Source organism: Alexandromys fortis, unplaced genomic scaffold, assembly GCF_014885135.2.
Source record: "Alexandromys fortis isolate MF-2015 unplaced genomic scaffold, M_Fortis_MF-2015_v1.1 scaffold_19, whole genome shotgun sequence".
NCBI lineage: Eukaryota > Metazoa > Chordata > Mammalia > Rodentia > Cricetidae > Alexandromys > Alexandromys fortis.
The window spans coordinates 2,340,196-2,484,374 of record NW_026067890.1 but is presented as its reverse complement, the minus strand read 5'-3'; the positions used below and the strand labels follow the sequence as shown (position 1 = coordinate 2,484,374).

The 144,179-nt window shown below is 41.8% G+C and overlaps 2 protein-coding genes and 1 non-coding gene across 7 annotated transcripts in view; 2 read left to right on the top strand and 1 right to left on the bottom strand.

Moving 5' to 3' along the window:
• Frrs1 (ferric chelate reductase 1) overlaps window positions 1-34,885 on the bottom strand; it is a 38,926-nt gene extending 4,041 nt beyond the window's left edge. The window contains exons 1-13 of one of the 3 annotated variants that reach the window (XM_050137520.1): window positions 34,841-34,885; window positions 22,527-22,750; window positions 20,743-20,879; window positions 19,695-19,789; window positions 18,246-18,393; window positions 15,183-15,365; window positions 10,625-10,723; window positions 9,707-9,854; window positions 6,263-6,376; window positions 4,808-4,923; window positions 2,446-2,532; window positions 950-1,047; window positions 638-696 (exon numbers count right to left, since the gene is read on the bottom strand). In XM_050137520.1, the coding sequence (XP_049993477.1) occupies window positions 638-696; window positions 950-1,047; window positions 2,446-2,532; window positions 4,808-4,923; window positions 6,263-6,376; window positions 9,707-9,854; window positions 10,625-10,723; window positions 15,183-15,365; window positions 18,246-18,393; window positions 19,695-19,789; window positions 20,743-20,879; window positions 22,527-22,722 (1,480 nt within the window). In that variant the 5' untranslated portion in view covers window positions 22,723-22,750; window positions 34,841-34,885. Of the gene's footprint in view, window positions 1-637; window positions 697-949; window positions 1,048-2,445; window positions 2,533-4,807; window positions 4,924-6,262; window positions 6,377-9,706; window positions 9,855-10,624; window positions 10,724-15,182; window positions 15,366-18,245; window positions 18,394-19,694; window positions 19,790-20,742; window positions 20,880-22,526; window positions 22,751-24,843; window positions 24,978-34,207; window positions 34,303-34,840 lie in introns of those variants that run through there. The other 2 variants (XM_050137597.1, XM_050137432.1) reach the window with 2 other exon arrangements.
• Window positions 34,886-48,388: 13,503 nt separating this feature from the next.
• Window positions 48,389-122,192, top strand: Agl (amylo-alpha-1, 6-glucosidase, 4-alpha-glucanotransferase). 3 transcript variants are annotated; one of them, XM_050137188.1, is made up of 35 exons: window positions 48,389-48,573; window positions 48,676-48,805; window positions 70,146-70,295; window positions 77,684-77,894; window positions 79,149-79,315; window positions 80,146-80,349; window positions 81,778-81,959; window positions 82,170-82,281; window positions 83,098-83,221; window positions 88,412-88,514; window positions 88,603-88,700; window positions 89,931-90,070; window positions 90,996-91,183; window positions 93,237-93,360; window positions 94,227-94,390; window positions 94,646-94,747; window positions 94,845-95,000; window positions 95,116-95,266; window positions 96,689-96,813; window positions 96,903-97,015; window positions 97,343-97,477; window positions 98,449-98,579; window positions 100,252-100,388; window positions 100,624-100,757; window positions 101,515-101,690; window positions 102,577-102,679; window positions 105,447-105,672; window positions 106,115-106,226; window positions 110,079-110,214; window positions 112,234-112,346; window positions 113,022-113,233; window positions 114,855-114,952; window positions 118,616-118,703; window positions 118,809-118,942; window positions 120,419-122,192. In XM_050137188.1, exons 3-35 carry the CDS (start codon window positions 70,214-70,216, stop codon window positions 120,534-120,536), a joined length of 4,599 nt encoding a protein of 1,532 aa, XP_049993145.1. In that variant the 5' UTR covers window positions 48,389-48,573; window positions 48,676-48,805; window positions 70,146-70,213; the 3' UTR covers window positions 120,537-122,192. The 3 variants fall into 3 exon arrangements, with proteins under 3 accessions (XP_049993145.1, XP_049993065.1, XP_049992992.1); XM_050137108.1 differs by having other exon boundaries at window positions 48,389-48,805; XM_050137035.1 differs by lacking the exons at window positions 48,389-48,573; window positions 48,676-48,805 and adding an exon at window positions 69,369-69,583.
• LOC126512689 (U6 spliceosomal RNA) lies at window positions 105,752-105,854 on the top strand. Its single transcript, XR_007595135.1, has one exon. It is a non-coding gene; the product is annotated as a U6 spliceosomal RNA (small nuclear RNA).
• Window positions 122,193-144,179: the final 21,987 nt, after the last annotated feature.

Sequence of the window (144,179 nt, the reverse complement as noted above, 5' to 3'; positions counted from 1 at the left end):
GGAGGTCACAAGCTCAAGGACTGCCTAAGCTAGAGCAAGGTCAAGATTAGAGTTGGCAAACTGATTGAGACCTAGTCTCAAAAAAAAAAAAAAAAAAAAACTATTAAAAGGGCCTGGGGATGTAACTCAGTGGTAGTGTGCTTGCCTTCCAGCGATGAGGCCCTGGGTACTGATTCCCCAGTACTGAAAAGAAAGGCTTTGTCAGGTAATTCCAGCTGTCCTCTGGAGACCATCAGCCCTCCAAGTCCAGACAGCAGAGAAATGGCCTGGAGCCGGCAGACTTGTACCTACGCACTTCATCCTCCTCACCCCGGGACCCTCGCTTACCCTGCCTGAGTGTTTGGCCATCATCATAGTCTCATTTGTTTGCAAAGGAAACGTGAAGAAATGGGAAAGAAAGGGCTGAGTTTTAAAGTCTTAAAGCCATTTAAAAAAAAAAAAAACTTTAGCTTTAAATAATGACTTAAATAGTTCCTTGTAGAAATTACTTTCTGGATTTCAATGTTTCGGGCTGATTTCTCCTCAACAACCAATTACTCCAATTACTAATGCATCTAAAATCATTTAAGCCAAATTACAACCTTCGGTGTAAACAACTGGCAATTATATATGAGTAAGTGGCACCGCGCTCACTTACCTGCTATTATTCTAGCCGCCGTCCCCACACTCCAGTGAGTCCAGTTAAACACCTGCCTCCTACCAAAATAAAAAGCCAGTCGGTCGTCTTTAAAGTGATGGAATAGCAATTTATCCCCAAGAGAATAAGAAGCATGCAATTTCCCTATTGCCAGGGAACTGGGTATCTGAAACCCATTTGAAAATCCTTAAATGTAAATACAGTCAATCACTGTGAGCTACAAACGCAAAGTGCTTCTCCCTTGAAAAGAAAGTAGTTGCCCATCTAGTGGCGCACACACGAAGCGTGTGTATATGGAAGAGCTGTCTGTACCTTGGGTCATGTAAAGGTGGTCTGAAGGTTGCTAGCAGAGGCTGAAGGACAGCCAAAGTCATCACTGTACAGCCGAGGTATGGGTGGTACCCTGCACGCTGAAAAGGGCATCGTTAATAGTCAGTCTTTCCTGTCAGTTTAAACCGAGTTAAAAAAAAAAAAAAAAAACATATACATTGTGCATGGGAATGACTGCAAGAGCCAGAGCACCAGGAAGTCTGCTGGGAGGTCATGTGTCCTAGAAACAACACAGAAATACCCTTAGCCTAAGATTTGAACACCACCACACGATGAGCATGCTAGCACAGAAGAGGGAACTGTCACAAAGTCCCACCCCTAGATAAAGAGCCACAGGCAACTCATAACAGCTGAGAGAGGGAGAATTAGTCTCACCCAGGGTTGAGGCCCCTAATTGGTAACCAATACAAAGGTCAACCCTGAGGTCATATATATGCAGCAACAATAAATGGTCACAGCAGGTTATAGTTACACACTCATGTTTGTGGAGAGAAAGAAAGAAACTGATAATCATAGAAAAAGAGGCCACCAATTTGAGGAGGGAGGGGGAAATGTGAAGAGTTGGAAGGAGAAGACATGGGAAGGGTTAATTCAGGGGGATGTGATATAATTATTATATCTTAATTAATTTTTAAAAACTTGATATATATAGCAAGACTGATCATACAGTAGAGATGCAATTCTCTGTTGACTTAATGATAATTGTAAGAGAAAGCCACTTCAATTGATCCTGTTTCTTAGACACCATACTTGGGCTGGAAAGATGGCTCAACAGTTAGGAGTTCCCAGCACCCACATCGGGCAGCTCACAACCACTATGCTTGCCTCTGGTGCTGGAGTTACCCAGATCCTCACAAATTCACATACACATCATTAAAATAACAAAAATAGCTCGGCTGTGGTAGCTCACGCCTTTAATTCCAGCACTCAGGAGGCAGATGCAGGCAGATCTCTCAGTTCAAAGCCAACCTGGCCTACAGAGTAAATTTCAAGACAGTCAGAGAAACCCTATCTCAAAAAGAAAGGAAGGAAAGAAGGAAGGAAGGAACGAATGAACGAACGAAGGAACGAAGGAAGGAACGAAGGGAGAGAGGGAGGGAGGGAGGGAGGGAGGGAGGGAGGGAGGGAGGGAGGAAGGGAGGGAGGAAGAAACCCTAACTCAAAAATTAATGCATACATAAATAATAAATGTTAGACTTCATACTTCAATTTTTCAACATTCTAGAAGGAATACACACTCACTAAAGGAATGCATGAGATGTAATACAGCCTAAAAATACATCAGTACCAAGCGATCTATATTCACAGTCTCCCTTCTGTCCCAATCCCCAACCAGGTGAAGTCATCAGATAACTCAAAAACAGGAAAATAGGATGCACACAGAAATGTCTCATTATCCACCTCTGAGAATAAAGCAGCAATCTGCCTTGACATCAAAACAGATTTATAGGGAAACCTGCTGCTGAAGGCATCCTTACCCGACTCCAGCCTCCTCTGTACACAAAAGGCAGAACAAAAGCAATGCAGGTGAGCACAGATGTGGCGAGCATGAGCATCCGGTGCACCTGCAAGGGGAGACGGCAGGGTGAGAAGATGGCTCACTTCATAAAAGACATCTGGTATCACAGCAGGGCACTCATGGGAGATTCACTGAAGCCATACATCCCGCTTACATCAAAACAATCAAAATAAAATGTCATAGGCCATTAAACTAAAGAAAACTCTATGCTGCCATCTCCTCACTCAAAGGGGCTCACCTGCTCCCTACAGCAGAAACGGATACCACACACAAAACACGCTTACTTGCCAAGGCCTTCATTTCCTTCCACAGGCATGGATGAAGCTCTGTCACCATGCAGAGTGCTATGCCATGTGCAGAAGGACAGCAAGAAAATCCAAAACACTGCATCCTGCAGGGCTTATAGTATAATCAGAGGCAATAAATGAACATTATATGGAATGTATAATTCTTTGTGGAAAATCAAGAAAATATTAAGAATGAAAATGGGCATTGTTATGTATCGGACAGCTGGTGTAAGCCAGAATTTATTCCAGGACAAGGTTACTCTACATGATACAGAGTATGATAGGTAGACCCTATACGTTTCTGTCGATGTAACTGTCACTAACATATCCACATATCAACAGTGTATTTTTAGGGACAGCGAAAGGATGGACAAGTTGGCTCAGTGGGTAAAGGCACTTGGTGAACAAGCCTGATGACATGAATTCAGTTCCTGGTAGGCTGTCTCCTCACAGCAGCCGGAATGGAGATCTCACACACAAAGCCCACTGCTTTGTATAGAGAGAATCACTCCACAAAACTGTCCTCTGACCTCAACACAAGCTCACTAAGGTACACACACTCACACATTACATCATGAGTGACCACATGAATGCATACATGTCCTCCCACACACACACATGCATACATGCATGCATACATGGATACATGCATACACGCATACATACATTTCAAAGAATAAAGGCAGTAGAGGACTTGGACTGATTAAAAAAAAAAACATGATCTTCTAACTGGAAAACCTACAGAGCAGATTGGAGGAGAAAGAACGTAGGCATGAGAGCTCACAGGCAGAGACGGACAGAATGGGCACATAGCAAAAAAATTTAATCAGTAAGGGCTGGAGAGGTGGCTTAGTGGTTAAGAGCACCGGCTGCTCTTGCAGAGGACCCAGGTTCAATTCCCAGCACCCACACAGTGGCTCACAACTATCTATAACTCCAGTTCCAAGGGACCCAAACACCCTCTTCTGGCCTCTTCAGGCACCAGGCATGCATGAGATACAGACTTACATGCAAGCAAAACACACACACACACACACACACACACACACACACACACACACACACAAAGTAATAATACAATAATTTTTAGAAAGTGTTCTTAAAGAGAATAAATAAATTAGGCAACCCTGTCAACTAAGAAGAGAAATGAGGTTAAAACAAGAGGAACCTCAAGAGCTGTTTCTATGGCCAGGAGAAGTGAAGGGTGTGCTCTGATGAGGTCAGGACTCCTCCCTTTTTCTTAGACGCAAGTGTGTGCTATGTCATGCCCCACACTGACTGGTGGCTCAGTACATGTGTGAATACCCACATTCTCCTGCCCATGAAGATAAGGCTGGCCAGCCTTCCTGCTTGTCGCCCCGCACCGTGTTCTGTGGGACCCCAACTCCCCATCCACAGGATGAGCATGGAAAAGAGCACTTCCTGTTTCCTATACCACACATCATCAGATGCTCTTGACTGTTACATAGGGAGATTCCAGCTCTCAGGGGCTCACCAAGCAGAGGACGGACGTGCAGCGAGCACCAGCATTTCCTTCCTCTGCTTTCCAGACCTCCTTGACTCAAATTGACTTAGTGCAGTGAGCTAATCCCTCTCAGCTTCTCCCACTACAAACATAAGGGTAAGGAAGGATCATTTGACCCTGACGTGTTCTCCAATCCAGCCCACTCATCAAGAAACCAGACTCTGTAAAGAATCTTACATTGGTTCTTAGGTGCTTAGGAAACTACGGGGAGGGGAATGGATCTAAGACCTGCAATAGCTGTAATTGAGAAAAGAAAAAGAAAAAAAAACACGTGGGCCAGTGAGATGACTTAGCAAGTAAATGGACTTGCTGTGTAGCCTGGTGACCTGAGCGATCCCAGAACCCGTACGGTGGAAGAAAACGGACTCCCAAAGGTAGTCCTCACACATACACGCCCACACGTCTATGTGCACACATGATCGTGAGCACGCGCGCACACACACACAGAGACCTCACATCACAGTATTTGAATAACATGGAAATGGTTTTAAGCCTTTTCTATTACTAACCTGAAACCAAGCTGCTTCACCAAAGAAGAAGGCTTTGGACCAAACAGATCTGAAGAACCGGGCAACCAGTACTCCTATGCTAACTGTGGTCATCCATGCCACAGACATTAAGGCACCTACGGGAGGGAAAGGTACAGTGACTCACATCACAGAGTAAGCTGCTGCAGAAAATATAAACGACCAGCAAACTACATTCAAGATATAGAAAAAATAATTCCCTCCCCCCACAAAAAAAAAAAAACACAATATATCATAGTTCTTATTATACCTCCACTGCTGATGCTAACAGTCCACAAGATCATACCCTAGCAGGTACGAGGTACACCAAGTGTTTTACGCATATTAGTCAAATGGTCTTTGCCACTGTTCATGGGTATTTATATGGTCCCCAGCTGACTGATGGGGAAACAAAGGCACAGAGCGCTCGAACAGCTTGACCACAGCAACTGTGTTCTTAACCTTCTTTCTAACAGTCCTGCCTGCAACTTTCTTCTCCAGTAGTCTTACTCTAAACAACAAAGGATGGACAAAAGGACACATGACTTCTGGATCTAATTCCTGCCCAACTGGAGGTGCAGCGGGAGCAAATCCAGCTGACGGTAGGAAAGTGGCTTTCAAGGTGAGCCACCTCTGTGAAGAGAACTCTGGAGAAATGTCAAGGGACTACAGCAAGAAAACCCCGAGAGGCTAACGTGTTGTAATGGTACAGTTTGCCCGGCTTTACTGCTTTTGAATCCTCTCTTTTCATCATGAGCCAGTGCACTCGGCAAGTAGAATCAACTCTCATTGGTAGACCCAAAGCACAGGAGAGCCTTTTGTCCAAGCCACTACTCTCCCACTTATCCAAAGATCTAAGCACTACACCACGTACTTCCTATGCTGAAATACTAACACAAGAGGGCTACTAAACAACCAAAACCACACACCGCTTTTTAATTAGCATTTATTTTAATTTAAAAAAGACAAAAATCAAGGATTCAAAAGCATTAACTTAATTAATCCAGTAATACTCAACCTGGATGAATTTTAAAAATTTCCACTGTTGATTTTAAATGGGTCGGGGTTCAGACCACTGAATTAGATCTCCTTCTCACTTTTAATAAAAATTGACAAACATTCAGAGGGACAATCTGCCTGAAAACGTTGTTTAAAGATAAAAGAATCGCCAGGCAATGGTGGCACATGCCTTTAATCCCAGCACTTGGGAGGCTGAGGCAGGTGGATCTCAGTGAGTTGGAGGCCAGCCTGGTCTACAAGAGTTAGGTCCAAGACAGGCTCTAAAACTACAGGAAAACCCTATTTCAGAAAAAAAAAAAAAAGAAGAAGAAGAATCATGCCAATTCGCTAAGTGACTCCTTGACTCCTGCCCCCACCCCCTCGTTCCTGATCTAGTCAATGCCTGCTCGTTGGTTAGTGTATCCCATAAAATGTAACAACGCTGCTCTGTTCACTCACCATGCGCCTTTAAAAGGGGTGAAGAGTGGGATCCTCCTACGTTCTTTGGAGTGCCGGTCACATCGTATTTTTCGTACGTTATCAAAGGTTGCTGAGGGTGCCTAAAAATTCGGCCTGAGAGGTGGACACAGAACAGAAAGGAAATGTTTTACAGTAATGAAAAACAATCAGATAGGAAGAGTTGACATTCACAGGTAAAAGCAACATAAAGATACATTTTCGAGAACACATGGCTTTCCTGAAAATCAAGGAAGTAATTTAGCTAACCACGAGATGAATCTAAAAGAGGACTGGGAACGGAAGAGTTAAAGCGAGAAGAACCAGCGTGTGCGGTTAACAGATCAAACAATGTCAAATTAACGGCTGATGACGTCACTGAAAACACCCAGTGTAATTCTCGCACAGTGACAGGTATATTCTAAAGCTACAACCCTCTAACCACGCCTGCATTCTGAAATCCGCGGACATGCTAACAAACACTGGGCCTAGGAAGACAACGAGCAGACAACAATGAAAAGCATTCTGATGAAATAGAATTTGCCAGATGGTCAGTTCGGACTGGGTCTGAGGAACAGATCATAGTCTCGAATAAGAAAAGGAGGGAAGAGCTAGAGAGTTGGCTCAGTGTTTAAGGGCACTTACTCTTGCAGAGGACCTGGGAACCTGACACCCTCTTCTAACCTCTAAGGCACACATGCAAGAAAAATACCCATACACGTGAAATAACAGAAAAGAAAGCAAAAACAATTATTTTTAAACTGAAAAAACATTATTATCCTTTTCCCCTTTTTTTCCTTTCTTTCATTCTTTTTGGGGTTTGGTTTGTTTTGTTTTGTTTTTTTGCAAGTGGGACTCACTATGTTCAAGGGCTAGCCTTGAACTCATAGAGGTCCACTTGCCCCTACCCTGCCACTTCCTCCTTAGTGCTGGGATTAAAGGCATGCACCACCATGGATGGCCTTATTTGTGTCTTTTATTACTATTTGTTGCACATAAAATCAAAACAGGGAAATACAGAATTATTCCAAATGTGTGCGTATATGTGTATATGTATGCCCCCTACTACACAGGTAAAATAACTTTTAGACCCTAGCATCTGGTTGATGTGCCCAGTAACAATGTATTGGAGAAAATCTATCTTCCCTTTCCCAGCAGATATCAAATGCAAATAGCATTGTGGTTAGAAACAGGACTCCATGTCCATTTCCCCCTTCTCCTTGCTAGGGTTTTGTCTGGTTTGGACACGAGCAAGTCCTGTGCATGCTCTGTGCGTTCATACACACATCGGCCCTGTTGTATCTGGAGGATGCTGCTTGCTGCTTCCTTGACATCATCCACCTCCTCTGATTCTTACGATCTTTTTTCTCCTCTTTTGCAAAAATATAGGCACAAGAATATTCTTAACAATGTTTTTATGTTACTTAAAAAATGTAAACTAAATGTCCATCACTAGAACAGAATAAATTACAGAATATGCAAACATATTTTTAGAAAACTATTCAAGTACAAAAATAGTTAAGAAACTTAATGATCTATAAACTTTTATTGAAAACAAATGCTAGATATCAGGCAACAGCCTAGGTCACAGAAATTTCAAAAGGATGGGGCTTGTGAGCTGTTGCAGCGGGTAAAAGAACTTGACAGTGCAAACCTGGTGCCCTGGAGGAGAAAACTGACTCAGCAAAGTTGTCCCCTGACCACCACAAGATCACCATGGGTATACCTGCATACACACTAATAATAATAATAATTGAAATAACTAAATTTTTAAAAATATGTGAAGGATATAGGTTATACTATCTGTATAACAAAATCAAAAAAATAAAAGAGGAAAGATGATCCAGCTAGATACTTACAGCACTATTTTTAAAATAATTTATTCTTTTTCCTATGTACATCGATGTGAGAGCATCAGATCCCCTGGAACTGGAGTTTTAGACAGCTGTGAACTGCCATGTGGATGCTGGGAATTGAACCCAGGTTCTCTGGAAGAGCAGGACTGCTCTCGGACACTAAGCCATCTCTCCAGCACCGAAACTATTGTGTAAGCTATTGGTTTAAACAGGAAATCAAAACTAAAACCACAGGCCTTTTTAGAGATGCTAACACTGAAAACACCTCAAAACACTTGGATACAATCAAAGTAAAGATCAAGTATTGAAGTGATAGTTTAATTTGTGGTTTGTCAAAACAACAAGATGTAACCACACTGGCTAGTTTTTATCAACTTGCTACAAGCTGGAGTCACCAGGAATCTCAGCTGAGGAATTGCCACCGTCTGATTGGTCTTTGGACACATCTATGAGTCATTTTCTTCCTTGATGGTTGATGTGGCAGGGCCCAAACCACCATGGGCAGTGCCATCCCTGCCCATGGGATGGGATATATAAGAAGTCTGGGATATATAAGAAGCTGAGCAAGGCAGAGGAAGCAGTGTTCCTCCACAATCTTTGCCTCAGTTCCTGTCTCAAGCTCCCACCTTGGCTCCTTTTGAAGATGGACAGTAACCTGTCAAACAGAACCTTTCGTCCCCTGTGGGTGCTTTTGGTCAGAGCAACAGAGAGCCAAACTAAATCAGTAGTCTGGAAAATCAGGAAGGAAATATCAATAGACTCAATTAAGGAACTATCGATAGACTCAATTAAGTGTTTGGTAATTCAAACCACAGACGTCTCAAACAATGTTAGAAATAAACAAGATGGCAAAGCTGCTGTTACTGAAGACACTGTTTACGAAAATGAAGATGAGGCTGTACGTGACGGTGTGTGCTTTTAATCCCAGCCCTCGACAGACAGAGATGGGTGGATCTCTATGAGTTCAAGGCTAGACCGAGCTACAGAAAGTTTCATGGAGGCCACTCAGGGCTATATAGCGAGACTCTGCCTCAAAACAAAACAACCAACCAAAGAAAACTAAAACTAAAGATTCAGATTCCTAAAGTACACCAGGACCACAGGGTACCCATTTTACTTAGGAAGGTGCATGACAGGAAATGACCCCAGCAGAACAACCAGACACAACCCCTTCTAGTCTGAATGGCTGCCTGGGCTCTTACTGCACCCCCTGGAGAAGCTCATGTCCAAGGAGACCAGATCCAGCTTATACAGACTGTCCCACCGGAGCTGGCATTTCTTACAAAAATCCAAAAGGCACTGTTCCTAGGAAAGTAGAGCAAAGCCCAAAGACATACATCTTACAAGGCGCTTACAGTTCTGGTTCAAATCCATTGTACAAGGCAGGGGCCATTGAAATCATAAGCAATGCTGCCGTGTAACCTGACTGACATTCTCTGAATGAAACACAGCCAGAAACTTAACTCAAAATCCAAGGAGAACCCCTTCCACACCTTTAAATGAGCAACTGTAGTGGTATCTGCAAAGGAGAGGGGAAAGGAAGAGAGAAAAAAAAAAGATGTGCAAAGATAGATTTAACCAGAGTGCTTACCGTCGTGAGCGGCTCCTTCTGCTAGGAAGATGTAGTAGCTTTCGTTTAACACAAATCTGTTCTTAACCCCAGGAAGGGTGATGTTTCTTCTGAATGAACACTGTATAACACCATCCACCAGCCTCCAGGCCATATCCTCCAGGGTCCCCTACAAACACAAGAGCCTCTCAACACTTTCCAAAGATTTGCTAAAAGCAAGACATGCTCCAAACCCTGGCCTGCTCCATTTCCTTTCTCTGAGGTTGGAGGAGCATGTTTTATCTTCAGTGTCCTTCCTTAGTTTTCCCCATCAAAGAACACCAAGGGTTTTTTTTTTTTTAATTATTCCAGTTTATCTTTATGTCACTTGGCAAACGTTATTTTTCACTCTGAGCCGGATCTCCCCAGTTCCTCCACCCGGGCTGGAAAATCTAGCGGATGTGCTGAGATTAAAGGCATGGATATCATGGGTTGGGGTAGTGGTGCTGCTGATCTTGACCTTTGACCCTGGTGTCCCACCCACTGAGTGACAGCATCACTGGCATGTGCCTCCAAGTCCAGTTTCTGCAGTTCTGGGGACTGAACCATGGGGCACCCTTTCCTCAAGTCTCATCTTATAAACCTGTCCTATAAGCTTTTGGGAAGGGGCTAGTCCTCTGATCATGTCAATAAGCCATAAAAGCCTTTTCCATATGATGTAATGAAAAGAATTTAAGTGACGTAAGCAATAACTGATCGTTTCCTGACAGAGAACTTCGCCTTTGTGCTTTTTTAAGTACGGAATGTTTCTTGGAGATAATTCAGAGAAGAATGCCGCTGCCGGGCCCTTGCCTAGGCGAGGTTAACTGAGGGGCTGGCCACACACACAGTCACATCGGTGGCAGCCACATAGCAGGAAGGAGGACCAAACAAGTGTGTTGCCAGCATGTTCACACTCACCCTGGATTCCATCACAGGATAACTTCGCCCTGTCAGATAGGAAGGCTGTATATACACTGTCTGATCTTCGCGGATACACAAATAAGCATCGTCGTCACCCTGAAAAACAAGGGCATTATTTTAAGGAGCCCCTAATCATTTTTTTTTTTTCAGGGATGACCGTCTGATATTAGACAACCAATTGGTTTGCTCTACTCTGGGGAAGACTATTTCTCTCACTATCACTACATAGTTGCCTGTAACTCCTCTTCTAGGGCCGAGGGGCTACCGAGCTCTCCCCATCCATGTTAGTGTGTCTATTAGTGTTGTCCTTGTTCAGGTAATATTTAGGCAGCCACGTACGTGAGACTTTGCGGGTAGAGCTTCTAACATTTCTAACAGACAAAGTCTCACAACAAACTCCCCATTCCTCTGGCTCTTACAGCCTTCCCATCCCCTCTTCTACAGTGCTCTCGGAACCTTAGGTGCAGGCGTTCTGTTGCAGATGTACCAGATGGAACTAGAGTATACAACAACAAAGAAAGAAAGGGGCCATGAGTTTGAAAGAGAACGGAAGACGGGGAGTTACCTAGGAAAGTTTGGAGGAAGAGCAGGAAAGGGGAGATTGGAAATGATGTAACTATAAAAACAAAAATAAATAATTCGTTTAAAGAGACAGGCAAGAAGCAACGAAATGACTTAGTGGGTAAACATACCCAATGCCAAGTTTAATGACCTGAATTTGATCCCTAAAGCCAACACGGTAACAACAACAACAACAACAAAGGTACCCACGTAAAAAGCCAGGCCTGGCAATGTACACCTGTAATCCAGGTGCTGTGGGGGATAAGACAGGAGGAGCCCAGTCTACGTGAAACAGTGAGAACATCAGATTTAGTGAGAGACCTTGTCTTAAAACATAAGGTGGAGAGCAATTGAGAAAGAATCCTCTCTTCAACCTCAGACCTCCTAATGTACCTGCAAATCAGTGCACATAAAAAATAATAACAATACAGTCAAAGCAGCTGACTTAGCAGCAACCTGATTAGAGCTACAGTGCCAACAAGAACAGAGAGGCATCCTGACTATCAGAGAAGACAGCACAGAAGAGAATGGGAACAGGTAACTCGATCTTCACCTCCTAAATGAAGGGTAAGAGAAGATGCCACTGTTTATAAACACCAAAGTTCCAGAAATCCATGTCTGAAGCATGGAAGCACACAATATAGTAAATTCAGAGGGGCAATTATGGAGACAGGAAGACTAAGGAGGGGTTCAGGAGCAACACAGGAAGGCCAGGTAGAGGTACAAGTCACATCAGAGACGGTGATGATGCCGTGAAGAGAATTAAAGCACAATGTTGGAGGCCATGGGAAGGTTGGTGAGACAGCTCAGGAGGGAAAGGCACTCGCTGCCAATCCTGACAACCTAAGTGTGGTCCGCAGGACCCACATGTCGGAAGGAGGAACAAACTCACACACACCGTCCTATACTCCCACATCTGTACCTGCAAAGTGACACACACTCCAAGTAAGAAAGTATAAAAGAAAATAATGTTTGTAAAAAGTACATGGGAGGGCAGATGTGGGTAGCTCGGCAGTACCGAGTACTTGCCTATCCTGAATACGCCCCTCAAAATCAATCCACAGACAGATGAGCATCCGGTAACATATTAGCATTCAAATCTTCACTTCTCTGAATTATTCCTGCTCAGAAGCAACAGGCTATTTTGAGGAATGACGAAGGATGAGCGGAAAGCATCTTGTGACACCAGGGCACACTAAGACACACTAAAAATGGATTGAGAAGCCAAAAGGGGCCAGAAGGCAGCTAAAGAGACTCCATCAATAACCTGCCATGCAATGGGCCAGAAGAATCCATTAGTCTAGGAGCTGAAAGATGGCTCGGAAGGTAAAGACGCTGGTAGAGCAAGCCTGGTGATCTGGGTTCAATTCCCAGAGCCCACAGAAAGGTAGAGGGAGGAAGCTGGCTCCACAAAGTTGTCCCCTGACTTCTGCGTGCACGCTGCGTGTGTACACATGTGTATGCTTGGTTTGTCATTCCTAGAGCCAAAATCACAGGTCAAACAGCAGGAGGCTGAGGTGTCCTGGGGACTGAGCGCTCAACCTAGGGGACCTGACACTATCTCAAGGTTGAATGCCTGCTGCAAAATTAACCACTTGCTTGGTGTGTGATATCCCCACACTTCGGAGGATCACAGAAGCAGCCGTGTTATGAGTGTATAGTTCGAGAAATTGACTCTGTTTTCTACTTAAGAGGGAAATGAGGATAGAAGCTAGTAACGTGTTTGCTTATTAGACTTTATATCATAAAAACATCATAGACAGAGAAGACCAAAATGCAAAAATAAGCAAGTCACTATTAGCAAAAATTTGGAAAATTATACTTTTCAATTTTTGTGATGAAAGCAATTGCTGTCAATTTATGAGCCACTATTTTTTTTAGGTAGAAATTAGGTTGTTATCCAATCAGCATTTAAAATATCAAGCATCTTCAGTATCTCAACTTATTATATAGTCAAAAATAACAGGACCCTGAATGTGGTGGCGCACGCCTTTAATCCCAGTACTCAAGAGGCAGAGAAAAACAGATCTATGGGAGTTTTGAGGCCAGTCTGGTCTACAGAGTTCCAAGCTAGCCAAGGCTACATAGTGAGACCCTGTCTCCAAAAAAAAAAAGAAAAAAAGAAAGTTCATAAAATACACTAAAGTTTTGGAAATAACAACCTTAAATAGAAATAACCACTTTTAAAGTATATCCTGAAGATGATCCATTTCCGCCAATTTAGGCAACCAGGTGTATAACTGATTCTAATCATTAAGCAGGCTCTCTCTGTAAACCAACTGCACCTGCGTAATTAAATCTTTTTATAAACACTTTTGATGAGCACTATAAGAGAAATAGGTAAGATTTCTAAGGGAGATTAAAATATCTCAAATTAGAGATAAACGCTTTTGTGCCGTCTTGCCTACAATTCACAAGAGCTAACAACCTACCTGTAGGACATCCGCCATCACACTCAACAATGAAATCCTCCCTTCTCCCTCATTCACTGTGGCCAATAGGAGGAAATGGTGCTATTACATTACAGCACGAATTTGAGCTCTACAGTTTCAGAAACAAGTTGTTTTTTTTTTTATTTTTCAATGACAAATAAATACGATGCAATATGTCACATCTAATAATACATAACTGACGTATGTAAATGAACGCAGTGCCCCAGAGATCCACCTTAAGGAAATTATGTGTTTAGACAGCAAGGTCTTTTAAGCCTATCTGGACTCCTCTTCCGCATTTGCCTCACAGCCAATTCCATCCCGTTCGCACAACAAGCCTTTCCTTATTGCTTTAGAGTCACATTTGACTCTGATCTCAACCTCATTACTCACCTCAGGCACCAAATTTGATTCATTTCGCTCGTACTGAGAACCCCCAAAAGAATAAGCTGCAGGTCTGACGGTAATTACAGAGAGAAAGCAGGGGGGGAATATTTTGCACAATCACAGCATCAAGATGCATAAGGCTTCCCAGAAAAGTAACTCTGCAGAGAAAAGGTTGACACTTTCTTCCTCTTGGAAGTGCATGAGGTAACGTGTTGCTTTGTCACTATGATGCTATGTGTTTTGAGAGGGGGGCTTCACAACCCCAGGCTGCTGGCCTCAAATCTGCCATGACCTCAAACTCCTGATCCTCCTATGCCAATGCCAACAACTTGGGTGGCATGCACTTCGGAATAAATCTCGGCTCGTCTTTCACAGCCATGTCAGAGTTCTGCCTTGCTTGATTTTGTTTGGTTATTTTGAGCTATGGTCCCCTAAAAAGGTGGGGGGATAGATGTCAAGTTTAAACCCTGACATGAGGAAACGCCTCCAAAGACTTTGCCTTCCCTAACGAGGAAGTCACACCGGTGGGCATCCACTCTGCTCACTGCCAAGCCTCTACGAAGAGGACTTACGTTTGCCAAGGGTCCCCTTTCTTCTCCCTGGTGGAACTGGACCCTTCTGTAGCATTCTGCTTTTCCCCAGCAGCACAAGGCTGCCACCTACAGAATCCCTAAATCCAGCCAGCAGTCCCCTCCCAGGAAGAGAAAGAATCAGGGAAAGGAGGTTGCCTTGCACACATCAGGCAAAGGAGCAGTCAGAACGCCTGCACATATGTGGCATGCGTGGGTGGGAAACTGGCTGATGGGGGTAGGACAGGGGCACCAGCAGGAGAGGGAGGCGCCAGCAGGAGAGGCGCCAGCTTGAGTTCCGGTGCCTGCATGAACAATAGTCTGAAGGACATTACAAACATGGCATTTTATGCAGACATTTCTCTTGCCTGTGGTTCCTGCTTTTGCAGCAAGAGACAAGGACATAAGACGGCAAATGGTCTTCCCTGCTGACCCGCTCTAAGAAATCACTTCCCACCTGTTGAAATCAGGAACCAGCCACTGAGATTCAGATCTGTCCTTAGTGCTCTCCTTTCCTATTCTATGCTTAGAGCTGGAAGGCGCAGCTAATCTGCTGTTGATGCTAACCGCCTGCTGTCATCCCACAGGCAAGCAATAGATACAAACCATCCACCGGTCACGGGACAACGCAAACGACAGGTAGCCTTCACTGGGGCCACTCATTTCGACCATCACCGACTGGTCATCTCTGGTGAAGGACAAGAAGAAGCAGGCAGGCTCGGTCTCTGGGTCACAGTTCAAAGGACTCCGAACACAGAACTTCTTGCTCCCACACTCGGAAGCACTGAACTAGGAAAAATGACAAGGAGGGAAAGGTCTGAATTATGAAACAAGCTGTTCACAGCCAAGGACTGGACAGCCATTACCTTCAAGTATGGGCTGCAACAGAATGCCTTCCAAACAGGAAGCAGAGGACGCACGACAAATCAGAAACAATCAGAGCCGGGCGATGGTGGCGCACGCCTTTAATCCCAGCACTCGGGAGGCAGAGGCAGGTGGATCTCTGTGAGTTCGAGACCAGCCTGGTCTACAGAGCTAGTTCCAGGACAGGCTCCAAAGCCACAGAGAAACCCTGTGTCAAAAAAACAAAAAGAAAAAAGAAAAAAAGAAAAAAAAGAAACAATCAGAGCTTTCTCAGCTGGGGATCTTTACATGTAGTTGGTTTTAATTACCTTTTGGAAAACTATACTAGTCACTCTGAGGTGGTACAGGAGTGCTTCTGTTCATTTAATATAAAAAAGACTTCGCATCATCCAAGGTTCCCTGTAAATTTTGAGAAGTTTCCTGGGAATAACACCACACTGACAATCTTGCCTACCAGGTACCCTCTAGTTTTCAAGAGATGGGAAAAAGCAGGCAAGTCAACCATTAATGAGTCTTTATGTATAGGTCTTGGAAAGAGCTTTTAAAATTCACTCAAAATTTGCTCTTCAGTGATACAGGAGATGTCACGCTTGTAGATCTAAACCACTCTAAATAACCATCGGAGAAACTCTATTGTGTCGGGAGGCACAGCTAACGTTCTACACTCACTGAATCCAGAGCCTCCCCAGTGCGGCACCTAAGGAACCCCAACCACACCCCCACCACCACCTTAGGCTTAATAGGTATATTAAATACTCCACAGTAGGGTAAAGACAGAAGCCACCAGGACCTTGAAAACGTGACTTTGGTCTATGAGCTCCGCTTTGATCTATTCCACCTGTCCAAGATCCTGTTCTCTAAGAGTCTCTTTACTTTGGCAATCCAAAAGAGACGAAGAGGTATTTTTTAACCCTAAAAGTGCCAGGGTTTTGAATGAATCTCTCTATAATTAAAGATTATCACCTTGGCACAGAAGCATGGTAAAATCTCAAAGAATAGATCCCTTTTATTGACACGAAGGGCAATATTTTCTATTCCGAAGGTGATGTCCAAACCATTCCCTCACTCAAAGCAGTTTTTAAGTGAGTATTAAGAGTGAAGTGGGAGCTGATACAGATAGTAACCTCTTCAATAATGTACAGTCAAACCAAAGTGCGCCATGCATTATAATGTGATCAAATACAACACCCACGGAGGTGTTTAAACCCGTGGAAGAGAAGGGTGCTGAAGAAGACAACTATTATGTAAACTAAATGGTTTATTATTTAGTCATTTCTAGTTTTATTTGTATGTATGTGTCTGTGTGAATGTATGCTCAGGGTCCAAGGAGGCCAGAAGAGGGCACCAGAGCCTCTGCAGCTGGACTTACAGGCAGCTGTGGTCAGCCTGATGTGGGATTTGGAACTAAACTTGGGTCCTCTAGAAGAGCAACAAGTGCTCTTGACTGCTGAGCCACCTCTCCAGTCCCTTATTTGGTGAAAGCAGAGATACAGACAGATAAAAAGAAAGGGGGGTGACTGTTTCTCAACCTGTGGGTCACGACCCCAAAGACCACTGGAAAACACAGACATTTATGGTGGCAAAACTACAGTTATGAAGTAACAACACAAATGACTTTACAGTTGGGGGGGGTCACCACAACATAAAGGGTCACAGCATTAGGAAAGCTGAGAAGCCCTGACCTAGAGTTTACCTCCTATCTGTGTGGCACAAGGCACAGGACAAGGCATGTATTCGTTAGTTTGATGCCTTTTCTTGGCCATAAAGAGCAGCACATGACTCTTTCTCATCCTTAAGTGAAGCCGAAACAGGAATAATTTCCTCTGAAGACCCACTGAAGGCAGCTAAGTCACCATTTAGGCACGAGCATGTGTTTTCCACTGTGGCAACGCCCTGACACCTTTCTATCCTACGTATGCACTCCTGCAACATACAGTCTAATGCATCCAAATTTCCTCCGGCGCACACCTTCCTGGGGTTTCTAGTGTGCATTACCCTTTCCAAATCTCTTTATCCATCGTCGCTCTTTTGAATCAGACAGCCTAAGTGGAATTGCAGCTGACAGGATTTACAAGCGATTCTTTCTCCTGGGACTCGGCACACTGAATTTTCAGGTTCTGTTCGGGTGCAGGAGATGGGGACATAGAGAGCAGAAGCTTCTGTAGCTCAGGCTAGCCTCAAACTTCCTATGCTGTTTGCTTCATCCGTTTGTTTGCTTAGGGGAAGGGAGTTGAAACAGTCTTACTATCTGGTTCAGACTGACCTAGAATTTACCCTGTAACTCAACCTGGTCTCAAATGTGCAGTGTTTCTGCTTCTGCCTCCTGACTGCTGGGATTCTGGGCAGATGCCACCATAGCCCGCTGAGTTCCCCAACACTCTAATCTGAATAGGATAAAATCTGTATTGTACACCACTTCAAGGCTCCCCTCCAAATCGTGTCTACATGTAACTGAAACTTCCCCTCTATGCTTGGTATTCCGCAGAAAGGAAGACTGGAGAAAAGGAGGAGAAGAGAAGGGAAGGAGGCGGGAGGCTTTCTTGGCTTCATTTCCAAAAGGAACACACACTCCCCCGTTTGCAAAATTGCCTGTGAGTGTAGCAACTATATCTGAACGGAAACTCTTTTATGTTCTTTACTCAAACCTATAAATCAGAATGTCGCCCTGAAGACTTCCTTCAGACTTTACAGGGTACCCCCAAAACTCCCTCCCACAGCGCAGGACAGCTAATGGCGCCCACAGGACCAGCTGCCCGGATAGCCACTCTAGACTGCATTTGGTGAAGGCACAGAGAGGCTACTCACCGACTTGGTTAAGTGGGAGACAGAAGGTGACGCTGTCAAAGGTTGTGCTGTCGCTGCGGGCGTCGTAAAGGGAGGAGCATTTGGTTGCGAAAGGACGTGACTGGGAATCTTCACCCAGTAGATTTTATATTTCTCAACAACCGTGGCCCTGAAATAAGAGTACCAGTGAGATTAGGCAAAAACCCCAGCAGTGGCCCATCAGATGCAAATCAAAACTTTAGGTGGAAAAAACGTGCGAGGAGAGGGGACAACGAACACCCATGTGTGCAGCCAATCTCTTATGACTCCTGTCCTCCACCCATTACTAGATGAGCTTTGTCGCTCTCTCTCCCTCGCCCCCTCTTTCCTTATCTGCTGTCTGTTCTTCTATTAACAGCCATGCGTGCTGGACGGCACGACTCAACCACATAGGTTTCTGTTCCCTGCCGAGAACACACTCGTGGTCAACCCACAGTGCACACTAGTCACGCCCCTCCAAAGGGCACGTGTAAGACGTGATCTCTGACCAAAGCTCCATAGGGGTTGCCAAAACCTAAGCGCTCACTGAGGTTCCACCTCAGCAGCTGACACACGGGGGCAAAGCAGTTTTCCAGCGTGCCAGGGGTCTGCGGACAAAGCTAAGCAGAAAAGAAACACGCCCAGAGGAGATTCCCTCCTATAAGATAGGCATATGTCTGGAATACCACTCAGGAATCAAGACACGGCTCATGATATTCCATTCCGCTTTGTGCAGATGAATAGGAAAAAGACGCCATTGTAATTCTGGTTCCACCCACTTGGAGGGATTCCAAGAGGCATGCAGAGATTTACTTTCTGATAAGCTATAGTGCTGCCAAGGAAGCCGCCCTACTTTCGGGCCTGTCTTATCTAGACTCTCATACTAAAACAGAAAGTATTACTCTGTACACACATACTCAAGTACTAATTGACGGCTCTTAGGAGTCCTAAAGCAGTGTAACACTTTGCTTGCTCGACAATGTCTAGTGATGTCTAGTAAATGCCCCTCAAGTACCAAGTCCTGCCAGGCTTGGCGGTGCATGCCTGTAAACCAAGCACGTGGGAGGATAGAGCAGGAGGAGGCTTATAAAAAAAAAAAAAAAGTACAGTGCAAAGTCCTGGGCTATGTGCTACAAGTTTGCTTTGGAAGAAAGGAGGTGAAAAAAAAAAAAAAAGCCAGGTCCATCTGGGAGTCAGAAGCAGGAGCAGAAGGACTGCTACAAGTTCAAGGCCAGCCTCTTCTACACAGGGGGTTCCTAGCAGTCAATGCTGGATAGCAAGATGCTGTCTCAAGTAACAACAAAGGAAAGAAGCAAGATCACTCTTTTGTCTCTAAGCTGTGACTGCTAAAGCTCTCCTACACGAGTGAATGGTCCAGGGCAAAGCAGTACACCTCATCATGGTCTCAGGCTTATCCACAGTGATTTCAGAGACGTGCGCTCTCATACTCACAGAAATCGTACGTGGTTTGGGGCACTGCGTGGAGCGTTCCAGTAGACTTTGATTTCGGTCTTCTTGGATGAAGATGTATGACTCACAGCTACACCCTGAAATAAAACAGGAAAGAACAACCATCCCATGACCGGACAGCTCGGCATGGTCAGGATGCACTCACTGGCAAAACTCTGTGAGTTCAAAGCCAGCCTGGTCTACAAGAACTAGTTCCAGGACAGGCTCCAAAGCAACACAGAGAAACCCTGTCTCGAAAACAAACAAACAAAAAAGAGTTTAAGTTTTTCAAGGAAAAGGAGCAAGTTTTGTTTGTTGCCATATCTCTGGCACTCAGGAGAGCTCCAGACATGGTGTCTATTGGATGATTGAGTGAATGAATGAACCAAACCGTACATCCCTATCCCATGCTAAAACTGTCTCTTCATTAGTGAAATCCTTTAAAAGTCAGTAAGACAGCTCAGCTGATAAAGGCACTTGGTGTCCAATGGCACAAGTCTGACACTTGAGTTTGGTTGGCAGAACACATGTAAAGATGGAGGAAAAAACTGATTCCACTAAGTTCTCTTCTGACCTCCATACACATATGACGGCATGCCCCCTACTGTTCCTCCTCCTACACACACACACACACAGACACACACACAATTGCCTTTAATTTTTTGTTTGTTCATTTGTTTGTTTGAGACAAGGTTTCCCTGTGTAACCCTGGCTGTCTGGGGACTAGCTCTGTAGATCAGGCTGGCCTCAAACTCATAGATCCGCCTGCCCCTGTCTCCCGAGTGCTGGGGTAAAAGGCTTGTAATTGTCTTACATTTTAAGTCAGTATTTGCCACTGTAATATAAACATCACCAATTATAAACTCTTCAAGCTCTTACCCTCCCATTCCTAGACGCTGCCGCTAAGTAAACCAGTGGCCAGGTCTGATGCCTGTAAATCTGTTCGAATGCCTGCTACACACGGCGATGCCGCCATTGACCTAGTCACCACTCTCGGTTAACAGCAGCCCAGAGGAACCAGTAGAAATGAAACTTCAAACCCCACACAAACCTGGACATCTTCACAAGTCAGAAGCTGTGACACTTCACTGTCAATCAGTGTGAAGGAGCCAACAGGAGGGCCACTCAGATCCTCGGCATCACGAGCTTCCAAGAGAAAGCCTTTAAATTTTGGCCCTGATAAAGTAACTGGGCAACAGATAAAAAGACAGGTTAGGGTAAAAGATTTAGTAATAGTCCAGGAAAAAGCGTTTAGAAGAAGTTCAGTTAGTTAGAATCTGATGTATCTCTGCAAAACACACAGGACAGAAATCACTCAGTAGAAGAACGTCTAAATCGTGCTCCCTGGAGCATGTATCATGTTTTAGGAGGCTGATTTTTTTTTTTGTTTTGGGTAGGTGGGTTGTTTATTCTGCAGCACTACACGTAGGACCTTGCACACACTAGGCAAACACTCCACCATGGAACTATGTCTTCAACCGTCTTTTAGTTTTTATTTTGAAACAGAGTTTCAGTAAGTCACCCAGGCCAGCCTTGAATTCATTCTTGTCACACAGGTTGGCCTTGAATTTACACTCATCTTGTCTCAGCCTACTGAGTGTCTGGGATTATAGACCTGGGTCTTTAGGCCTGGCACTGTAAGGTATTAGTAGCTGTTCCACAAGAGGGTAAAAGCATGGACGATGACTAGGTAAGTCTACAGAAAACATTAATTTAAAAAAAATTCTTGAAGAAAGTAAGAACATGTTTCTTTACTAAAATCTGATTATCTTTAGTACTCTATTGTCGCAGAGTAAAATTCTAAGAGATATCTAAAGCACACAGAGTGTTCGACGTTTATTTCTTCACGCATCCTTTTTGTTTAAGAACTCCTATTAACAAGCCCAGCGGTGGTGGCACACATCTTTAATCCCAGCACTCTGAAGATTAAACTGCCTCTGAGGAAGAGGCAGGCAGCTCTCTGAGTTCAAGGCCAGCCTGGTCTGCAGAGCTAGTGCCAGAATAGCTAGGGCAGTAAAACAAAAAAATACCCTGTCTCAAACAACAAAAACATTTTCCTATTAGCATTATGTAATTCTATAACTGCAAAACACAGGAATTTCAAATGTCATCACAGACGTACTTTTTGTTTTGTTTTTCTGAAACAGAGTCTTGCTAAATAGTCCAAACTGCCTCCTACCCTGATCCTTCCTCAGTCTCCAGAGTGCTCAGATTATGGCACACACCACCACACCTGGCTATCGATAAATCTTAACACTCAACCTACCTTTTGCCAGAAGAATCGGGAACACATAAGAGATCGCACTCCTTTTTAAAATGGGAGTAAGTAAAACAATATAAAATTATTTTTTCCTGTTCCACTGAACTAATAATATTCAAGATACAACACACAATGAATGTAATGTTAATATAATAAAACAAATAAATTCCTTGGTATCTTTAAAAAAAACTTATTTGGGCTGGAGAGATGGCTCAGCAGTTAAGAACTCTTGACTGTTCTTCCAGAGGACCGGGGTTCAATTCCCAGCAACCACATGGCAGCTTACAACTGTCTGAAAATCCAGTTCCGGGGGATCTGACACCTTCACACCAATTCACATAAAATAAAGTTAAATAAATCATAAAAATAACTTATTTCAGATCTTGTTCTTAATAAGGAATAGATGCCTCTGACACAATACAGACATCTGTAGTAAACAAAACAATGAAAGTAGATAATGCCATAACTCAAGTGACTAGTTTAAAATAAAATTGTTTGATTCCAGCCATAGGAAAAACTCAACAAGTAGGAAAAGGCTCAAACTCAAATGCAAGTCTTTATCCCAGCACTAGTACCTTGGATCTGGTCTCCAGGTTTGAACTTCGTCTGACTGAATGTGATTTGGTGAACAGGCTCCGGCTGTGGGCTGTGGCCATGTTGGGGGGCCATCCCACCGCACGACATTGCTACTTTTCCATTGGGGTAACCAGCCACAGAGCAAATGAGCAACGCAGACGCGAGGGCACTGATGGCGAACTCAGGAGCTGCCATGTCCAAATAGAGAAGAACAGCACGTCACCTGCAGATGTAGTGAAAACACAATATGGCTGCTTTAATAACACAGGGCAGGAATCCTACATAATCACTTGCTTTCAATGCTTGGTTCTCCAAAGTCCTTGAGCTACATAATAAAAAGAGTGTAGTATGTGATCTAAATCTCAGTTTTATCAAAACGCCAACTATGGGACTTCACCAAGATTCCATTCCCAACCTGAAAAAAAAAATGAGTTCTTTTATTTTAACAAGATGAAAATATAACCCAACGTCCAAGAGGGGAGCTGGTGAGCGATGTTATGAATATGACGGAACCAGGTGTGGTGCCAGCATCAGGAACAGAGGCAGGAGGATGGCTCTGAGATTGGCACAAGCCTGTCTACATAGAGAGTTCTAGACCAGCCAGAACTACAGTGTGATCTGTCTCTAACGTAAAGAAAAAAAAAAGGATATGATGAAAAAACAGTAACCTGGTTCAATAAAAACACCTCACCTCACCTCACCCTGAGAAGCTTAGAGGAATGTCTCTTCTGGATTTTTGTTTGTTTTTGAGACAGGGTTTCTCCAAATCCCTGGCTGTCTGTCCTGGAACTAGCTCTGTAGACCAGGCTGGCCTCAAACCCACAGAAATCTGCCTGCCTCTGCCTCTGCTGGGATTAAAGGTGCACCCAACCACCTTCCTTTATCTCTTCTGGATTCAACAATCATTATCTGAACAAATTTCTCCCAACTTCCTATTAAACTAACTGTAACAGCAGGTGTATCATCTAATCTGTAATATGGAGAACAAATAATGTTCAGAAATACCTGGGACCCCAGACATTTCTGAATTAGGAAATGACTGTCAGCTAAATGTCACATAAACCTCTTCTTGACTTTCCCTTCCCAGCTGTGTGTTAGAAAAGCAGCCACTCTATCCCAACCCCATTCTCCTCTAGCCCAGATCCACAGTACTCCAGGGGACTAGAAATAGCTGGGCAGGGTCATGTTACATGGCACTATGTTTAACTCTGTGGACAGGCTGCAGCTCATTCTCCACAGAAATGGAACTTTCTATGCCACGGATGTGGTCAGAAACCAGTATCTGTTCTGGAGGATATACACTCTGTCACAGGAGCTAACAAGAAGACGGCATGGGGCCCAAGAGTCCTGTGCTCTCCTACCTTCCATCAAACATCAGTTTATATAGAATTCTCTGTAAAAGTGATAAGTGCAACCAATCATGACCTTCAGAAAAACTATGAGAAGCATAACGCTTCTAGGCAGACTTAGAAGAAAAGTGTGACCCAAGAAAGCAGAATATTAACAAATGTAACTGGTCCTTAGGCAAAGCAGTTGGAGATTTTTTCAAGTAAATCCTGGCTTCTAAAGCCTTCTGTTACTATAATTTAGGGAGAGATCTCACAGCACCAGGTACCCCAACAGGTTAGGCTCAGCCACCCATCCCAAAACTCCAATTGAAGAGATATGTAATATCAAAAATCAGAGACAAAGGACTCAATCGATTCTTCCATCAGGAAGATAAACAACAGAGGGGTTCAGGGGGCTGGAGAGATGGCTCAGAGGTTAAGAGCATTGCCTGCTCTTCCAAAGGTCCTGAGTTCAATTCCCAGCAACCACATGGTGGCTCACAACCATCTGTAATGGGGTCTAGTGCCCTCTTCTGGCCTGCAGGCATACAGACAGACAGAATATTGTATACAAAATAAATAAATATTAAAAAAAAAAAAAACAGNAAAAAAAAAAAAAACAGGGGGCTGGAGAGATGGCTCAGCGGTTAAGAGCATTGCCTGTTGTTCCAAAGGTCCTGAGTTCAATTCCCAGCAACCACATGGGGGTTCACAACCATCTGTATTGAGGTCCGGTGCCCTCTTCTGGCTAACTGCATAAAAAATAAATAAAAAAAAATATTAAAAAAAAAAAAACAGAGGGGTTCAGTGATCTGAAGAACTGGGGCAGTGAGCAAGAGGTACAAGAGTGGTCTGACTAGCCATAATGTCAGCTCTTATCCAATGACCCACCACTGCTGTCGTCACTGCTGGAGGGGAGCAATCTGGTTCCCCTAAAATGATTGCCCTACTCCAGGATACCGTTTCACCATCCAGTTATTGTCCTTACCTGCCCTGCGAGTTTGTACTATTTCCAGAACCCAAGGTGAGAGCAGGTTGACGACATAGAATCTCTCTGATTCCGGCCTCAAGCATTTTCATTACCCCATATGCCCAAGGGAAGCGTCAATGTTGTAAGAGACTGCTTGCCTTCAAAACCAAGCAAGAGGCACAGAAGAAGGTGGAGGTCACAATTTAAGTAGTCTTGGCCCGAGGTGTTAAAACAAGTAGGTAGAGTTATGTGTCGTTCATTATCAAATCTGAGTCCTCTGCAAGAGCCGCCAGTGCTCCTAACCACTGAGCTGAGACATCTCTTGAGCCCCTTGGTCTTAGCTTGAGTTTCTATTGCTGTGAAGACACCATGATGATGGCAACTTTTATAAAAGAAAACGTTTAGTTGGGCAGCTCACAGTTTCAGAGGTCCAGTCCATTGTCAACATGGCAGAGTGCAGGCAGACATGGTGCTGGAGAAGGAACTGAGGGTTCTACATCTTGCAAGCAACAGGAAACAACTTGAGATATTGGGTGCGCCACTTTCTTATAAAGAACATTACGCTACCCTTTATGAAGCTAAAGGACAAAGGAGGATTTAGTAGTAAATTAAGCATATATGAGCTCTCAAAGTCTGCCTCCACCGTGACACACTTCCTCCAATAAGGTCACACCCACTCCAACAAAGCCACACCTCTTAATAGTGCCACTCCCTTTGGGGACCATTTTCTTTCAAACCACCACACCACACCCTTCCTTTTTTCTTTTTCTTTCTTTTTTTTTTTTTTTTTTTTTGAGTCTCCCATTTGTCGTCTGATTTTACTATAAGAATTATATGGATACTCTTTCGGAATGAGTACAAAGTATCACCATTAACTTCTTGGGTAAATATGCTAGATTTCACCATGAACAACATGAGTAGGGAATTCATTGTGACAACTGTTCACACAGAAGTAGCATCCCTTCACCCACGGCTTCTGCTTCAGCTCCTGCCTGCAGATTCTTGGTTGAACTGTGATGTGAAACTGTCAACTGAAATAAACTCTTTCCTCCCCATGACTTTTGGTCATGGTGTTTACTGAAACAATAGAAACCCTAAAGAAGACAACAGTCTTGCTTAATTCAAACTGCTCAGTCACTTTCTGAATCTGAGGAACAATGCAGAGATTCCCCATGGGATCTTTAGAGAAGAATGGATGTAGAACTAGTTCAGTGCTTGGAGGGGAAAGTGTCCATAAAAAAAGATACAGGAAGTCCAGCAGTGATGGTGCACACCTCTAATCCCCACTCCAGAGGCTGAGGCAGACAAACCTGTCTCAGGAGGGCGGGGCGAGGGGGGGGAGACAAGTGGGATGGTGGTGGTGCACACCTTTAGTTCAGCGCTGAGGAGGCCGAGGCAGGTAAATCTCTGAGCTCTAGGCCAGCCTGCTCTACAGAGTGAGTTCCAGGACAGCCACAAAGAGAAACTCTGTCTTATGGAGAGAGAGAGAGAGAGAGAGAGAGAGAGAGAGAGAGAGAGAGAGAGAGAGAGAGAGAGNGAGGGAGAAGGGAGGAGGGAGGAGGGAGAAGAAGCAGCTGAAGAAGTGGCTCAGTGGTTAAGAGGTCATACTGCTCTTGCAGAAGACCCAAGTTCAATCCCCAAAACACAAAACCCAAATCCGACAGTTCACAACTGCCTATAACTCCAGTTCCAAGATGACCTGACGCTTCCGGCTTCAGCCAGCATTCGCATGCACACACACAGAAACACACACACATCATTAAAAATAAAAATGAATCTTTTTAAAACATTGGTAAAGCTGGTCGTCATTATATGCCATCACTCTTAACTACTGTATCAGTGTTTCCACTCATTTCTCCCAGACACCACAGTGCTTAACTGCCAGACTTCTGCTTAAACCTTCTAAAATATTTCAGAAACTCTGTCTCTCCTTTGTTCTAGTAACTTCACCTTCCTAGAAAACTTCCATACCAAGGAATAAATTGACTGCGATAGCTGAATCTCAAATGATAGGGAAGTCAAAAACTGGGTCAAGGATTTCCGCTTGCCCAGATTTTAAAAAAAAAAAAAAAATTAAAGTTCTAGACTTCATTTTCACAGCAGGAAACCGGGGGGTAAAAATGACCCAAATATCTACAATTAAGGCACTGATTCAGACACCAAAGTCATGGAAAATGAGCGGTGAGAAAATGGCTGTCATATTTTCTGAGCTCAAATCCTCGGGTAGAGAAGGCATATGGAGGTGAGAGGGTTCAGTTGAGTGCGATTTGAGTAAAAGCCACAAAAGAATCACAGGAAGAAAGAAGAGCTGGAAATAAACTTTAGGGGACAAATGAAGAACAATCTAAGCAGAACAAAAGTCAAATGTCACAAATAGTCTTCGTAAGCATATTAGGAGCCACATATGTAGCTCAATTGATAAGAGTGCTTGCCTAACACATAGGAAGCCCTGCGTCTCCATCCACATCACTGCACAAAACTAGGTATGATGGTGCACATACATCTGTAATCCCAGGACTCAGGATACAGGGCCAGGCGGGCCAGAAGTTCTAGGCTATCTTCAGCAACATTGTAAAGCCAGGTTCTACTACATGACTTTTATCTCAAATTAAACCTGCCTTTTACATGAAGATAGCCATTCCCGTGAGTTTCTGTTTCTCTAGCGCTCTCTCCCCCTCCTCACAAGCCAACTCCCTCCTCTCTCTCCGACTATGTGTGCCTGAGTGTCTGTGTGTTTACTGTGCATGTGTGCATACAAATGTTTGTAGACATATGTCTTCCTAGCTAATTGTTCCTTTATGTATTGAAGCAGAGTCTCTTGTTTGATCCAGAGCTCACCAATTTGACTAGCTAGCTGGCTCCAGGGGTCTCATCCACTGCCTCCTAAGCCCTGGGATTACAGGCAGGATACCACAGTGCATTTACGTAACTGTCCAGAATCCAAACTAGAGTCCTCAGACTTCTGCAGCAAGTCCTTTACCCACTGAGCCATCTCCCCACCTCCATCTATCCCTGTGACTTTCAACCTTGGCCACCATCTGATGTGGGAGTGTCATATATCAATCTGTTGATTTCATTGGTTAAGCAATAAAGAAACGCCTTGGCCCTGATAGGTTAAAACATAGGTGGGAGGAGTAAACAGAACAGGATGCTGGGAGGAAGAGGAAGTGAGCTCAGACTCGACAGCTCTGCTCTCTGGAGCAGAGACGCCATGCTCAGCTCTCCCGGGTAGACACGATAGCTCCTCTCAGAGACACACGCGATGAAGCTCCAACTCAGGATGGACAGACACACGCAATGAAGCTCTAACTCAGGATGGACGTAGGCTAGAATCTTCCTGGTAAGCACACCTTGGGGTGCTTACACACATTATTAGAAATGGGCTAGTCCAGGTGCAAGAGTTAGCCGAGAAGAGGCTAGATATAATGGGAAAGCAGTGTTTAAAAGAATACAATTTGTGTGTTGTTATTTCGGGCATGAGCTAGCAGGCGGCCGGGGTGCTGGGGACGAAGCCAAGCCGCTCCTATTTCAACAACCATCTTCCCATTTCTCACCCCAGTTTCTCACCGGCTCATCACCCAAACATGCTGTCTGGGATGTTTCATAATCTTTCCACTGTTCTAAACCCACATCTACCATCCTGTGACTCAACTGTCCATTGAGTGACAGTAAGTTCAACTTGCTGAATGAGATGCACACTTTTTCCTCCGGCATGGTTCTTGTGTCTGATTATGGCCTGTCGACATATCTCCGATCCAAAAGACTTGAAACCTCAGCCTCTCAGAATGTGATACCACTCACTTGCACCCGGTCTTCCACCCGTGCTGTGCAGAGCCCACCACAACTGCCCAGCCCTTTTCCATCTTCCTCTGCCATCTGTTCCCTGCCTCTGCTGCCTCTGTCTGCTGTTTTCCTCTAAAGCCCTCTCTTTCATCCCAGGCTAATGAAGCACTCTCGTTCCTATACTCGCTCCATCTGTCTTAGTCAGGGTTCTCTAAAGGCACAGAACTTGTGGGATGAACATGTGTGTGTGAATATATATATATATATATATGTGTGTGTGTGTGTGTGTGTGTGTCCGTATGTATGTATGTGAATATATGTGTGTGTGTCCGTGTATGTATGTGTGTGAATATATTATAGGGAATGCATTGAAATGACTCACAGGCTGCAGTCCAACTAACCCAACAATAACTATCATCTGTGAATGGAAAGCCCAAGAACACTGTCCCACAAGGTTGGGTGTCTCAGCTGGTCTTCTATATATGCCGGAATCCAGAACAAGTAGGCTCTAATGCCAGTGGAGGAATATATGTGTTGGCAAGGCAAGGGCAAGCAGGCGAAGGACAAGCGCTTCCTTCTTCCATTGCCCTTATATAGGCTTCAGGCAGAAGGTGTGGCCCAGAACAAAGGTGTCTTCCCACCTCAAGATCTTGATCAAAGGCATGTGTCATCCTGCCTCTAGATCTAGATCAAAAGCCTGTGTCTTCCAGCATCAAGATTTCTGGATTATAGTTCATTCCAGATACAGCCAAGCTGCCAGCCAAGAATAGCCATCAAACCACCCTAACTTCACTTCAGCCCAACAGATGGTTTCCTAAAGAGCAATTTCCATCAGTCTCCTCTTTCCCCATTTATTACCTACTCAGAAATCATTAAGGGTGCCAGTATAAGCCATACTGTGTTTCATACTTTTTAGCCTAATTCAAATTTCGAGAACATTTTTCTCTATACTACACTATACTGACGACGTAACATGTACTAGATCTTTTTTTTTTATTCATGTTCTGTCTCCTAACTGGAACCTCTTGTTTTCTCATCAATTTCCTACATAATATATGTATGTGTATGTGTGTTTATACACACACATATACACACATGCCCGTACATAGGACCTATAGATGACTCAGTGGGTTAAGGTTCATGTCACCAAGACTGATGACCTGAGCTCAATCCTCGGGATCAACATGGTAGAAAGGGAAGGAGGGTTAAAATGTTTATGTACAGATGGGCATGGAGGTGCACACCTTTGATCCCAGCACTGGGGAGGCAGACGCAGAGAGAACATTAAATATATATTTAACTTGTTCTCTCTGAGTTCAAGGCCAGCCTGGTCTACAGAGTGAGTCCAGGAAAGCCAGACCTGTTACAAAGAGAAACACTGTCTTGAAAACAAAAAAAAAAAAAATTATAGCATACAGATATAGATAAAACTCTCCATGCACTATGCTTACACACACACACACACACACACACACAGGTGCACACCATCATTTTATTTAAAATGCAAAAGACTCCTGACCTTTAGTTCCAGCACTCAGAAGACAGAGGCGGATTGAGTTCAAGTCCAGCCTGTTCTAGAGTTCCTGGACAATCAGAGATACACAGAGAAACCCTGTCTCAATAAAACAAAAGTACAAAAAATAAATAAATAATAAAAGCACAAGACTAATAAATCTCAGTATTACCAAGGATATAAAGAACCGAACACTTGGAACCAAATAGAAGACCCAGATATGGGACTGGAGAGATGGCTCAGTGGTTAAGAGCACTGGCTGCTCTTCCAGAGGTCCTGAGTTCAATTCCCAGCAACCACATGGTGGCTCACAACCATCTGTAATGAGATCTGGTGCCCTCTTCTGGCATGCGGACATACATGGAGGCAGAATGTAGTATACATAATAAATAAATAAATCTAAAAAAAAAGACCCAGATATCAATGCATACATCTTCAAACACCCGATTTTTGACAAAGAAGCAAAAAATATCAAATGGGAAAAAAAGCATATTTAACAAGTGGTGCTGGCATAACTGGATTTCAACATGTAGAAGAATAAAAATGGTCATATCTATCACAAAACTCAAGCCCAAATGGATCAAAGACCTCAACATAAAGCCAACCACACTGAACCTCATAAAAGAGAAAGTGGGAAGTACACTTGAACACACTGGCACAGGAGACCACTTCCTAAATATAACCCCAGCAGCACAGACACTAGGAGAAACAATTAATAAATGGGACCTCCTGAAACCGAGAAGCTTCTGGAAAGCAAAGGACATGGACAACAAGACAAAATGACAGCCTACAGAATGGGAAAAGATCTTCACTAACCCCACATCAGAGGTCTGATCTCCAAATTATACAAAGAACTCAAGAAATTGGACACCAAAAGAACACATAATCCAATTTAAAAAAAAAATGGAGTACAGACCTACACAGAGAACTCTCAACAGAGGAATCTAAAATGGCTGAAAGATGCTTAAGGAAATGTTCAGCATCCTTAGTCATCAGAGAAATGCAAATCAAAACAACTCTGAGATTCCATCTTACACCTGTAAGAATGGCCAAGATCTGATGACAACTTAATGCTGGAGAGGTGGTGGGGTAAAGGGAACACTCCTACATTGCTGGTGGGAGTGCAAGCTGGTACAACCCCTTTGGATATCAGTGTGGCGACTTCTCAGAAAATTAGAAACAACCTTCCTCAAGACCCAGTAATACCACTTTTGGGTATATATCCAAAGGATGCTCAATCGTGCCACAAGAACATATGCTCAACTATGTTCATAGCAGCTTTGTTTGTCATAGCCAGAACCTGGATACAATCTAAATGCCCCTCGACCAAAGAGTGGATAAGGAAAATGTGGTACATTTGCACAAGGAGTACTACACAGCAGAAAAAAAATGACAGCTTGAATTTTGCAGGCAAATGTATGGAGTTAGATAACATTATTTTGAGAGAGGTAATGCAGGCAAAGAAAGACAATTATCACATGTACTCACTCACTCACTCATAGGTGGTTTTTAAACATAAAGCAAAGAAAACCAGCCTACAAACCACAATCACAGAGAACCTAGACAACAATGAGGACACTAAGAGAGATCATAGAGAGATACATAGATCTAATCTACATGGGAAGTAGAAAAAGACAAGATCTCCTGAGTAAATTGGGAGCATGGGGACCTTGGGGGAGGTCTGAAGGGGGAAAGGGAGAGGCAGGGAGGGGATCAGAGAAAAATGTAAAGCTCAATAAAAATCAATTTAAAAAATAATAATAAAATAATCAAATTTAAAAAAAGAACCGAGCACTCATGCAGAGTACAGAGAGTAAGCCATCACAATACTTTCAAAAAAAATTTCACAGTGCCCTAGTAAGCTAAAAATAAGCTTAACCTCTGATAAGGCATTCACTTCTACAAATTCATCCTATAGGAAAAAACACTCAGACAGTTAGTCAAGGAAAATTTAAAATAGCAAAGCTTAAAGATAATGTAAGAGAAGGGAAGTAGTGACACACGCCTTTAATCCCAGCAATCACGAGACAGAGGCAGGTGAATCTCTTTAAATTCGAGGCCAGCCTGTTCTACAAAGTGATTTCCTGGACAGGCAGAGCAGTTATATAGAAAAACCAGACTCAAAAAAAAAAAAAAAAAGATAATTTAAAAGCTTACAAAAGTAAACTGTGGGGCCGGGCAGTGGTGGCGCACGCCTTTAATCCCAGCACTAGGGAGGCAGAGGCAGGCGGATCTCTGTGAGTTCGAGACCAGCCTGGTCTACAAGAGCTAGTTCCAGGACAGGCTCCAAAACCACAGAGAAACCCTGTCTCGAAAAAAATAAAATAAAATAAAATAAAAAAAAAAAGTAAACTGTGTTATAGCCAAACTATAGACTACTATCTCCCAAGTTCTAGAAGGAACACAGAAGAAGGCAGGAAAGACAGAAGACAGAGGTGGGACCATCGGGAGCTCAAGGGCACCCTCAGCTACACAGCAAATTTGAGGCCAGTGTAGACTATGTGACGCATGAGATTCTGTCTCAAAAGCAAGAGAAGAATGAAATAGTTCCTAAAGACAAAGACAACAACTAATTATTAAGTGTTTCACAAGGATTAACTCAACTCGCAAAACTCCTAAAACATTTAAGTAAAAGAATGAGCAGAGCCGTTGTGGCGCATGCCTTTACCCAGCACTCAGAAGGAAGAGGCAGGCAGATCTCTGAGTTCGAAGCCAGCCTGGTCTACAGATAGAGTTCCAGGACAGCAAGAGCTACACAGAGAAACCCCGTCTCAAAAAGAAAGCTCACACACACACACACACACAAAGTAAAGGCACATTAATGCCACACTGAGAAGTAAAAACTTAAGGAAACTGCGAAACGCTACATAGTGTACCAAAACGTACACAAATGAGCATAAAAGGAAAAGGAGAAGGAAAAAAGGGCTATGCAATGCTTCTAACAGTTCTCAACGGTGGTCATTCACCCTTAGAATCACAGAACGGGAAGTGGAGGGCATTTCCTCTCTTTAATGCCTTTTCTCAGATACAGACAGATGACAGAGAGAAACATATAGACAAACATACACTCACATCTATGTGAATTAATATATGTAATAAATTTTTTTTCCTTTCAAGATCTAAAACTGCTATTTTACTGTTCTAGGTAAGTATTGTTCATATCTGTCATTAAAATGTTACTTATGCTAATGTGCCTTCCTTACTGTTTTAAATTTCAGCTTGACTTCCTTTTTTTGTTTCTTTGAGATAGAGTCTCACTCTGTAACCTACGCTGGCCTCGAACTTACTGTGTAGCCCAGACTGGCCTCAAACTCAAGGCAATCCTGCTGCCCTTGGCCTTCCAGGTTTTAGGATTACAGGGGTAAGCCACCATACCGAATTCCAGTTTGGATTTCTAATATGACAAATTACCCCACTTGACACAGTAGACATGAACAAAAGCTCTTTGACAACTTAAATACTCTTCAATGAGAGCAGAGCTCAGCTTGGGATCCACTGCCAGAAGTCAAGGTCATAAACTCAGCCAAGGCTACACTGGTGGGAAACAGACCAGCTATACCCAGAGCCTCACTTCTTTATTGAGAATTTCATGCATGCATATAATTCTTTAATCAAATCTACCCCCTAAGCAGGCAGCGGCACACACCTTTAATCCCAGCGCTCCAGAGGCTAGTGGATGTCTGTAAGTTCAAGGCCAGCCTAGTCAACAGAAAGTTCCAGGCCAGTCCAGGCTACTGAATGAGGCCATAAGTCAGGTCTCCATTTAAAACACCTTCTTTCTTTGGAATCTTGCCTAACTGTGCCAACTGATATAAGTGTCCTCCTTTTAGAAATATCACCATAAAACTTGTAACATGATTTTCCTGCCACAATTGGTGACTGACAGGTAGCAACAAAAAAGACATGCTCCAATGCTTTTGTAAATTGAATTTCAAGAGTCTGACATTCCCTGAGCAGAAAGGTATGCCACTAAAAGCAGAGCAAAAAGAAACGTCTGCCTACTAATTGACTACTAAAACTTTGCTGAACAAAACTTCCTCTGCAAATTCTAGCTTTGATACCAAGAAACCAACAGATAAATCCCACCTCTGTATTAACGAAGTGTAATAGACTCGCTCTTTTTCCTTCTCTTAATTCAGGAAAGGAAGACTGTAGTTGAACTCAAAGTTCAAAGTTTAGCTGTGTTACGAAAAATTCCACATACCAATTTAGTAGTTGAAAATTTCCCTTTGACCTTAGGTGTCATGACAAAAGCAAAACGGGGAGAGAGAGAGAGAGAGAGAGAGAGAGAGAGAGAGAGAGAGAGAGAGAGAGAGAGAGAGAGAGAGAGAGAGAGAGAGAGAGGAGAGAAGGAAAGAGAGAGAAACGTTCACGTGGGCAATTATGACATTGGAGTTAAATGTAAAAACCAAGTTGCTGTTGTTCAATTTTTCTTATGGTGCACAAATAAAGTCAGTACCGTGCAGGCCTACTTGCCTGTCCTTGCAACTACCCCTTTCTTGGGATTAGAGTTCGTCACTCAAAGTCACGAGGCGTACGAGCCTAAATCTTCAGGGAGATCAAGAAAACCCTGCTGGCGAGCGCAGCCCCCATCCCGCCTCCTGACTGCCCCTGTCGGCGCAGCAGCCAACACTCGCCGCTGTCGCCCAGCTGGCTCCGATTTTTATAAGCTTTGCCAAGAGTCTTGACAGCGAAAACTAAACAGAGCGGGGCTCTTACCTTGGGCAGAGGCAGCCTGACCGACTTCCGCCTCGGTTCCAGCCGGTACCGCGGAGCAGCAGCTGGGCGGAGCCAGTTCACTGGGAAGGCAGGCTGCCTGGTTGCCAAGCTGCACAACCTGATTTCCAAGCAAGGACGGCTTTTAGGACTACGTATCTGAAACTAAAAGGGCTCTGTTTCTAAAATGCTCTTTAGGTTTTTACTCACTAGTAATTGTTGCCCTGAGGAAATGTCACTTTTTTGTCTGTGTTTCTCTACAAATGTCTTTGAATGCACACCTGTCGTCTATAATGCTTAAGACAAAAGGCACTTACTTGTGTCTAAGCAAGGTAGCCAGATTCAAAAAACTATAGGATACCCACTCCCACTGGAATTTCATTTTGCAGTGTGAGACACGCTAATAGCTGTGTGTGTGTTTGTATTAGTGATTGGTTGAATATGGAATTCAAATTTACCATGAGAATTTACAGAGCTACTTCCCCCCCCCCATTTGTTTTGTTTTCGTTTTGTTTTGTTCGAGACAGGGCTTCTCTGTGTAGCCCTGGCTGTCCTGAAACTCATTCTGTAGACCAGGCTAGCCTCGAACTCCCAGAAATCCGCTTGCCTCTGCCTCTAGTTTAATCCTAGGTTAGGCCTGCACCACCACACCTGGTTTTAGCCTACACACACACACACACACACACACACACACACACACACCTTCTTTTTTTAACTCCAGCAGTGCTCCACAAACTATTTAATCACCTACAAAAAGTTCTAAAGGAATCGGAGTGCACAAATTATAAAAGATGTGACAGAATTTTTTACTTTATAAAGTGCTACCTGAAATGCATGGGATTTGTTTCGTTCCCTATCCTCTTAAGCCTTTAGTCTGTGTCTTGCATTATTTTGCAAAAGAAAATGTTCAGAGCTAAGGAAAAGAACTGTATTTGAAAATGTTAACCACATCGCTTCCCAACCTTGACTAACCTGTGCGGACTTGGAGAAAGATCACGAGGCATGCTTTGACCTGTGGATTCCCATTGCTAAACACCAGTAAAGTCTCTAAATCCATTTGAAGAGAGAAGAGATAGAGAACACCCACCTCTAAACTGTCTAGCAAGAACTAGTAACGATCAACAATCTACCCCTCCCCAGCCCCATCCCCACCCCCACAGCAGCCGCCCCAGGAGATTAAGAGAGGCTTTAAATAAGATGAGAGTCCAGATCCTGTTTTCCAACCTAAAGCAGCTTGGAACATTAAAACTTTCTAGGTCAGCTGATTTTCAGTACAAGAGATCTGGCCAGCCGTGCACATACACACACACACACACACACACACACACACACACACACACACACCAGTCTGCCTTTCCTGTAGGATAAAAGGATAGGGTTCAAAGAGGCGTCTGGTCAAGGTGTGGTCCCGGATCCACCAAGGTCTCAGCTCGGGATCTCTCTTGCAAAGTCTTACGAAAAGAAAGTTCTTAATCTTTCTCTGGGAGACAAATTCCTCCTCTGGAGCCCCCTGGAGCTTCAACTGTCTCAGCTCCCTGCAGGATATACCTGGAAATATTCCATTTCAATAGTTTGATCACCAAAGGGAGGAGTACAAACGTCCCCTTAGCTGTTTTCATTCCAGCCTGAGAGACTGGTTACTGCAAGGCGGTAGCTTAGCTATCCACAGTTGCAATTAGGCAAGCCTCGTTTGCTCTGCAGGCCAACAGTTTGCTAAAAGTCTATGAAAAAGAAGAACACTTCCCATAACTTACCACAGTCTTACACAGCGAAGACTGGAAGTTGCTGGGTGAGCTGAATGACGAGGCTTGCCTTTTCCAAAGACACCCTTCCCAGGCCTATCACTTCCCTCCAAGTCCACAGCTAAATTCCTCTTATCAGCCACCCCAGTTGTTGACCTCCACAGCCAGTTTCTTCTTCAGCTGTTTAGTTGTTACAAAAGAGGCCAGGTTTATTTGAAATGTCCAGGGGAGCCTGAAATAGAAGACACTGGAAGTTCTCTACCGGAGGCACTCGCGAGGCTCCGAATCAGCTCTTCCTAACCTACCTCCAGGGCCCCTTTACAGCTCTTAGTCTGTCTCACATCCCTTCCTTTGGCTATCAGACTACTGAGACAAAGGACCCCCAAAAAATTAGAGCTCTCCCAGGAAACTCTACAAGGGAAAAGAAAAGGGCTGGTGGGGACAGCCAGAAGAGGAACTTATCTCCAGGAGAGATTTACAACTTGTGCTTGTAGCCTTGCAGGACAGAAGGGAAGCCAGACCCTGGCAAGCAGGACCACACCTTGGCCACGTAGCTTAGCTGTGTATTATCGCTTGACTTCCAATTTAAAATTTCCTTTTGTAAGAAATATCAAATATGAGTCTTTTTTATCAAATGCTATAAAACTTTTATTTAAGAGAGCAGATAGATAAAATGCTGCGTGTTCAGACGATAGAAGATAAGTTAGCCACTTGTTTTCCTTTTTCAGTTTCTTCTTCTTCTTCTTCTTCTTCTTCTTCTTCTTCTTCTTCTTCTTCTTCTTCTTCTTCTTCTCCTTCTTCTTCTTCATTTTTGTCTGTGTTTGAATTCATTGATGCTTTTGAAATTGGATCTTACTATTTGCTCCTGGCTGGCCTGGAACTTGCTATGCAGATAAAGACAGCCTGAAACTACCACCAGTCTTCCTGCCTCTGACCCCTGAGTGATGGGGGTCACAGGAACACACCACCACATCCATCTTATTCTGCCAGACAAAGGAGGAGACTGTGGCCTGTGCTACACAGTGACTAACCGTATGGTCATTGTGCTAAGTAAAATAACCTAGTCTTCCAACTTGGGAAAATCCCTGATAAACCCATGGAATTTTCCTAGTAATTGAAACTAAAAGTAGTTCCTTCGTGAATCCAGGCATATGCCTGTAGTCCACTGAAGACACTAAGGGAAAGAGCATGTTAATATGAGGCCATTCTGGGTTATTCAGCAAGACCCTGTAACGAAGAGACAAAAATGACTTCTCTGCCAAGTAAAAGATCAGACTTTCTGAAATCAGTCTCATTTGGGTTGAAATCCCAGCTTTGCTGACTAACAGCTGGCTGCCAGTCGCTCCATTTAACCTCCTAATCTCTCTTTGTCTGTATAAGAAAATTTGTGTACATAAGTAGGGTGGTTATGTATATTATTTCGTGGTGTAATATTTCATCCCATGAGAACTTCTGTGGTCTTGAGAACTGGCTTCTGACACTCTCTTTAATAGCTACCGTTAGAGTGACAATATACACATATGTAAGCTGCCATCCCCACAGCCACGCAGTCACTAAATACTCCGTCTTCTACTCCTGAACTCAAACATAGCTTCAGAACACTCCTCAGCACATGAGGCCAGGGAATCAACGCCGGTGGGTAGGAAGTTACACCCCCCAGAAGCAAGCCCAACCGCAGGGATTACAGCGCTCCTTCTACTTCTCATTTCTAGGAGCAAAACAAAAGGCAGATATTAAATGCAAGGTCTTACTTTAATTAAGTAGTAGAAAGATAGGAAGCCTCTTGTTTTGCTTTTCCCCTCCTCAAACTCACTTTGAATTTCAGTTCATTTGAAGGCTGGTATTATCAACCATAATGAAAGCATAGTTGACATTTTTCAACCCCTTTAATTGTATTATTTTCTCTTTCTGTCCTTTTAATTTAGCGGCAGACAATATTACATTTCATAATGAAATACTGCAGGCATGGCACTGCTGACCAAAGGGAAATATTAGAGGGCTGACTTGGATTAACCAAGATAATAAGATCTCTGTTGATTATCTGTAGACACGACACGAAGTCAAAAACCTTGGTGATAAGAGTCAGTGACCTCTTCTATTTCCTATGAATTAGGGTTACACTGAACTAAAATTTCTGTCCTATTATTATTAAATCTGCTAAAGTAAATGTTAAAAAAAAGAAACCAAAAATTTAATAAAGTAAAATGAAATTTAAAATCTAATCATGGTTAATCTCAATTGGTTTTTACTTACCCAATTATATAATAATGCAAGAACAGTATGATTTACCACAGAACTTTGCTTAACGGTTCTTGAACTATGGGAAAGGGGTCATTTATGTTTGAGATGACTCATCTCATGCTGAGGGTCTTGAATATACAAAGATGTAAAGTAGTCTCCAGTACTGGGAAAAGACTGCATACCATTACAGTAAGAGCAAGAAAGAATAGATTTATCAGTTGAGTCAAGTGTCGTTTGTTTTAAGTACAAAACATTACACAATCAAGGCAACGGGTATAACTTAAGCTCTTGCAGCCCATTTAGCCATTTCTGTAATAATCTTTTCCCCCCTCAATTAAGTAAACCTTCAAAGTTGTAGGATTTTAAATTTGACTACTGGTAAGCAAAGAGGTAAGATGAGTTCTCTGCTCCCAGGAGCCCCCATTCAGCAGGACAAGCAACAATGCATTCATCAATGGTTGCTTCTTTGTTTTAACAACTTCTGTATAAAGGTGTGGGAGCCTAGAAAAGTCCTAGTGCTGTGTGAGTCCTTCCCTAAGAAGGAAAAAGAAGGAATTTCTTAGTAATTAGAAAGAAGGGAATCCTAGACAGAAAGCTTGGGGGGGAAGAGACCTTGTGTCTCACTGATGAGCAGAATGGACAGTGATTCCTGCTCCTCAACCCCCAAAGAGAGAGCTTCTTCTACCCTCTGTGTCCTACTCTCGGATACACGACCAAAAGGCCTTTTCTCCAAAGTGTCTAATTGCATAAACTTAACTGCAGACGTCTTTGTGGCACACATCTTTGATCCCAGCACTTGGGAGGAACATACCTTTATCCCAGCACTAGCGATATGAAGACAGAAAATGATAAGGCTGGGCAGAGAGAAGACTCTAAGGTGGGAGGAGACAGGAGTTCACCCTTCAGTCTGAGGATTTCATAAGAGGTAAGAACTCTAGTGACTGGCTGCTCTGCTTCTCTGGCCTTTCAGCTTTCACACCCTAATATATGACTCCAGGTTATTATTATTAAGACCAATTAGAATTTAATCCCAGCACTCGGAAGGCAGAAGCAGGCAGATCTCTATGAGTTTGAGGCCAGCCTGGTCTACAAGAGTTAGTTCCAGGACAGGCTTCAAAGCCACAGAGAAACCCTGTCTAGGGAAGAAAAAAAAAAATTCACCACACTGTAGTCTGGGCTACATGAGTGTGCCTCAACATTAACTAGAATTAAGATCATTGTCTTTTTTTTTTTTAATGATGCCTGCAACACTTCCAGACACTGCAGGACATTCATGGGGTTTCATACCTGTTATCTTAGAGACTAAAACCCATCAAAGTGTCCATGTGTTGCTTTAGCAGCAAGGCTACACATATCCTTGTACTCTTGATTTGCGTAATCAAAACTCGCATGAATCATTTGCACCTATCCACTGCCCCTTTCCGGTTTCTGGCTTTGAGGTACAGCTGATTCACCTCCGCTGACTTTCACATAAAAACGACTCCCCAGCCAGACTTATGGGCCCATGCTTTCTTCGTCTCTCCATTTATTCATTACTTGGTTTTTCTTCTCTCCCTTACACTGAAATCATTATGACACTATTTTTCATTTAATCTATCAAATTTTATAATATCTTCAAGAAAAAAAAAATGAATCTTCTGCCAGAGATAATCAGCCTTACTGGGGCAGGGTGGGGTGTAAAAGCCTGGCCCAGTAAAGGAAGGCACAAAGATATTGTAAATGCCTGGACTTGACTCTGTCTAACCTAAACCCCACACTCCATCCCTCACACACATAATCCACATAGAAATCGAGGAGTAAGTTAGCTAAAACTAGGGTTCACCAGGGTCAGATGTTTGGATGCCCTTCCTCGGCCGTTATTTAAATGTAGGTCTAGTGGGTTTCAAACTGATGGGCATCCCTGCAGTCGTTCAAGGCCCGTTTTTAGAGCTGTCTTTTCTCCATGGTCATTTAGTTGTTCTCTTTCCCTCTTCTCTCTATCTTTAGGCAAACTAAACTGCTTGAAATTGTTCAAATGTATAAGCTCGCCAGGAATGCGCACCTATGTCCACACTGCTCCCCCTTCTTGGAATGACTTCTCCAATCCCAGCTCCCACACTGAAAACTGCCAAACCCACGAGTCAGAGTTCACTTCAGAGGTCATCTCCTTGGCCCTGTGAGACGGCTCAGAGGGCAAAGGCATTTGCTGCTAGGCCTCACAACCTAAATTTGACTCTTGAGACCCGCATTGCAAAAGGAGAGGCCAGCTCCTGAAAGTCGTCCTCAGGTACTCTACCACACATACTCTACTATGTGTGGCGCACATAACAAATAACTAAGTAATTTAAAATGTCGTTTTCTCTTTGTTTTATATGCCTGCCTGTTATTCCCTAAAACCTTTATTTTGCCTTCGTTTTTTGTACTGACAACAATGTCAGTGTACAGTAAACTTTTAAATATTTGTTGTAGCAAATATTTCATAAATGTGTAAATGAAAAGATATGTGTTAAAGAAACCCTATGTCCTTCTCTTAATCAGCAGCAAAAAATAAAAAATAAATACTTATTGCCTCATGAATGAATGATAAAACAAAATATCCCTTACCAAACATATATACATATGTACATTGGTGGATATGTAGATAGATAAGTAACCAGACAGATACAGAGCATTGTGATGACTCGTAGAAAGCAGCCTTGTATTTCACACTACCATCTCCCTAATCCCCAAGTTTGGAAGCATGATGAAGAGCACTTCACAAAGGATAAGAGAAAGCAGAAAGATCGGTGAGTGACATCCTGGTTGTTGACCGGCCAGTAAGACAGGTACGGAACACTCCCAGAAGGAATCACAAAAGCAACACAAGACTCTGACGCAGTGGCCACATCAGCACATGTGACTCACAGGATAAGGAAGTGGAAGGGTTCCTTAGCCCCTGACAATTCCAGCTTGATCCTTTGCTCTGCCACTCTGCCCCCCGGTTTTATCTTGGACTCCTCCTGGTCTCGTGTTATGATGTCTTGGCAAATCTACTTTGACTTCTAACCCGCTAAAAGCCAACAGGTTTTGTGCTCTAGTTCCCTGTTCTGATCCTGACCCAGTCTTGCCTCTCCTTTCGTCACTCACCCTTGTTCCAGTCATTTACCTCCCATCAGCCAATAGCAGAGCTGATGACTGGCCTCACCAGTTGTCTCGGCTTTGGAAGATGCACAGTAACTGAGTGCTGGGCTGTCTGCCATCTCCGGACCAATGAGATGTTGGTCCAGATATTGGCAGGAAGGAACGACATATTTCTGGGTCCTTCCTATGTGTATCCTGTAATCTGAATCCATGCCAATTCCTTTACTTTCCTGCCTCAACGTCACCCTTCAGTAGAGACAAGGGGGGCCACAATGTATAATTATGTGGACACTTTTGGAGAACCTTTGTTCTCACTGAAGGACTTGCCAAGAAGATATGCAATTAACACTCTTGGTCACCTTTACTGTGTTTTATAGTACTACCCAGAGATTGGGGGGGGGACTTATATGATTTTTTTTTGATACAGGGTTTCTTTGTGTAGCTTTGAAGTTTATACTGGAACTCATTCTGTGATGTGGGAGTGTCATATATCAATCTGTTGATTTCATTGGTTAAGTAATAAACCAACTGCTTGGCCTCATAGCTTAGAACATAGATGGGAGGAGGAAACAGAATAGAATTCTGGGCGGAAGAGGAAGTGAGGTCAGACTCTGCTCTGCTTACAGAGGGACCGGACAGCTCTGCTCTCTGGAGCAGAGACACCAGGATGGACGGAGGCTAGACTCTTCCCGGTAAGCGCACCTTGGGGTGCTTACACGCATTATTAGAAATGGGCTAGTCCAGGTGCGAGAATTAGCCTGTAAGGGCTAGAGTTCATGGGCCAAGCAGTTCTTAAATGAACACAGTTTGTGTGTTGTTATTTCGGGCATAAGCTATAGGGCGGCCGGGGTGTTGGGGACGCAGCCCCGCCACTCATATTTAAACAATTCTGTAGACCAGGCTGGCCTCAAACTCACAGAGATCCATCTGCCTCTGCCTCCAGAGTTCTGGGATTAAAGGTGGGTGCCACCACCACCCACTTTAAGATTGTTATTAAAATCATCATAATTTAAAAGAAAAAATATCTTGATGATGACACTCTAGAAGAGAGCACTGGGTAAATTTTGTATCTGACTTACTGACAACTTTACCTGTCTTAAGAGCAAAGAAAGCAACATTAACCAGAGCTATCTCTCTTAATCCTGCATTTCTTTTTTTCTTTTTTAAAATTATTTATTTCTTTATTATGTATACAATATTTTGTCTGTGTGTATGTCTGCAGGCCAGAAGCAGGCACCAGACCTCATTACAGATGATTGTGAGCCACTATGTGGTTGATGGGAATTGAACTCAGGACCTTTGGAAGAGCAGGCAATGCTCTTAACCACTGAGCCATCTCGCCAGCCCCTAATCCTGCGTTTCTTAGTTACAATTCTGTGGCTGTTACTAAAGACCATGGCCAAGGCAGCTCATGGAAGGAAGTGTTTATTTGGGCTTCAATTTGAGGGGGATAAAAGATCCCCACCACACGAGGGAGGCATGGCAGTAAGCAGGCATGGAGGCAGCAGGAGATGGGGACAGCTCACATCTTCAATTGCAAGCATGAAGCAGAGAGGTGCCATTGGGAATGGTCCAAGGCTTTAAGATCTCAAAGCCTGCCTCCAGTAACACACTTCCGCCAGCAAGGCCACACATCCTAACCTTGCTCAAGCAGGGCCACCAACTGGAGACCAAATACACAAATGCCTAGATACTGTGGGTGGCAGATCATTCAAACCACCATCCTGGTCAACAGGAAAATGTGATGAATCATCAGAAACTCAGAAACAGTGTTTTTCTCAAGACCTTGTTATGGTGTTTACATTTTCTTGCTTTTCTTTTAAGTTTATTCAACATGAAACAACCTTCACCTTCACTGTGGTGGCCGACCACGTCTAGGACCACAGGGGCTTCTGAACTAGAATTCATTGCTGAGTCAGCCCCAGCCGCAGCACCCAGGGACACAGAGCTCCTTCTGTGGGTGTCCCTCTTTTAAACCTTGCAGGTCGCTCACCCTCTCGACATTTGGACTAGGACCTACAGTCTCAGGATGGCCGATATACAGGGCAACAGGTGTGTGGTCTCAGGTGGACACAATCTCTGAGATACCGGATGCCCTCCTTGGAAAGGTACCAGTAGAAAAGTCTCCAGGAAAACTGTCCCTTCATGAAGCATGATATGTAATAGGTGTATGGCTTCACTACAAAAAAGTTGGGTATTTCTTGTCTGCCAGATTAGGTTGTCTGGGCATACGGACACTGTTCTTGACAGCCAGCACTCTCTCCTTAAGAAGGAATTCATAGATGGCAATCCTGTTAGGTACTGCTGGTTTTTTTTTTTTTTTTGTTTATTCTTATTTATTTTGAAGCAGTCTCACCAGGAACCCTGGCTTGCCAATAGCTTGCTACGTAGACCAGGCTAGCCTTGAACTTGCTGTGATCCTCTTACCTCTACCTCTCAAATAGTAGAATTTTACGTGTGCACCACCACAAACAACTCAAAGATCCATTTTTTTAAAAAATACAGGGTATTAAAGCTTTCAAGGTCCAGCCTTCAAAGTCTTCGCTTGGGGCTCAGAAAATGATGCTCCAATAAGTGCATGAACTAGAGTCTGAGGGCTCTAGAAAAAGAATCTTCTCACACACATGTTCTCCTTATTCATGTGCTCTTCGTTGTTCTGTTTCTACTCTAATAATCCTGTCCTGCTTCTCACTCCTCCTTGCTTCTTCTTCTATTCTAGTTTTCTCCAAAATCTCTCTTCCTCTGGAGGCTTGAAGCAAAAGAAGGAGTTACAAATATACCTCTCATTGGTCCGAAGCACATACCTAGGCTAAGGCTGAGCAATAAAGGCAGAGCCGTTGCCATGGCAACATAAAGGTCAAAGGTTACAAAAGGAAGCCTGTGACCAGAGGGTGCAGTGAGATAAGCTTTGAGACACACGTCATTAGTCAGCAGACTGACAAGCAAGGGATCAGGATGCTTTAAGGTTAATGTGAGGTTGGCTTGGGAGGGCACTTCCCTCCCTGCTGACAGAGTGAATCCTATCTTGCTCTTGCTCTCTGTCTCTCTGAGAGCTGTGGCTCAACAGCTTCAGATCTGCCGTGATTCCTGTCCTTGGGCATCTGTGAATGTCTCAATAGAGGTCTGTTTTGCCCGGACACCAACACTGACCAACTGTCTGCCAAGGAAGATAATTGTAAGAGGGCAGACGTCTAAGTCTATACAAAGACCTGGTTGAGAGAGGAAGGGTATTGACTGTGATTACTTTCTTGCCAGAATCATGCATTGCTGGGAAAAGTCACCCAATATACCAATGCATCGGGGAAATTGTGCCCGGTAAACAATTAACACACTCTAGTGCTGTGGGAAGAATCTCCAAGCTGTGATGTGAGGGAAAGAGCTCTTCACGCGAGGAATCTGCAACGGGGACAGCAGAGGGAGCTATTCCTTATCATCTTGCAGATAAGGTTGAGGAGATGTGCGTCTCTGGTGACAATATTCCTTATCCCCTTGATAAATGACGAGTGCCCTCCGTGAGACACACAGCTCTGAGGGGTTGACCTCTGAAGTACTCGCAGAGCTCCCGTGACACAAGTCTGTGGTCTGAGGCAATAGGGTCTCATTTTGTGGTTCTGGCTGGTCTGGAACTCGCTGTGTAAAGCAGCTCTATCTCCACCAGCCTCCTGGGTGCCAGATTTGGATGTACTACCAAAACCAGTCAAAGACACTTTACTCGGTCAGATGTACTTTCATTCTATTCTAAAAGGTACATTCCAAAAATCTTTGGCACAGTTAGTTGTTCTCCAACTGCTAATCCAGCCAGTCGAGAATAAGATCACCACAACAACAATAAATTTGAACCAAACTTTATTGAGTACTGGCCAGGATGATGGACACTGGCCAGGTCCCTACCCAAGATTCTCAGAGAAATGTGATTCCACTAGTTAGGTGCTTATAAAGGCAAAACTCACAAAGCTACATAGTTCCCACCTTTATACAATGAGAGACAACATACATCTGACATACTTCCTGCCTATGCACCTCCTGCCTACAGTATGCACCCTTAAACACAGAGCCACCTCTTCAGCCCCTTTGGACATATTTTAAAGGTCCTTGCTATACTCTCTATTTTCTTCTATGTGATCTCACTGACCATTTTTGTAAATGAAGAAACGCACACTCCATTCAATTACCCAGACAACAGATAGCTGTTTCTATGAATAGCTTAGAATCCATTTAGGTTTTTTTTGTCTGCTGATTTTAGATCAATTTAGAATGTGTTTTTGAACAGTTATTTCTGAAGATTTTAGTTGCCTGTCCTCATTTTATAGATGCATTGTGACATCCATCATAGCCTGCTACTTAATATCTCTGTTTATGAATTCAATCGGTTCTTTCTTTATTTTAGTTTTTCAAGACAGGGTTTCTCTGTAGCTTTGGAGCCTGTCTTCCAACTAGCTATTGTAGTCCAGGCTGGCCTTGAACTCACAGAGATCCGCCTACCTCTGCCTCCCGAGTGCAGGGATTAAAGGCGTGTACCACCACCACTGACTTAATTTCTTTAATTTTTGTGAGTTTAAGGAGGTTTGGTTTTATATTTTGCTGCTCTGTGAATTATCTATTTCCTCAGGAACCATTGTTTCATTTTCTCTTGGTTTCCTTCTTTGTATTATAAGCATCCTGTAACTCTGGAGGGATTAAGGAGCCGGTTGCAATTTAAGAATGAGGCCATGGAAAGTCTAACAGGTCATATTGTGAAAGAACAAAGTTTATCATTAAACCAGTTTTACCTTGAGCAGATAACTGTTTAAAAAAAAAAAAAAAAAAAAAAACAGCCCAGCTCCTAGCTCCCAAATACCAAAAAGTCAATCAATAGTTTTCTCACAAGAACAGTAGGGGAAGCATTCCTGAAAGCACACGATAGGCAGAGAAATTTTAGGTGCAGCCACTAGGACAGACTGAAAGATGCAAACAAAAGGTGTGTGGGTGAGCCCTTAACAGAACCCCGAGCTGCGGTCAAGTCCTGGACACAACCAGGCACATAGAAGATGTTCTCATTGGCAGTGCAAGCCTAGAGCCTCTCACATACTGTACAAACACTCTACCACTAATTTCTTCCCAAGCCTGAAGCATCTTTTGAAAAGGAAGAATGCAGTCCACTGTCAGTCATGGTAGTGACAACTACAATGATATAACAAGCACATCTGTTGGTTATGGTGACAGCTGCAGCGATATAGCACATCTGTCGGTCATGGTAGCGACAGCTGCAATGCTATAGCACATCTGTCGGTCATGGTAGCGACAGCTGCAATGATACAGCACATCTGTCGGTCATGGTAGTGACAGCTGCAGTGATATATAGCACATCTGGCAAGCTGCTGACAAAATCTGAGGAGGTCTGAGGTTAAGTCTAGCCAACCGCTGGACTAGACTTCAGCCTGTCTAAACTTAGCTGGTAAATCGCGTATACAGACCTCTCGGGACTCTAGAAGGGGCAGGGGACCTCCTGACAGAGGACTTGCTCTAAAGGAGCCAGCGCAGCAAGCTGATTCAGTACCAGAATGGGAGGCCAGGAGCAGTTCTAAACCAAACAGCTATTTGTTGATCATATTTATTTTCAAAAACATTCCGTGCTGGTTAGTTCTTGGTCAACTTGACACAAACTGGGATCATCTGGGAAGAGGGAACCTCAACTGAGAACTGCCTCCACCAGACTGTCCTGAGCACATATCTGCAGGGCATTTTCTTGGTTAATAACTGATATGGGAGGACCCAGATCCTTGTGGGCAGTGGTGGCACACACCTTTAATCCCAGCACACAGGAGGCAGGGCAGGCATATCTCTGTGAGTTCGAGGCCAGCCTGGTCTACAAGAGTTAGTTCCAGGACAGGCTCCAAAGCTACAGAGAAACCCTGTCTCGAAAAATCAAAAAGAAAAAGAAAAAGGAAAGAAAGAAAGAAAAAAGAAAGACCACATATACCACATAATACAATCATAGAAATGACAACCCATCCTCTCCGCCCTACTACTGATGGCAAACGGGTCACAGGTGCCATCTACATTCTAAGTAAAGAGAAAAGGGGCTTGCGTAGCTTTGAACATTAGAGGTCAGGGTTAATGGGGGAAGGGGGGTATCTGGGGGGTTTCTGTGCCTCAAGCTGGTTCTTCAAAAATTCAAAGCATGGATTTAGTCCTGCTTCAGGACTTCCTCCGTGGGGAGGAAACTTGTGAGCCCGAAACCACAAGGACCCTAGGGCGATTGAGGAGACAAACTGAGGCCGACGGGCGCTAAAAACAAGCTTTCAAGTCTTTGTACTTATTCTATTCTTTCTTTGGGCACAGGACCAGCCTTGTCACGAAAACCCGAATTTGAAGTCAACAAGTGTAAACGGCCACATGGTGGCAGCAGAGACCAGAAAACTCCAGGCATTTCCAGCACCTTCCTCTAAGTGAGAACAACTTTGTTTCCTTTTATGGCGACTCTGCGTTTCCTCTGTCTGATCCTTGAATGGGGAAGGAGGTGTTTCTCCTCCTCCACTCTCAAAGCACTGTTCCTGGTATGTTACCTACAAAGAACAAAAGCTGTATCCTTCACAACTCCTAGAGCGACAGTAGAGATCCTGGAAAGGAGCAATGAGACCCCCTGAAACAGGGACTCAAGACTTCAGTGCTACGGTACTAACAGCCCCAGGCGTCTAAGTCTCGCCTGTATCACAGTCGGTGTGGTGGAAAGCCAGATTCGATCAGAGGTGGTCCTGAATTAGTGTTCTTATACAGGAAGCTTCAGAAACTTGCCGCCTTCCACCATGTGAAGATTCAGTGAGAAAGGCTTCGTCTAAATACCCTCACTAGACATCGAATCTCCAGGAACCTTGATCGTGGACTTGCCAGGCCTCGGAACTATAAGGTACACGGCATTTTGTTATAATGGCATGAACAGAAACAAGGAAAACTGTAGTGATATATTTTTATGAAAGTATCTCTTGCATTTTAAAAATAAAAAGGTATTTTCCAGATTTTGCCACCAAAGTTAATAAGATGCCTTGAGACCATTCAAGACTGCAGACTTTAACCTGCTGTCCTACTATTTAAGTTTAACCTGCCTTTGAGAGAACAAAATACCCACCTTGGATTGTGCATGCAATCAACTTTTACAGTCTAGGTCTAGATAGCTTTAATCTATGTTTAAATGTTTTATTTTTATGTTACATGCATGAATAATTTTGTGTGTGTGTGCGCGTGTGTGTGCGTGCAGCATGTGTTTGGTGCCCATGTAGACCCACAGAGAGTGCCAGTTCCCATGGAACTGGAACTACAGATAGTTGCTGCTGTCATGTGGGTGCTGGGAATTGAATCCAGGCCCTCTTCACACGCAAAAAAAGCACTTTCAACTTCCTAATTATCTCTCTAGCCCTTCATAGCTTTAGTCTTAAGTCACATACTCTTTCATGTCCCTGATCCAAAATTATGGATGTATGTATGGATATTTGCTGTGGTAATCATTTGCCAAAAACAGCAAATAAGTTGAAAGCAACCTTAAAAGAAATATCCACCATAAATTTTGCAAACAACATGGATGAAGCTTGACAGTGTGTGTTTGCAGTCCTGAGAGCTTCTGGGTTGGTTCTGTCAGTAAGGTGACCTCTTCCCTCGCGAAACTCTGTCAAAGACATCTGTAAGGAAGCCTCAGGCCTTTCTCGTGTTATGTGCTCTGTGTTGTTCAGTAAATGCAGAACAAAGCCCTTCAGGAGTGACCAACAACAGGCTAAAGAGCTGTACATACAAACGGCAGACAGATTGAAGCTATGGGGAGAGAAGAGAGGAATTTAAAGTTGAGCTTGCTCTAGGTCCTCGAAGGGAAAAATGACTTGTTTTCATTCCTGAATGTGACCACGTGGTGCCCCGAGGTTATCTTTACTGCATTAGCAGGTGAAGGAAATGAAGGGAGGGAGGAGCATGTGAAGGAGCCTGCCACCCAGGTTCTATAAATGAGACATCTGAGGTGACCAGATTATTCGGATCATTTCAGACACAGAACCCCGGAGCTTGACAACTGGTCAGATTAGAGTTAGCAAGGAAGAGAGAAACAACATTTGATGAAATGTCCCCTCAGCTTCCTGTGAGACCAGTTCCCAAAACCTTCTCATTTCATCAGGTTGATTATATCTGTAATAATTAAATTAAAATTGTAAAATTAAGGCTGAAAAATTTGGAGTTTTGTTTATTTATTTAATTATTTGTTTTCATGCCATTTTAAACCCAGGCCAGCCTCGAACTGACTGTGCAGCTCAGGGGCCTCCCACTTCCACCTTCCATATACTGGGGTTATATAGGCATGTGCCCCACACACGGCTCATGCAGTACCGGGAGGGTAAACTCAGGACCTTTTACCTGCCAGGAAAACATTCTATTAACTGATTGCCAGTACCAGCCCCCAAATATCTTGTTTATCAGATTATGGCAAACTCAGGATTTCTCTATAGTAATTGTAATGTATTAAATGCTTTGGCTCGTGTTCAGGTTAACTTAACTGAGTAAGTTAAGATTCTTTTCTTCTTCTCCAATAGTAGTCACAATTTCCTTTGGAGCATGTAGCTGATTAAAAATGCGTTTGAAAGGTCGGAAAGGTGGCCCAGTGGTTAAGTGCACTGGCTGCTCTTCCAGAGGAGAACACCTGGGTTCAATAGCACCCACGTGGCAGCTTACAACCGTCTGTAACTGTAGCTTCATGAATTACAATGCCCTCTTCTGGTGTGCAGACATGCATGCAGATTAAAGCACCCATATACTTACATAGATGAAACTTTTTTTTGTTAAATATTTGTTTATTTATTATGTATACAATATTCTGTCTGTGTGTATGCCCACAGGCCAGAGGAGGGCACCAGACCCCATTACAGATGGTTGTGAGCCACCATGTGGTTGCTGGGAATTGAACTCAGGACCTCTGGAAGAGCAGGCAATGCTCTTAACCTCTGAGCCATCTCTCCAGCCCCATGAAACTTTTTTTTTAATATTTATTATGTATACAATATTCTGTCTGTGTGTATGTCTGCGGGCCAGAAGAGGGCACCAGACCTCATTACAGATGGTTGTGAGCCACCATGTGGTTGCCGGGAATTGAACTCAGGACCTTTGGAAGAGCAGGCAATGCTCCTAACCACTGAGCCATCTCTCCAGCCCATTGATGAATCTTTTTAAAAATGCACTAAAACCATTGTGCAAATATGGAACTATATTCACTGCGGACTCTAGATGGCTATTGAATATAATGCCCATTTGATGAGATTATTGCAAGGCTGTCGTTCATCACTGTGGGAGAACTACAGAAGTAAAAATGATTCCTGCTGTAGATGACCTTCCAGCCAAGGTTCAAGGCCAATAACAACAGAAAATAATTAGAAAGTAAATTCACTATAAAATAGAGTGCAATGCAAAAAAAAAAAAAAACAAATAAACAAAAAGAACAGCATGGAAGAGAGTAGGGAATAAAGTCTTCATGAGAAAAAGTGTCTTGAAGTAGATGTTGAACATGGGTGGCTGTGTTGTCTTCGAATCCTCCTTCCCAAACAGGTTTTCACCAAATCTACACTTCAGTGATTCCAACCCTTTTCTTGGTAACCATTTTGCTTCCAGAGACTTCTCTCTTCAAATCCCCCTTCTGCTGCTGAACTGGAGACTGGTCATTTTCTAGGCTGCTCCACAGAGGTCTGGTTGATACCTTGGATTAAATTTTCTTCAGAAATTTCTAGTCCCCAAATAGGCACTGGTTTCTGTTTTTGGTCCAAATTCCAAGGGGCACATGGCACCTCTCCCCAAATTCTATTGTCATACTGCCTTGACAGCCCTAAGGAAACCTATGTGTCCTGAAGCTCAGCCTGCAACCATCTGAAAACAACACAGTCCTCTCCTGCTCACAGGCTTAGCAGTCTCTTCTATTAGGTCTCCTAGAGAAAGCACACCTTTAACTGCAGGGACACACGCACACACATACACAACTCCTCCCAAAGCAAACTATGCTCCCCCGTGACTTGATTTTGACAAAACCCGTGACTCTCTGAGCTTCCCCAAACACTGGCAAGCAGGGAGGAGGCCTAGACGGTATCTCTCTTCAGGATATAGAAAACTAAATTCTTCTGGACTTTATACAGAATTATGGGACAATAAGAAAGAAAGAAAAAAAAAACCTCACTAGCCATCCTATGATACCTGGAATCCTGTTATACTGAACTTACCTACGAGATCAACCAGCTCTGTCCCCTGACCTCTATGGGGGTGGGAGAGGGGCACCGTAGAAAAGTTCATCTTCAGCATCAGAAAGAGAACTCTAGGAGAAAGGTCTCTTTACACAGAAAGTACTGGAATTATTTAAGGGTAAGTTTGCTGAACATGGATTTGGGGAGAAAGGTTTGAACAGATTATATTTTAAAAACGGACAGTACAGATCTTTCAAACCAAACAGGATATCATCTGGGGACAGTAAGGGTATCCAGGTCACTCAGTTCCCACCCCCCAAACTGGTTCTAGCTTTACCCGGCTAACCCTGTACCACGAGGTTACCTCATTTTACTCTTGTTAGCGTTATTTGGACCACTCTGGGATTCCAGAATAAGGGGAAGCCACAGACAATCTCGTTTGTTTTGTTTTTGTTTCTGTTTGTTGAGACAGGGTCTCACTGCAGCTCTGGCTGTCCTGAAACTCACTTTGTAGTTAAAGTTGGCTTCAAACTCACAGAGATCCCCTTTCTCTGCCTCCCAGGTGCTGGGATTAAAGGCATGGGCCACCAGGGCCAGTTTCATTTCTGGATTTTTGACATTGTTTGACAAAATCAATTAAGATCAGCGTAGCCTTGCCTGTGAAGAACTTGTGCGGATTTGCTGTTCCCTTCACAAGGTCAGCCTGTCCTCTTCATACAGATGGAGGAAGAAGAAGGTTGCTTAGGAAACTTGAGACCTATGAAAGAGAAAACTAATACCCTACCTGGCATGTCCGGCCCATGGCTACTACAATTGACTATAGATAGCTGTAACCTTTCTTTCCCTGCACTTTCTTCTGTAACTCAGTTGTGAGGCTATCAAACGCAAACTTTGAGGGTAATAACATCCTTTATATCAGTGTCAAAAGTGCAGATATGCTTGCTTCTCCTTTCTTCTCAGATCTGGAGATAGGGCACTCGGAGGGGTTTTGGTCAGGCACAGTGAAAGTCTTCCGTTTCCTTAGATAAAGTCATCACGGAAGCATGAAGAAGCGACCTAATCCTGGCACTGAGGCCCAGAACTGAGCCAAGAAAACCGCAATGGTAAAGCTCTATGTAAAGGCATCTGGCTCAACCTGGCCCACCTAGGCACAAACACGCACTCAGGAGAAGTCAGGGCTGTGGAGGCTTTGGCTACCGGAATCCGATCCACATGGGTTAGGGGTTGGCAACAAAAAGTTGATGAACTAATGGACTGCCGAGTCTAAACAGAGCCTGCCCTCCTGGAGAGATTTGGTAGACATTTCACTCTAGGAAAAGTGGCTGAGGGAGAAATGAGACAAGCAACGGGCTTATAACTGGGCTCAGCGTCAACAGTCCCATCTTCACCAAGAGTAACGCCAGGGAAGAGAGAGTGTGTGCACTCGGGTGCAACCACTGCTGGTATGGCAGCTGCCTTGGAAGACTTAAGGCAGGACTTACCCCCAAATAAACTATAGACATAGGTGAGGGAGAGAGAGACACACACACCGAGGAGGGATAGATGGATACATACATACACACACATGCATACACACACACACACAGATACACACATATGCATACATACATACATAGATATACAGACACACAGATTTAGATACATAGATAGATATGCAATATACTTTCCCTTGAGTGAGAGCTTTTAAACAAGACAGGCTGAAAGCAGGCTGACCATTCACACACACACACACCCCACTTGCTCAGGAGTGTTGGCCATAAAAGACAAAACAGGATTCCTGGGCAAGTACAAGGAGGCTTTCTGGGAAGGTAGCAGACTTGCTGCCCATGTAAACTTGTAGATCGCAGGGCTGGGTGCTGTGGAGAACGAGCAGTAGCTGCCTCCACCCAAGCTTTAAGAGCATGTTGGGTGCTGGGGATTAAATCTAGGACCTTGCACATGGTCTCTCTCTCTCTCTCTCTCTCTCTCTCTCTCTCTCTCTCTCTCTCTCTGTGTGTCTGTCTGTCTGTCTGTCTGTCTGTCTGTCTTTCTGTGTATGTGTGTGTGTGTCTAACATTAGAGCTAAAAGGAAGATTTCACAACTAAAAATAACGCCATTAACACCGTGTTCTTCCGTATGCACAGGCAGCCCCTGTCCACCTAATACAGCTGTCCGCTGGAGTCTGCCAACGGGATGGTTAAAAATAGACGGCTAGTTTCCCCAGTAAGGGTGCTGCGTGACAGATTTGTACAGAATTCTATATCTATTCATCTATATTAGTTATCTCCAACTATCCTTGTGTCTGTTCCCTTAAGATAAATTTGAACAGGTATATGTCCTTCATATTCTTCAGGTTGGCCACTTAATATCGTTTTATGCTTAGATGATTAAAAAGTTTATTTGCCCATGGGTCACTATTACATTAGAACAAGAATGAGGCAGGATTTAGCTGTTTCTGTTTTCCATTCTTATTTTCAGTATCAAAAGTAAATCTTTGTTCTCACAATGGGAGATGAGAATGAAAATGTTGCTAGAAATAGCCCCCCCATTCCTTTAAACCCATCAAAAATGGATTTTTAATGATCTACTTAAGTAACAAAGTATGGGACTGGAGAGATGGCTCAGCGGTTAAGAGTATTAACTGCTTTTCCGGAGGATCCGGGTTCAATTCCTAACACCCACATGGCAGCTCATACCTGACTGTAACTGCAGTTGTAACAGCTTGAATCTTTGGCTGGATTTTTGTGCTAGTTACTTAGAGGAGGTGGCTGGAAGCTAACTGGTAACCTAGAGATGAGAGAGAGCACAGGATCATTGTAGTTCCTGTACAACAGAGAAATGGCGTCATCAGTTTCACAGGAAGCTGAGCTCAGCAGCAGCTCCTCCCATCCGTTGCGTGGGGATTCTCGATTCCAGATGGCCCCTTGGCTCCGATAGCCAAGAATTAGCCACTGGGATCCCTTTGAGAAAAGGAGCTGGATGTAAGATCTCACAGGACATTCCGTGAATGGTATTATGGGAATCTTTTATTCCCACAGTTTTATACTTCAAACTATCTGGGGTAGGCGAACAAGATTGTACAGAGGCTCACAGCACTCAGCAGGTTGTTAAGGGCAACGGGCCACTGTTTTAGCTAGTTTTCTAGGTCATCCTGTTCCAGGTAGAAGTCATGCCTGACTAACAGGCAGTACGGTCAGTGTCTTAAGTAAATTACTAAGCAGATCAATAAATCGGTATCTAGTAATTGGTCTTTCCTACCTTATTCTGCTTCAGCAGGCAGCTAACTTGTTCCAAGTGTATTTCAGCAAATTCCTCTATTGCTTCACCCATCCTGTGTGGTCTGTAGAGCAAATGAAGAAACAGACGATATGGTTTCAGAGTGGGAGGGGGTCTTAGGAAACAAGTCATGGTGCTGTGGGTGCTTATTGCCCCAAAGGACTTAAGTTTCATTCCTGGAGCATATTTCTCAGTGAGATTTTGGTTGTATAAGCCAAAACAATGCATACAGAAATACCTAAATTCCAAGATGGCAATGTGTTCCATAGGGTTTCTTTTTTTAAATCCCATATATAACAGAGGTGATAAAAGTAGGGGGGGGGGAGTTGAAGTGAAAGAAGAGAAACAGTGTCCCCCTCCGTCTCCTACATGTACAGAGTGACGTGTACCCCAACGCGTTAAAAACAATAAATGAAAATTTTAAAGTAATAAAGCAGATTGACAGATGTTTTTTAAAAACTATTTTCTTTCCCTTGCCATGTGCAGCCTATAGCCCCAACAGTTTGAGGAAGGAGACAAAAGATGGCAAGTTCGAGACCAGTCTGAGCTAAGTAGGGGTTTTCAGACCAGCCTGGACTCAAGTCTGTGTCTCAAGAAACAAAGAACTCAAAAGGAAGGAGAGAAGGAAGAGTTTTGGTTTAAGTGGTTTGCGTTTATAGAGTAAAATGGGAAAGTCCAGGGCTAAAACCCCGAAACACAGCCACAGGGAGGACATGTCTAAGGTTCAGAATCTCTATGTGTGTGAAATATCCAACAACAAAAGCTGAGCTTCACAGTGGCAGCCACAAACTAGCTATTTTCTTCATGTGCAAAGTACCATGATCCTACCAAAAACCAAAATATCGAAATTAGGGACAGCACATTTTTTTTTTTTCTGATGGAATTCAGCAGTCGGCAGAAACTTGACAGACAAGTGCTATTGAAGGAGGTAGGGTAGGCGGGAAAAATCCTCCAGGATGGCCAGGGAGCAAGTGCCACCCCTGAAAGCTAAGGTCAGGCTGTATTCCCACCAACAAAACATTTTTGGCCGCAAGTTTGAAGATGTAACCTACATAGCGATTTCCAGCCCGCGATATAGGGTGAGACCCTGTCTCCAAAAACAAAGTAAAGCAAAAATCCTTGAAGGGAAGCGTGGGAAATGTGAAGGATTTAAAAGGCAGAGGCATAGTACTCAGAGGGACGGTGTAAAGTACACAAAGTGATAAGTTTCAGAATGTTTTAAAACATTCATTCAACTTGTAAAACGGTTAGCATGTGTCGGAAACGTAAGAAGTTGAGTTCCCTAAATATGAAAACAGGAGGCTCAGCAAGGTGACCCGGCAGGTGGCAGTCTTGCCACCAAGTGTGGAAACAGGAATTTGATACCTGGGGCACACATGGAAGAAAAGAACAGACTTGTGCAAACCGTCCTCTGACCTCCACACATAGACCGTGCCACATGACCACCCTCACATACACACGGATAAGTAAACAAATAGGTGCAATTGTAAAAAATGAAGGTGTGAGGCCACGCAGGTCGAAGGCGTAAAGGCATGCCTATTGTCACTCACACCTGAACGTTTTATAAATCGTCCGAAGATGGTTTTTGTTTGTTTGTCTTGTTTGCTTGTTTTCTTCTTGCTCTGTGGAACAACCCTCGCTGTCCTGAAACTCACAGACCAGCCTAGCCTCAAACTCACAGAGATGGCCCACCTCTGTCCCTGAATGCTGGGTTTGAAGGCGTGCACCACAACACCTGGCTGAAGATGCTGTTAAAATAGATTTTGACTCAGCTAGTGCAGCACCAGGCCTGGGATTCTGCATTTATTTTTAATGTATATTGGTATTTTGTCTGCATGGATGTCTGTGTGAGGGTGTTGGGTCCTCTGGAATGGGAGGTTACAGACAGCCGTGAAGTGCCATGGGTGCTAGGAATTGAAACCAGGTCCTCTGGAAGAGCAGAACCACTGAGCCATCTCTCCAGCCCTGAAGCTCTGCATTCTTATCAAGCTTCCAAGTAGCGCCAGTGCTGCTGGGCCCCAGATGACACTTTGAGTAACAGAGACCTGGTAACTCCCAGCTTACCAAAGCGCCCGAGAACCCAGTGAAAACTCTCTGCATTCAACTATGAACTGTGTAGATGCACTGAGGTGAGGAAGTGGGAGAAATAAAGCATTACTCATCAGTCATTAATCTGATCGTTACGTTTAGCTAATGACCATTAACGTAAGCCAGCCTGTGCTGCTTCTTACGTAGTCCCAATGTGTGCTCGCCCAGTGACATGCCATGAAAACACATGTGGGATTATCATCAAGTTCACTGGCATGTGTTTAACACGGAAATTCTGCAGCGGTAAATCTGCGGGCTTACATGAGCAGAACTGCTAAAGTCTCAGATAAAGCTCAGGCTTTGGAAGCCACGTACCTAGCTGCCAACAGGGTGTTTCTTGCTCTCTGCCCACTTGTGACCTGTCCATCAAGGAAGACCAGAGACATTTGATCAACATCCTGAGCCCTGTAGCACAAATAATAAAAACCTAGAGACAGATACTAGGGTTCAACCTGGAGATCAGAAAAGCAAAGCAGCCAAGCCACTAGAAAGCTCTTACCTCTATAAAATCTTCAGACTGAAAGAGAGCGAGTTCCTGTCTCATCACACCTCATATTCCTCGCTAGTGCTGGGATTAAAGGCGTGCACCACCACTGCCCACCATTTATGGCTAACTAGTGTAGCTGCTGGGATTAAAGGTGTGTGCCATCACTGCCTGGCCTGTACGGCTGACTAGTGTGGCTGTTTTGCTTTCTGGTCTTCAGGCAAGCTTTACTTATTAAAATACAAATGATTTATCAGCACAGAACCCTGCCAGTAAGAGCCTTGGATGCATTAAGAAATCTAGAAGAAGCTTGTTTCCCCTTGCATCCTGCTTGGGTAGCATTCACTGGCCTATCAAGTAGCAAGTCTTCTCCCCAGACTCCATTCCTGTGTTCTCACGTTTCCCCATCTTGTAAACTGAGCAACTACTTCAGTCCTAACTTGTATTCCAACTCTGCAACTAAGTTTACAGAGTAGCAAAGAACCCCTGACTTCTGAGCTCTTGGCAGGAAAGCCAGTAATGTAACCCTTTCCCAGCCTCTTCGCTCTAAACGCTATGTATTTGTATCTGCTGCCTGTAGTCTAATGGCGAACCTGAAAGCAAAGAGGACAGCATTGTCTACAAATGAAACTTAGGGCTAGAATCACCATACCAGAGGGAAGCCTTGCCTGTGTGTGACAGCCTTGGTGGAGTCTGTACTGTCTCTGATGCTATGCTGGTTTAGTCCACAAATTACCCTCTGGTCTATGTATTTCTATAATACCTTTGTGACCACGCCAGAAGTTTACAAACTCTGATTTCTAGTTCCCCTTTACTAGTGACTAGTCACTTTGTACTTTAGACTTGTAGCATGCAATAGAGAAATATTTTGTCTTTTTTGAAAGATTGTGGTGATAATCAAACCATAGATATCACAAAGTTTGGGAAATCTCTGAATTTCTGTCCAAGTATCAAATATTATCACTACGATCACAGCTTTATTTTAGCGGATGAATAAACTGCTTTAAATAGCAACGTCTCCCAAGACATTCCCAAGTCAAGAGAAATCAAATAACTGTCAGCACCCCATTATATCTTTCAAACCCCAAGAACTAGGGTAACTACTTGATATCTAATAAGGACACCAAATAAAACGTAAGGCATTTGTGGGTCTAGAGAGAGCTGGTTCAGTGACTAAGAGCATATGCGTCTTCCAGAGGTCCCAAGTTCAGTTCCCAGCTCTCAGATTAGGTGGTTCACAACTGCCTGTAACCCCACCTTCAGGGAATCGGATGTCATCTTCCAGCATCCATGGACAACTGCACTCACGTGCACACACACACCCAAACACACATACTTTCAGGTCCTGGAGTTACAAGTATACACCAGCACCTTTCTCTTGGGTTATTGCTTTAACGGTAAAGAGCAGGGCCCTTGTTGCCATGTAACGAGAGAAGGGATGCTTTGAAAAGCATCCTGAAGCTTCTCACACTGCCCGTTCCGTGGTTGAAGATGTGCTCCTCATGGGAGGGTTATGGGATAGAAGACACAGTGCCCACGCTCAACTGGGACTCAGAGCTGTCATCCAAGGCTCCGGGACTTCTGCAAATTCTACAGGAAAGAGGGACTTGCTGGAAGTCTCATAGGCCAGAAGGCCTTCCCCATGCCTCCTTGTCTTGATGAGTGGAGACATGCCAGGATTTTCTTTCTTTTCTTTTTGTTTTGTTTGTTTGTTTCTGTCCCTTAGTTAAGTATTTCATGAATTAAGTTGCCCAACAGCCCCCACCTCCCACCCCAATCTTTCTGAAATGTAGTATTATCCCCTCTACATGTAGCAGAAATGCCTTCGATTTTTGAAATAGGAGTAAGTTCTGTGCATTCTGCCCTGGTGCTGAGCTTCTGTTTCTGCATTCTGTATTTGAAGTCGTCCGTCTTGGGCTGGGTGTAGTCGTGTACATCTTCAATATCAACACTCACTCACGAGGCCAGCCTGATCTACATAGTGAATTCCAGCCCAGCTGGGGCTACATAGTAAGACTCTGTCTCCAAACAAAGAAATCATTGTGTTGATACAAAATTGGGGCTATCAGAACACCTAGTGTCCTGGTGGGTTTGAGCGTTGTCTTTTTGTACTCCAGTGTTCTATTTACTCCACCATTCCTTTTAAAGATAGAATTATGAATACAACAAAGTCTTCTGGCACTATGATTTCAATGTTCCTGTTAAGACATAACACAATGGGGTGGGGATGGAGAGATGGCTCAGTGATTAAGAGCATATGTTGTTCTTGCAGGAGACTTGGGTTTGGTTCCCAGAACCTGTAAAGTCCACAACTCCAGTGCTAGGGTCTTTGATGCCCTCTTCTGACTTCTGTAGGTGCTTGGCATACACATGCCACATATACATACATATAAGCAAAGCACTGATACATTGAAAAAATAAAAAAATAAAATATTTTAAAGACATAACACAACAGAACTATAGCATGCCTCTAATTTTCATTACTTTTTAGAGTTTATTCTACTTTTTTCTCCAAAAAAAAGTTTTCTACTTTTATTTATTCTTTGAAATTTCTTATACATGTATATAATATATCTTGATCATATTATCCCCTCACTTTTTCCTTTCATCTGCTCCTAGGAATCCCCCACCTCATTTTCCTCACTTCATGTCCTCTGCCTATAATTTTTTAATATTTAGATTTATTTATTTTATGTATGAGTGTTTTGCTTGTGTGTATGTATATATGTGCACCATGTGCATGCATGGTGGCCAAGGAGACCAGAAGAGGGCATTGGATTCCCCCAGGACTAAGGTTAGCATGGTTGTGAGCCATCGTGTGGGTGCTGGGGACTCGGCTCCTCTGTAAGAACGACAAATGCTCTTAGCCACTGCGCCATATCTCCAACACCTTTTTAAATTTTTTAACCCACTGAGTCCAGTTGGTGCTGCCCATATGTGCATGTGTGTGGGATCATCCACCGGGAATGCGGAACCTACAAGTGGCCACATTCCTGAGAGGAAGTGGTTTTCTCCCCCATAGCTGCCATTATCTCCTCAGCTGACGTGGGGCTTTGGGGGTCCCTTTCCTCTCCATGCTAGAATTTTAAACTGATTTGATCTCATTCTGGTCTTCTATAGTACCCACAGGCTGTGAGTTTAGGTGTGTAACAGCGCATCGTGTCCAGAGGACAGAATTTCACAGCCTTCTGCCTCTTGCGTCCTTTCTATCTCCTCTTCCATCCTTTTCTCTGGGTTTTCAGGTGATGGTTGATACAGAGGCTCCATCTACACTGGAGCGCTCAGACTCCTTTATTCTCAGCACCTTCAACAGTAACGCATCCCTGCTTGAACACACTGGTAAAAGAAGCTTCTCTGAACCAAGTGGGAGCAGCACAAAGCTATGGATATAAGCATAAAAATATACACATTTATATATATACACAAACATAACTTCATTGCGCTTGGAACTCTACAATCTTTCCAATAAAACACCTAAAAGAGAAAGCAAAACCTTCCTAGTACTTTTTTTCATGTAACCAATGAGCAGTAATATACCCAGACAGGGCGTGTAACCCAGGTTCATGGAATAAACTATCCCAGGCACCGATTAACCCAATTTCACATTCTGCTGATTTTCCACTCTGTTGCATTCAGCAGCTACCACCCCTTTGCTACTGTGTAAGCAAGAAAGTGACTCTCACCGTCACAGTAAATTGAGACGAGGGCTTTTTTTAAACCTCCCGCAGTTAAAATAGATTGGCCTTTGTGGTCACACCACTGACCTTTCCTGAGTTTACTTGACAGGCAGTGAAAATCCCTGACAAATGCTCTGGTGAGCTAACTTATTCTGGCCATCAAATCACACAGCAGGTGTATCACTAATAGATTATACTTCATCTAATTTTATTTTCATATACTATAGTATATGGTGACCTGTATAAAACAAACACCTACTTTGGGAAGATGATCAAAATACCTTTATGCTAGCTCTGGCTTTATATTCTATTTCCCATCTACTCACAGTTTATCAACATGGCTGTTAAGATTTGAATAATTCAGAAGTCTATATTGCTTTGAAAGGAGTAAACAATCAATGATGATATGGTGAAAAGGAAAAGTACAGTCCTCTTGTAATCAATTGTAAATCTTTCAACACTCTGAAGCCACGTGATATAACCACTCACTTTTGCATTATTCATAGAACTCAATTTCATATTTATATTTCCCAGTAAGTTAACCATGAAGCTTACTGAGTTTGATGCACGCACTCTCTTGGGATGAAGAGAGGGGAGGAAGGGCCAGAGCAGACACTGCTGCTGCTGTTGGATTCATTCCCAGGAGACTGAGTGCTTGCTACATACTAGCCTGTCATGAGAAAAGATCCTTTCTCCTGTCAGACTCAATCTGAGTAAGAGACAGATGTTTATGTCAGGAAACAAATTCTGCCACTGCCGTAGCTTTGTTTGGTGACACGTTTCCGTCCTTCTGACCTTGGCAAAGGAACCGGCAAAATTAGTTATTAATTCATCTCCAAGTCATAGTTGGGAAGATTAATTTAAAACTAACCAAGATAATTAAGAAAGGTCCTGCTTTGGAACACTTCGTAAAGGCTTATGGTTAGCATCATGCTAGCCATAGCTTCACCAGGTGTTTAACAGAAGGAGACTGAACTTTATTGTTTATGGAATAGAATTTCAGGTCTTTGGTTCTGCTGAGTGTCGCAAACTTAGTGCACTTGAGTAGTGTGCAGTAGTAAGCACAGCAATGGAGGTGGTGGATCCAAAAGAAAGGATCCCTCCGAATGTGGGTGACAGCTGTGTGGCTTGGGCAGTTTGTGGGGCCACTGGCAGTAGGACCAGGATTTATCCCTAATGCATAAACTAGCATTTTGAAGCCCATTCCCTAGGGAGGGATGCCTTGCTCGGCCTCGGGGGCAGGGCCTGACTCAATGCGATTTGACAAACTTTGTTGACTCCCCATGGGAGGCCCTACCTTCTCTGTGGAGCAGACAGGAGATGGGGTGGAGGGAAGGTGGAGGGAGCAGGAAGAGGGGGAGGGAGGGGAAACTGGGAAAATAGGTAAAATAAAAAAAAGACTTTTTTTTTAAAAAAGAAAACAAAAAAATTTAAAGAGATAAATCACAGAGATCAGTTACAAGGAGGACCAGTTTTTCATCTCCCGCACACGATTTAGGGAGCTGTGTCTTAGTGTTTTTCTGGTGCTGTGATTAAAATACCCTAACAAAAACACCTTGGGGGAGGAAGGGGTTTGTTGTAGTTCACAATTACAGTCCATCACAACAGGGAAACCGAGGCTGCAGGAACTTGAGTCAGTTAGTCATGTCCACAGTCAAGAGCAGGCAGAGAAGGAAGGAATGCGTGTGGGGGCTCAGCTCATTCTCCTTTAACACAGCCCAGCACCCAAACCCAAGGAATGGTACCTCCCACTTTTAGTCTGGGTCTCCCTACATCAGTTAGCATAACACAGCCCCAACAGACCCGCCCACAGGTCAACCTATTTCAGACAATTCCTCATTGAGAATTCTTTCCAAGGTGACTATAGATTTTGTCAAGTCGACAGTTCAAAACTAACCATCCCACTCTACCATGGTACCAGGGAGCTGATTCCAGCGCAAGCTTATGAAACAGAGAAGACCTAGATGCACAGAGAGTTCACAGTGAAACCAGGATATCAAAGAAGGCTGAGGCACACGCTGGGTGGTCAACTTTATGCTCTGCTGAAGCCAAGAAAGAAGAATAAGGAAGTTATCAGCTGCAGACATCAGTAGCTCGTGCCAACTGCACAGCTAAGAAGCAGGGCTGGACAGGCATCTCCCTGTGATGCAAACCCTGTAGAAAGCTCAGCACATTCATGTTGTATGAGACTCCGCTCTGTGTGCAGACACCTTTTGGGGGGGGGGGTCATAGAAAGAGAAGAGCAATTGTTTCAAAGAGGCAGAGATAAAGAGATCATTCAAGTATGATGAGAATTAGCATCAAAATCAATAAGACCCAAATGACTTGTTTTCTGATCTGTAGTTGGGAAAAATAAAGGCAATCAGAAGTTCTTGTGTATGTATGTGGGTAAACACACATGCATGTGATACCAGCCATCACCTCAGGTCTCATTCCTTGGGAGCTTTTTCTTTTAGAAAGGCTCTCATTGTGTATACTGGCTGGCCTGGAACTCACTGTGTAGACCAGGCTGGCATTGAGCTCACAGAGATCTGCCTGCCGCCACGCCTAGCCTAGAAACTTCTATCTTCTGTTTTGAGACAGGGACTTTTAACGGAGCCTCGGGCTCATTGATTAAGCTTGGCTCCTTGGCCATCGAGTCCAAGTGGTCTCTTATTTCTGTCTCCTTATCACTGGAGACGAACAAGCAAGCACCATTGTGGTCTTCATGCATATGTAGCAAGCATTTTAGCAACTGTGCTGTCTTCCAGACCTTAAGAGATGTTTTTAAGAATAAAACACACATCTTAGGGCTGCAGAACTGGCCCAGTAGTACCAGTGTTTGCTGTACGAGTATGACGACCTGAGTTCAAATCCCCAGCACCCTCATTAGAAATTAGGTGAGGTCAGTCATATACTTAATCCCAGTGCTGTGGGTGGTAGAGACAGAGGAGTTTTGGCTGCTAACCTAGCTCCAGTTTTGGTGAGAGACCCTGTCTCAAGGGAATAAGTTAGATAGTGATAGACTATACACCTTGTGTACACACATCCAAACACATACATCACGAAAATATACTGTTATGGTAGCTTGAATAAGAATGGCCTCCATAGACTCATGTATTTGAATGCTTGGTCATCAGGAAGTGGCACTATCTGAGAGAGATTGGGTAGTCCTGTGAGAATGGTGTGACCTTATTGGAGGAACTAGTTACAAACTAGGGGGCTTTGAGGGTTTCAGTAACCCAAGTTAGGCTCAGTGGCTCTCTCTTCGTGCAGCACCGTGCCTGCCTGCACTCTGTCATGCTCCCTGTCATGATGACAATAGACTAAACCTCTGAAACTGTAAGCCAGCCCCAAATAAATGTTTTTCTGTATAAGAGTTGCTATAGGCCAGGCGGTGGTGCATGCCTTTAATCCCAGCACTCAGGAGGCAGAGGCAGGCGGATCTTTGTGAGTTCGAGGCCAATCTGGTCTACGAGAGCTAGTTCCAGGAGAGGCTCCAAAGCTACAAAGAACCCTGTCTCAAAAAAAAAACCAACCAACCGAAGAAACAAACAAACAAAAAAGAGTTGTCATGTTATCCTGTCTCTTCACAGCAATAGAACACTTACCAATACACCCACCCCACCACACACACACACACACACACGCACACCCTTAGAATAAGATATTCACTTATACCTAAGCATTATAAATATTTGTATAGTTTTGCCATCCAGACAATACCTGCCTCAAAGGCCTCTTGCATAAATGGATACAGCTAGACAGACAGTTTTCACAGAACATAGCACTCAGCAAAGGAGCTAGAAGAACATCAAATCCACCCATGGGAGGAGGAGAGCAAGGCAGATGGACTTCCTTAAGGGGACATTCTGAGACGTCTGTCACGGAAAACCAAAATGTCTCTAGAAGCAAGAAAGCAAACTCACTCTTGACACAGCTATATATAAAGTCAAAGCTTCCTGTCTCAATTTATGAAGTCTTTATTGATAACAGGTCATGGGGATGCCGTCAGCACCCTCAAATGAAGGGTTTACTGAACTAGAATCACCAGGAATGCTGTTGAAGTCACACTTGTCCCCTTGTTCACTATGTGGCCTTAAGCAAGGGTCTTCATTTCCTCATCTTTCTTTCAGTCAAGGGTGCCAAAACTGTGTGTTTGAGGAGGGTTAGTTCATTCATATAATGGACTTAGAAGAGTACCCGGTACCTCTTTTGCTTTGTTTCAGGCCTTGTATTATTTTTTCAAACGTTTCACGTATTTTGCTTTTGCAGACCTTGGAAGTCATTAATAGTTCAGAAATGAGGGCTCAAAGAGCTGTTGTGACTTGTGTTTGAGGAAGCGGCTTTTTCCTGATGTAGCTTTGCAGAGGAAACTTCCCCAAACATCATCCCAGCTCCTCTTTGCTCTTTAATCCACTTCTTCCTGGAAGGCAGAGTGACTCTGGTTGGTGTGTTTTTGAAGGATAACAGAGCCGGCTCAACTCTGGGAATCAGCATGCAGCAAGCATGACTCCACCGGTTGGGCTGTGCCTGGGCAGTAAACTGGACAAGTTAGGGGTTAGTTTCAAAAAAGCTCTTTTGATGAACAAATCTGAAGCTGCCTTCAGATCACCCATAGGATATGGGTGAATTCATGCCTGTTTGATTTCAATGTCAAACACTGACCCAAAACTAAATAATGTTTCTTCTTTTTTCTTTCTTATTTCACATCTGATCCTGAAAATGAAATGTTCTCTCAATTTTACAGAGACATTTACAATTCAGGGACATTAAAAACCAACCCAAGGTTTGTTTGTCTCCAAAGTTCATTATTTTTTTTCAATTGTGTGCTCTCCGTTTTCAAAGTCATCTGTGTGGTTTTCGTCATCTCTTAGTTTAATATCCAGGTCCTTCTGTTTCTCAGACATCAAACCTACTTCCTTTTCCTATATTCCCCATTTCTCTTTACTGGCTGCAACTGGGTATTACAAAACGCTGAGGGAAAAAAAAGTAACAAAATTCAAAAAGTTTTATTTTTAAAAAAGATGACATTATATACTAATTAAAAATATTGATGATTATATAAAGTGAATAAGGCAGGCCATGCATTTTCAGATATAGATAATCACAGGACTAGAACCTAATCATACCTAATGCCTTCTGTCTTAGTTAGGGTTACTGTTGCTGTGATGAAACACCATGACAAAAGCAATTTGGGGAAGGAAGAGTTTATTTGACTTATATCTTTTTAGCACTGTTCATCATCAAAGGAAGTCAGGACAGGAACTCAAACAGGACAGGAGCCTGGAGGCAGTAGCTGATGCAGGCGTCATGGAGGAGTGCTACTTACTGGCTTGCTTCCCATAGCTTGCTCAGCCTGCTTTCTTCTAGAACCCAGGACCACCTGCCAAAAGGATGGCACCGCCCACAATAGGTCGGGCCTTCCCACATTACCCTCCCAATTACAAAATTGCTTTATAGGCCTGCCTATAACCCGATCTTCATGAAGCATTTTCTCAACTGAAACTCCCTCCTCTCAGGTGACTTTAGAGCCTGTGTCAAGTCGGCTTAACACTAGCCAGCACAGTCCCCTACAACTGTTTCTTCTCAGGAAACACAGACACATATGCACAAACCTAGACAGAACCTCTTCTGACCACTGACTCTCTCTCCCTCTGGAAACATCGCTGTTTGAGAAAATACCAGTAACCTTAAAAGTAGCTGAGGTTATCTGTTGGAAGGTCCTCAAGGACTTTCTCCTGACAGCTATAACATGAGACTGTTGTGTATATATGTAGATCCTGCACGCACAGGACACTCCAAATGTGACAATGGTCACCGGCATGCATGCAGCCTTATGATTCTGTAGACTACAGTCATTGACGTCTCAAGAACTTCACAGAGAACACATTCCTGTGGAGTTCTCTCCTTAAAAAAAAAAAATCATGTGACTTGTAAAAGTACCCTTTGAGGCATACCCTACCAAATCAGCTGTCTGTCATTAATCACTCACTTTATTTCACATTATGAAGCCTCCAAAACTTGAGTTCCCAAATCTTGAAAAAAATCTAGCATTTTCATTGGAAGAACTAATTTCTTTAAAAAATTATGTCCTCGATCTACTTTACTTCTTTCATTTATTTGCAATTTGGGCACTACTGTGAGAGTTTTGCTGGAGGCAAGGCAATGGGAAAGGCTAGTTTTGGAGTCCTGGAGAAGACGGGTCGACGGTCGGGGGAGGGCAAAACAAGCTGGCCATAGGACAGTTTGGTGAATTTGTACCAGATGAAAAGTCAGAGAATGTGGGTCCATTCTTTATTTCAGATAGGGAAGTCGGGGATCCGAAAACTTAGGTTGATGTTGATCATATATATATATATATATATATATATATATATATATATAGCCAACATGCGGCAACATGGTAGCTGGGTCACGTGCTCTCACCAGTCAACCCTCCCCATAAAAAGAGCCACTGTGCTGCTCAGCCTATTGGACTGGGGATTTTATAGTTTTTATAGTCAAGCAAGAGTTTGTAGTCTGTTCACAGAGGCGCACTCTGGCCTCCACTCTTCCTAAGACCCCCAGGAGGGAAGAGACCTAAAGGAGCATCATAAATCCGCACACGGGAGAGGAACAGAGCAGACAGATTTCCTGCAGGGGAAATCCTGAGATGCCTCCTAGAAAAAACGAATGCCCTTACAAGCTAAAAAGCAAACTCCCTCTTTCAACTTGTCAGGTCTTTAAGCAATGGAAATAATGTCATCAACTTGTCAGGTCTTTATAGATACCAAGCCACGGAAATAATGTCAGTACCCTCAGATAAAAGGTTTGCTGAACAGAAATCCCCAAGAATGCACTGCAAATCACATTCGCTCCACTGTACATTAAGTGACCTTAACCAAGATTCTTAACCTTTGGAGCCTCGGTTTCCTTACCTTTAAATCAATGGTAGCAAAAAGGCGTGTTTGTGTGATTAAACCCTGACCAAAAGCAAGTTGGGGGAAGAAAGCATTTATCTGGTTTACACTTCCTGATCACAGAGTCCTTTATTGGGGGAACTCAAAATAAGAGCTGAAAAAGAGGCCATGGAGAAATGCAGTTTACTGGCTGGCTCCTCGTGGTTTGCTCAGCCTGTTATAGAACCCAGGACCATTTGCCCAGGGGTGGCACCGCCCATTTACCTGCAGCAGCAATCGTAGAGCAAGGAAATGCCTCCACAGACAGGCCCACAGGCCAATCTGATGGAGGCAGCTCCTCAGTTGAGCCTCCCTCTTCCCACTGACTAGTCTGTGGCAAATTAACATTAAACCCAACCATCCCAGTGAACCTCACGCATTAGCAGAACTTAGAAGAGTATCAGCTATCCCTTCAGTATTGCAGTTGATAATTATTAGTTACAGGACATACATTATTTTCCGAAACATTTCACATATTTTATTTTTGCGGGATGTGCGTGGTGGGGAAGCGGAGGGTTGCCAATGACATTTTAGGAATTAGGCTTGCAAAGAAGTTAATGACTTGTACAATATCTTAAGAAATTGTTTTTTCCTAACTTGCAGTTTCTTGACAAAGAGAACTTCCCTAAACATTGTCCCCGCTTATCTTTGCTCTTTAACTCACTTTTCCTGGAAAGGAACAGTGAGGATGCAACATGGGCTTTGAAGACCATACAAGGACCCTCGTCCCCAAGACCCTGACCCCCTCAAATCCCCGCCCCCGCCGCGCCCACCTCTCGCGAGACCAGCGGTCTTCGCTAGCGGGAGTGAAGACTCCCGGAAGTGGGGGGGGAGGCAGGACCACGCCCCCCTGAGCTCGTCCGCCTGCCGAGCAGAGTCGGAGCGTCCTCCGGCCGCGCTGGGCGGAGTCTCGGCTGTCCCCGGCCTGTCACTGTCACCTGGCTGGGGTCCCGGCGTCCCTCCCCGTGCCCTTCAAGGCTCCCTGCCCTCCCGGGGCTGCCGCTCGGCCTGGCGTTCCCGGTGTGCCCGGCTCCCGCTCCCAACGCCGCACGTCTGTCCCGCTCGTAAGTGCCTGGAATGCGTCCGGCTGTCGCGCATTCTTTCTATCTATAGCCCCTCTGTACATCGAATGCCGTCACAGCTATTCCCGGGGCAGCAACTGCTTCCTTCTTTAATTACCTCCCCATTGGTGGCTTCAGACCCGAATTTGGGAACCCTTTGCCCTTCCACCTGTTCCCTGAGCAGCCTGATCTCTTGGAGGCTGCAGTGCCATTTGGAGTTTTTTGGGCCCTTGGACTCGGGACGGAATTTTTGCTCCTGAATTCCAGGCTTTCCCAGATGGATGGCTTTTCCCTGAGAATGCTTTAGCTTTTTTTTTTTTTTTTTTTTTTTTTTTTTTTTGGTCTGTCCTGTTTTGACTGTAAGAATCGACATTTTTGCTTCAGGCTTTCTTATTCTGCTCCAAGAGAGAAGAAACTTCTCCCTTCTTGGATTTTACGGACAAGATTTCATTCTTTCTCATTGCTCTTCTAGGCTTTAAATCTATCTAGGACATGTAAGTGCCACTGTCAACCCTAGAGAGTTTTAGCTCGTATTTTCTTTTCATAATTACCTTTTGTTTTATAGGGGCAACTCATTCCACTTTGGGGTCCTTTTAATTCTTCGGAAAGACTTCAAATCCTCCGGCAGCCAAAATGGAACGCAGTAGACAGATTCGAATTTTACTCATGAATGAAATGGAAAAGCTAGAGAAGACCCTCTTCAGACTTGAGCAAGGTCAGTCACAAGTTCTTTGATCAGCTCTCTTATATCTTTTATTGCATTGACGGTCTATTAATTTTTTTTTTAAACTTAAAGTTAGGGACTGGGGGTGGTGGGTATAGCTCAGTGGTAGAATGCATGCTTAGCATAGATGAGGCTCACATTAAATCCTCTGTATGAACACACACACACACACACACACACACACACATAACTTAAATTTCCTAGATTTAGCTTGATTTGTGCCAAGATACTGTGTTCCACGTTACTGGCGACTAATGAAGGTTTATGGTGTTTAAGAATAGATATTTCTTGTTAGAACAGTGATAGCTCAGTTCACTCTGTTGCCAACTACCACCTAGTGAAGAAACCACAGAGCATGGGAAGTCACTCGGGGCAGAACCTTTGCCTAGTCTGCGAGAACTGGACTCAGTCCCAGGAGAGAAGGAAGAAACTACATATGCAATCAGAAGATTGAACGTGCTATTTGTAATAGCACTTACGGATGTAGCTTATTCAATCATATGTAATTTAGCTTTGTATATAATCTGTAGTGTTGCTTTATAGAGTGCACTTTTCTCCTCTGTTGAACCTAAGCATCGGTAAAACAGAGTACGGTATAGTACTGTATAGTATAAGTGTAGTACAGTAGCCATTCCTTGCATTATCAGAAGCCTCTCAAGCAAGTAGAAGATAAGGCCAAATAAAAAAGTGGGAAATCTGACCGGGTGATGGTAACCGTGTTTGAGCCAGGGATATAGCTCAGTGGTAAAGTGCTTGCCTAATACAAGCAAGGTCTTCGGGTTCAGACCCCAGCATGACCAAAAGATACAAATAAAAAGCAAGATCAAAGATCCAATTACAGTTCTATAAAACAAACTGACAGATAACTTTCAGTACTGAATACATCTCACTTATAATTTATAAATATACTTGTGAGATGCAAGTAGAAAGTTTTTAATGTATCAAGACACAATCAGCCCTCCAGTGGATGTATTGAACAAATATTGACAAGCATCAATATTTGTTTTTTCTTTAGTGTTTTAAAAGTTGAATTTTTGAAAGCTGTGTTCCCTTGATGCCAAATGGCCCTCTTCTTCCAAATCTGTTTGGGGTTTTAGGTCACCGAGTCCTGGCTTCAACTTTGGCTCTCCTGAGTCTGCACTTTTCCTGGTTTTGGCTTTCCTCCTCCATCTTCAGCATCCCCATCAGTTTGGTGGCTCCCATTAGGCTCTCTTCCTTCCACATTCCAATTAATTGGCAGTGTCTGCTAAGTTTTCTTTTTTCTTCTACCATCAAAGAGTTTTGCATTCTCACGGCCTCATCTCTTGCCTCTCTGCTGAGGACTCTCATTGAAACAAAGGCCTGGAGTTTCCCTTTCTTCCTGGAAGCTTTTGAATCAAGTATAACGACAAGGGTTGAGAAGCAGCTTTGCCTTTGCTCGGCTGCTAACAAACAGATGTTGGGCACATTAACTCATATCCTTGTAAAGATAAGTTGCTGTTGCTCTCCTCTGGCATTCGGTGTTAAAACTGTAAATTAGTAATTCCTATTTAGTGATACAGCCCTAAGCAACAAGGTATTGGTCTTTCTGCTTAGCAGTCCACTCCCTGGAGTTTAGTTAGCTTTGTTCTGACTATCCAGTAGATTTGTCATAGGGTAGTTCTGTCAGTTTCCTCCCTTGTGTCCGAAGTCACCCCCTTTAGCAAACCCCAGTGATGTCTCTCTTTTCAGCTTTTCCCAGGCTAGACTTTCAAGCTTCTTAATGTCTCCTCTTTAACTGTCATCTCTCTTTAAAGTCTGAAATTCCTTTGTGATACCTCTCTGTTTGTCTCTTCCATCTAACCAAATGAGAGAGAGAGAGCCCAAGTCATCTTTTTATCCAGGCTCTTCCCTTTTGACTTATGTGTACCTGATTCTAAAATCCCTGCCTGACTTCCAAGGCATTCTGAATGGGTCTGCACTTTTCTCTTGCCAAGACTGAACCTCGCTGTTCCCTGCCCTCAGTGTCTGAATCTTTCTAACTTTCCTCTTCATTCCATCTCGAGTGGCCTTCCTCATACCAGTGTTTGCACGTTTACTCCTGCCAGACCCCTCTGGATATGCTGTCCTTTTTACTGCCATTCTGTGTATTCAGCGTTCAGTTAAAGTGCTACCACCTTAGCGAAGGCTTCCTCTAAATTTTTGCTTTCTCTGTAGTATTCACTGATCAGCTAATTGACCAATGAAGCGTCTGAAGCTTGGTGGTGGTACAGTACCCAGCGTGAGGCTGAGCTTTGTGAGGCTGGGATAGTATTACAGTCTGAGCACTATGTGCACTACTTAATAAATGCTTGCTGACTAATTATAAACCCCAGTGAAAACTAGCCCAAGCTGGAAATTCAGCTAAGCTGCTTGAAGAGACAAATTGAAGGGCTTATTAAGACTAATGTCACTCTGTAACTCTAGATGAAACCAATAAATCCATCCATTTTTTTGTGATAGCGGTGTGATCATATTATTTTAGAAGGCAATTTATAATGTGAAAGAAGTATTGATTAGAGAGAACACTGGGACAAGAAATAATTGAGAAGACTTTTTTATTTATTTTTAATTGATTTTTATTGAGCTCTACATTTTTCTCTGCTTCCCTCCCTGCCTCTCTCCTCCCCTTCATCCCTCTCTCAAGGCCCCCATTCTCCCAATTTACTCAGGAGATATTTGTCTTTTTCTACTTCCCATGTAGATTAGATCTATGTATATTTCTCTTAGGGTCCTCATTGTTGGAGAAGACCCTGTTTTAAAAATCCTGTCCACCCTGTCTACATGCTGAGGCAAAGGCAAGTGGACCTCTGTGAGGTCTAGGCCAGCCTGGTCTACATAGATTTCCAGGCCAGCCAGAGCTACACAGTGAAACTCTGCCCCCTCTCCTCCTTAGAGAATTGCAACTGGGCTGTGGCTCAGTGGATAAAGTGCCTGCTGGACAAGCACAAGGAAGATCTCCATGCTCCATAAAAGCTGGCTTTAGTGGCATGCACCTGTAACCCCAGCACTAGAGGTACTGAGACAGGTGATCTAGGGACCTGTTGCCCAGCCATTCTGACCAATCAGTGAGCTTCATGTTCAGTAAGAGACCCTTCTCAAAAAATAAGATGGCTATGACTTGAGAGATATCTCAGCAGTTGCTGCTTTTACACCCACAATGTGGCTCACAACCTCCTGTAACTCTAGTGCCAGGGTATCTGACACCCTCTCCTAGCTTCTGTGGGCACCACACATACACATGATGCACACACTTGCATGTGGGCGCTCGTACATATATACACAAAATAAAAATAATCTTTAATTTTTTAATCTTAAAAAATAAGGCAAAGAAGAATAAAGGAAGACACCCAGCATCGATTTACGGCATAAGTTTATATCAGCAACACTCACAGGTGCATACACCTGCATATACATTGCACACTAGAAAGAAAGAAAATGAAAACAAACGAACAGACGTACAAGATTAAAGATAAGAATGTAATGATATCAGAGTTGAAAACGGAGACAGAGTAAGAAAAGTTTAAACTCACAGAAGTTGGTGACAAGGGTAAAGGAAAACACCTGGCGATATTTGGTCTTTCATCCTTGACTGGTCCCCAATCCCTTCTCTGTGTTTATTTTTTCATCCTAAGCACCAGTTATAATTTTCAACACTGACATCTCTATAGATCCTTCAAATTCAAGTAAAAGTCAAGTAAATTATCTATTCTAATCAAATTATAGTCTTTTCTATTTTCCTTGTCTCATAGTGTATCAGAAAATGAACAAAATTGGTATTCCTCAGACCTGAAATTAAATCTTCCATCTTTTGCTCATGCCATGAAAATGTGTGGAGATCAGAAGAAGGCTTTCGGGAATTGGTTCTTACCTTCCACAGTACTCCATGAGGGAACTCGGGTCTGTCAAGCCTGGGTGTCAAGAACTCTTACAGGGCTAACCTATGAGCCTAATTGTTACTATTTTTTTTTTTAATAAATGTTCAGCTAAGCATGGTAGTGCATACCTTTAATCCTAGCACTAAGGAGGCAGAGCCAGGTGGATCTCTGAGTTCGAGGTCAGCCTGATCTACAGAGTTAAGTTACAGCTCAGCCAGGGCCACACAGAGAAACCACGTCTCAAAAACAATAAAATAAATATAAAATACAATACAATGTTCATTTACAAGGGTTTCCTTTAAAAAGATTTATTTATTACTTATTTTATATATTTGCTTGCCAGCATGAGTCTACATTTACCATATGCGTTCACGGGCCCTCAAAGGCCAGAGAGTACTGGATCCCCTAGAACTGGAATTAGAGGCAATTGTGAGCTGCCTGATACAGGTGCTGGAAGCCGAATCCAGACCACCTGCAAGTGCAACAAATGCTTTTACCTGCTGAGTCAACTTTCCAGTCCCCAAAGGTTTCTTGATTGAAACCTACCCAGCCCCTATTGGGAATTTTTGTTTACAGTAGTAATTTAATCACTTGTCTTCCTAGCTAGCTACTTACCAGAGGGCTGTGGCCGATCCAAGTGTTCTTAGTGTTAACATGAACAAGATAGCCACACCATGTACTGCTGTGACCTAAGCTAATTTTAGCAGAGGTATTTCATGTACTGTTGGGAACCAGTTCAGTTTCAGCGATTTGACTTAGCAGTTAAGAGTGGCTTTGTGCTTTGGGAGTATTTACTAATCCTTTACTGAGATAAAGAAAGAAAATATAGCATCTTTCTTTCTTTGAAGAGTTTGGTAACATATGAATTGGTACTGATGCTCTAAATCCATCAGATAAATTAAAAAAAAAAAAAGACATCCTTGGAAAAGGTAGAGGTTGTAGTCTAATGGAGGCTCACAGCCCAGCCTCCTTTATTTGTTGTTGTGTTTTGCCTTGAAATCCACCTATATCTGAACTAGGTAGACAAGCCATATTGTCTTAAATCATACAGGTTAGGTTGTGGCTTCGTAGTAGAGCAACTATATAGCATGCATGAGACCTTAGACGCCATTCTTAACCCCACAAAAAAGTAAATTAAATTAAAAATCGGAAATTTCTTTTTCCAAAATTTAGTAACAGGAGTAAAAATAACCACAGACATCTTTTACTTAGAAATTGCCAAACTTAGCCAGGTATGGTGGCATGCGCCTTTAGTCCCAGCACTTAGGAGGCAGAGGCAGGTGGATCTCAATGACGTCTAGGTCTGCCCTGGCCTGTGTAGTAAGACACAGAGAGAAGGACGGTGGAGGGGGAGACCGAAACTGGCTGACTTGTAGATGAAGTGTAAATGTTCTAAATTTGAGATTTGTCCTTTTTAGAAGTGGTGATCAGCCTTCCATCGTGTGGAACTTAGAAAATACCATCAGTAAAACAAAACAAACAAATCTTTGTTTGACCCTTTGAGAATGTACACGAGAACTCATTATTTCATTTTTGAATAAAACTGAAGCTGTGGAGCAGACAGTTGGCGAGTGTGAAAGTTTCAGTGCTCTGTGGCTCTCCACTTTCTGTTGTCGCTAATCAACTCTGGTGCTGCAGCAGGAAAGCAACCATAGATGTACCTTTTTCAGCGAGGTAGTCACATCTTGCTTCTTCTGTGGCTGGTCAGAACTGCAGAGGAATGGACTTCCTCCTTCCCAGAATTCTGAATAGCAAACTGGACATCAGCCAGTTAAAGTGTCAGACAGGGAAACAAACCATGTGAAGAGATAAGAGAAACCCAGTGCAGATTGACTTCATCAACCTAGATCAGACTTTGGGGAGTCTAATAACAGGCAGTTTACTCCCAATATATTTTAGCCCAGTACAATTTGAAAAAGAAAGTTTCCTGGTGTAATACAATCCCCGATGCACAAAGGAGCATAATTACATTGAAATTCAACTTGGGGTACATGTCATGTCCTCCAAGAAGATGGAGTCTAGAGATAGGCTACCTGTACTAGCTTAAGACCCAGGGGTCTGGCCTGGTCTCAGTAGATAATGTAGAGGTCATTTGGGCTATTAGCCACCTCTGGTCCTGGTTGTGGGAGCTTGGGAGAACCTCTGGCTACAAGGGCCATTGGATTAATAGCCACCTCCGGTCCTAGTTGTCGGGGCTTGATATGACCTGACTCAACAGATAACACAGATCACTAGACTGTTAATTACTTCCAGCTCTCAGCTTCCTGAATGGAAGAACGGGTTTTTAATCTTTTCCATTGGAAAGACAATGTGTATGCTTAACATTGATGGTTTTTCTGGAGATCTTTGGGCGCAAGGACCTTTGGTGCTGTGCTCCCAACACTGGACAGGTTGTGTCTATGTTTTTAGGAATATGTATATATGTATTGTATGTATATGTATGTAACAACAATGAAAAAAGGTCATTCATTTGAAAGAGAGCCAGAAGGGGTATATTGAAGGGAGGAAAAGGAAGAACTAAATTACATAATTATAATATCAAAAATAAAAGAAATAATTTTTTAAAGTCTACTATAAACCAACCTAAACTTTTTCTTGAGTTAAGTGTAATTTAACTATAATGTATGTAGTTTCTCCCCTTATAACAAAATATCTGTGACACAAAATGGAAGTCTTAAAACAGCCTAACTTTGGTGAACGTGGGCATATCTTGGCTTCTGGGATTCACAAAGTTTTAATAATCATGAGATGTATGGATATAGGCAGCCGTGCATTGCTGGCAAATATGCTGGCTCCTAAGAACCAGCAGCATACGTCTCTTCCCAGATCTGAGCTCCCTGATGTGTTTGGTAATGTTAGATCATCCATGGTGGGGTCGTTCTGTAAGGAAGTCAACAAATACTACAAGCTAGTACTTCCCATTCCTAAGGACTGTTGTTAGACCTTCATTGGCACACTACTTGTTTGAGCAGGTCTAAGAGACTCATTGCAGTGCTTCCAGGATACTTGCTGAGACTACAGTCTACTCGACTGTCCTGTGACATCTCCCAAGTTTTGCATACAATCCCATTCTCTGGCATAGATACTGACTTTTTTCATTGTGGTCTGTGAAATAGCAGAGATCTCTCACTACTCAGATACCCACCTCTAGGTATTGATTGAGGGGTGACAGGTAGGGTTCAAAGTGGGGTGGCGGAGGGATTAGGGTCACATGCCAGGTAAGAACCTGTGCAATCACAATATATGACTAGAAATCAGATCAGAGGAAAGGAAGAGAGGATGCTACAAAGGAGGTGGCTCTGGGTGCATATTCTGTATGCTAAAATACAAAGTTCAGCTAAACCAAATGCCAAGTATTCCACAAGTAACATTAGGGATGACAGCTTATCTTAAGTACGTTTGAAAATTCATAAGTTTTTATAATGTTTTAAGTAAAACACCTGCTTGAATACTAAATCCTTCAGTGAGTTTATTAAAGTGGTTTATTCAAATGCTTTTGTTTAGGGTTTGAACTACAGTTTCGATTAGGCCCGACTTTACAGGGGAAAGCTGTTACTGTGTATACAAATTACCCATTTCCTGGAGAACCATTTAATCGAGAAAAATTCCGATCCTTGGATTGGGAAAACCCAACAGAAAGAGAAGATGATTCCGATAAATACTGTAAACTTCACCTGCTGCAGTCTGGATCTTTTCAGTACTACTTTCTTCAAGGGTAAGCCAGGAGTTAATGTATTCTACAACTTAAGTTATCTGACTGTAAATGTTACTGTGGGAAGCCATGGTGGTGCAGTTTTTACGGAGTTTTTTGTTTGATTGCTTTACTTTTTTGTTTTTTCAAGACAGGGTTTTTCTGTATTTCTCAGATTGTCCTGGAACTTGCTCTGTAGACCAGGCTGGCCTCAAACTCAGATTTGCCTGCCTATGCCTCCCAAGTGCTGGGATTAAAAGCGTATGTCACCTGCCTAACTACAGTGCTTTCATGAGATGCGATTAGGCTGTGATTCTTCAGTTTTGATGAGGTGACTGTATAGCCTATTGCAGATTCAAGTGTGTGTAGTTAAACTCTAAGCTCTTCTGCCATCAGTCTAGAGGATACTGTTTATTTGAATGATATTGTTGTTGATAGACATTAGTGTATTTATTTTCTGATAAGTCAGTGTTACTGGATGTCATATTGTATTCTGTGGATTTCACTAGTAGTTGATAAAGATAGGAAATACCTGTTCTGGGGCTGGAAAGATGGCTCAGTGGTCAAGAGCTTGAACTGCTTTCATTGAGAACCCAAGTTTTGTTTCCAACCTTCACATCAGATGGCTCACAACCTCCTGTAACTCCAGCTCCAGGAGATCCATCACCCTCTTCTGGCCTCTATAGGCATATTCACTCAAGTGGACACACTGACAGACACGAATAAATAATTAAAAAAGAAAGAAAAGAAAATGCCTATTATGTATGTTTTATTGCCACCTTGCCAATGACTTTTTTAAAAAATGATCCTTTTATTTTATTTTATGTGCAGTGGTGTTTTGCTTACATGCATGTCTGTGTGAAGGCTTATGGTACACCAGAACTGGAATAACAGACAGCTGTGAGCTGCCCTGTGGGTGCTGGGAATTGAACTCAAGTTCTCTGGAAGAGCAGCCAGTGCTCTTAACCACTAAGCCATCTCTCCAGCCCCTGGAAAAATACCTTTATATACTTAGAAGTAAACTCCAGGAAGATCTGGAGTTCAGGGTCTTCCTCCACTGCATAGTAAGTTTGAGGCAGCCTAGGCTACATGAGACCCTGGATGAAAGGGAAGGAGGGAGAGAGGGAGGGAGGGAGGGAGGGAGGGAGGGAGGGAGGGAGGGAGGGAGGGAGGGAGGGAGGAGTTTAAATGGCCAATTAACCTTCCAGATGGAATCAAACTGAATTAATGATTTTTCCCTCCAACTAATTAGAACTGTTTTGGTTTATTTTCCCTTAGAAATGAGAAAAGTGGAGGAGGTTACATAGTTGTGGATCCTGTTTTACGTGTTGGAGCTGACAATCACGTGTTACCCTTGGACTGTGTTACTCTCCAGACATTTTTAGCGAAGTGTTTGGGACCCTTTGATGAGTGGGAAAGCAGACTAAGGGTTGCAAAGGAGTCAGGTAGTGTCCAGTTTGCTTTCTTTGTCTTTTTAAAACTAGACATAGTTGCTATGATGCAAGTCTCAAAGGCTTTCCTTCTCCTTCTAATCTTGCTTACTGATGTAGTGAGAAAAATAAAATCCACAGCTTCTCCAGATGCCAGGTTCTGTGGGTCAAGTTAGCAAAGGGCGGCACTTGGTCATGAAGTAAAATGATTATCATTTTTATGATTTTATGGGGCACATGAAAGCTAGTAATAAAGCTGTTAAGATGAAGGAAAATGAGTTATTATATATAATTTTAATTTGCCAATTTGAATTATCCTTTTTCCATATAAAAGGCATATGCTGCTGGTCATGCCAAGAATAAAATGAAACTAGATTGTATTTCCTCTTGAGTAAAGTAAGATAGTACCAACATTCTAGTTTCGAGCTAAATATACTATAAAGAAGGGACTGTAATTTCAGTGGCGTAACTGTGATGAATGCAAGTCCCACAGAACACTTAAAGTATTACACTTGGGTAGGATATTTTGTTCATGCAGCTCTGTCCTGCCAGCAATTACTGTTGAACCTGATAGCTTAGCACTGTGGTGATGGTTACCAAGCAGATCGTGTCATAACCCACTTCTCATAGATGGGGACAGTGATAGCCTGAAAGCCTTGGGTAGGTTTGCTGGCAGTCTTTTGTGGTCCAGCTGGAATGGGAACCCAAGTCATTGGTTCCTTTTCTACTGGCACATTTGTCTCGCTGTTGATAAGTAGCCGAGAAAGCTCAGGTGTGTATCGTGTTTAGCTCCAGGTTGATCTGTTTGCCTTCTCATGCAGTGGTCTCTGTTTTCTTACTTGTAGGTTACAACATGGTTCACTTCACCCCACTGCAGACTCTTGGACTTTCCAGGTCATGCTACTCCCTTGCTGACCAGTTAGAATTAAATCCTGACTTTTCAAGACCTCATAAAAGATACTCCTGGAATGATGTTGGGCAGCTAGTAGATAAACTGAAAAAGGAGTGGAATATTCTTTGTATTACAGACGTTGTGTACAATCATACTGGTATGAGATTCAGTGTTTTAGCATGAATATTAAATTCTTATTTTATTTATTAATATTTTCATTTTACATTATTATTTTTAGTAGTAGCATTTTGCAGTATGAGGAATTCAACTCTGGACCTTATAAACACTAAACAAAGCAAGCTATCTGCTACTTTAGGCATGTCCCCAGCCCTTATATAACATTCATTCTAAAGATTAAAAAGACAGTTGAGAGGCCTTTGATTTTAAAAATCACTTTATGGAATAAAGCCTTTTTACTTTCAAAGCAAGCGGTGTTAGGTGAGCATGTAGTCAACATGGAAGTACTTTGCATATGACGCTTGTAAAAGTAGGAGAGTGAGCGTGAGGGACATAAGACGTGTTTCCACCTGATTATAAATACTTTTCAGACTGACAAGGGGATTCAGTACAGCAGGAACCCTTGTTCTCCACCACACACTTAAAAATATAATGCTGAACATGAAGGGTATGCCAGTAATCCCAGCTCTAGGGAGGCGGAAGTAGGGGGTTACTGTGAGTTCAAGACAAGCCTGGGCTACAAGTTGAGTTGCAGACTGGAAGGGCTGTATTATGAGGCTATTCCCAGAGACCCAATATACCAACAGCATTCTTCATTAATGAAGAGAAAAATATTGATAAATACTCAAAAGTTAAATCTTTTACATATTAAAGAGTGCACTTGGACATCTAAAGTACTAAAAAGAGTGAAGTTAGACTGTTTGAGTTCCCAAATAGATGTGTTATTTTTCTGACAGCAATCCTCTAAGGAGAGATATTTGTCCCCGTGCCTGACAGAGCAGCTTGCCTGGCCATGGCCTTGTGCTTTAACCCCATGTGCCTTACAAGGATCCACTGTGCACACAGCAGGATCCAAAGTCTGGAAACCACTGATTTACATATGTCAACAATGGAAATTCTGGATAGTGTAGTTTTAAGGCGTAGCTGTTCCATAAAGTCTTTCCAAAGTAGCCATAAAACGTATGAAGACATACATATATTTCATCACCATTGGTAATAGTAATGGCAAACAAAGTTGGATTTTAAAAAATTACTCATGCTGGGCAGTGGTGGCACATGCCTTTAACCCCAGCATGCGAAATCAGAGGCAGGTGGATCTGTGAGTTCAAGTCCAGCCTGGTCTGCAGAGCAAGTTCCAGGCAGGGTGACACAGAGGAACCCTGTCTCGAAAAATCACTAAATGAACAAATATAAGCCACCAGGCCTTGCTTAGTTTAAGTTTTATTATCAGATCTGTGTTCCTAAGGTATCCTGTCTTCATCCAATTGTTTATTCTTTGTAGGTACAAATAAACATTGAGTAAATAAGTTAATTACTAAATAAGTGAAAAATTATTATTTATAAAATAACCAATAGTGATCATAAAGTCCAATCTGACTATGAGATGTCTTCTTCCATTTTCTTTAAGCTACTAATAGTAAGTGGATCCAGGAACATCCAGAAGCTGCTTATAATCTTGTGAATTCTCCACACTTGAAACCTGCCTGGGTCCTAGACAGAGCATTTTGGCATTTCTCCTGTGATGTGGCAGATGGGAGGTACAGAGAAAAAGGAGTCCCTGCTGTGATTGAGAATGATCAACACATGGATGTAAGTGCATGTAGAAGACCACCCCACCAACTTCCAAAGAGCAAATTGTGTGTGTGTGTGTGTGTGTCTGTGTGCGCGTGAGAGAGAGAGAGAGAGAGAGAGAGAGAGAGAGAGAGAGAGAGAGAGAGAGAGAACATGTGTCAAATTTGGTTTAATATAGAGAAAGAAATGTGGTCATTTTATGTTGTTCTTAACATTGAAATTTTTCAGTGCATTCGGAAAATAGTCTGGGAGGACATTTTCCCAAGGATTCAGCTCTGGGAGTTTTTCCAGGTAGACGTCCACAAAGCAGTTGAGCAGTTTAGGAGACTTCTCACTCAAGGTAAAGGCTTTAAACTAGGTTGTCCCTGTCGCTTCTTAGGACGTTTAAGGTTACTCTTAAAGGGATGACTCCTTCTCTCTAGTTAGCATAATTATTAAATCTTTATATATAGTATTTGTGGTGTCTTTATATTACAAAACTCCAATTTTTCTTGGCATAGTGCTGCATGCCTTTAATCTTAGCACTAGGAAGGGAGAAGCACATTACATAGATAGATATCAATTTTCTCTTTCTCAAATCTTAAAATTACTAACTAGTAGTTTCTTTCTAATTATTTTTCAAGAAAAACCAGAAATTATCTGTAGTTTCATATAACTTTATATAATGTGTATTCATGTCTTGTGTTAATGTCTATTTAGTACATACAAATAAGACTATAAGCTAAACCATGTCTTATTTTTTCATTGACAGTATTAATTTATTATTTTATTTAACTGCTCCTTTTAGCGCCTTTTAGGCAGTGCGTGGTTTTGAACATATTGCATTTGCTTTTGATAGATTACTTGCAGGGTTTTCACCATTCATTCATCAGAACATTCATTTAGCCAGCGTGTGCTAGAGACTTTTAAAGGATTTGGTGGTGAACAGTGACGCTGACCTAAGGAGTTCTGTGCTTCTCTCTTCGAAGAGTTGTTCTTTTTATGTCCCTTTACCGTGTATGGGGGGAGTAAGTAAGTATGAAAAGAAAGGAGGGAGGAAAGATGCTTGTTAACTTTTTGTTTTATTTTCTGTGGAATAGTTATATTCTGAAAAAGTGACAGTTATAATCTTCTATCATTGTTTGCTTTTTAAAATACCATTATTTATTTATTTCAGAAAACAGGAGAGTAGCTAAGTCTGATCCAAAGGAACATCTGAAAATCATTCAGGACCCTGAATACAGGCGGCTCGGCTGTGCTGTCGATATGGACATTGCACTGGCGACTTTTATACCACATGAGTATGTTGTATTTGCCCTGTCATGCTACTCACAAATACGTGGTTATTAAAGCCTTCATATAAAATGAAAAGTTAGGGATCAATGAGACGACTCAGTAGTAAAGAGCACTTGCTGATGACTTGAAATTGATCCTCAGCACCCACATACTAGAAGAAAACCGCTCTGGAACTTTGTCCTTTGACCACACAACACACGCACACAGCCCTACATACTAAATAGACAAATGTGAAAATGTTTTTAAAAATGAAATAAAGTGAATCTAGTTATTTTAGAGAACATTTTTCTTTCGGTCTTGTGAACACACTGTAAATAATGTTTGGCTGTTTTGCACCTTAAACACCAATATCTCAAAAGTCTGAAACCTCTGTCTCCAAAATCAAAAACAGTTTTAGTACTGACAGTCTACCACAGTGTGAACCTGTACAGGTGACAATTTTCTTTAGTCACATCAGCTGGACCCTTAAAGGCTTTCTTAGAAATCCCGAAGAGATGTTGACTGTTTCAATGATAAGTAATATGGAAGGCTTTTGGGACAGTTCTGTTGCACAAAGACAGCTTTCTGTTATGTGCTGGGATTAAAAGTATTTACTGGGTTATATTAAAAATTGTATATTTCACTATTAATTCAGAATCATATAATTATGTGAACATGGCCTCTTTTATCTGGTATCTGACTTTCTTATTTCATTTCTAAGTACAAATTCTTAAGGAAAGACATATCTCTTTTTATAGTTGAGTTTTATCATATATATTTTGTTGCATATATATTTCAATAATATATTTTGTTAATTATATATTTAGTCTGTTCTGTTTATTTATTAATTTCCTTATATAGCTAACTATGGTTACTCACAATTGTGAATTCATTACTACTAGGGTGTAATCCTCATCGATAAATAGCCAACTCCTAAGTTCTCAAATGGGTAAATTTCTTACACCTTCTCTTTTTTCCCCTTAGATAACTTCCTTTTAATTTCCTGTAAAATCCCAAGTGATATACACAGACATACAAAAGTAGATTTTAATTTAAGGTGGAAGGTATTTTTTCCCCATAAATCCAAGGCATAATAGGAAAAGGTGGTAGGGAATGGCAAGAAGTATTACAGGCAGGCTTAACATTGTCACATTCTCTCCATCTTTATTATTATGTTGTAATTTTCTTATATCTACTAACAATTAATCGGGATAGTTTCAGAACATAAAGATTTGATTGGCGGAGAACTCTTGAAAATCTTGGCCACAGACATAAAGATATAAACCAAGAAAGACTACAGGACAGGTGAGATCTATGCTGAACTCTCTACAATGTGAACAGCGCTGAGCCTGAAGGAGACATGATAACTTGTTGGCTGAAGAGTCTTCATGACTAATTATGACATACGATCCTTTCATGTGGCATTCATAGAGGTTTGGTTATACAGTCTAAACTAACGTATAGTTAACAGATGCCTTCTACCTGCTCAAACATGAAACAAACTAAAAAAAAAAACATAATTAACTTACTTGTGCACACTACGCATTCAAACTTGTGTTACTGCAGATATATATGTTATCTTTAATATTTTGTGTGCTTTCTGAAAAAGGGGGGGGGCTGAAACCAATAAAGACAAATAGTCCAAATTATGCAACCTCAAAGTTCCCCTGTTGCAGCTTCCTCAAAACTCTAGACCCATCGAGAACAACTTCACAGCTGCTAGCTGAAATGGCTCCAGCCATGACTTCATGTAAGCCCTCCACTTTACCATCACACAAAGACTGAACAACAAAAAAAAAATAATACAGCTAACTCTCCTAGTACTTTACAATGTTCCACTTTTCTCACGGTCTCCTAAAGATGCCATTGTCTCCAGACAACAGAAAGCAATCCACAGAACACGATACCCACATTCTGTAGTGTTGGGTTTGCCATTTTTGGTCATTTGTTAAGTTTTGGATGTTGGTCATTGTAAAGAAGGGTTTGTGGCAAGTTTTTGTTTGCAATGGCCCAAAAAAAAAAAAAAGCCAAGCAAATATGGCAAAAATACAACTAGGTCAAAATATTTAAATCATGGTCTGGATGATACTTCTTCAAGAGCTAAGCAAGCCAGTTATTTCTTTACCTTTTTGCATGTTGGTTTATCTATCAAAAGAGCTTTTACTGTGTTTTGAAGTTGAAGGTATTTACTGACTCTTGGCCTCTCAAAACTGAGAAATTTAGACATACTTTTGTAAAGAGCATAGGACAGTGTAAAGGTTACTTATTTTGCTAGTTATATTTGATATTATAACATACGGTCTATATAATGAAAGAAAGTTTGTGGTTTCTTTAACTTCCTGGCATATTTCTTTTTTCAATTTTTTAAATAAGTATTTTATTTTCATTTCTGTGTGTATGTGTCTTTATGAGTGAAAAACATATGTGCAGTAATGCCCATGGAGGCCAGAAGGTGGTGTCAGATACCTTTGGGATAGAGATACAGTTGGCTAGGTATCACAAGATGTGGGGTTGGGAACAAATCTTGAGTTCTTTGCGAGTACTTTTAGCCACTGAGCAATTTCTCCAGTCTTGTTTTGTAATTAAAACATCTGAGGAAATACCATTGACACAGTCAATTGACTGGTTTGCATAATGAACATAAATTTCCATGTTAAAAAATAATGACAGTAAAGTTGGAATTTCATAAGAGCTCAGAAATGCTCCCTTTGATCTTCAGGGCTAAATAAAACAAACAAACAAACAGAATTACTATCATACAAAGAGTAAATACTCTCAAAAGTTGGGGCAATACATACTATCAGGTCACTTAACTGTTAATATTATAGAAACCATATCTATATTATGGACAATATTTTAAAGTTACTATAGTGGATGTTTTTTGAATACTACATTGCAAAGCATGAAAACCATCATTTTTATGAGATTCCCTAATGAACGAAAGATGTGTAAGATTTCTTAGTCTTTAAAACAAAAGCATGCATTATAGTTATCAAACATACAGAACCGTGAACAACTTCAGAGAAATAAACAACACAAGGAAGTTCTTTAGTTAAAATTTTAAAGCAATTACAAATACTATTTCTGGATATTTCTAAAATGTTGGCTGACTAACAAATGATCTATAAAAGCAGATTATATTTTTTAATAGGTCACAGGCCTAAATTTTGTTTTATAATTATCATGTTTATTATTGTTATTTAATTGATCAGGAATGATATGACATCAAAACTGAAAGTATCCAGGAACTCATTATATTGCCCTGGCTGACCTTAAACTCTTGATCCATCTCCTCTACCTTTTAAGTGCTGAAGAAGCGTGCACTCACTCTTTATTTTCCAGTTTTATCATTTTGTTATTGACTTACTATTTTGTCTTGAGAAGACTTTGATTACTCTTAACTATGCTTTTTCTACTTGAAAGTTTTTATTATCAATACATGATGAATCGTCAATCCTACTTTATGTATGCGATGCAGCCCTGTTTAGAAACTGTTGAATCTACAGTTCATAATTTTTTATTCTTTGTTTTAGAAGTATTTTTCTTGCCACATTTAGTTTCAGTATCATAAATACAGTAAATTCCACTATGATTTGCTTTTTATAGCTTTTTTATTACTGTACCTGCTTAGTTTCATATTAACTCTATACAAGTTAGAGTCACCAGAATGGAGGGAGCCTCATTTGAGAAAATGCCTCCAAGATCTTGGACTGAAGCAAAACCTGGAGGTCATTTTTTAATACATGATTTCAGAGGGAGGACCCAATCCATTATGGGTGGTTCCATCACTGGGCTGGTGGCCATGGGTTCTATAAGAAAGAAGGTTGAACAAGCTATGAGGAACAAGCCTGTAAACAGCATTCATCCATGGCCTCTGCATCAGCTGTTGACACCAGGTTCCTGCCCTGCCTGAATCCTCTCCTGACTTCCTTGAAGTCAGGTGAACTGTGACTTGGAAGTGTAAACCAAATAAACGATTTCCTCCCTATGTTATTTTGGTCAAGGTGATTCATCATTGCAATAGGAACCCTAACTAAGAAAAAATACTTTTAAAAGTGATTTCTTCTTTCACATAATTTTTTTCTACTGCAAAATTTTATTTAAGTGGAGTCCAGTAGGTTAATATTCATGCTGATGAACATATATTTGAGCAAATATCTATCTATCTATCTATCTATCTATCTATCTATCTATCTATCTATCTACATATCTTCAATCTACTTATCTTTATATATATATATATGTATGTATATATAATATGGCTATAATTTATATATACATACATACTATGCTATCTTTATATTTGTAACGAATAATTATTGTGTTGGTATTTATATCTAAAAGGTACCTACAAATTAAAATGATCTGATAAGATAGAGACAAGCATTAAAATGGGATAACATTGATTTAACAATCAAGTAAAATCAAGTCAAATTTGAGGTACCACAGTTTTTGAGAATTAAGCATCCTCAGGTTGCTGCAGAAAAGTAATAATTTCAATAATTCTACTATCTCTGATTTATGTTCATTTGCTATAACCTGTAGAGAGTCAATGTATATTCAGCGGAACACAGAAAGCTAACATTTTGTAGAAGTGTAAGAGCTAATTTTCATAAGTAAGGCATATTCTTTATGAAAATTTAATTATTCTGGAATATTTTTATATTTTTTTCAAATAATGATAGAACTCTCAGCAATGAAGTATAATTATTTAAATTTAAGTTTAATGAATGCTGAATTCTTAATCATATCCCCATGCATGTAAAGCATAAAGGTAAATATTTGTTATTTTTTTTTATTTTATTTTATTGAGAATAAGAAAAAAAAGTTTCCGCCTCCTCCCAGCCTCCCATTTCCCTCCCCCTCCCCCACTCCTCTCCCCCTCCCCCCTCTCTTCTCCCNTTATGTGAACATGGCCTCTTTTATCTGGTATCTGACTTTCTTTTTTTTTTAATTTATTTATTTATTAAAGATTTCTGTCTCTTCCCCCCCCAAAAAAAAATGAAATGAAGTAACCTGCCATGTTGTGACAATCTCACCTCCTGACCTTTTCCTCCCTTCTCTGTGTAAGTCAGACTTCTTACAGCTGACAAAGCTCCTCAGTCATGGCTCAGATCCTGATGAGGGTATTTAAGATTTCTGTCACACTGGCTGGGAAATGTTTAAGCCTGGGCTTTCCGGAAGCACTAACATTTGTTTTCCTCTCTCTGTGCTAGCAACGGGCCAGCTGCCATCGAGGAGTGCTGCGGTTGGTTCCGCAGGAGACTGGAGGACTTGAACTCCGAGAAGCACCGCCTCACCAGCTGTCATCAGGAGCAGGTTCACCTAGTTTTGGGTCGCTGCTTTTCTTTGAGTCTGAGTCCCTGCTGTTTTCATTGGCATTGTAACATAATCCAATGTTTTCTAGGCAGTTAATTGTCTTTTGGGAAACGTGTTTTATGAAAGACTGGCTGGCCATGGCCCTAAACTAGGACCCGTCACTAGGAAACATCCTTTAGTTACCAGGTATTCATCTGTTTCTTAAAATGTCTTCTTGATGATAATTAAAAGGTGAGAACATTTAACTTTTCAACTTAACTTAAATGTTTCTTTTTTTTCAATACATTATATTGAAGTACAAGTTTTGATTCAGAAATAGGCTTAATACTCATTGATATTGTTTTCTTTAATTAGAAAACCTATCACCAGTTTGAACCAGATTAAATTTATTTACACTGATATTTCTGGAAGACTGCATATTTATTGTCAGTCTATTTTCTTTTGCTAAAACATAACACCCAAGATTGGGTAGTTTATAAAGAAATAGAGTTTAATTTGGATAAGGGTCCACAGACCAGAAAGTCTGAGAACATGGAACTAGTATCTGCTCATCTTCTGGCCACGGCTTTGGGATCTCTCAGTTCATGCCAGGAAAATGCCTGGCAAGTGAGTGCAAATAGAAGACAGAAAACGTAAGGTGGTCTGAAAGTCCACCATCATGACAAACACGCAAATCCACTCACGAGGGAGTCCTGCCCATAACCAGGACACCTGTCACTCAGCCTCATCTCCCAACACCACTACTTTAGGGAGTTAAGGCTCAACACCTGGTGTGGTGGCACAAGTCTGTAATCCCAGCAGTATGGAAGCAGAGATAGGGGAAGTTCAAGCTCAGGGTCAGCCTGGGCTGCAAAGTGAAACTGTGTCGAAAGAACGGGTGGGGAGGGGCAGGAGGTAAGGCTCCACTGCATGGACTTTTGGAGATGCACTCTAGGAAGAGCACTTAGCAGTACTCAGTTCAGTGTGAGGCGGAGAGAGCAAGCGTCCGGCTCCTTACATAAAAACATGTAGCATCGGGCTAGAGAGATGGCCCAGCAGGTAAAGAGCACTTGCTGCTTTTGCAGAGGACCTGGGTTCAGTTCCCAGCTTCTGCATGGCAGAACCATCTGTAACTCCAGTTCCAGGAGGTGCATTGTCCTCCTCCGGCCTCCACGGGCATCAAACATAGACTCAGTGCACTTAGTACATTCAGTCAAAAGCTCACATGCAAAATAACATTAGTAACACACAGCATATGTTGGACAGCTAGAGGGCAGGAAAGCCTCAGTGGCTTCATAATTCTATGACGTTGCAAAGTTTAATGTTAGTTATTCCTTAAACTTCTATTTTTAATTCTTTAAATTTTTAATGTTACTACTTCTCATTCTTTTCAGAGAGTTTCTTTGTATACACCTTCTTTTAATTCTGTCCTCCTAGGTATTTTACCTTCCCCTTTGAAGAAATGGCCTTATCCGCAGAAGAATCCATGATCCACCACCCAGATAAAGCTTGCTTCCTGATGGCGCACAATGGATGGGTGATGGGCGATGATCCCCTTCGCAATTTTGCTGAGCCAGGTCCCTGACTTTTCACTTCTCTATAGATAGGAAACAAGAGCTTGTGGAAGGCTCAAACTGCGGTCTGTTTTATTGCTTTTGTTTGTTTGTTTTTAACAATAGGTTCATGGTTTTTAAACTGTTTGGCTAGAGGTATCAGAAGTGCATCAGTTTGAGAGAGAACCTGCCTCCTTCACCCCCACCTCTCATTTTCTCAAACTAAATAGCTATTGTGTGCTTATTTCATATAATGTTAGTCTACATAGGCTTCAATTTGAGCAGAACATTCTATTGGTGTTTTTTAATATGTATGGATGTCTTACCTACAGGTATGTATGTGTACTACATGCGTGCAGTACCCACAGAGGCCATCAGGTACCCTGGGATTGAATTTGTAGATTGTTGTGAGCTTCTATGTGGGTGCTGGGAGTTGAACTAGGTCCTCTGGAATAGTTATGTTAAAGTTGATATTTTAAAACTTCCTCGTAGGCCATTTTACTTTTTTCCCCCAAAGTGTTGGGAGTTCAATCCAGTGGCTTTTTCACACATAAGTGCTCTGTTTCTGAGTTCTATCTTTGTTTTAGATGTAACCTTATCCAGGAGGCTGGAGAAGTGACTCAGCATTTAGAGTACTGGCTGCTCTTCCAGAGGACCTGGGTTCAATTCCCAACATTTACCTGGAGACTCACAACCATCTGTAACTCCAGTTCCAGGGGATCAACCATCCTCCTCTGGCCTCTGAGAGCACCAAGCACATACATGGTACACAGACATACATGCAGGCAAAACACTTATGCACTTAAGATAAAATCATAATTAAGTTTAAAATTTAGCCATAATATCATTTATGGAAGAAACAGCAGTTTGAAAAGAGCCTCGTTCCCTGGAGGTAATTGTTACCATCCAGGTTTGTGCATCACTGAAGGCAGTTGTTCTCCTTTAACAGGTTCAGACGTTTATTTAAGGAGAGAACTTATTTGCTGGGGTGACAGTGTTAAATTGCGCTATGGGAATAAACCAGAGGACTGTCCCTATCTGTGGGCGCACATGAAGAAGTACACTGAGATAACTGCCACTTATTTCCAGGGAGTGCGTCTGGACAACTGCCACTCCACTCCTCTGCACGTGGCTGAGGTACGAACAACTCCACTGCCTTGAAAGAAATGCAGTGACGTCTGGTAGCTTCCTGAAGTTCCTGCCTCGTAGGTCTAGTCTGCTGGTTGTACACTGCTTTGATTTAGTAGTATATTTGGCACAGTGACAGCTTACCTAATTCTAACAACCTGTTTTCGGTTTTGATTTTTGAGACAGGATTTCACTGTGTAGCCCTAGTTGTCCTGGAACTCATTCTGTAGATCAGGCTGGTCTTGAACTCAGAGATCCACCTGCTTCTGCCTAACAGTCTTTTGATATAACTGTTACAGAATACTAGACTATAAAATGTTCAATAAGTTAGCTTTTAAATTTAAAGTAGATCATAATTTTATGTAATAATATGCATAATAACTTTATTGGCAATATGTAAAATGTTAAGATGTCTTTTGGGTTATTCCAATATTATTATATATCTAATATATATTATTAGCCAATGTAAAGGTGAATAGCATATTGCACATTAGAGTGATTATTCAACTTTGGCTTGTATTTTCATTTTGGGGTACTTGGGGCTTTGCACATTTTAGGACTGCGCTCTGTTCTATACTGAGCTATACCTCTAGCCCTTATAATGGAATTTAAACACTAACACTGTGGCATATTAAAGCTAGTTTGAGTCATCACCCTTAGAAACCTAAATGTGAGCTAGCTATAATCTGTTTTTTTGGACTTTTGAGCAATGCCAGTATTTGCTTAACTGCATGCATCTTTTTCTTTGATAGTTTTTAAAGTGACGGTTCATGAAAATATGTGCTTATAAACCCGATTTAATGTCTAGTGCCTTTAGTCCCAGCACTTGATGGCAGAGGCAGGTCATTTCTGTGATTTTGAGACCCAACCTCATTTACAGAATGAGTTTCAGGACATCCAGGGCTACAAAGAGAGACCCTGTCTCAAAAAAATAAAAAGAAAATGCTAATATAAGAAACATTATCTGCAAGGCGGTGGTGGCGCATGCCTTTAATCCCAGCAGAGACAGGGAGCTGTCTGTGAGTTCAAGGCCAGCCTGGTCTACAGAGTGAGTTCCAGAACAGGTTCCAAAGCCACAGAGAAGCCCTGTCTCCAAAAACCAGGAAAAAAAAAGTTTAACTTATATAGTTCACATGCTCCATGTGTGTGTGTGTGTGTGTGTGTGTGTGTGTGTGAGTGAGAGAGAGAAAGAGAGAGACAGAGAGAGAGAGAGAGACAGAGACAGAGAGAGATGGGGGTGAGAGAGAGAGAGAAATTTCATATGGTTTTAATTTGAAGGAATTTGCCAGGCTGGTGGAAGATTATTTACTTCTGAAAATTAAGCAGAGAGCCTTTTTCAGCTGTGCTTTTAGCAACAGAAAAAAACAAACAAAACCAAACCATATTTGTAACATTGCTAAATATTATAATAGCAAATTTAATTTTAAATGGCGAAGTCCTCTAAGATTCTACTTCTTAGCTGACAAAATTGCAGGTATTTTACCTTCAAGAAGAAATTGGTAACAGTTTATTTATTGACCACTATGATTATCTGCTTCTCTGCACTAATGTTACATATGCATCACACACACACACTCGTGTAGAAGTGGTAAGTTGCTGACTTTGTTGTCATCTACAGGATAGTTTAATTTAACCTTTTCTATATAATTCACCATCAGATAGAATAATCAGTTCTGACTTATTTAGCCACCCAGAGATTAATAATATTATTAAAAGTATTAAAAACAAATAAAAAAAAACAGGGAATGACTGGCAGAATTGCAGCGCCTGTATTTTTAATGACGCTAACATCTTCCTTTTTTCTTTTTCCTTCCCTCTTTCTCTATGTCTGCAAAACCTCATCCTCCTTTTTACTGTCGTTCTCTGCAAACCCTGTCCCCATGTGTGCTGATCACTCTCTTGCTGTCTTACGTGTGTGCATCAAACTTTATCTGGCACTTCCTTTTGCATTTCTCTTGCTTTGTACCTGTCTTATGTCAAACGCACACCTAGTCTTGTCCCCTCCTTCCCTCTCCGTCTTGCTCTCTTCTTTCTTTTTCATTTGTGACTGTGCTTTTTGCAGTACATGCTGGATGCTGCTAGAAAATTACAACCCAATCTTTATGTAGTGGCTGAGCTGTTCACAGGAAGTGAGGAGCTGGACAATATCTTTGTGACTAGACTGGGCATCAGCTCCTTAATAAGAGGTAGGCCCACCAAAGTCCATTTCCGGTCTGAGATGCTTTGCTTTTGTTTAAGTCAATCAGGATTACATTTTGTTTAATGTAACAGCTTTATATGCAATTCTGATATAACTGAGTCTCCTTTAAATTTAAATTGTCTGGTCTGTAGTGAGATACTTCATTTCAAATAGAAAGACCAGTGAGGCCAGGTGTGATGGCTTAACACCTGTTATCTCACCACTTAAGAGGCTGAGGCAAGAGGACCACATGTTTAAGGTCAGCCTGGACTACATAAGTTCCAGGCTAGCGTAGGATATGTTTTTTGAGATTCTGTCTCAAAAAATAAAGGAAAGAAAGCTGGTGAGATGACTCAGTGAGTAAAGGTGCTTGCCCCCAAGCCAGGTGACCTGCGTTCAGTCCCCAGAACCCACGTGGTGGGAGAGAGAACAGGCTCCTGAAAGTTCTCCTGTGACTTGTACACGTGCTGGCACCTGTGCACACACAGCATGTCCACAAAGTTAATTAATCAATTTGAAAGGTTGAGTCAGAGAGAAAGAGAGGTAGGTATGATAATTACTGACTCAAAATCAGAACCATATTTATATATTTTGAAAATACACAAATCTGTTTTAACTACTGGTACAGCGAAATTTTTAGATATTTTCCCATAGATTTAATATAATCCCATTGTTTTCTACTGAAGTTGATTCTCCAGTTAAATTGTAGTTAAGTATTGGTCACTTGGACTTGGTGACATTTGCTTAACCCTTTAGCTCTTACTTTTGATAGTGTTGATATGCCTCGAATGTCAGTCATGATCAGAAATCTAACCTGCTCTTGGACATGTATGAGTGACTGGGATGGCTAAACTGCTCTGTGCTACTCTGCAGAGGCAATGAGTGCTTATAACAGCCATGAAGAAGGCCGATTAGTTTACCGATACGGAGGGGAGCCTGTTGGATCCTTTGTCCAGCCCTGTCTGAGGCCTTTGATGCCAGCTATTGCGCATGCCCTGTTCATGGACATTACCCACGATAATGAGTGCCCGATTGTGGTAAGCATCCACCTGTTTCTTATGCTGACTTATTTGCTAAATGTCTTAATACTTAGCTGATGCTTGATGACAGTAATATCCACATACTTTCTAAGTGATTGAAATACCTTGATTTTAAAGTGTTTTGTTGTTTTGAAGCAAAAATGTGTCTCACAGAATGTATCTGTCCATGTTCTTTTGCTTCGCTGTGCTAATGGAGAATTTGTGTCTCTGTGCACTTGAAAGAACGTGAACTTTTGCTTTCTTCTTTTTCAGCACCGGTCAGCCTACGATGCTCTTCCAAGTACCACGATTGTCTCCATGGCGTGTTGTGCTAGTGGAAGCACAAGAGGCTATGATGAGCTCGTGCCTCATCAGGTGTGTTTAATCCACATGGCCAGCGACACTGGTCATTTTTATCCACACTTATGCTGTAATCAAGATGTGCGTGTAACCGAGCTTGGCCTCTCTTCAGATTTCAGTGGTCGCAGAAGAGAGATTTTACACTAAGTGGAATCCTGGGGCGTCGCCATCAAATACAGGAGACGTTAATGCCCAGAGTGGGATTATTGCAGCCCGATGTGCCATCAATAGACTCCACCAAGAGCTGGGAGCCAAGGGTTTCATTCAAGTAAGAAGTGGGATTTTCGAGTTTTCTCTCTGGACGTGCCATTTCAAAGGAAGACCTTCTGACTTGAGCGCTTGTGTGCAGATGGGCTCTAAGGCAGTTTCTCTCCAATGTGTAGGTGTATGTGGACCAGGTAGATGAAGACATAGTGGCTGTGACAAGGCACTCGCCCAGCAGCCATCAATCGGTCGTCGCTGTGTCCAGGACTGCTTTTAGGAATCCCAAGACTTCATTTTACAGCAAAGAAGTGCCCCAGATGTGCATCCCTGGTAACCTCACACAAGCACTGGTGGAGTTATAGCTTGAAGTTCCATTAGCACATTGTCTTTCTGTGTCATACATGACACACTGACATAAACCTGGTTAAGAAAAGAACTTATATGGGGACACTTTTCACTGCATGGAACACAACCTGGAGAAAAATATTCCCGAACATTAACACATATATGTGTATATATACATGTGTTTCCTTATACTGTGGATAACATGTGTCTGTGTTTCCATTTTTACATATTATAACTTATACACGTACTACATATGCATATATACACATGTGCGTGTGTTTAAAAGGCAAATATTAAGTCTACTCACAACCCACCCTCATCTACCATCCTAGCCTTCTGTCTATCTGGCATTCAACCAAGTAGATATTTTCACTATTCTCCATGTAGTCTTCTTACCCACCTACATAGGATTATTTATAACCTTTAAGTACTGTAGTCCTACCTCTAAGAATATAGTCTGTCTCTCTTTGACAGTTGTATGGCCCTCAGACCCTCCCTTATTGTTAGTGGATTTTTTTTTTTTTTTGCTAAATGTCTACATTTCACTCCTTACTATTTTAGATAGTATAGTATAACACAGCATACTCCTACACAAGTAGCAACTGCTTGTTAATTGAAGAGTCTCAAAAAAAAAAAACCGTGTGTGTGTGTGTGTGTGTGTGTGTGTGTGTGTGTGTGTGTGTGTGTAAGACCGTAGTCATACAGGATAACCTAAAGCCTACCAGGCTAGCCCTGGACTTACAGGTGCTGTTCTGTCTCAGCCTCCCAAGTTGCTAGGATTATAGATCTACACATCCATGCCCAGCCCACCTTCTTTATTTCTTGCTAGTTTCTAAATATCCATGGCTTTTCAACCTAGCCAGGTGGTGGTGGTACATTACCTTTAATCCCAGCGCTCAGGAGGCAGAAGCAGATGGATCTCTGTGAGTTAGAGGCCAGCCTGGTCTACAGAGTGAGTTCCAGGACAGCCAGGGCTACAAAGTCAAACCCTGTCTCAGTAAACCAAAACAAAAGTTAACAACCTAAAGAATTTTAGGGTTAAATATTCACTACCTACTTTAACTTCATAAATTTGTGTTTAGTCTGGTCAGGTCTTTGGTAATGTTCTTTGTTTTTGTTTTGTTTATTTACTATTTTTGGGTATTGGGTGCTAAACCCAGGGTATCCCTTGTGCTGAGCATACATTGTACCACTGACCTATACTCCCAGCTCCATAGGCACTGTACGGTGCTACCTTGGGTTCTGTGTTTATCTTGGGCATTCTCAAAACATTTCCATTTTCCAGTTCACTAAATTGTAATATCATCTTTTGTTCTGTGAGTATTTGATCTTTAAAGAGTCTCTACTAACATTAAATTTTGAATGTGCATTAGAATAGTTTTCATTAAAATGTTTACATTTTCCTAGGCAAAATTGAAGAAGTAGTTCTTGAAGCTAGAACTATTGAGAGGAATACAAAACCTTATAGAAAAGATGAGAATTCAATCAATGGAATGCCAAATATGACAGTGGAACTTAAAGAGCATATCCAGGTATTGGGGTTCTGGTTTTTTACCGTGGTTAATATTTTTAAAAAATTTAAATTAGTTAGTAAGTGGATTTCCTGAATTTTTTTCCCAAGCTTCATGAAAGTAAAATTGTCAGACAAGCTGGAGTTGCCACAAAGGGTCCCAATGAATATATTCAGGAAATAGAATTTGAAAACCTATCTCCAGGAAGTGTGATCATATTCAGGTATGTTCATTAGAGTTCAAACTATTGACTCTACTTATATTGGAAATAGTTTTGGGGGTCTGGAGAGATGGCTCAGTGGTAAAGAGTGCTTGCTGATACTGTAGGGGACACATGTTCAGTTTCCAGCCCCCGTGTCAGGTGGCTCCCAACCACCCATAACTCCCGGTACAGAGGAGCCGATGTGTTCTGCTCTCTCTGGGCACCTGCACACATGCAATTTTACACACAGAGGCACAGACACATTTTTTAGAAAAATCTAGAGAAAATAGCTTACCTTGTTAAGTTTGAAAAACTGAAAACTACCTGTTTCTTATCAACTTTCTTCAGAGTTAGTCTTGATCCACACGCTCAAGTCGCTGTCGGAATTCTTCGAAATCACCTGACCCAATTCAGCCCTCACTTTAAATCTGGAAGCCTTGCTGTTGGCAACTCAGATCCTATATTAAAAATCCCCTTCGCTTCGTAAGTATTCCTTATTTTATAGATTTACCACTTTAACAGGATGGTGAGCTACCCCTGGCCCGATCTGGGCAGGTTTAAACGTGCTTTCTCTTTTTGCTACTCAAAGTGTGGTCTGCAGGCTGTTAATGCCAGCCTCAGCCACTGTTAGCGTTTCGGTCTGTGACTTTATCATGTGTGTGTGCTCACATGTGCACCTTTTCATGCTTATATGTCTTACCTCTGGATTTGAAGTTTTAATCCATTCTGCAAAGTAACATCTGGAAAGAAGGCATGACAGTTTTCTCACGTGAGATAGAACAAAACAAGAGAAAAGGGAGTACATTCAAGAAGATATGGATTCACAGAAAATGCTGACTGTATAAATGAAATTACCTGGGCAACTAAGAAGACTTTAAAAATGCAATTTCAACTATTGTCTTAGTCAGTGTTCCATTGATGTGAAGAGACACCAAGACCACAACAACTCTTATAAAGGAAAACATTTATTTGGGGGTTTGCTTATAGTTTCTGAAGTTTATCTCATTGTCATTATGGTGGGGAACATGGCAGCACACAGGCAGACCTGGTGCTGTAGAACTAACTGTGAGCTCTACATGTAGATCCACAGGTCAGAGAAAGAGAGAGAACCACTGGGCCTGGCTTAAGCTCTGAAACCCTAAAGCCCACCCCCAGTGACATACTTCCTCTAACAAAGTTATACCTCCCCAACAAGGCCACAGCTCCTAATCCTTCTAAGTCATGCCACTTCTTGATGACTTAAGTATTCAAATACCTAATGAGGCCCTTCTTATTCAAGTCACCACATTACTCCTAGTTGGTTTTGGTCAGAATGTTTTATTATATCAGCAGAATAGGAACTAGAATGATGTATTTCTAAGACATTTAATATGTATAGTACAGATTTTCTTTTTATTTTATAATAAATGAAATATCAGTATATTTATTAATCTCCTTTATTTTCTAATTCTTAGCATTGCCTCTAAATTGACTTTGGCTGAGCTAAATCAGGTACTTTATCGATGTGAATCAGAAGAACAAGAAGATGGTGGAGGTTGTTATGACATACCAAACTGGTCATCCCTTAAGTATGCAGGTCTTCAAGGTAGGTATAAGGATAAAGCTGTGTTGTTTTTCTGTAGTGGTCGCCTTTATAGAAGTAAGAGTATACACCTAGAATATCTACATCTGAGCCCAAATTGTAACTCTTGGCTCCTGGTTGATTGACCACTAGTGAGTAACATAACATTTCTGAGCCCCAATTTCTGCCTCAATAAAATATGAATAATAGAACCAGTCATGTTGTAATGCATGTTTTAATTTTTAGATTAAAATTTTAGATTTAATTTTTAGATTAAGACTGAGTGTTTTGCTTGTGTATATGTATGCATACATGTGTGAGCCTGTTGCCTGTGAAAGGCAGAAGGTATTAGATTCCCTAGAAGTGAATTTTTGCTATGTGGCCTTATGGGTGCTAGGTATCAATCCCCTAGAATTGGATTTACAGTGGATTTTTGTCATGTGGATGCTGGGAACTTAACCCAGATCTTCTGCAAGAACATCAAGTAGTCTTAACCACTGAGCCATCTCTAGTACGTGGTTGTAGTCTTAATACTTGGGACACAGAAGTAGGTGGATCTCTGTGATTTCAATGCCTGTTTGGTCTACATGGTGAGTCCCAGACCAGCCCAGAGCTATTCAGTGAAACCCTGTCTCAAACAAAACAAAACAAAAAAGTGTTAATAATAGCCAAGCTTGGTGGAAAAAGACTGTAATCCTAACCACCTATTCCAAGACAGAATGCTTTCCATAAACCAGCCAGTTTTCTATCCTCTCGTTATTTCCTGAATAAGCCATTGCATCCCATTGGTTTCTGTCAGCTCTGTTTTCTCAGTTTTCATTATCATTCCGTAACTCAGCAGCAGAAATGCTGAGCAATGGTCCTCTTCCCTGAAAGTACTGGGACAAGGACAGAGTCTATAATACAGTATTGGTGCTGCCGTATTGTCCATCCTGTTTTGAAAGTTACATTTGCCAAGGAGAACTACAAACTCCTTGAGTGAAAAAAATCCTACGTCTTAAATTTATTGTTTTTTAATTTTTCAAAACACCACATAAAATTCAATAAATTCTAACCAAATGAACTTAGTTGAAATGAAACCAGTGAAGCCAAGTACTGCTTTACGGTAGATGAAAGTATAATCGTTCCGTAGCAGAGTTACAGAGTCTGCTGTGAGTGTGCATAGGGATGCCAAGACTCAGCAGAGAAATCTTCCTAGTAATCATTCCAAGCCAATAGCTCACGTGCTGATTTTGTTTAGTTGTAAATACTTCCTGCTTCGTTTCAGAAGCTGCTCTGAAGATCTTTCATTGTCATCCTCCATTGGTGGTCTTGCTTCCTCTTAAACCAGTTTTGTGATTTCTGTAATTCTTTCCTAAATATTAATCTATCGCTTGCTAACACAAAAATACCCAGGCTTATTCATTTGATGCTCTATGGTAGAGCAATCATGCCCGCTGCTTTTGAACGTTATACTATTGAATATAAATAGATAAGTGCTGTCTTGGAAGCCCTCACTCTCGGGAAGCTCTTTGTTGTTCTTGCAGCTGTAGGCCCCTTCAGTAGCCTTTGTTTTTTGGTTAAAGTAGAGACCCTCATCCTTAGCCGTTATATCTGCCTGTGTCTGTGTTCACCCCACATCATCAGAGACTGGCCACAAGTAAGCAATGGGAACATTTTGACTTTGCCAACAGTGTAATAATGTCTGAATTTTCAGGATTAATGTCCGTGTTGGCAGAAATAAGACCAAAGAACGACTTGGGGCATCCATTCTGTGAAAATTTGAGGTCTGGAGATTGGATGATTGACTATGTTAGTGGCCGGCTTATTTCACGATCAGGACATATTGCTGAAGTAAGTAGAATGATATTCTAGTTCAAACAAGTGAGGGACCATTAAGAAATATATACTACCCTGTTACAGAACATATTAAGTTTCCTTGAACCATTTTCCTTTCTTGATTTCTTTCAGTTTTAAAGAGTGGTCATCAATAGGTTGACTGGCAAAATTGAATGTGTAGATTAAACTCTTAAAATATACCTAGCCTGTAAACACAACAAATTAACCTTTAACATTATTTCTCTAACAGGTTGGTAAATGGTTGCAGGCTATGTTCTTCTACCTGAAGCAGATCCCACGATACCTTATCCCCTGTTACTTTGATGCTATATTAATTGGCGCATACACCACTCTGCTGGATGTAGCATGGAAGCAGATGTCAAGGTATACCCAACATAGCTTGAGTAAACAGGCGTATTTCTGTGGAAACTATACAGAGAGAGTAATTTTACACTTGATTTTAAAAGATCAAAAGCTAAGGAGCTGTCATATCACAGACTCAGAGCTGAGAAATTTTTTAGCTGGACTATAAGTGTGTTAGCATCCTTTAGTCTGGAACATGCAAAACCAAATGTGGAGTCTGGGTGGGGTTTGTTTTGTTTTGAGAGAGGGTCTCCTGTATTAAAGACTTGAAACACACGGTGGAGGCAAGGATGATCTTACGCTTCTGATCCTCCAGCCTCTGCTCCCAAATGCTGGGATTATGGGTCTACGTCCAGTATATAAGGCACTGAGGCTCAAACTCAGGGCTTCATGCACACAAGATAAGCACCCTACACACAAACATATACATCGTGGACACAAACATGGTAATACAGTTTTAAAAATTGGTGGGATGTTTGGGTGTCTAGCTCAGAAGAGCATCATTTGCCTACCAAGCATAAGCCCTTGGGTCTAGTCCTCAGCTGGGGTGGGAGGATAGGGGTGGGGTTTAAATCTGGTCTACAGAGCCTATAAGAGATGATATGTAAGAAACAAAATTATATTATGCGTTCATTAACTTGTTAAATGATATACATAAAAGTATTTTTACCATTTTACACATTTCTATAGACGAATCAGTGGGCAAAAGGATGTGTAATAAGATTGCTAGAAAGGAAGTGTTTCTGAGATGACCTCTCTGCTTGCCGCTTGCTCGCAGCTTTGTCCAGAACGGTTCGACCTTTGTGAAGCACCTTTCATTAGGTTCTGTCCAGATGTGCGGAGTGGGAAAGTGCCCTTGTCTGCCTCTTCTTTCTCCCTCGCTCCTGGATGTGCCGTACAGGCTAAATGAGATCACAAGGGAGAAGGAGCAGTGCTGTGTCTCCTTGGCTGCAGGTAAGGACGTGAGGCAGCTAAATGTAAAAGCCCATAGTGCTCAACAAGGAGAAGGCATGGGAAAATGGTTTCTGTGCCACTGTTTAGTAAATTGCTCACTTAATCGCTGCTTGCTCACGATAACTAACTAGTAAGAACTCACATGTGTTTTTGTGGTGGTTGAGTAATCCTTTCTTTTGCAGATATCTGATAAATTCCAGTTCTTGTCATTTTAAATATCTTTAATTAAGTACTGTTTCTGTGTGTTTCTTTCCTTTTAATTCTTAAACCAATATTGTAGTTACAAAACACGTTAAATGATTTTTTTAAATTACATCTTCCTTGTTTGTCAAGTACTTTTACCCATATCTACTGACACCGTCTTCTGCTACTTGTTTTAAAACATCTGCGGAAATAAGGTACGCCCAAAGGAAGGCTCTTCATGTAATAAACTTCCAGTGTGTTTTAAAAAGTATCAGGTAGTTGAGGCCCATTGCTTCTTGGGGTTTTGATAAAGTGAAGTGTAAAGTTTACAGCTTTTGAAATTAAACTGAAATATATAAAATATAACGAAGTAGTAATATCTATATGATTCCCTCGGCTAAGTTTAAGCTTTCATTGTCATTGGCTCAGACTTTGTGGTATCAATGCTATATATTATATATATATATATTATAACCACATGCTGTATATATTATGTATATAACTATATATAGTCATATAGCACATATGCTATATATCTAGCTTATATATCTAGTTATATATAGCTATATACATATATATTGTGTGAGATAAGTATAGTACTTATTATTTGCTTTTTTCTGTAAACCTAAAGTCTGTGTTGATGGAGTTGATGGGATCAAACATAATGCTGTGATTGACACGTGACTCTGTTGTCTTTTGCCAGGCTTGCCCCACTTCTCTTCTGGTCTCTTCCGCTGCTGGGGGCGGGATACTTTCATTGCACTCCGGGGGATGCTGCTGGTCACTGGACGCTACTTAGAAGCCCGGTAAGAGCCTCTGCAAACCGCATGTAGTTTGCAGCTCCATGTTCCCTCTTAACCATCTACTGTCAACATTTGAAAAGTATGTTTTCCTTAGGTGTTGTGTGTGTGTGTGTGTGTGTGTGTGTGTGTGTATGTGTTTATATGTGTGTAATCACAGGCATGCCATGGTGCACATGTGGAGTTCAGAAGACACCTTGCTGGAGTTTTTCTCTCCTTCCTCCATGTGGGTTCCAGAAATCCAATTCAGTGTTAGGCTTGGCAGCAAGCGCCTTTACCCACTGAGCTATCTTCACAGGCTCCAGATTTGAAAGTCCTACTTCATATTCTTGTTGAGGTCACTAAATTCCATGATAGGTCAGCTCTTCTTCAGTATTTGTGAATTTATCTAAAAAAAAAAATTAGAACCATTTTCTCTCTTCATAAAAAAAAGTATTGTTAGCTGGATATGGTGGCACACATTTTTAATACTAGCACAAGGGAGGCAAAGGCAGGTAGATCTCTTATGAGTTCAAAGCCAGCTTAGTAGTATTCATAGACAGTTACAGGTCAGCCAGAAATACTTAATGAGATGCTGTCTCAAAACAAACAAAGCTGGGCGGTGGTGGCGCGCGCCTTTAATCCCAGCACTTGAGAGGCAGAGGCAGGCAGATCTCTGTGAGTTCGAGATCAGCCTGGTCTACAAGAGCTAGTTCCAGGACAGGCTCCAACACCACAGAGAAACCCTGTCTCGAAAAACCAAAAAAAAATAAATAAATAAATAAATAAATAAATAAATTGGGAAGCTAGCAAGATGGCTTAGTGGGGCAAGGTGCTTGATGTGTAAAGGTGCTGGCCATGCCAGCTTGGTGACCTGACTTCAATTCCTGGAACCCACAGAAAGGTAAATAAATGACTTCACAAAGTTGTTCTCAGACCTCAGCACATATTCTGCAGCCAAGATATGCACACACACTAATAATAATAATAATAATAATCATACTTTTAAAAATTGGGGAAACTGGACAGATGGTTCAGTACTTAAGAGGATCCGTGTTTGATTCTTAGCAAACACATGGCAGCTTACAACCATCTGTAACTCCGTTTTTAGGGGATCTGTCACCTCTGGCCTCAGCCAGCATTGCACCAGGAAGGCTGGCATACATGCAAGCAAATACCATACACATAAATTAATAAAATTTCTGTAAATTTAATTTGGAGGGCTGTCTGCTTACCTATTAGATCCCCTAAGTAAATGGCTTATGAGTTAGGTATAAGGAATCAGAATTCAGCAAAACACAGTGGCAAAGGCCTTTGCCTGTGGCATGGAGAACTTCTGATACTGCTCATATCCGCAGCTGACAATGGCAGCCTCCCTCTGTGCTTTATGTGGGATGGTCGGCACACTCACCGTACTCTGCTAGATGATGGATGCAGTTACAGGACCCAAAAATCTCTCTGCCACATGGAAAGCACTCCATGACATGACGGTTGGGGGCTTTTTACGTTGCTGTAGCGGCCCCCACCCTCAGTCATCACTCTGTGTGCCGTTACAAATTTCTGTCTCTTAGTTTTGCATTGGACCATCATCTAAGTCATACATTGTCATCCTATGGTCCACCACTTTCTGTGTGGCCTATAAACAAAACTAGAATAAAAGCTTCCTATGGCACTATTGAAAGACAAGTATTAGCAAGGTGGTGGTAGTGCGGGCCTTTAATCCCAGCACTGGGGAGACAGAAGAAGGTGGATCTCTGAGTTGGAGGCCAGCCTGGTCAGCAGAGTGAGTTCCAGGACAACCAGGGCCACACAGAGAAATCCTGTCTCAAAAAACAAAACAAGAGGTAAGGAGAGGGATAAGTGTTAAACTGAGACATAATGAGGCCTAGCCTTCTTCAGTGACCTTTGCTAGTCAGACCTCACATGTAGATACGAGCTGTCCCTAGAGTGCATCCGTCTCGCAAGCCAAGTTCTCATTTGTACTGGAATAATCCCCTAGACGATAAACCGCCATCTGTCAGTTATTAATGTGGGTTATAGTTGGCGTCTGCTGTTGTTGTTTTGGGTTTTGTTTGATTTGTTTCTTTGTTTTAAAGCGGGCCCTTACCATGTAGCCCTAAATAGCCTGTAGGCCAGATGACCTGGGACTCACAGAGCTCTTCCGACTTGTACCTCCTGTGTGTTGGGATGAATTATAGTTTTAAGGCCAGTTTCTGTCCGTTTGTTTTCTTATGTATTTACTTTGTTCTTGATACCTACTATTTAAAGGAATAAACTGCATATTAGAGGATTACTTCTATATGAAAATAACATAGACTTCAAACACAGAAATTGGGAGCTAGAGACATGGCTCAGTGACTAATGGCACTCACTGCTCCCAAAGAATTCAGTTCCCAGCACCCACATGGCAGCTCACAAACATCTGTAACTCCAGTTCCAGGGATCCATCACACTTCTCACCCCCATGGGCTCCATACACATGTGGTACACATATGCACACACAGGTAAACACTCATAAACAGGCAACAAAAATAAATACATCATTTTTAAAATAGAAGCTAAACCACAGAGAAACCCTGTCTCGAAAAAAAAAAAAAAAAAAAAAAAAAAAGAAGCTAAAGCTATGGCAGCCCTTATAAACTCCCAACTGGGAACTGACTCCAAAGATGACTAGAGAGAAAAACTGCTCTGGGAGCTCGGGCATCCCCCAGACCCCTGAAAAAGTGACTGTTTTTTCCCTTCAATTTTATAAGTGTTTTCATCTCAAGTGATCCATTTATTTCTGTTGTTTTAGGAATATTATTTTAGCATTTGCTGGTACCCTGAGGCACGGCCTCATTCCTAACCTCCTGGGTGAAGGAACTTACGCCAGGTACAACTGTCGGGATGCTGTATGGTGGTGGCTGCAGTGTATTCAGGACTATTGTAAGATGGTTCCAAATGGTCTAGACATCCTCAAATGTCCAGTTTCTAGAATGTATCCCACGGACGATTCTGCACCTTTGCCTGCTGGTACACTGGTAAAGAGCATTTCTTAAAATAATTTTTAATGAAATGTGACTTTATTTTTAATGTAAAATATTAAGAATCCAAGTCATAACGCTTCGGCAGCACATATACTAAAATTGGAATGATACAGAGAAGATTAGCACGGCCCCTGCGCAAGGATGACACGCAAATTCATGAAGCGTTCCATATTTAAAAAAAAAAGTTGAATATGAATCTTTATTTAGTGTTGACACCGTGAGAGGTCGCAGAGATTAGACTTGCTCCCCGGTTAAACCCAGACAGCCTGGGAGCACAGGAGCTGCTGCTTTCCCAGCCCCACCCACTCCTTACTTCCTCGCCAAGGGGGATTATTTATCTAGTAATACATATATATTACTAGAGTTGAGGGACTTAGGGGAAAATAAGAGTAGAATCCATTTCTAACAGAGGACGCATTCTTGCTGTCTCCAACAGGATCAGCCATTGTTTGAAGTAATACAGGAAGCTATGCAAAGGCACATGCAGGGCCTTCAGTTCCGAGAGAGGAACGCCGGCCCCCAGATAGATCGGAACATGAAAGACGAGGGTATGTAATCCACTCCATAGTTAAGACTTAACGGTGCTATTTCTGATCTCTCCAAGCTAAAAAACAAAATCAAGGTTTATATCTTTTGTCAGCCAATTTTCAAGATAATATTGGCTTTTATAATTTATTTTATGTATGTGTGTGTGAGTTTTTTACTTGCAAGTGTATGTGCCATGTGCATGCCTGCTGCCTGCAGAGGTCAGAAGAGATCATCAGAGCCCCTGGAACCGGAGGTAGGGATGGTAGGGAACCACTGGCTGTGGAATCCGGGTCCTCCACAAGAGCAACAAGTATTCGTAACTGCTGGGCCATCTCTCCAGCTCCTGGTGTTACAGTTTATAATCACAGTTTTAGTATAATTTTTTTCTTCCAGGTATGCACATGCCTGTCATGGAGCACAGGAGGTAGAGGCTTGACTGTCATGAGTTCAAGGCTATCCTGAGCTTCACTGTGAAACCTAATCTCAAAAATGTAAACAGGAAGCCCAGTGTGGTGGCGCACACACACACACACACACACACACACACCTATAGTCTCAGCCCTCAGAAGGCAGAGCTACAGAGTAAGTTCCAGATCAGCCAGGGCTATAGAGAGAAACCCCCTCGCAAAGCAAAATAAATAAATAATCAAACAGAAGAAGGAAAAAAAAGATTATAGTTCTGTGAGTTGTTATATGCCAGCCGTTATAATGACGTCTTTACCAATGTTATTCCTACTTAACTCCTGAAAACATTAGTAATGAATTACATTGGACTTGAGAGATGGTTCAGCAGTTAAAATGTACGGAGAACAAGTGAAAGAATTGGAGTTCAGATCTCTAGACCCTATGTAAATGCCAGGTGAGCCTGATAATTCCAGCCTCCGAAGGCAGAGGCGTGGTATCTCCGGACAAGTAAGGCAGCTCCAGAGACCATCTCACACTGGGGAGCTCAGTCTGATTGAGAGACCCTGACTGTACAAAGGTAGAAGAGGAAGCAAGGAAGATTTAACATCAACCTTGGTCCTGCACACACTTGCGCGTGTGTGTGTGCACTAGTAAACACAGGGGGACACATGCATGCACTGTACAGAGAGAAATACCTGAATTAATTTTTTAAGTAAAAGAATATGTTACATTACTCTTAATTTTTACAAAATGAAGGAATGGAAAGTTGGCTTCCCAGAGCTGCTGGTTGACAAAGGAAGGATGTCACCCATGGTTGCCTCTGTGTAGACCAGGCTGGCCCCAGCACCTCTACAGCGCTGTATTTGTATGTCAACTTAAAGTAGTTACACTCTCTTAACTCATTTGCCCTAAGGCCAGCCAGTACAAGGCTGATTATCTCATTTCCCCTCGTCCCTACTCACTTTGGGAATGGTTTTGATGACTTTGGTGTATATTTACTTTTTAATTGTAATTTTATTTATTTATTTTTTTTTTTTTTTGGTTTTTCGAGACAGGGTTTCTCTGTGGCTTTGGAGCCCGTCCTGGAACTAGCTTTGTAGACCAGGCTGGTCTCGAACTCACAGAGATCCGCCTGCCTCTGCCTCCTGAGTGCTGGGATTAAAGGCGTGCGCCACCATCCCCCGGCCTTTAATTGTAATTTTAAAAGAATTGCAGATTGATAAAAAGTTGTAAAATGATAGATAGGGTACAGCAAACCCTTCCCCCAGTCTTAATATAACTGAAGTAATCAATCAGAATCAAGAAATGTGATATGATGCTACTGACTAGACTGTAGACCTCATTAATTTCCACCAGTTCTCATGTTAACTCATGCTGGGCAGTGTGTTCCTGAAACCACTAACATATAAAGATGCAGACCTAATCTATCATCACAAACATTTTTCCCTATCCCACCTGGGTCTTACTACTGATCTCTGCCTCCCTACACTGTCATTATTTTGAACATATTTATAAACTCATTGTTTGTTATTGTTTTAAGACTGGTCTCTCTATGAACCTCTGGGTGTCTTGGGACTCACACGCAGACCAGGCTAGTCTTGAACTCACAGTGATTATCTGCCTCAACCTCCTGAGTGCTGGGATTAAAAGTCTGTGCCATATCCCTGGCTTTGAAAATATTATATAAAATTGAATACTCAGTATGTAACTTTTTTTGACTGATCAGGATAGGATCTTGCTATGAAGCCTTAGCTGGCCTAAAAGTTGCTATGTAGACCAGACTAGCCTCACTCATAGTGATTTATTATGTATAGTAGTAATACACAAATATTTATCCAAGCTATTTGGTAACAATCCCTGATACATTTTTATCCTTCTCTAAGAGAAGTCAATGGAAACAAGATTCCAAAGAATGTTTTTATGGCATGTCTAAGACGTTTTAGAGTTTTGTTGTTGTTGTTGTTGTGAAACATTTCAACTTTAAGTAAACAAAATAATTTTTCCTTTGCATTGGGCATTGAAATGAAATATTTTACTATATTGCCTTTTTTGTTTTGTGTGGTTGGTTGGTTGGTTTAGTTTTGGGTTTTGTTTGTTTGTTTGATTGATTGTTTCTTTTTCAGATAAGTTCTCTGTGTAGTCCTGACTGTCCTGGCACTCACTATGTAGACCAGGATGGTCTTGAAACTCAACAGAGATCTGCCTGCCCCTACCTCTCGAGTGCTGAGATTAAAGGCATGTGCCACTATACCTAATTTTAAAAAGTTTTTTTTTATATGTAACCTTTTGTAACTTCTTCCCTAAACCATTTTGTCTTAGGAACTCATCTGTTTGTTCCATATACATTCTTTTTTTTTTCTTTTTTTTTTTTTTAGTTTTTCGAGACAGGGTTTCTCTGTAGCTTTGGAGCCTGTCCTGGCACTAGCTCTTGTAGACCAGGCTCGCCTCTCCATATACATTCTGTTTTTTATTTAAAGGGCAGAGCATTTCCTAGTGTACACACGCTAAGCCATCCCTCCACCAAGTGATGACTTATGATTTCCTCGTGTACACACACTAAGCTGTCCCTCCACTGAGTGATGACTTATGATTTTGCTAATGTAAGCAGTACTTTAGAATGAACATCATGTATACTTGTGTTTTCTTGAAGGAGAAATAAAATTTACATGTATTTATTATTATAAAACTTAATGATTTTTAGTTTCTTTCGGGTTTTTTTTCTTGTCTTGTTTTTAAAGAGTCTCATTGTGTAGGCTTACCTAGCCTCAAGCTCACTGTATAAGCCAGCTTCAAACTTGTGTGATTCTCCTGTGTCGACTTCCGTTGACCTGTGCAGAACTCTTCTGTTTATCCTGGGATCTGAGGACCGGAAAGAATGGGGTGGACTACAGTGTAACACTGTAGACACCTTATTTCAGTTTCAGTGTGCTTTTATACACAAATGTAACAAAGAAGGCAATGATCAGAGGAAGGTTTGAGTTCAAAAAATATGTAAACAACCATCAGTAAGCTCCTACTAAGAATGAACAGAGCTGCCCTTTTTCTGAACGTTCTCAGGACAGACCAGTTTAAACACAATCTCCTGGCACATTCTGTTGATCATATCTGGGGAAGCCCGAAAGCAAAGCAGAGCCATCTGCAGACTCAGAGCGCACTGGGGACAGCACTCAGCACGTTCTTTCACCAGACTGGGTTCTGTAGCAGTGTTCTGACGTCCTGTCTTATACACTGAGTGTACATGTTTGTCATGAGAAGCACAAATCACGTCCACAACAGCCAGAGAACAAGAGGCACTGAGGTACCAGGCTCTGCCTTTCTCCTGGAGCCTCTGTCACAGCTCCCCACGGCACTGTTCACCACATGTCATGGCCATGTTCAGACACCCCTGCCTCTGCCTCCTGAGTGCCCGGGTCACAAACCTGTGCCGTCGTGACTATTTTATACGTGTTGGTTTTGCTTTTTTTTAGGTTTCAATATAACTGTAGGGGTTGATGAAGAAACGGGATTTGTCTATGGGGGGAATCGCTTCAACTGCGGCACGTGGATGGATAAGATGGGAGAAAGCGACCAAGCTAGGAACAGAGGAATCCCAGCCACCCCGAGGTAGAGTTCATTTTGGATGCTTCAGCAGTGATGCTCTTGTGATTCCAGTTCTTTTTGCAGACACACTTACTCATGGAATCTTTTGTTACTCACCACAGTCTCCACATCATTCCAGATCCTTCTCTTCGTTTCCTCCTCAGCTCCTCCCTTCCTTTCCCCATTATACAGATTAGCAGCTGTCTTGGGCTAAGTCATCAAGGAGAGTGACCTGGTCTCCTCCAGGAGATCTGGATTTTGCACCTCTGCAAGAATCTCAAACATTTTATAATTCATCATCTTAATGGTTAAGACATTTTCTTTAAATATAAAAAAAAAAAAAAAAGTTACAGGGCTGGAGAGATGGCTCTTGCAGAGGACCCGGCTTCAATTCCCAGCACCCACATGGCAGCTCCTGACTATCTGTAAATCCAGTTTCAGGGAATCTGACACCTTTAGACCAATGCACTTAAAATAAAGTTAAATAAATCACAAAAATAATTCTTTAAAGAAATTGTTACAATTATTTGTGGAGTGGAGGGAGCACATGTGTGTGTTCATACCACAGCACACACATGGAGGTCAGAGGACCACTTGCGGTAGTCAGTTTGCTCTTCCCGCCTTGGGGTTCTCAGGTCATCGGACTTGGCACCAAGGGCCTTTACCTGCTGAGCCGTCTCCCCAGCCCTGGCTAAGACATTTCTTAATCCGAACTTCATACAATGTTAAGATTTTATTATGCCTATCTTTACAAGTATGGAAAACAACAAGTTGAAATTGATCTTTTAAAAATGTTTTTTTAGATGGGCAGTGGTGGCTCATGCTTTTTGATCCCAGCGCTTGGGAGGGAGAAGCAGGCAGATCTCTGTGAATTTGAGGCCAGCCTGGTCTACAGAGTGAGTTCCAGTACAGCCATGGCTACATAGAGAAAACCTGTCTCAAAAAGCAAAAAAAAAAAAAAAAAAAAAAAAAAAAATGTTTTTTATTGCCAGATGGTGATAGCACACGCCTTTAGTCCTGTACTCAGGAGGCAGAGGCAAGCAGACCTCTGTAAATTCGAGGCCAGCCTGGTCTACATAGCTAGTTCTAGGACAGTCAGGGCTTTCTCAAAAAAAAAAAAATTTTATTTTCTGAACCTTTTATCTCTAGCTTTGTTATTTAAGGAGTTTTCATTTATGATTTCAGAAGTTGTCAACAAATACCAGAAGGTTTTTTTTATATATACTGAGTGAAGCTCAGAAGCTATTTTCTAGTTTTTTAAAATAAAAACTGATGTGTCTGAGTGGGAAGGTGCATATGTGTGCAGGTGCCCTTGGAAGCCAGAAGAGGGCATCTGATTCTCCAGAACTGGAGTTAGAGGCACTTTTTTCACTGTGGGTGCTGGGAACCAAACCAGGCTTGGGTAAAAGAGCAATATTTGCTCTTAATTGATGAGCCATCTCTCAAGCCCATAAGCTATTTTCATATAAAAGATTTTTATCTTCAAACAGATCGGGCATACTAACTAGAAAGACCTTGTCTCAAAACTAATAAATAAATGTTAGGAGGGGAGGGGCTGGTGAGATGGCTAAGCTGGGAAGAGAGCGGCCTGCTGTTCCCCAAGTTCATTTCCCAGCACTCAGGGCAGGAGGCTTACAACCTAATGTAACAGCAGTTCCATGAAATCCAACACACTTACGGACTCTGTGGGCATCCGCATGTGTGCACATACTCATAGAGACGCACATGTATACACAAAGTAAAAATATAAATGTTTTTAATGTTAGGACCATAATCAGTGCGAAAATAGTAAGGGAAGAGCTTTCTTATATGATATAATATGTAGAGGCGGGGACAGATGGTTGCTTATATGATGCGTTGTTCACCAACATTTGTTGATGGTGGTTTGTTTGCTTTAGTTCTGTGTTACCCCAGAGACTTCCTTAATGTTAGACAAACCTTCTACCACTGAGTTACATCCCCAACCCAAAATTACTTACTGAATGCCCTTTTAAATAATGCTTAAATAAGTTCAACATAGAGAATAAATCTTTTTAATTTTAGAGATGGATCTGCTGTGGAAATTGTTGGCATGTGCAAATCTGCTGTTCGTTGGTTGCTGGAATTGTCCAAGAAAAATATTTTCCCTTACCATGAAGTCAGCGTGAGAAGGCACGGTAAGGTGGCCTGTTTTAGAAGGACCACACAAGGTAGTAACCTTTGTTACCGTGAAGTCAGCGTGAGCAGGCATGGTAAGGTGGCCTGTTTTAGAAGGACCACACAAGGTACTAACCTTTGTTTCCATCATTGGACTGAAGACCCAAAATTTTAAGAGCAAGAAAAGTCATTAATTTACCGATATGGAAATTATGATGAAGTTGATTACTAACGCCATTCCCACAGCACCCCTGAACTGACGGAGGAAGGCAGCATCATGCTGGCCTCATTGTGCGTCTCTCTGCCCTAACTTTGTGAGCAAGTTACATTCTCTGAACAGCTGGAAATCATTACATCTCTTTCTGGAACAATTTCTATACAATAGAAATAATGTTTGAGCTACCCACACAACTTTAAACTTTCTAAAAAGTAAAAAGAATTAGGTAAAGCTAATTGTATTTTTAATTCAATGTATGTGAAATGTTCAATGTGTGATGAATATGAAGTTATTCCTGGGCCCTTTACATTCTTTTTAGGCGAGGTACCTGGTCTTTGAACTTATACTTTTATCCAATGTAGCCACATTTTCCAAAACATAGATAATGTGTTTCACAAGTAAGCTAAATATGAGGTTTTAGCAATAGTACTTGGGATATACTTAATGTCTACAATTGCCATGTCTTATTGCTTTTCAGGAAAAGTTGTAACAGTTTCATATGATGAGTGGAACAGAAAAATACAGAACAACTTTGAAAAGCTGTTCCATGTTTCTGAAGACCCTTCAGATCCTAATGAGAAGCATCCGAATCTGGTTCACAAGCGTGGCATCTACAAGGATAGCTATGGAGCGTCAAGTCCTTGGTGTGACTATCAACTCAGGCCTAATTTTACCATAGCAATGGTCGTGGTAAGCCATGTGTTACTTTCAAATTTCAAAAGTGTTATCACACCTATACTATGGGATTTTTTTTTTCCTGTTTGGTTTTCAGCTCCCATTAACCATGAAAAGTTATTGCTTTCTGGATAATTTTATATAGTTTCAGGAATTAAGTAGGCATATTATCTCTAATCTATAACATTTAGTGTCAAAAATAGAAAACAATGGGTGATGAGAAACAAAGTGTTTCCTAGTGTTTGTGTATAGGACAGTACTTGGTACCTGTGCCATACACTGGATGACTTGGGCTGCTCCCGTTAGCCTCAGCCCTCATACATTCCCCCTGAATGCTGTGGGCATTTGTATTACACAAGCAGGTACCAAAAACAGCTCCCCGGTACACCAGTAGGAAAGTTGTGCACAGGCAGCTTATGTTCACTTTTGGTCTCCTTTGCATTTTTCTCTAATTAGTTCTATTTAGATAAGAATGTTTTAAATTATTTATTTATGTATTTGGTATTATATATTATTGTTAATATAAATTATCATAGTAATTTATTTAATTATTTTATTATTTTGTGTAGGGGGTGTTTTGCCCACGAGTATATACTGTGCACCATGTACATGCAGTACCCCAAGAGGCCAGAAGAGGGCATCAGATCCCCCCAAGCCTGGCATGACAGACTGTTTTGAGTTAACCATGTGGGTGCTGGTAATCAAACTTGTGTCCTTTGGAAGGGCTCTTAACTACTGAGCCATCTCTCCAAATACCTAGCTAAGAATTCTTGACTGTTTTGTTGTTAAATCTCAGTCTAAAGATGAACCCTTAAGATCAGTAGACTAGGAAAGCTTCATATTTATCCATGCCTTCCTAGGTGTGTGACTTTGTCAAAAGGATTGCTGAGCAGAATAATACTAAGTATCGTGGTATGGAAGTGCAAGCTTGCACAGCGGTAGCTTTGGTTAGGTTCATTTTTCATGTCATTTAACTATTAAAGTGGATGCAAAATGTTTTTCTCTTCCACATAACACAAGAAAGTACTTCCACTGTTGGAATACAAGTTCTAAATTCATTATGGCCAAGAGAGGGGAAAAGGTTTAAGGTTTTTTCTTTTTCTTTTCTTTTTTTTTTTTTCTTTTTTTCTTCAATTTTTCGAGACAAGTTTCTCTATGTAACAGCTTGGTTGTCCTGGAACTCACTCTGTGAACCAGGCTGGCCTCAAATTCACGGAGATCCGCCTGCCTCTGCCTCCCAAGTGCTGGAATTAAAGGCGTGCGCCACCACTGCCTGCAGTTCAAGTACTCTTACAGGGTGCTTCTGCAAGTCTAGAAATAAAGTGATGGGTCGAGGTGAGCCCTGCCTTTCTGGGAGCTATGGCTACCCCTTGGATCTGGTTACTCCTTCTTGTGTGCCCCGAGGGAATGGTCACTCTGAGCTTTCCCAGCTTCTCAGGCTGACAAAGGCAGTTCGGGCTCAGCCTCACTGGGTTAGATTTGTTTGGTATCCACTCTCAAATTCTGAACACACCATAGCCTTAATTTTTTTCTTTCTTTTCAAAGTTTATACTTAACGTATATAGGTAAGAGCTCATTTTTCTGTGATATTAAAATGCTTGTTTTTTTTCTTTGCTTGTTTTACCTTCTTCATTAGGCCCCTGAACTGTTTACTGCTGAAAAAGCTTGGAAAGCTTTGGAAATTGCAGAAAAAAAATTGCTTGGTCCCCTTGGCATGAAAACTTTAGATCCAGAGTAAGTTGGAACATAAGTATTAAGAAAGTTGTTGATACTGTCTTTAATCCACATAGATTAGCATTAGCCATTCTGTACTTGTTTACAAATAACTTCTCAAAAATTGCATTCAAACTTCTGAAAACATCTGCCACTTTATTGTGTGTGGGTGTTAAATATACCTATGGTTTCTCCTATATTCACTAATTAACTTAAAAGTTATAAAAACATGAAACTAATGTCATGAATAGTTTTTATTTCTTTTTTGACATAAAAGTAATACATGATTATTGTGGATGTTGAAAAGTACCAGTGTATAAAGAAAAAGAAGTTACTTTAAATCCCTTTGTCTAAGACCCAAGCAGCATTCCCATCTTCTCTATTACTCAAGTCATTTCTACTCATTTTTGTACATTTTGTATCCATATAGTCGCAAATCTAGGAGAATTTGTGTGAAAGACTAAGAATTGGTGCCTCACGTCTGAGTCCTAGGACTGGGGAATCTGAAGCAGGGTGATCACAGATTCAAAGTCAGTCTGGACCGCTAGCCAGGCCCTGTCTCAGAAACAAAACAACAACAGACTCAAACCTGAGGATGGAAGCTCAGTACCATGACACCAGCGCTTGGAGGCTTCAGCAGGAAGATTGCTGATTATTCCCGGCCAGTTTGGCACATGAGTTCCAGCTACCTAAGTTGTCTAAAAGGGAACGAAAGCAAGTTTGTCTAGAAAGAAGAAACAAAGAGAAGAAAAAAAAAAAAAAAAAAAAAAAACAACTTGATAGGGATGTAGGTCACTGGCAGACATTAACTTAGCGTGTAGATGGGGGCCTGGATTCAGTCCCCAGCACCCACTCTCACTAAAACGTTCCACAAGTTCAATTCCCAAGACGACAAAAATAAATAATTTTATAATAGCCAGCATGATGGCACATGCCTGTACCCGGCACCTAGAAAGCTGAAACGGGAGAATTGGAGTTCATGATCATCTTCTACTCTCTGACTAGTTGAGACAGGAGTGCCTGTCCCGGGGCAGGGGAGAGCTGCTGGGGGTTTCTAGCTCAGTGGTAGAGCACTGTGCTTGCCCCAGCAAGACCCCGGGTTATGTCCCCAGCGCCACGCCCCACAGCTAAAGGCCATCTTTTTTTTTTTTTCAATGTGTATGAGTGTTTTGCCTTTATGTATGTCTGTGTGCCTATGTGCCACATTCATGTCTGGTATAAGGGTGTGGAAATACCCTGGAACTGGAGTTACAGATAGTTGTGACCACCATGTGAATGCTGGCATTGAACCCGGGTCTTCTGCAAGAGCAACAAGCATTCTAAACTGCTGGGCCGTCTCTCCAGGCCCTCAGAGACAGTCTCTGTGTTTCTTTGCTGGCAGTTCTTCATCCTGCTGAACTGGAACTGTCTGTGCTGTTTCAGATCCTGTGCATTATCTGTTCATTTGCAGTGGTGGTAGGAGAGAGCTTAGTTGTGTTCTTTACCGGCAGTCTTTACAATAATTACACCATTTTTTTTTACTTAAATTAGTAAATAACTTTGTTTTTATTTTACAGTTTGCATATGCAAATGTCTTTACTTTTATAAATTAAATTTCTAATGGCCTTTCTCAGTTTTGGGGGTTTGGTGTTTTGTTGGGTCTTGTGCGCATGCACGCGTACACACACACAAACACACACACACACACACACACACCAGGGCACTCAACAGCTGATCCTGGGTTTTCTACTTTATACTGATTTCCACTATGTGGTCTAGGCTGACCTGGAACTCAGAGATCTGCCTGCCTCTGCATACCGAGTGCTGGATACCATTGCACCCACCTTTCTATATACTGATTTCATTTTTTTGGTCTTTTATTTTTGATTTTGTTTGTTTGTTTTTTTCTGTTTTATGAGCTGGGGTTTCTCTGTGTAATAGCCTTGGCTGTTCTAGAACTTACTTTGCAGACCAGCCTGGCCTTGAACTCACAAGCTCTACTTGCCTCTACCTCCCAGGTGCTGGAATTAAAGGTGTGTGCCACCATGCCAGGCTCTTCTGAAGCCAACCTTGAATTACTGACTCTCTTGTCTCAACCTCCCAAGTTCCAGAATTAGATACTTACCACCATGCTTGGCTTCATTTCATTCTGATATATGCAACATTTTATATGCTAATACTTGTCATTTTCTGCATGCTTACATACTCAGAGCAGATTAAAAACTTGTCAGGTGTACATATACAGGAAGATCTCTGTGAGTTCAAAGCTAGCCTGGGTCTATTGAGAAAGTTCCAGGTCAGCCAGGACCACACAGTAAGACCCTGTTTCAAACTCCTGTTCCCCCCCAAAACAGAAAACCTGCTGATCAGAACTAAAAGTTATGTTAAAAGCACATGTGGCCATTTTGTATCACTAAACAGAATTTTAAAATTACAATTTAATTAAATTTCAATATGCATAACTCATCTGTTGGCCATGTTTGTAACACTTTCAGTATATAACTATGTTATAAATTCTATATATTATAGCAGTATCTATATTCAATTGTTGTTTATAATCTGACAGTATGCTAATTTAAGTTTTAAAATAGCTTCATAGAGAAGTTTAAAATATAAATATAACCCTTTTTTTGTTTTTGTTTTTCGAGACATGGTTTCTCTTGCAACTTTGGAGCCTGTCCTGGAACTAGTTCTTGTAGACCAGGCTGATCTCGAACTCACAGAGATCTGCCTGCCTCTGCTTCCCAAGTGCTAGGACTAAAGGCGTGCGCCACCACTGCCTAGCTAAAATATAACCTTACATGGACTAAGAATGTAGCTAAGGGGTGGGATGTTTGCCTAGCATAGATAAGGCCTTAGGTTTGATCAATAGGCACCACAAGATAAATAATTTACATAAATAAATAAATGGCTTTCTGCTCTACAATCCGTGAAACCTTGTCTTTAATGATGTTTTACTGATTCAGATAACTGTATGGGTATTTTAATTGTTATACACTTTTGGGGGGTGCGGTTTCGAGACAGGGTTTCTCTGTGTAATGGTCCTGGCTGTCCTGGAACTTGCTCTGTAGACCAGACTGGCCTTGAGCTCAGAGAGATCACCTGCTTCTGCCTCCAAGTCCTGGAATTAAAGTTATGTGCAACCACCACCCAGTGAAGCCTAGTGAAGTGGTTAAACTATAGACTAGCTCCTTGAAAACAAGATGCCTCAGTATTTTTTTTTATTAATTTTCTAAAATTAGCATACAGAGTAATAGCTGTGACTATGACATTTTCATACATATTTCTGAGACGCCCCTCTTCCATTTCCTGGCCACCTGTTCTTCCTCCCACCTTATAGCCCTCACTCTGGTCCTACGTCACTATATGCTGTTATCTTCCTTTTCCTTTCCTCCCCCTCCCCTTTATATACTCCCTCCTCTAGTATCATGACCTTCAACTGTAAATAAGTTAATATCTGGGCTCTAAATATGAAAGAAAGCTTAAGGACACTTGCCTTCTCTGTTAATCTTTCCTGAGCACATTATAAAGTCCTCTGTGCTCATATGTACTAATTGTGTGTTAAGTAATGTACTAATGCTGAGCAGGCTCACTCTATAGATTGGGAGAGAAAATGATTATTTTTCTTGCCTTTACTGTTGAAATTCTGATGCTCCTCTATAATGCCTGACCTCTTACTGACCTCAAACTCCAATCATTTTGCAGTGATATGGTTTACTGTGGAGTTTATGATAATGCCTTAGACAATGACAACTACAATCTTGCTAAAGGTTTCAATTACCACCAAGGACCTGTAAGAATTTTGTTTCTCTTTTCAGAATTTTCAAATTTAAATTGGTTTTGAAATAAATTTAGATATCACAATTCTTTTTTCCTTTCTTTTTAAATCATGTTTTAGGAGTGGCTATGGCCTATTGGGTATTTTCTTCGTGCAAAGTTGTATTTTTCCAAACTGATGGGCCCAGAGACTGCTGCAAAGACTGTAGTTTTGGTTAAAAATGTCCTTTCCAGACACTATGTTTATCTTGAGAGGTAAGTTATTGCATGGCTAACGTCCAGCCAGTGTATCAGATATCAGGTAAACAAGGCTTTCTCGGAATTCACTTCTGCACGCTGTGTGCATCTGGACCTTAACTCAACCATGTAATTTTTACCTCCCTTAACTATTTTGGTTTTAATTTGAGGATATTAAGTTTTATGGTTTGTACTTGTGGAATAGTCTTTAATTTTCAAGATAACTGATAATTTGGATGCGATTAGGATACATAAAATACTTGAAGTATCCAGGTTGAACCTTTTGAGATGATTCACTTTTCAAGTCATAGTTTCCATCATCCTTAAAATATCAGTCGGTATCTTGACTGCTGTTTCAAGTGGTATTTGTTATATCTTGATTTGTTAGTTCTCCTGGTGATTAGTGGATTAAGCCGTGTCAGTGCTGTGTGTTTTTCTGAGATGGCATACACTCAGCCAGAGTCCACCTGCATCTCTCTACGTCTAGACATAAGTGTGTCTCCTTCTGCGTGCTTAGACTAAATGTGTAAGTGGCCTACACTGCGTCTCGCGTGAGCATCAGGAGATGCACTAACAGTCCGTGTAGTGCTGCTGGGATCTGTCACTAGTCACGTCTGTCCATCCCTCCTCTCTCTGGACATGTAGCGATAGGTATAGCATTTATCTCGTGGGGTGGCTGTCAGTGTTGAGGTACTGTACATAAAGTACTAAGTATTAGAGGTAAGTATGTAACCAGTTGGCTTGTTATTCTGTAGAATAAGGAACTAACTGGCATTTTCCTAATTATAAGTCTCGCTGTCTCTGTATTACTTCCTTTAGTTTTCTAGTTCTATCAAATTCACACATAACACACTTATATATTTGCAGTGTGAGTCATGAACTCACTCTGAAAGACTGAAATCATTGCCAGCATGGAGGCATCCGCCTGTGATCTCAGCACATGGCAAATCAAAACAGGGAGAGCCTGAGTTCAGAGCCACATGAGCTACATAAGACTGTATCTCAAAGCACAAACAAGGTTAAAATTAGGCTTGAGAGGATATTACATATATATTTATAGATTTTCTGGAATGGTAGTTTTTTAAAATTTTAATCGTGCAGCTGGGCCTAGTGAAACACATCTTTGTTTCCAACACTTGGAAGGCAGAGAGGAGCATTACGGCAATTTCAAGGTCAGCCTCAGCTACATAAGTTCCCAGCCAACGAAGGTCACATAGCAAGACCCTAGCTCAAACAAACAAAACCAAATAGCAACGATGAAATATTCATTTGTATTTGCTAGTATTAAATCACAAAATAGAATATACCAAAGAATAATTTTTAATCTAAATTCTTTGTATATATATACTTGTAGAATATTGTTTTATTTTGCAACAAATGACAAAATGATTGTTTTATAGTAAAAAGCAAAAATCATCAGGACTTGCCTACTTTGCTCATATGCATTAAATTATGCCTCATAAAATGCTTTTGTTTCTTCTTTTTCTTTTTCAGATCCCCGTGGAAAGGACTTCCGGAACTCACCAATGAGAATGGCCAGTACTGCCCTTTCAGTTGTGAGACACAAGCGTGGTCAATGGCTGCTGTTCTTGAAACCATCTATGATCTGTAGGTGTCTCATGGACACTTACTAAGTGTGTGAACACTTGACATCATTGAATGCAAGGTTATAATGAAACGTAAGCTCCACTCATTTTAGAAATCTCATTCATAGCCAGTGGTGGCGCACACCTTTAATCCCAGCACTTGGGAGGCAGAGGCAGACAGATCTCTGTGAGTTCCAGGCCAACCTGGTCTCATACAGCAAGTTCCAGGATAGCTAGGGCTACATAGAGAAACCCTGTCTTAAAAAACCAAAAACCAAAACAAACAAAAAACTTAATGGTTTTTCTTTTTCTTTTTTTTTTTTTGACCTTTTTCTTAAAGAGTACCATGTATGCCACCACCCCTAGTGTGTGCGGTACTGGAGACAACACCCAGGGCCTTATGCTATATTTTAAATAAGTACTCTGCCAACTGAGCTACATCCCTAGACTATATATTTTTTTTACATTCTTTTGATTTGAATCAAAGAAAAAATGATCATTTCCCATAGAGGGTTGCCGCTGTTGCATTCAGAAAGTGTGCTTCAGAGTGGACGAGGAAAAGAGCAGAGCACCATCTGCAGTTTGTGCAAGTGTGGAAGTGCACACATGGAGGGGGGCTCTCCAGTCCTGCTGTGTATTGGCACACTCCATAGACGGCGCTTCACTAATAGCCTGGCATTCGTTACAGCATTCTTAATGTGTGCATAATGTAATCAGTGCACATTAATAAATGCTTTAAGAATGTGGAACGATAGGAGTTTTCACCTACAGTATGTGTTCATAAATAGAGCACAGAGCTTCAAAATGTGCTTTATTTTTCATTGATAAATTATGTTTTTAACATAATAAAGTTAACTATAGTTAACATAACCTATTTGTATTAAATTAACTTAAGATTAATTGGATATATGAAAGAGCATTAGGACATAAACAGTTCTGTAAAATTATAGTCATAACTGGTTCCAATTTCCCATTATGAGATAGTTTACATTTTCAAAGTGGAAATTACTGGGCATATTTATGAAAATTTTACAGGGGGAAAATTGCCTAGAGATGAAGCTTAGTGGCGGAGTGCCTGCCTAACATGTCTTAAAGCCCTGAGATCTATCCTCAAAATCATCAGGGAAGAGGGAGGGGAGGAAGGGAGAGGAAAAAGAGGAAGGATTTAAAATACAGCCATATTAGGTTATCTACAATAGGGTCACGACCCACTCAGAAAGGTTTAGGGTACAGTGCTCCTGTTGAGGGTTATTAGTGAAAGAACAGCATTGTGTTTGGCATGGTTGAAAGTCCCTGAAGGTGTCTTCTGCATTGTCCCAGCCACAGGAGTTCACAAGCTGCTTTTAGACTGTAGAAGGGTAATTGTAGAAGGTACAGCGCTTCATCCCTGCGGGACGCTGCAGAGTGTTGTTTTTATCTGACATTTCACAAATGGTCTGTGCCTTGGGTTCTCACTTAATCCAAATCAATCTTACTCTCCTCAATGAAAAGTAAGCTTCTCGGTTGAACCAGTACGCTGAGACATCTTAGCGAGTCTTCAGAGATGACTGAGGAGACGTGAAGCCTATCATTCTGATGAGTGTGGTCACCTGCAGTAATCATTACTACTGTGTCTTAAATGCTCTGTCTGTGAGCAAGTGTTTATATGTCTGTGTGACAAAATAAAAGTCTTTTATAAAGGACTCTCTCTGCCCCTCCATCATTTACCAATTACTTCTCTCTGCTGGCAGTGAGTGATACCCAGGATGTGAGGGGAACAGAGAGAGGAGAGTTGGAGCATTTGGAGATTTATTAACGTAGCCATGTCAAGATTAGGAGTGAAGTAAGCTTTCGATGTATCCGTGAGTCTGTTAGCAGCTACACTCCTTTCATAGATCTTGAATACGGTGAGTTTATCTACATTTTATACAGTAGCTAATGGATGTGACGTGAACACTTACTTTCTGAAAAACCCAAAGGCATTTTCCACTTTCAGTTATATAGCAATATAAACACATAGAATAGCATCTAGTAACCAAAGCTGCCCCATCCTGGCTTTGCCTTGCTTAGTGTTGCTTCATTTTTCTAAACTACAGATTGCGTGTCTTTATTTTTAAATTAAAAGTGCTAACCTAAGAATCTATAATTCCCAAGTCATCCTAAATGGATCAGTCAACCTTGCTGCATTTACTTACTAAAATCCTCTGTGTAGCAGTTTAGTGAATTCAGAGTCAGCGTAGTTGGTTTTTGCCATTATTTTCTGTGTCTGTCAGTCCTGGATGATAAGGGAATAATGGCACGTTGCCATTAGAGTTAATATTTTTTTCTAATATATTTGGTTTTGTTATTTTGGGTGGGATGGGTGTCTAACTTACAACGCTTTTACATTTTCTTTAATCAGGTCTCATGTGATCCCATCTATCCCTTGCAAGTTTAGTGTCTCAGTAAATCAAGTTTGCTTCTGTTTCCTCTTAGGCCTGTGCATGTCCTGAAGCCACATCCAGTACCACTGCATCAGGTGTGGTACTCAGTCTCCCCCAAATTACCATATTCCAAAATCACGTGTTGAATGTGATTTGTGCTGATCTCTTCTACAGACATTCAATTCCTCTTTAATTGTAGCGTCCACCTCTAGATCGTGCTTGTTGGAGTTCCCGACCTACACTCACCCTTGTAGCCATCCTTGTCCACTCACTCCCAGCCTCTGCCCTCCTTCCACCCCATTCTGGTGATGGGACCCTGGGCCTTGCGCTTGCTGGAAAGTGCTCCACCACTGAACCAAGTGTTCCAACTCCAGGTTTTTGTTTCTGTGTTTTAGTATTTGCTAAAACCTTTTCCCACCACCTTCTCTCACCAACCCCCTACTCTTTGTTTTCAAACCCTTGTTCCATACTTGTCATTGTTTGTTTTTCTTAAGTGTTTTTCCAGTCCCAAAATTATTAACGTTTTTAATAAAATTGCATGCATCCCATAAACAAATTGGACCAGTACTAACATGTGTAGTGTATTAATCTTACAACCTAAGGACTTGGCTGTCTATGCTCTTTTTCTCCTACGCTTCCTGGTTCTTCCCAGTGTTTATGTTAAAGACTTCTGTGATAGTTTTGGTTCATCTTAATACTAAACTGGTTGATCAGAAAAAGAAATTAAGATTCAACAGACATATAAAGTTCCTACTACGTGACTGACTGACTGTATTACAGGTATTAAATATACTTTCTAATGAAAATACTACCCTAAGTCACACAACTAATGAATTATTGGGGCAAAATTCAGTCCCTAATGTACAAACCAGAATTACTCTTTCATGGATCCTTAAGATTGCAGTATGGTATACGTGCCTTCAGGCTTCCTCCCTCCGTGTGCCCATGGGTCCAGCCGTGGCTTGCCTTGTGGCTTCCTCCCACTGTGTACACATGGGTTATCAGCAGCCCCTGATGGTGGGAAGCATTAGATCCTATTCTGATGGATAACTTTGCAAATAGAAGTATTGTATCAGAGATGACAGGAAAGTCAGAGGCAACAAGGAACATAATAGCTAAGAGGTAGCACAGAGCTCAGAGTTGGCACTAGACAATTTCAGCCAGGAGTTAGATCTCATGGTTGGTGTGCATAATAATAATAATAATAATAATAATAATAATAATAATAATAATAATAAATCAAGTTCTTTCTGTGGAAGTTCACTAGCAAATATAGCACTTAATTCTGCAAATGTTCAGGTTAAGCCATTTATGGTAGTTAACATACTTTGAAAGTAGGGAACTGTCCTGTTGTTGTTTTGGGACAAGGCCGAACTCTGGAATTCACTATGTAGCCCAATCTGGCTTCGAACCCATGACAATCCTCCTGCCTTAGCCTTCCAAGTGCTAGGATTGTGGGCATGTGCTGCTATGCCTAGATGCTGCTAAATTCTAATAGACATAATGTGAAAGGAGTGCTCCAAAAATGGTTTGTCTTAGAACAATTTGAACGTAGTTGAAATCAGCCTGTCTGGTTTACCTCGGCTTCTTCACGCAGGGCAAGGGTTACCTCATTTCCTCCACCCTGGCTGTGATAATACGGTGTAAAGGTATCTGTTGGGGTTTGTGCTTTTCTGTCATTGATTTCTTCTTTGCTTCCCTGACTCCCTTTTTCCACTTCCCCCAACCCTTATCTCTAGCAATATTCTCTCACTACAGGAACTGTTGACATGAACCCTAACATACACACAAGCGCACACACACACATGCACACATGTAAACAAGAAAGAACAAAACCCCAAAATAAAACTACCTGTATTTCAACAATAGATAATGTGAAAATTCTGACAATAAAAAATTAAGTAGATTATTAAATTAAGCAATAGTATATAGAAAAATTTTCTAAGCTTATTTAGGTCTCTTTGGATAAGAATGTCTATTAAAAAGTACTTGAGAACGGAATTCTTGTCACAAAGACAAGACTACAATTGCCTTTAAATTTATGGAGTAGGAAGCCAAGTAAACAGAAGGGAGGTACTTCCCTGCTTGCAGAATGTTTACATCAGTGATGCAGAAAGGCCAGCTCTGACCTCAGGACTGTAAGATGTATAAGCATTTTGATGGATCATGCCTGCTTCATCTCCCTCTAGCTGAAAAGGAGTGCAATTGTTTACATTTTATTTGTGACCAATCTTGCAATCCCTCAGGTGGTCTGGGCACATGTGCTGCAGAATCTTTCAGGACTGTGACTTGGACAAAGGATGTGGCTCACTGGTAGAGCTCTTGCCCAGCGTGCGTAAAGCCCTGTGTGTGTTTAAAATGTTCTTTTTAAAAAAAATTTTTTTTTTCAAAAAAAAAAAGTATTATTCTATTCTATGTATAAGTGTTTTGCCTTCACTGGATGTCTGTGCACCATGTGCATGTCTGGTACTCTCAGAGGCCACAAGAAGAATCAGATCCCCTGGACCTGGAGCTGCAGACAGTTGTGAACTCCATGTGAGTCCTGAAAGTTGAACTCAGGTCCTCTGGAAGAGCAGCCAGTGCTTTTAACTCCTGAGCCTTGTCTCCAGCCTTTACTTTTATTTTTTAAATTGTGTCTGAGTATGGATTTGTTTGTGTAAATGCAGTAGCCAGTGAAGGACAGAAGAGGGCGTTGGATCGTCTAGAGCTGGAGTTTTTGGCCCTGTTTTTAATGCTTAGCACCACTGTCAAAGAGAGGTCTATAAGCATGGTCCTTTCCTGGAAGAATTATGGTTTCAAGCTTTATCAAACAAGATAAAAGGCTGGGTAGTGGTGGCACAAGCCTTCAATCCCAGCACTGTGAGTTCAAGACCAGCCTGGTCTCATAGAGCTAGTTCCAGGACAGTCAGGGCTGTTACACAGAGAAACCCTGTCTTGAAAAAATGAAAATTAAAAAAAAAAAAAACCTCAAGATATAAAAAAGTTACCTTCATATCAATTTCTACTTAATGTGAAGAGATGTCTGTCTTTGTGTTCTGTTGCTGTGAAGGGACACCAGCAACTCTTATAAAGGAAAAACATTTAATTGGGGTGGTTTATATTTCCAGAGGTTCAGTCCATTATTCTGGTGCCACATGGTGGCATGCAGGCAGACGTGGTGCTGGAGACAGCTGAGATTCATATTTCATAGATGTTGTGGAACATTTGGGTAATGATGCAAGGATGTGCTGCATTCTTTTCTGTTGCATTTGTTTAACTCTGTAAAGCTGTGTTACTGTGCCTGCCTAAACACTTGATAATAGCTAGGAAGGAGAGGGCTAGGCAGGGCTGCCAGGCAGAGAAAATAAATAGGAGGAGAAAGTGAGGCTCAAAAAAGAACAGAGAGGAGCAAGAATGAGAGGAGGATGCCAAGAGCCAGCCACAGAGTAAGAAGGAAGGAAAGATATATAGACTAAAGAATGATAAAAAGCCCAGAAGCTAAACAAAGAGAAGCAGAATAATTCAAGTTAGAATAGCTGGCTAGAAACAAGTCAAGCTAAGGACAGGCATTCGTAATAATAACTCTCTGTGTATTTATTTGGCAGCTGGATGGCGGGCCCCCAAAGAGTAAACACACACACAGGTTTCTGAGGAATGGGGTTTAGGAATCTAATAATCAGGCCCGGCAGTGGTGGCACACATCTTTAATCCCAGCACTCGGGAGGCAGAGGCAGGAGAATCTCTGAGTTCGAGACCAGCCTGGTCTACAAGAGCTAGTTCCAGGACAGACTTCAAACCATGTCTTTTCTAGCAAAATGTATTTTTTCTAAAAAGAACTGTAAAAGCAGATTCACATCAAGGGTGTGTGTGTGTGTGTATGTTCATATCAGGATTTACCAATAACACAGTTGTAAACAGGACTGTGGCAGCACATGCATTTAATCAATCACAGTAATTGGATTACAGAGCAGATCTATAGGCAGGTAGAGATACAGAGGTTTGAGGCCAGCCTGTAACAGAGTAAGTTCCAGTATGCCAGTGCTACACAGCAGCAGCAGCAACTTCCCTCCTTCTGAGGCTTACAGACTTGGGCTCAGCCAGGTCAGTCACTTCTGTGCCTCTCCAGTTTGCAAATAACATGTTGGGGGGCTTCTTACCCTGCATGATCATGTGAGCCAATTCACACAATAAACCCCCTTCCAGGGCTGGAGAGATGGCTCAGTGGTTAAGAGCATTGCCTACTCTTCCAAAGGTCCTGAGTTCAATTCCCAGCAACCACATGGTGGCTCACAACCATCTGTAATGAGACCTGGTGCCCTCTTCTGCCCTGCAGGCATACATACAGACAGAATATTGTATGCATAATAAATAAAATATTTAAAAAAATAAAAATAAAAAATAAACCCCCTTCCATGAGACCATTACTTCTCTCTCTTTTATTTGTTTGTTTGAGATAGCCCTGGCTCTCCTAGAACTCCCTCTTTAGACCAGGCTGACCTCAAACTCACAGAGATCCTCTGTCTCTGCCTCCCAAGTGCTGGGATTGAAGCCATTTGCCATCAAGTCCAGTTGCTTCTGTTTCTCTTAACGCTGATTTGGAGGAGGCTGTCTCCATGGCAGCCCATCTGTCTTGGACTTTCCATCCTCTGGAAGAGTGAGCTATGTTAAATCTCTATTGTTTATCATTTACTCAGCCTAGAGCCGAACATTGAACCTCAAGGGTGGTGCATGCATTTAATCCAGGCACTCGGAAGGCAGAAAAAGGCAGTTAATGTCTGTGTTCTGGGTCAGCTTCATCTACAGAGCAAGTTCAGGACAGCAGGACTATATCAAAGAAATCCTGTCTCAAAAGAAACCAAAATAATAATAATAATAATAATAATAATAATAATAATTTACTGAGCCTCAGATGTTCTGGCATACCAGCAAAAAATAAACTGAGAAACTGATGGGGAAAAGAGGCAAGGATTTCATTACATCTAGAAACGAGGATAGTGACACTGCAAACCAAAAAGCATAGGCACCACCATCCTTTTTCTTACATCACAGATTCTCGTGTTCTTGCTCTGCTTGCTCCTGGTTTAATGGTTCTGACTCAATTCTTACCTGTAGGTGGTTACTGCTTATTGTTTCCTGGCTGCCCAGACCTGAAATAGTCACACAGAAACTATATTATTTGCAATGCTGTTTGGCCAATGACTCTAGCGTATTCCTAGCTAGCTCTTGCATCTTAAATTAACCCATTTCTATTATTTTATGTTTTACCACAAGGCTCTTGGTTTACTGGCAAGGTTCCGGGGGTCTGTCTTCTGCAGCAACTACATGGTGCCTCCCTGACTCTGCCTTCTTTCCTCCTCTGTCTGCTTGGAATTTCCACCATGCCCTATTCTGTGCTCCATTAGGCCCAAAGCAGATTTTTTTAATTAACCAGTGGTATTCACAGCATAGAGAGGGGAATCCCACATCACTTACCTCCACTGGAATTTTGGAAATTCTTAAGTAGCTCAAAGGTCTGGTCCTTAGAGTCCGTGGAGACTGTCCTTTCCAGAAACTTTTCCAGGAATCACTTGCAAAGGAAGCCCTTGGGGTTATAGGTACTTGCAGGAGTTTTTGGGGACAAAAATTGTAAAACAAATTCACTGACAATGATGGATAAAAATCTGACGAGAGTCCATCATAATAGATTGATAAGGGGACCCACTTATGTCTGTTACCTGGTGTTTCAAGTTCATTAACACTATGATCAGTAATGTTAGACTCAGATGTCAGATTTTTGGAAACTTTTTACACTCCTTGTAACATTTCTATAAATAACATACACCCATCAATTATATAAAGAATGGTAAACATCATTCATTTGACAATCTTTCCTGTGAAGCTTATCAAATGAGCCTAAATAACATAATAATGAGAGCAAACAAATCCTTTAAGATTTTCCAAGGAAACTTTTAGAAAATCTTAAAGTTATTTTGAGGTCAAAATACTTTGTTCAGTTAGGTGTAGAGATACTCTCCTATAGTCCCAGCTACTTGGGAGTCTAAAGCATGTGGACCACGTAAGCCCAGGAATTTGTGGTCATTCTCAACAACATATGGAAGTCCAAATAATGGATTGTCTCAGAACAAGTTAACCTAGCTAGCCAGCTTTGGTTCTTCACTGCCCATCTGTCCTATTGTATCATTTTATGTTCTATGAGAAAATGGGAGGAGCCAAACCAAACAATATGGCTGCTTCCAGCTGGCCAGGGAGGTACATGAGGCAGGATCTGATGTGTGACTTTCCCAGAGAAATGTAGAAGACACATCCATGATAGTGCCAGCAGATCAAGGATGACCCGTACAGGTCCAGATTGCTGAGGGAATTAGTTGGTTATGGGGTACTTACGGAGTCGCGAATGATTATAGAAGGTTGCATTCATTTGAATTCACTGAAATTTCACCCATATGGGTCCTATTTTAGATTCTAAATATAGTACATAATTAATATAAATTTGGACTCAATGTACAACCTAGTGTCAAAACAAACATGAGTATGGGCTCAGTATAAGCCACAGGCAGGTCTGGTGGTGGTGGTGGCACACATCTTTAGTCCCAGTATTCAGGAGGCAGAGGCATGCAATCTCTGAGCTCGAGGCCAGCCTGGTTTTACAGAGTGAGTTTCATGACGGCCAGAGCTACACAGAGAAACCCTATCTCAAAAAATAAAACAAACATTTAAAAAATACACAAAACTAGATACCATAAAAGTAGTGTATGTGTTCTCTGTCCTTGTCTTTATTCAGATTCTTCTGGTCTTAGTAGACACTGTGTGACTGTAGGAAGATTGTTTTGCTGAGGTCTGTCATGTAGAAAAGCTAAATGACAGCCTGCTGCAACACTCCACCCCTTTCTCTGACTCTTGAATGATTTCTGCCCTCTCCTTCCGGATGTTTGCTAATCATTCGAGGGTATATTATACGGTAGCTTATTTTGCCTACAATTGAACAGTGAGTTGCTGTTTTATGGGTGCAGAGATACTGAGGAGGAGGAGGAGAAAAGAAAGGAAGGAAGGAAGCTAACTTAAATATCAGGTAAGCGTTTGATTGATTTAAATTAAAGAAAGGTGAGGCCAATTTAATAAAATTACTGGGGATGGAGTGTAGCTCATAGCAGAGCGTGTTCTTAATACCAAATCAGGCCCCTTGAACTGACTGATAGGTGAATGGATGGATAAGTAGGTGGATGAGTAGACAGACAGACAGATCTCAGTGGTAAAGTACTTACCTAGCATGTGGAACCCTGATTTAGTTCTCAGAACTAAGGGAAGGATACCGAAATTTTGGCCCATATCACTATTTTGTTTTCTTAAATTTTTTTCATGTATATGTATGTGTACCCACATGAGTTTATTTGTGCCACACACATGTATACAGTAGCCAAAGAGGCCAGGGGAGAGCATTGAGTCCCCCTAGAGTTAGAGTTATAGGTTGTAAGCCATTCAGTGTGGAAGCTAAAGGCCAAATCCTAGGGTTTTTGCAAGAGTAGTAAGTGCTTTTTAACTGCTGAGGCATTTCTCTGCTCCCACCCCTCCCTCATTTTGTTTTTGTATCAAGCAATGGTGACACTGGGATTCTGAAAATTAGAAATATTTTTATTAACAAGATATTAACAAATGTCTAGTAACTTCTAGAGAATAACGTGTCTGAATTTTTTACATTAGTAACATTGTAATAGCTTAAATCAAGTCCCTCTTCTGACTTGACATGAATGCAACCAATGGTAGCATATTGAATAAACCTAATGGTTTTAGTAACTATTTTTTAATAAGAAAGAATGTCTTTGGGATTTCCAGATGCCTTCTGAAAATTCAGTTTTAATTGCCAACCTTGTGTGATACAAGATTTGCTGTTGGAAAGGAGAGCCGGATGTCAAAAGCCACCAGGCAGCCTGAACACATGAATAAGTCAGCAATGGGCTACTAGGGAAAAAAAAATACTTGGCTACCTGTTCAACCAAATGACAATAAAAGATTTAGAAAGTACACAGACGGCAGCATGACTGTAAAGAACCTTTGTTCTTTCCAAAGTGGGAAGGTGTTTTCTCTTTAAATAATCAAGGGCATGATAAAGTCAACATTAGTCCAGGAAGCTATACACAGGAACTTTGTCCTGCAGAGAGATTATTCGGGCCATAAACCTCTTCTTAATGCAGGCAAAGACTCTAAAGGGATTTTAAAATGATTTATGTATTTACTATTCTTTTTAGACACCCTCTCACTATGTAGTCCAGGTTGGTCTGGAACTCCCTACGTAGACCAGGCTGGCCTCAAACTCATAGAGACCCACCTCCCTCTGTCTCTTAAGTGCTAGGATTAAAGGTGTCCACCACCACACCTGGCCAAAACAAGGTTTTGTACTTTAAACAAATAGAAAAATCAATCCCAGTTTTGCATCGGTATAAGAGTGGATGTCAAAACTCCTGACATTATGAATAAAACCATCAAAGTAGAGTCAACTTTAAAAAGAAATTCCTTTCCTATGAATCTTCTGCAGCTGTCTAAGTCCACACAGGGCTTTTTTCTACATCTTCCTCTTCATTATGAAACAAAGGTACGTTTTACTTTAGCTCAGGATTACTCTCCTGTATATCTTGCTTAAAAATGTTCCTTTCTACCATGCTTTTCTTACAAAGGGTCTTACTCAAATATATTGTGATTTGTATCCAGAGACAATGAGGAAGTATATAATGTGACTATAATACAAATTATCTTTAGCAAACTAACAGAGCATATAGATATATATCTCATAACTTCTACAGTAATATGCGCCCCAAAGTCACAAAATGGCAACATTCATTAGCAGACCCAAGTGTATAACTTCTCTGTATCACATTAAAGGGTTCAAGGTCCAAGGTCTGCCTGAGTCAAATGGCAAGTTCAAGACCAGCTTAGGCAACTTAGAGATACTCTATCTCAAAATTTAAGAACAAATTTTTTTTTTTTTTTTTTGGTTTTTTGAAACAGGGTTTCTCTGTGGTTTTGGAGCCTGTCCTGGAACTAGCTCTTGTAGACCAGGCTGGTCTCGAACTCACAGAGATCCGCCTGCCTCTGCCTCCCAAGTGCTGGGATTAAAGGCGTGCACCTAAGATATTTTACATGTAGTGATGGCAGGAAAATAGAAATGAAACAGACTGCGAATTACAGGGAATTAATGGGAAAGGGAAAACTGGGTATGGGGGAAAATACCCAAAGTACATTAAACACTTGTATGAAAATGTCACTGAAGGGCTTTGTGGGAGCCTAGGCAGTTTGGATGCTCACCTTACGAGACCTGGACGGAGGAGGGTTTTCCTCGGACTTCCCACGGGACGGAGAGCCCTGATTGCTCTTTGGGCTGACGAGGGAGGGGGAATGGATTGGGGGAGGGGGAGGGAAAGGGGAGGCGGAGGTGGGGAAGAGACTGAAATATTTAATAAATAAATAAAGAAAGAAAAAAAAATAAAAAAAAAAAGAAAATGTCACTGAGGTTTGGCTGCAGAGCAGTGAACCACAGAGCTCAACAAACCCACGTGGAAGTTTGACTGGTTTGACCGGGAGGAGAAAGTGAAGGGCCCAACAGACAGGTGTAAGCTTACTTAAATAGCTGGACACTGGTGGTGCAAGCCTTTAATCCCAGCACTCAGGAAGATCTTTGTAAGTTCAAAGACAGCCTGGTCTACACAGGAGTTCCAGAACAGGGTCCAAAACTACAGAGACTGTCAGGAAAAAAAAATTGGGGGAGCTTGAGCAGACCCACATGCAGCCACGCAATACGTGATGTAGTGTCGGAGGGCACCTGGGCTGGCTAGGTATTCAGCCTACCTGGGCTGACTGCCGGTAGGCTGCCAGCTGATGGGGGCCAGGTCAGCATAATGCTGGAATCCTAACAGTCCTTATGTGTAGTAGGAAGCCCCTTGTTTGTTCCCAGCTGATCAGCCCCGAAATAATCACACAGAAACCATATTATTTGCAATACTGTTTGGCCAATAGCTTAAGCGTATTTCCTAGCTAGCTCATATCTTAACCCATCTCCATTAATCTGTGTATTGCCACAAGGCTGTGGCTTACTGGGTAAAGTTCTAGCATCTGTCTCTGGCTGAGCTACATGGCTTCTCTCTGACTCCACCTTCCTTCTCCCAGCATTCAGTTTTCTTTTCCTCGACTAGCTCTACTCTACCCTATTGGAGGCCAAGACAGTTTCTTTATTCATTAACCAATGGTATTCACACCATACAGAGGGGGAATCCCACATCACTTATGTAACTCTATAATAAAAAAATTTAAATTAATCTTTTATACATATTTTATTTTTATGATCATTGGTATTTTGCCTGAATGTATGTGTGAGAATATCAAAAGCCCTGGAACTAGAGAGACAGACAGGTTTGAGCTGCCATGTGGGTTCTGGGAATTGGGCCCTGGTCCTCTGGAAGAGCCGCCAGTGTTCTTAACCATTGGGCCATCTCTTCAGCACCCTAATTTTTTAAAAATTCAATGTTGGAGATTTACCACAGTATTAGAGTACTTGCCTAGCATATATAGGGCCTAGATTCAATCTACAAACTCACATATGTACAGTATTTTTCTTTGGGCCACCAGCTTACAAATGGCAACAGGGAGACTTATTAATTATGAAAGCTGAGTCTTAGCTTAGGTTTGTTCCTAATTAGTTCTTATAACTTAAATTAACTCATATATTTAATCTACTTTCTGTCACATAACTCATTACCTCATCTCTCTGTATTGCCCATCTCATCTCCTGTTTCCTGCACATCTGGCTGGCTACTCTACTTTTCTTCTTCACAGCATTCTCTCTCTGCCCCGAAGTCCCACCTATCTCTCCTGCCCAGCTATTGACTATTCTGCTTTTTTTACACCAATCACAGCAATATATCTTTACAGTATACAGATATCCCACAACATTTCCCCCTTTTGTCTAAGTAAAAAGGGAAAGTTTTAAATTCTAACATAGTAAAACTATATATAATAAAAAACAATTATAAGGTAAGAATTACATTTACAATATCAGTCTATCTTATTTAGCAAATTCAGAGAAAATATCTTATTATCTACCCAGTCATCAGTATAGTTAAGGGAAGTTTCCTGCCCAGTGGTTAACTTTGCCAAAAAGAAAGCAAGCTCCATATGGAGGTTCTTTGATGTCCATCATCCCTTTTTAAAGTAAATTGGTGCTTCCAGGAGCAGATATATCTCACTGCCATAAAAAGTCTTATGTTATTAAAATACCTTAAATGTCATACTCTGTAGGTCTCTTAAGTGTTTGAAGACCATCTATTTATTTAAAATATGTTTCTAACATACATCGATCTACGTAAGAAGGAGAAAAAGGCAAGATTTAGTGAGTAGATTGGGAGCATGTGGGTTGCAGGAGAAGGTTGAAGGGGAGAAATGTAGGGAAACAGAGAAAAATGTATAGCATAATAAAACAATAAAAATAAAATATGTCTCTGTTTGACCTTGAAAACATACCTAACAAGACTATAAGTTTGATTGTTACAGATGACTAACTACTAACCTGTATTTCTTTATTATCCAAAGTAGCTTTCAAGGATAATAAATTTATATTACATTGTTAAGTGAGATGCATAGGTACAATACCTTAAACAAGAGTAAAAACGTATAAACAGTATAACAAAACTAACCTTAAATTTGTATCAGCATTCAAAAATCCATACCAATGTAAAATATTTGAAACTCGTAGTTGTTTTTAGTTCAAAAATAGACTCAACAATCCACCATTTTATCCCATTATTTCTATATCTCCCTTTTTCCCTTCAGAAAGAGATCCCTGAATCTAATTTCCTTTGTTCAACTTTTTTCTTGACCATAGCCAATAACAACTTATAGCCAACTCCCCTAAACAATGACAAACATTCATAACCCACTGAATTACCAAAAACCATCCACCCTACCTTTTTGGACTGTGCATGTCATGTTTTCTGGACTGCTTCCTGATGTCTGGGGATGATGGCATCTTTAGAGGACCCTAAGAAAATTGGGATGATGGTCAAGTCCTGGGAGAGCTAGCTGTATTATCTTTCTTTAGTTTCTGTTTGATGGGAAATTGTAGAGCTTATCTGAAGTCTTGGTTGGATAGCCTGTGAAGCTGGACCATCTTGGCCAGCAGCTTTGAACTTGCTCTGGATGCAGAATTTTGAGAAAACTGCAACAGAGGCAGTCTGAGAGGCGGGATCACTTAGGTTTCTTGTCTTTACTGATGTCATCTTTTAAGATGACATATATATCTATATTAGCAGAAGTATGGAATGTGAAGTGTCCATAAATCAATTAAAAATGCTTTTTTATGTTTGAGCAGGTTAAAAGGCAGCTGTTAACTTCATAAGTTTGTTCTAGCATGTGACTCATTACCTCTTCTGTCCATAGTGTCCATCCTGTTTCCTCCAAGACCTGCTGATAACTCCATCTTTTTCTTCCCAATAGTCTCTCTCTGCCTGGAATTCCCCCATCTCTCCTGAGGAGCTGTTGGCCGTTCTGCTTTTTATTACAGCAGTAACAGCAATACATCTTCACAGTCACGGTGTCTCTTCACAGCAATAGAAGTCCTAACAACCCTAACTAAGACACAGTCAAAACTCTTCTACATAGACTAAATAAATCCATTACTTTTTTTTTTTTTTCAGTAAACTGAAAGAGAGGCTAGACCTTACGCAGAACTTCAGCTGCCTTATAAGAAAGCAATTGGGTGCAGTCATTGAGTATTCATGGGGAAAGAAAAGAAGTATTGTACAGAAGGTGAGCAGAGGTTATTGATGTTTTAGGAAACTTTGGGCTTGGCCCAGTGTAAAAGTCAGCTCATATACAAGAATGACTGTACACGCTGCCCAGGAATCCTAGGCAAAGTTCTACTTACCCAGTAAGCGTGCATTTTCACTCTGAATTAAAGTTCCTCCCACTTCCTTCCACTGTCTCATCTCTGGTCTTCGCTTGATAGTGACAAGAACCTGGTAATCCCAAGCCCAGGTTTCAGGCAAGTCCATCTGAGACCTCCGTAGTTCCTGTCCAGTAGCAATGGTCCCAGGCTTTCAGAGGACAGCCACAGAACTGTGGGGATATTTGGTGAACAGCATAATCCCTGCACAAATGAACTTCATCTGCAAGTGTATTTTAGGATTAGCAGAACAGAAGGGCAGTCTGCCCAGAGTCACAGCTCCCAACCGAATCAGAGGCTTAAGAAGCCCCCTGCAACCTTCAGCCAAATGAGTATATTACACCTGTCTCTAGTGTCTGCAAAGGGAACTGGGGTCACTTTGTTCTGGTAACTGTTACATAAAGGAAGGAATTGCTGGTCACTCTGTTCAGGTAACTCACATATTTTTTTCCTAGTGTTTTGATTTATATTTAACTTTGACTTTGAGATAAAAAGCAATTTCTTGACTCTCAAAGGACTTTAGAGTATGTATCAGGTGATAAGGAAATTTTGATCAGAGTCAACAGTCCCAATGGTTGATCACCAGAAATGCAGGAGAATTTCTTCAGGTCCTGAATCTGCAAGGGCAGGGAGCTACCTCCTCCCAGGAGAGGGTCCCCTGGTACTCTAACCTAGATTAAGTGTATTATAACACAGGACCTGAAAGAGCAGCACCAACACCAGTGGAACCCAAACAAGCAGAAGCCGCTTTTCTGGAGCAGCCTTTCTGGGCAGAGGAAGCAATAAAAATCAAATTCATTTCAAAATGCTAGCAGAGCCAACTCAAGCGTCAAAGGCTCACCTGACTACATGCTGTGCATTGATATGAAAGTAACCTAATTAAAAATTTTTTTCATTTTTTTATTATTTTTTTTAAATTTATTTATTTAACATTTCCACCTCCTCCCATCCTCCCTTTTCCCTCTCACTCCTCCTACCCCCCTCCCCCTCGCTCTCCAGTCCTAAGAGCAGTCAGGGTGCCCTGCCTTGTGGGAAGGCCAAGCCCCGCCCCCCCTCCATCCAGGTCTAGGAAGGTGTGCATCCAAACAGGCTAGGCTCCCACAAAGCTAGTACATGCAGTAGAATCAAAATCCAGTGTCATTATCATTGGCTTCTCAGTCCACCCTCATAGTCAGCCACATTCAGAGAGTCCGGTTTGATCACGTGCTTGTTCAGACCCAGTCCAGCGGGCCTTGGTGAGCTCCCACTAGATCTGTCCCACCGTCTAGCGGTCCTGACTTCCTTGCTCATGTTCTCCCTCCTTCTGCTCTTCATCTGGGCTTTGGGAGCTGAGTCCAGTGCTCCAATGTGGGTCTCTGTCTCTGTCTCCATCCCTCGCCAGATAAAGGATCTATGGTGATATTCAAGATATTCGTCAGTGTGTCTGTGGGAGAAGGGCAGTATAGGCACCCTCTCCTCTGCTGCCCACGGACCTAATTGGGGAAATCCCCTTGGATACCTGGGAATCCCTCTAGAGCCAAGACTCTAGCCAGCCCTAAAATAGCTCCCTTGGTTAGGATAACTTCTTCCCTGCTCCCATATATAACTTCTTCCCCGCTCCCATATTTAAAATTCTTTTAAAGAAAACTGTACAGCAGTAGACAATAGTGCAGCTCTTTGAAGTCTTATTTACTAATAGGTTCTTTCTCTTGAAGAACTACCCAGAACAAGCCAGATTCAACTCATGACACCTTGAAGGAAAAAAAAAAAAAAAAAAAAAAACAAGACAAAACTGGTTTTTCTTGCTCTTGACCTGTAATTCCTATTCAATAGCTTTAGAAGCTATAATACTATAGAACAAAATATGTGTTAAAGGGATGGCTAGCCACCCGATTCTCTAAGCACTGAACTATGTTCTCTCTCTCTCTTCCCTCTTCCTATAATTTATTTTGAATAAAAGTCTTTATAGAATAGATACTATTTTTGGTAGTTTGAAAGAAAATGCCCTCAAAGGGAGTGGCACTTTTAGGAGGTGTGTGGCCTTGCTGGAGAAGGTGTGGTCTTGATGGAGGAAGCTATCATTGGGGAGGTGGGCTTTGAGGTCTCATATATGATCAAAATACTGCCTAGCTGGAGAGATGGCTCAGTGGTTAAGAGCATTGCCTGCTCTTCCAAAGGTCCTGAGTTCAATTCCCAGCAACCACATGGTGGCTCACAACCATCCGTAATGGGGTCTGGTGCTCTCTTCTGGCCTGCAGGCACACACACAGATAGAACACTGTATACATAATAAATAAATAAATTATTAAAGAAAGAAAAAATAATACTGTCCAATGAGACAGACTACTTCCTGTTGCCTTTGGATCCGGATGTAGACCTCTTATCTCTTTCTCCAGTAACACGTCTGCCTGCATGCCGCCATGCTCCCTGCCATGATGACAATGAACTAGACCTCTGAAATTGTAAGCCCTCACCTTGATTAAATGTTTTCCTTTATAAGATCGTTTCACAGCCATGGAAACACTAAGACTCTATCATAGCTCTGTCTTTTCTTTTTTCTTCCAGTAGGTTTTCTAACTTCTGACACAATAACATAATCACATAAGTCACTGAAATCTAGAAGTCACCAGCAGTGGTTCGGTATACAAAGGTACTGGATTATGTGCATACGTATGCTTGCAGTGTCTACTATACTAACTACTGTTTGATCTGGTCTTGGTTCCTGTGGCATGTAATACATCCGTGGTTGTACTTGGATGTGTAGGGCACTGAAATTAGAATATTACTTTTTCAAAAACTAGTTTACAAAGGAGTGAGTTTCTTTACAGTGTTTTCATATATATATAAGTAGTGAATTTATTTATTTTTGTTTTGAGACAGTATCTCACTGGCTAGTCCTGGTTGATCTAAAACTCCATCCACACCAGGCTGGTTTTGGAACTCACAGAGATCCACATGCTTCTTTCCTCTGAGTGAGTGCTGGGATTAAAGGTGTATGTCATCATGTCCATCGCTTTCTTTTCTTTTTGGACACATGTTCTTGTGTAGCTCAGGCTGGCCTCAGACTCAGTATGTAGTCAAGGGTGATCTTAAGGTACATGCCTAAATTTTAGGTATATGCCTTGTGACCAACCTAAATTAGAATTTTCTGATAATGAATTTTTTAGTCTAAGTATAGCCCAAAGATCGTATAACCAAACAATTGCTATTTATATGGAAATCAAATATAACTAGATCATCTATAATTTTTTCTGACATTTTCAGTCAAATACCCCAGAAATGTCTAATTTTTTGACCCTAGCTATCCTTCAAGTTATTTCTTGTTGTCGTTTGTGTCTTCAGTGTTGTAAAGTTTTGCTTTTCAGGTCAGATGAAGGGCACTGGAGAAATGGCTCAGCGGCTAAGAACGCTAGCTGCTCTTTCAGCGTTCCCAGCTTCAGTTCTCAGAACTCTCATGCAGTTCACAACTGTCCTGTTCCCGGGATCTGACACCGCCTTCTGACCTGTTTTATGCACAGCATGCATGTGGAGCACAGACACACATGTAGGCCAAAGATACACGCACGTACACCGGAACACACACAGAGATCAGATAACAGGGAAACCAAAGTCAGTCTCCTGGCCCAGTGTACCAAACTGCTGTTTTTCTTTCTTCTGATTGTTCACTAACACTTCTCATCTCTGTCCCTACTTTTGCTTCTGCCATGTCCTTTTTATTTTGTGTTCATTTCTCTTCCGTCCCATTTTGAAATTCCTGCATTATAAATGTATCTTCTTTTCTTTTCTTTTTTTCTTTTTTCTTTCTTTCTTTCTTTCTTTCTTTCTTTTTTTTTTTTTTTTTTTTTTTTTTTTTTTTTTTTTTTTTTTTTTTTTTTTTTTTTTTTTTTTTTTTTTTGAGACAGGATTTCTCTGTAGTTTTGAAGCCTGTCCTGGACCTAGCTCTTGTAGACCAGGCTGGTCTTGAACTCACAGAGATCCGCCTGCCTCTGCCTCCCAAGTGTTGGGATTTAAGACATACACCATCACTGCCCAGCAAATGTAATTTTTTAAAAGTTTTTTTTTTAAGTTTCTTTCTTCTTTATGCATTCATCGTGTAGCTCAGTGATAAAACTCTTGCTTGACAAATGTAGAAGGCCTGGGTTTAATCCCTAGCATTAAAAAAAAAAAAAAAGTATGGACTTCCTGGGACAAATGAGGATTTGAGTTCCAGCCTGTCCCTTCGGTGTATATGGAAGTAGAAATTTATTTCATGTCTGTGAGCTCCGGGTTCACTTTCTGTGGGGTGCCAAGTCCTAATGCTTACTTTATCAGGCTGCTGTGAAAGTTAGAGAAGATAATGGGCAAACCAGTTAAGAGTGAATGGATTCTTACTGCCAGAAGAGCTTAGGTTTGACTATGTGCTCGAGCTCTGTGTCCAGACTCGCAGCTCATGGTCTGCTAACACTTGCTCTGGTGAACTTTTGAAGCATCCTCACTTTATCTCTCATGTCATCATCAACCATTTCTGCTCAGCTCTGCTCAGTTCAGGAAATACATACTGAGTTTCTGGTTGTTGTTGTTATTTCAGACAGAGTCTGGCCCTTTGCAACTCTCTATATAACCCAGGCTGGCCTTCAGTTCACAAGAGTTTTCCTGCTTTAGCGCTGTAAGTATTGGAATCATTACTGACATTGTGCAGAGCCTGGGCCCTGGAGCCCCTAACAGGCTAGGTTAGACCACTTGTCCTCAGTAGGTCAATTAAATGGACAAGAAGCAGTAAAAGGTAGTAGAAGGTTTTATTCAATGTAACCACATTAGGTATGTTCGATGTATTTATTATTTATTTATTGAGATGGGGTCTCTCTAGTCCTGGCTCCCCTGGAAATTGCTAAGCAGACCAGGCTGGCCTTGAACTCACAGAGCTCTTCCTACCTTGGCCCCCAGTGCCGGAACTAAAGGCACGTGTCCCATACCCCGCTATGACCACATTACGAAGAGGAACAATCAAAGAGATCCATTGAACACCCAAAAGCCCATCTTCAGGGTCTAAAATGAATTTAAGTTTAAAATGATTTATTTTATTGTTATGTGCTTTGGTGTTATGCCTGCATGAGGGTTGTTGGAATTGGAGTTGAGACGGTTGTGAGCTGCCATGTGGGTAGTAGGAACTGAAACCGGGTCCTCTGGAAGAGCAGCCAGAGCTCTTAACTGCTGAGCCGTCTCTTCAGCCCTGAAGCTTAAGTTTAAATAGAAGGAAAGAAATGTTTATAACTAAGTGGTTCCGGTCAAAGTGTGGTCACGCCCATCATTGGCTCATCTTTACCCTGGCTCAAGTGTCTCCGGCAAGGTGTTTTGACAAATTGTTTGAACTGGGTGAAAGTTCTTCCTCTGGCTGACCCCAGCCTTCATTTTTTTTTTCTTCCAGTCTGAGATTCTTCTGGAAACTGTAATATCTTGGGAACCATTGTTTGAGGAGTCTAATCACTAAAGGGAGGGGCACAAGTACCTCTTTAGAACAACTTTGTTGCTGCCAGGATGGTTGTTACAGTATTACAATGAGCATCCATTGTTTGTGTGCTAGGCTCTTTAAGATGCCAGAAATCCACATCATTAGGATAGCACTGACCTAAGGGAAGTGTTGAGGAATATAAAAGCAATCACAACACAAGAAAGGAAGTGAAACTATGCAGATGTACCAGCATTAATTGAGATGCGATCGCGACCTGTGAGTAGGGATTTAGTCCCTTTGGAGAAAGGGAGCAAGAAGTACTTTAAGTTTGAAGATGATGGTGTCTGAGTTGAGTGAATGGGCCAACTATAAAAACAATGACTGACTGGAAAAACATTCTTAAATTAGTGAAGACCCAAAGAGAGGGATGGGATTGGTCAAACGCATTCTGTACACAGGGAAGCAGGTTATGGACTGGACTGTAAACTGTGGAGCCAGAAAAGGCCAGTGAAAGTATTGCATTTCTTTTAATTAGAAGGCAAGACATGCTCCAAATTAACAGACTCAGGAATGAACACAGAAGCATCACAACAGACACCAAAGAAATTCAGAACGTTATAAGGGAATACTTTGAAAACCTGTGCTCCATTAAGTCGGAAAAGCTAAGTGAAATGGGTGAGTGTCTGGGTTCATCCCAACAACCAAAGTTAAAGCAAGAAGAGAGGAACAGCTAAGCAGACCTCTGGCCTCCTATTGTCATTTTTTTTTCTTCTTTTGCAGTCCTGAGGATTGATCCTAAGGCCTCATACATGCTAAGCCAGCATTCTTTGAGCTACCCTGGCTTCTCCCACATCTTTAAAGCAAAGGCGCCCAGGTTAGCCTTGAACTCCTAGGCTCAAGTTATCCTCTTGCCTCAGATTCTCGAGCAGTTAGGTCTACGGTTGCATTTTTGTACCACACCAGTCTCCTAACTTTACTTCATGCCTTGGATTAATGGTGTAGACTGGACTGTTTGCACTGCTTGAGGTCATTTTTCAGCTCCATGTCCTCCAAGACAGCCAAGCACATGTCTCTGCTTCGTCATCATAAGTGCTTCTAGCTTTTTTTTTTTCTCTGACCAGTGTATTTGTGACACTGAGCATGGTGGTATCTGCCCATGACTCCAGCACTTAAGAGGCCAAGGTCAAAATGAATTACATATTTGTAGCCAACCTGGGCTATATAGCAAGTTTCAGGGCAGCCTGGGCTACAAAAGAAGATCCTCTCTTCAAAACCAAAATAAAATAACAACAGAAAAGAATTTATGTTGTAAGGTATATTTTTCTTGCTAACATATTTTAAATCCTCCTTTTCCTTTATAACCACACATTTATGGAATACCAACTATTTTCTGGGTATTTGTTTACATACTATATACACATGCTGCTCAGAATAGTGCCAAGTTGTAATGATCATGTTCTAGGCATATAAAGTTTATTTTTAAAAAAAATGGAGAAAAGGTTCGATGAGAAAGTATATAAGGTACAAAAGCCTGGGCTCAATTTCCAGTAGTTTTGGGGGTTGGGGAGGAGAAAGGGGTAAGGAAAGAAAGCAGATGTGATAGCTCAAGCTTGTGGTCCCAGCACAGAAAGGCTGAGGCAGGTCTTGCCAGAAGATCAAGGCCAGCCTGGGGCCAGTCTGGGGCCAGTCTGGGGCCAGCCTGAACTACAATGTGAGATCCCGTCTTTTTTTTTTTCTTTCTTTTTTTTTTTTAAAGGTAAATATTGTATTAGTTACTTTCTTTTTGCTGCTGCGGCAAAATGCCTGAGAAAACAACTTGGGAAGGAGGCCTATTTGGGTTCATGATTGCAGAGTTTTTGGTTCAAGGTCACTTGGTCCTGTTGCTTCTGGGTCTCTGGTTGGGGTGTACGTGGTGTGGCCTCTATTTACCAGAAAGCAAACTGGCTACAATGAGAGCCCCTAAGGAGAGGCCTGGGTAAGATACACCCTCAAAGTCAGTAATCCACTTCCAAACAGGCCTGTTCCACCAAGTACTCTATTTCCTAATAATACCTTCAAAATTTTAATACATCAGTGCCTCCGGCCAGAACCTTCGCTATCCACTCCCTTCTCCCAGCCTGAAGCTCATTCGTTGGCAACCAGCCTTTACCAGATGATGAACCTTAGCGGGCCTTTTAGATTCAGACCTAGTAAATACCAAAGTCTAGTTTGCATTCCCTCATCCGGGAGTTTTCTGAAGACCGGATGACCCGAAGATTTAAAGGGAGGTATTCTATGCTAAGTCATCTAATTTTATTTTTCTCTTGGTTGTTTCATAACTGTTCTCCCCTAAGTCATGGTTTTAATCATTTGCAATATGAAGAAGCATAAGCTTAATTCTAGGAGCATTGTATTCACAGGAAAGGGATAATAAATCTGCCATATCCGATGATCAAACCGGACCCAGAATATTACATTTCAACCTGCCCACCGCCAGCAGAGGCTACAGTGGTTGGAAGATTTTCGAAATATATTAGAAGGTTTAAAAAAGTAGTGTATTTGAGATCCTTTCAGACAAGAATAAGTAAAAGACTGCTATACGGTGGTCTCTCTCTGTCTGCACCTTTGTCCTATTTAGTGACACTGAGCCCATTTTGGATTCCTGAGACTCTCCAGAGCTGTCCGAGTGGGGGAAGGGGGTCATTTCCAACCAAACAAGCAGGTTCCTAGACGAAGGTTGGTAACCTGCACCAGAGATAATCTTGTTTTCAACTCACTGGTGGTCATTTTTAGGAGCCAAGATCCGCCTCCCGGTTCTCTATCAGGGTTCTTTGGCCCAAAGGACTTTGCCCTTCCTTAAATTACGGGTCATCCTGTCACTTTCTGCAGCCGGGCTGTCGGCAGGGTCACCCTTCCTATCACGGTCCCGCGACCGTGAGGCTGTCACAGGGCTGTCCTGGTGTGGTCCCCTCAGGGA

Bases quoted from the DNA above. Each gene is read 5' to 3' on its own strand.
- Agl (XM_050137188.1), top strand. From the start codon at position 70,214: ATGGAACGCAGTAGACAGATTCGAATTTTACTCATGAATGAAATGGAA. The intron at 95,267-96,688 runs GTAACCTCACAC...ACATTTTCCTAG, and splicing joins GCCCCAGATGTGCATCCCTG to GCAAAATTGAAGAAGTAGTT. The intron at 98,580-100,251 runs GTAGGTATAAGG...CTGAATTTTCAG, and splicing joins TAAGTATGCAGGTCTTCAAG to GATTAATGTCCGTGTTGGCA.